At 38.5% G+C, this 144,179-nt stretch overlaps 2 protein-coding genes and 7 non-coding genes across 9 annotated transcripts in view; 8 read left to right on the top strand and 1 right to left on the bottom strand.

Moving 5' to 3' along the window:
• Positions 1-65,096, top strand: part of LOC140227371 (uncharacterized) — an 80,486-nt gene extending 15,390 nt beyond the window's left edge. Inside the window, exons 2-5 of the mRNA XM_072307783.1 lie at positions 54,722-54,829; positions 60,766-60,856; positions 62,039-62,105; positions 62,661-65,096. Coding sequence (XP_072163884.1) covers positions 54,722-54,829; positions 60,766-60,856; positions 62,039-62,105; positions 62,661-64,563 — 2,169 coding nt within the window. The 3' untranslated portion in view covers positions 64,564-65,096. The remainder of the gene's footprint in view (positions 1-54,721; positions 54,830-60,765; positions 60,857-62,038; positions 62,106-62,660) is intronic.
• An 8,764-nt stretch (positions 65,097-73,860) lies between these two features.
• LOC140227370 (septin-2-like) lies at positions 73,861-137,553 on the bottom strand. Its single transcript, XM_072307782.1, has 13 exons — positions 137,457-137,553; positions 132,939-132,972; positions 105,804-105,825; positions 105,206-105,305; positions 100,302-100,388; positions 90,625-90,748; positions 85,947-86,081; positions 84,429-84,546; positions 83,412-83,513; positions 80,239-80,335; positions 78,915-78,966; positions 78,278-78,382; positions 73,861-74,878 (listed from the first exon to the last, which is right to left on the bottom strand). Exons 1-13 carry the CDS (start codon positions 137,551-137,553, stop codon positions 74,680-74,682), a joined length of 1,272 nt encoding a protein of 423 aa, XP_072163883.1. The 3' UTR covers positions 73,861-74,679.
• Positions 80,580-80,662, top strand: Trnal-caa (transfer RNA leucine (anticodon CAA)). The gene has a single exon. It is a non-coding gene; the product is annotated as a tRNA-Leu (tRNA).
• Trnal-aag (transfer RNA leucine (anticodon AAG)) lies at positions 81,205-81,287 on the top strand. Its single transcript has one exon. It is a non-coding gene; the product is annotated as a tRNA-Leu (tRNA).
• Positions 81,921-82,003, top strand: Trnal-aag (transfer RNA leucine (anticodon AAG)). The gene has a single exon. It is a non-coding gene; the product is annotated as a tRNA-Leu (tRNA).
• On the top strand, positions 82,512-82,594 carry Trnal-cag (transfer RNA leucine (anticodon CAG)). Its single transcript has one exon. It is a non-coding gene; the product is annotated as a tRNA-Leu (tRNA).
• Positions 99,565-99,647, top strand: Trnal-cag (transfer RNA leucine (anticodon CAG)). Its single transcript has one exon. It is a non-coding gene; the product is annotated as a tRNA-Leu (tRNA).
• Trnat-ugu (transfer RNA threonine (anticodon UGU)) lies at positions 128,288-128,360 on the top strand. The gene has a single exon. It is a non-coding gene; the product is annotated as a tRNA-Thr (tRNA).
• Positions 128,524-128,596, top strand: Trnat-ugu (transfer RNA threonine (anticodon UGU)). The gene has a single exon. It is a non-coding gene; the product is annotated as a tRNA-Thr (tRNA).
• Positions 137,554-144,179: the final 6,626 nt, after the last annotated feature.

Raw genomic sequence — 144,179 nt, 5'->3', positions numbered from 1 at the left:
GATGCTTTTCCCAGACCAAAAGTTGACCCATGGCTTACATGCGGAAGGAAATTGTCAAACTAACGGCCGACAACTACACAAGATTGTGGATGCCAGACAGTGATAGAGGTTGGCAGATAGATAAGATTAGAAAGATGGATAGTTTGAAGATAGTGGGGTCCATGAATACCCGATGCATAGATAGATTAGAATAGATGAGGATTGAATAGTTGAATAAGATATAGAATTATTAATTGTGTGCGATTTTACCAATCAGTCAATAACTCATGTGATTAAGTAGAACTTGTATTGATACACAAATACAAAACAAAATACATCACAACAGAATATCATGTTGTTCTATACTTCATTTTGGAGTCTATATTGTGACCTTATATGACCCCAGCAAGCATAGAATGACACCATCACGAATAGACAAACATCTGTGAAAACACAATGTGTGAGTAGAGAGATTGTTCATGGTGTGACCTAAGTATATGGTGTCCATTATGTGAAAATACATGCAGGCAAGCAAGAATATCCATAAAGCAAACTTATCGCCTGCTGTAGCTCAAATCGGTGCCACAAGTCTTCTTTTATACGCTTGCAAGCAGCCACCAAGTGGACTTTGGACAATGATTGTTTTAGCTGTGACCTGCAGAGAGACCAAAACTCCTTGTTCCAGGCTAATGAAAGCAGGGCGAATGTTTTACCAGCTCAGCTCAGAACTAGAGGGAGAAGAAACCGGAAGGAAGGCTAAGTAGGATGAAAAGTGCCGTGTTAACTTCCTTAACCAGACATACATGGTCCATTTAATACACGTGTCTCCCATACACACAACAATTACACGAAGAGCGTTTTGTCATTTTGTCCTATGTGTCACCCAATGCATGTTATAATCATTCTCATCTTTCTCAAGTGAAATTCCATAATCAACACTGAAGGCAGCTCCACTAAGTAAAGTAAACTGTTTTGTTCAAAGAGCACACACATTATGTATAAATAATACTACTATCAACATAACATGGCACATTATTTTTTAACTGCGTGAACGTTGCACACATATTCTGCCTGCCCCTTACCTGTATTTAGATTACATTTGCTACAGAAACACTAAATACACCACACAAACGAGTTTGAAAAATCAAATTTAGAAATCAAAGCCCAAAAGAAATAGCCCAAAACATTTATGTCAATCTGAATGGTACCTGAACAATTCATCAAGATTATGCATTTTGTTCACGATAAGAAAGAGTGTGTTGACTACCAGAATCTTTGTGTAAAATCACAATGCGCGTGCAATATTCCACTGATATTTTGGTAACCATCAACAGAAACTGACCGTGTAAATTCAGTCAACGAGAGTGTTATTGTCTGCATTTTGTGAGCACGTAATCATTGTTTTGTCTCCTGTTTTTCTTTGTCATTGTAAAATATGCTCCATTACCCTCCAAGTCCTTCACCGTGTCCCTTTTAGCTTACCCTCAAAAATAATAAAACGTGTTTATAACGCGAGATACAGGCCTGTGTACTTGAGGGTATGTGTGCACGGTGTACATGATGGTGTATATCGCGAGTGAGGACGAATAGGGAGCTCCCACCTGTATGATAACTCATTTATGCTGGTAGGTTGGGCGCCACCGGATTTTACTCGTGCAAGGATTACTATTGTTACGTATTTATACGTAATTTGTCAATGGGCGATCAATAATGTTTACGTCGGTATCAGCTGTGGGATACACGTAGATGGCACAGCTGAACGCTATATGATTTCTTGTGTAATTTCATTGCTTTAAACTTGATACTCTAGATTACTTTGTAAAATGATCGTAAAGAGAATGTAAAGCACCAAAGGGTAAGGCTCAATCTCGTATTTTATGCAAAACAACCACTTTATACCAGTACTGAAACACGATCACTGGTGCTCCATTTTGGGATATTATTTCATCTGTTTGTCTTAATTGATGATAAGGGGGACATCATAAGTCTGTTCGACTTGAGAAGAAAGAATCAGCATGTAAACACTTCAGGCTTGTATCTGTCATGCGTCGACTGAACTTGAACACGCTTAGGAGATTCTCGATGAACCTTTAAACCCATGGCTGTTGTTCAGCTTCAAACACCACACTCAGACGTATACTTATTTCGTCCTTAACAGAGTGACTCGACGAAAGGTCGAACAGACACAGAAAGCAATGCATGGGGAAACGATTTTCATGCTTTGAAACAATGTCAGTCTACCGGCGGGTCACAAGTTCAACCCCCGTACTGACTGACGAGCGATCTGGGAAAATGCTTTACTATCGAAATCTGTCTGAATGAAGGGAAGCTGGCAAGTCATTGATGGAAAAGGAAAGGTTTTATTCACTTCAAAAGGTATATGACTTTTGCTTTTTGTCATCGGGGAGATGTATCGCTAAATATGGATTTGACTTGAGGTGAGAGTACCAGCAAAATTTGCTTGATTGCTTCCAAATATAAAGCAAGTCATAAAGAGTTCAATTCTAGCCACAGCCTTTTCACATGGAAGAAAATCATTATGACATGATAATAATTTTCAATCAGTTGTTATATTTCTAGTGCTTAAAATATATTTAAACCTGATCTATACTGAAAATGCATACGTCTCTGTAGCACACTGTTTATGCCTCAGATCCTTTTAGTGAAATGACGTGATGGTATTGTGCCATTTTATCTACACACGATCGCCTTGGTTACATGAGTTTATTTTCATCTTCCATCATAGTTGCTTATGAATCATTAGAACAAGAATAACGCGCATCTATTCTGCAAGTTGATTCCACTGAAGATTTTCTTTTTTTTAAATCCTGATAAGACGAAACGGAGATTTTCAGACGAATTAGGTATTTTTTGAAAGTTTGGGCCAGTGCCAGTTAAAGTGGAGATATACACATAATGAATACATGCTTCCTTGGCAATCATTTCATCTACTCCGCCAGAATAATTACGACAGCTGTTGTGTTTACATCTTTCTTTCTTTGGGAACTAATACCCCCCCCCCCCCCCCCATTTAACATACAAAACTTTCAAACCAGCAAAGTCAAAGGCAGTCTCACTATCCCGTTAATCCAACGAAAAGGAAGCTCCGTAGCTCTTTTATTGCTCATGACTCACCAACAAAAGCATCATCAGTCATCTTAATAGGCCTATTATATGAGGTATAAACCAACGTCACTCGCTTCCTTGTCCTGATGGGCGGACTACCCATCTCAGGGATCCGGTGCCATCTTTGTTGCCATATACCAATAGTACAGAACTATAAGAAGGATTCATCAAATGAAACTCGGTATCTATCGGATACAACACCTGTCTGGTAATAATCAGGAGATCGTTGGTTCGAGTCCAACCCGAGTGTGTATGCCCATGATTTCTTATCATGGCTATTACTCAGAACATTGATTAATGAGAGCTTATTTACGTCGATGAAGGACAATTAGTCAATCAGTTGATGCAACTATAAACAGGACATGCAAGTGAAAGCCGTCAAACCTAGACTATTTTAGTCAACGATGAAGTCTGTCCATCAAACGAGGCCTCTGGAGTCCGGTACTCCGTTTCTGAAATGTCTCAGGATGGTGCCGGTCTGCTGACGTCTCGACCGCCGCTCCTCACCGGATCAGAGTCATATGGGAGGAGAGAGGAAAGTACCACAGCCCGCCAATCAAGGCTTGCTTCATGATCGTCTGCCTCTGATGAAAAGTCAGCGAGGACAAACGTGAATCAGTTTCCGATGTACGACCGTTTAGACCTTCCGAAGTGTCCACACTGGACGCTTAGCCATCCACATAATCGTAATTCAATCTATTTTGGGCCGAAAATGATGCCCTCTCTAAAGAAGACATCCTGCCCTATATGTAATGAGAAGACACCCAAAATTGAACGTGATCTCATGCCCTATGGCTGATCAGCTGTATCCGAAGAACCACTCACACCTATCAGGTCATATCGCCTTTCTAAACTTAACTTCACTGATCCCCGCTTCGCATTCCACCCTTTTTATTCAGGTCAAAAGTCTAAGATGAAATCAGAAGCTGAAAACCAAGTATAAGGTGATATCATCAGCTGTGATTATCACTCATCACAAACATACTCCCCTGATAACTTGCTAATACTGATTATATAACATGAAGACACTCACATTAGCATTGCGAAAGCGGTGTTCGAATTCACAGTAATACTCAAGTTTCATAAATCATATTTCAGTACATGATTAAATTTAGGTGTTTTTAGTTTAATTCACGAACATGCTATGATCCATTCTAACCTGCTATGTGTCCGAATGTTGATAATACTGTGGCGATTAAACAATTGCTGCCTATCTGTTGTTATGTGACATTAAGTACTTTGTGCCAATTATCCGTAATGGTATATTAAAAGATTGTAAAGAGTTGAAAAAATGTCAGCGTAACGTCACGGACAAGTTCAATTACAAAGGAAAATGTGTCGTTTGCGTAACAACACAAATCAACATCAGCACAACAGTATGTACACCTATATTGCATGGGATAAGGTTAACATAACATTATTCTCACGCGGTAAATAAACATACATAATTATTGTTTCCCTCCCTTTGTGTATAAGGAGCTCCTTACATGTCACACTCTATGGTTTGGAGACTCGCTTGGTAGTCAGGTAGAATCAATTCCCACACAAAAGAATCCTTGAAGCAATCAGTAACATTACATTTTTCAAACCGTGGGAAAACATACACATACATGATAAACACATACACATTATACACAATAAACAATGAAAAACACGTTTCTGCTCCGATAAGCACCATCCGGTTGCTGTACAGATGTGCGCAATAACAATCATGTCTGAATGAAAACAAACCCCAACCAGCACCGTGTACCTAATGAATGATTAGAGAGCCCCAAATGAGCAATTAGTGCACCCCTCCACCACCCCTCTACCAGCCCTCCACTGTGACCCATTTGACTCCCGTTGAGAGTCCTCCCAGGGAAGCCTCCTCCTCCCGGGTAACCAAAGAGTTTAACCCCCTGAAGACCAGTGTTACAAAGTTCTATTCATATTACACACGAAGACTAATTTGCACACTGTAACATTGACTGCGGCACGTGGTCTGTGTACATTTCGGGAAGGAGGGGGGGGGGATGGTGATGATGAGTGGAATCACGTGATGCAAACAATCATGTGATTCACCTAGAACCGCCTTTCCGGTCTTCAATATCTCTCCCTGGTAGCCTCCTTTCACCTTCATCTACATCGTTGAGGTATCCAAATTCTTCAAAAATATGAAGCTAAATAATACAGTACCATGGGCAAGAAGATCTCATCGAGTGCCAAATATAAATCACGGGGATTTTAGAACAACTGCGGCCGTATTCTAGACTGAAATTCCACTATTTTCGACAACTGCAACGCTTGATTCATTGCCCTGGCGTAGTATCAGTTATATACCTTGTGATTTCAAACGTATTATGTGAAGCATTCCGCGTAGATGGGAAATTGATATCATTTGAAATCATCTCTCATATACGTTAGGTTCTACGTGTAGAATAGATCTAAAATTAACATGACGAATTCTTATGACAGGTGCCTCCTATACCAATGATGTTTAATTGGGGTCCGGTGGTTTGGGAATCTTCGAAAAAAAAAAATGACAGTTCTGCCTACATAACATGAGCAACTATATATTATCATAAAAAAGTGTCATAACGGTATTGTTGTTTGCAGACGACTCGCTCGTCAAACAAACATCAACCTATGAACTTCTTCGCGTTATCCTGTGTTTTCTTTTCTCACTGCCCCGACGGCAGGTTTTCGTTCTCACTATCCTCAAAGGTTTTGTCCTCTTCACAAACACTACTTTTTTTTTCTTTTCAGATTTATTTAGTGGGCGGAGAAATGAGGCAATACTGGACGGCTTTATGAAGACGCTGTCGGTAAACTTCTGGTCTCTGAAAAGCAAATTTAGTTTGTTCTGAATTTAGTGCGCTCTGTAGAAGGGGAGGGAGGCCCTGTTTCAGCGAACTTTTGAAGAATAATTGATGTATGCGTTGTAAGGATGGTATGACGTTACGGCGCAGTGTCATCATGAATATAGAAAGCTTGGCATACAATGATAATTGAGATATATAAAATATTTCGCTTATTTTGGATTTTACAGACATTGTGTATACCTATGTGTTAAGTGAGTATATTTTTACGTAATATGTGTAATGACGGTAATATTATCATTGTCATTAAAACGTAACATCAGGTGGGCGTGGTTACTGATCGTCAGGCTGGACATGTATCAAAATTATGATGAACACATTCGTTCGAGGGAAGCCTCTAAATGAGATATGTCCTTTCCGTGAAAACGTGTTTCCCGTTAGCTGATGTCCTGAAGAAGATCTTACTCGTCGTGTATATGCAGTCTCCAGGGATGGGCAGACTCACTGTCCCGGATGTTGGGCTGAGTGGTGACTTCCACTCTTTCTTCTATCCCTGGGGGTGGGGTGGAGGCAGCAAGACGAAAAGGCGTCCAGGCTTGTTTGGCTTTACCAATAGTTACCATCCGTTTATCATGTTTCTAATGTGTACAGAAGGAAAACACGCAAGAGTGATTTTCCACATTAGTCAGTTTTGGTTCAGATAGGTTTGGCTGAGTGACGTCACGAACAGGCTTATGGATGGCTGTACGGCAAGCCAAAGGTTTCGCTTTGTAAACAAACATGAAAATAATGACGTAAAGAAAATGGAAACCAAGCCCTGTAATATCATTGTCCCTTTTTAGTTAGTTTTTGTTTTTCCCCAGGCTACAATAAATTAGCATGATTAGTGCCTTGGGATTGTATTATAGCTTCCAAGCTTTAATGTAGACTCGAAGTTTCGCTTTTGCGGGTAAATAGAGGAAATAATTCCTAGGCCCCAAAGCGATGCTTTCTTTGCAGGAAATTTATTCTATAGAGTATGCTGCGATTTAATCACATTCCATCATTCTTCAATCCTAGGTATTAGTAGTTTCTGCCGGGCTATCTGCCACAATTTGTCGGTTCTAAACGAACCAGAGCTGATTCTGTTGGGGTGGAGGATACAGCGACCTAGATAAACCCATTTCCCTATCATAACGACACCGGCCCTGCCACGTGGAGCTCTATTGTTCTCTTCAAATAGAAAGCTAATGGAAAAGATGGTGGTTATTGGCTATAGTTTGATGTGACTGGATTTGGTCTCATTCTGACACGCATTTTGACGAGATTCCCACGGTTTTCCGTCTTTTCGCCAAGACAGAGGGTCTGCTTGTGCCTCGGTCAACCTGCAGGTCAAGGGTCATACGGGTTAATTTCTAACGTCACGTTCATTACTCTCTTCGTACTCGGGAACCCAATTCAAAACGATACCATCTGCATTTCTCGAGTTTCACAGGGACGGCATTATGATGAATTTTTAAATCCCTTGCCTTTTTCTCCTTTTTAGAGGGAGCATTCAGTGCAAGTCGATGGTCTCTGATAATCACAAGATTATAGATCATACAATTTTTATGAAAATTTATAGTAAATGTTTGAATGTAGAAAGAACTCCTGCTTAAATAGGATGGCTAGTAACTGATCAGTGGGAATCAGTGGGAATGCTGGGGGATGATTGTTCCAATCCTTGTGGCATTCATTTAAGAGTACATTATATATCTATTGTTGTGTGAAAATCATTCGCTTGAGAATGGTCTCATATTCAAGTAATGCGCAGTTTAATGCCCCGTCACTGTACAGGCATGCTAACCTGGAAACATTAAACTGCACATTACTTGAATATGAGACCATTCTGAAGCGAATGATTTTCACACGACAACAGATATAAAATGTACTCTTAAATGAATCCCACAAGAATTGGAACAATCATCCCCCAGCATTCCCACTGATTCCCACTGATTAGTTACTAGCCATCCCCTTTAAAGTTTATCGTCGATTCTGTGTATATCTTTTGGACTGTACAATGACAGAAAAGTTGTTGACGATGGGACTCACGATCACTGGTATGAAACGTGTTTGATAGTGTGTGATAGTCCTGTCTGTTGAGTCTATATCGAACGGGTGATTGGTATCGAGAGATTCGATTCTCGTCGATACCAAGATCGGCCCCAAATTGATGTGCAATTTCCGTCCGGTTCGACGAATGAAAATTGCATTGGCACTTTGTATGCCATTAGTCTACTTTCAGACCTTGAAGTGACCTCAGGCCACCTTTTAATTCCCACCCTATGCAAGCAGACATTTAAAGCACATGCACCTCTACACGACCGCATATAGATGGATAGTTATGAAGAATATTTGTATCTCATCTAACTTGCCATTCCTTTTTTTTTTCTCAAAATTTGCCCATGATATAGGCCTATAATATGAAAAAAAAAATATAAAGCGCTTAAGACGCCAATGTTACTAAATACTTTAAATTAACAAAAAAGAATACACACGATTATATCAACTAAGCGTAGAAATAATCTACAATTTCATACCCATCGGTTCTGTTCTTCGAATAAATGGGTTTTGAGTTTCTTTTTGAAAATGTCAATGGAATTTCACTGAACAAAGCGTTTAAAAGAGTTCGTGCGGTCTAGACTAATGTAATCTAATGTTGCAACAACTCTTTTATGGTAAAGTCATCCATACGTACATTTTGTTTAGAAGCGAGGAAAACACCAGGGACAGACGTATGTAGGGCCTACATTACGCATGCGCGTTACCACGATCGATGTATATACAGTTAAATTTCAATGTTTTAGATATGAGAACGCAACAAAGGGGGCCAGAGCGTTAATGGCTTGGATACCATCCGTCGGAAAAGGTACTTTGTGGCTTGAGAGGAAGCCATCGTAATTGAATTAAGTGTCGGTGATTTTGTCGATTGTTCGGGGGCGACATTGAAAAAAAAAATCACGACCACTAATTCAATTGTTAGTTGAAGGCATAATCTACTGTAACCGATCGCACACTTGTAGTTTGTCGTTGCAGTGAAAACAAAAATCATAATGCGTTTATATGATTATTTTGGTTTATTTTGGTTATTTATCGCAGTAATAAGAGTTGATAGTTTGTTAACAAATAGAGTTTGCAGACATTTTGAATGGGGCCAAATTGGATTGTTGGTCATTGCACAATATTTACGCCAGTTTCCTGTGTGATAGCATGGACCTACAACGTAGGTCCACGGTGATAGCTTTCATTGGAAGCTATGAAAAGACAGGTGTATGCAGTAGGTGACGATGAATGATGTATTACAAAACGTGTGTGAAAGGAGACACGAATAGGAACAACGAAACACTTGTGACACCCTTAGCCCATCCATTTCATCATTCTTCCTGCACTAAAGCAGACAAACAAACAAATAAACAAACAAAGAAACAGACAATAGCAAACAAACAAACAAACAAACAGACAAACAAACAGGCAAGAGTGATACACGGAATCCGTAAATCATGTTACAAGTCTGTTTGCCATCGCGCCTTCCATCGGGGGCCTAATAACCCCGACTATTCCTATGTTTATTATCGTACCCCTATCATCGAACACTCGACCCCTGAATATGTCAAAGACAATTAAGAGCCTCAATGTAGTATCGTGCCTTCTGTGTTTTCAAGGCGAAACCAGCCCGCAAGTCGCTTGGTTCCGAGAATAAACCATTTGCCATCAGATTAAAGAAGATGATATAATTCATGCTAGTTGAAATCAACCACAACAGGCGAAAAAGTAACAAACAAACCAATTAAATCTAGTAGTCAGAGTAAAAATACCGGTAGGATATCATAATTACTGTACTTCTAAACGAGGGGTGTACTTTTTATAGGCAAAGTGTAATCCTAGTGAAAAATGAGTGTGTGATGTTGCAGACATGGAGTAAATACTGGATTCATTATGAAAGAAGAATTTTTTTTAAAAGGAAATTGGCAACAAATGTTGTTCTCATCGGTAAAATTTTCTCATGATTATATTCACGGACTGTTCTTCCCCCTTGATCATATTGATTATAGTGTGTGTTTTTTTCTTTTCTTTTAATTTCAGCCCCTTTTTGTGTGTGTCGATCATGCCGAACATCTCTCATACTATACAACAACCACTCTTAAACGTTTGTTTGAAACACAAAAAGGCGGGAGTGGAGGAGGGGGGGGGGGGGTAGTGGAGAGTGATTCCAGGGAGGAAATTGCGTATTTTTGCTGAGATGCAGACGTTGAAGAGATGATCAAAACCAGAAGGAAAAAAGGAGGGGAGAGTTAGTGAAACTAGGTTCAGGAAGACATCAATATTGGCGGAGAGTGTTGTATATTATGGGGAGACAAAATAGGTAAGGGAAGGGGCAGAGAGCCGAATGTTTTCAATGTAGGCCTTATTTTCAAACCTTTAAGGTCCTTATAATTTATTATGGATGAATATTTGTTTAAGGTTGGCAAGAAACGCCACTTTTCGTTTGTCTGCTTTGGGGAACGGTAGAGGCGATTGACTTTCGTGAATAATAGATACATGTCAAGGGGGTTAAAATGGCGCAGTGAATGTAACGAAATGTCTTACCCTGACTGGAAGCAGACTGGAAGCAGACTGAATGGACTGTCACAGTAATGGAGTCAGCTTGGATCAGCCGAGCGTGTATGTGTTTGCGTTTCCACTGTCTTTGAGGCATATTCAATGGGGACTCTTGAGAAAAAACCAACTTATATACACTCTTCAAAAAGACTCAAACAAAACGAAAAAATAACCATAAATAATTGAAGAGATTGATGTTAAAGAATGTTTAAGATCAGTTCGTGCACATTAAGGACGAAATGTGACGGGTAATTACCATTACATATTCATAGCATCTCATCATGATTCAGCTTCAATTACCCGAGATATTTTTAGATAAACACACTTCTTCCGTCATGAGAAAATAGTGAACACGTTATTTTTTTTCAAGGTTTGTCAAACCTGTGTAATGAGAAAGAAATGGCTGAGTTCACATTCAGCTTTCGATTCATAGGATCCTGTGAATAATCGCCTTGACTTTTTAAACCTTTTTTTTTTCACACACATTATTTTGCCTACATCATTCCTGGAGTTGTTTTTATGTGGTTCTATAGGATTTGAAGGTTCTGTGGCACAAACGGATTGACGAGACCAAACCTTGCGGTGATCAAATTTATGCAATCTCCTACCGCTTCGTGGAAAAGGAAATCCTCAACTTTTCCTGCGGATGTGCGCGCTTCATTGGTCAAAGGAAACAAAGAAAAAAAAAATCTATCTGGTTTCATGGTTTACATTACCTGCAGTCCCATTTGATAAAGACATTGTATACGATGTAAACAACAACATCAGCCTGTAAAATCGGTTACAGTTCGTTATTCCGAAGGTTCTTTACTCCAAAGGTTCGTTATTCCGGAGGTTCGTTATTTCGAAGATTCGTTATTCCGAAGGGTCGTTAATCCGAAAATGTGATAAGGTTTGTTATTCCGAAGGTTCATTAATCCGAAAATGAAATAAGGTTCGTTATTCCGAAGGTTCGTTCATCCGAAAATGACACAAAGCTCGTTATTCCGAAGGTTCGTTGCGGACCATATTTCATTTCGGATCAACGAACCTTCGGAACAACCAACCGTATTTCCTTTTCGGATTAACGAACCTTCGGAATAACGAACCCTATTTCATTTTCGGTTTAACGAACCTTCGGAATAGCGACACAGTGTTGGATTAACGAACCCTTTTTCATTTTCGGATTAACGAACCTCTAGGTATAGGGAATTTGTGTGTTTCGGATTAATGAACCTTCGGAATAACGAACCTTCGGAATAACGAACAGCACCCGATGTAAACAACAACATCAACCTGTAAAATCGCGGTGATCACATTTAAAACGCGTGGAGTGTTTTCGCTGCATAGCATATAATGTGTTTAGAAACGCTATAAGCATCAACACGGGCAGCGTACCAATGTGTCAGTTCCGTAAAACGCCTAACTGTGTATCCCCCGGAACAGGGAACGCCCCGCTACGGACGGGACTCGGAGCCGCAGAGTCCCGGTCCAGTAATACTCACACTGAAGAACATCATTTTTATTGGCTAAATTTCATATTCCTATTCACCTTGAAGGCGATGACCACACCCTTGTTTGTTTTCTTGTACTGCAGGGTGTAGACCTTAAAACAAAGGAATATCAGTAAGTCATAAAAATACAGTTTTACAGCTGTCTTTCTTGTATCAAGAATCTTGTCGAATGCATTACAAGCCGTGTATTCAGCAGTAAAAATTGAATTTTTGGATTTAAGGGAGATTAGCACAGCAGAGAAGATTGAAATGACCTGCTCCTTGTCTTCTTGTTATCGCGTGCGGCGTTTCCGGCCAGCCCCAGAATCTCAGCGGTCAGGTACTCCAGAACAGCAGCTAGGTACTCTCTGTTGAATTGAGAGCACATAATAATGAGCACATTATTTCGATGCTTGTGTTTCAAGTCACAGTCAGTCTTTATTGTGTCCATGGAATTCAGGACTTTCAAACAACAAACTGGCGCCACAGTGCCTCATTCTATTTCTATTAAATTGTGTCCATCGCGACAGTAATGTTATGTCCAAATTTTCTGCTCCAAGTTGTATCGAGATCAATGCAATCTGCACTAAAAACAGAACAAAACACCAAAAACAAAAACAAACCAAAAACACTACCCTCATAAGATGGACACGCAAGCAGACATGAAACATGATGAAACGTCTCTAGTTCTGTCAGTGTCCGATAGTTTGCGGGGCACCTCTTCATTTTTTTTTTTTTTGGGGGGGGGGTTGATGGGTGTATACTTCTGAAAAAGGACATACTAATTTGACGTGTGAACCTGTTTGATTATGATCTTCGCCAGGAAGAAATGTTCTCACTCACAGAGCATCGTCTTGTTTCGACGATTCTGTTCCATCATTTATTGTAGACAATTGGAAAGAAACAGCAATTACTGGACCACCTTCGTCTAGACCCTCGCATTAACGTTAGCCTTCTCGCTATGTTTTCTGAAGCAATGAGTAGTTATAAAGAAGTAAAATGGGGAAAAACGCAAACATGGTATGATTTCAACCTTCATGTGTCCATCAGAATAAGTTCGGCTGAAATATTTCACACGTCTTTATACTCCCGAGGCGTCACCAAGGAATGCTCCGCAAACATTTGCAAAATTAAGAATTTTGGAGTTACAATTCCACCTTTCACTTCAGAATGACATGCTCGGACAGAAGAAATTTGTTTTGCGACGATGCATTGGTGCGTAATCAGTTATATACGCAGCAATTTTAAAGGAAGGAAAATACAAGGACATGCATTCTAGGATGTCTCTTATGGCATCGACAATATTCAGTTGTAATTCATTATTTAGAGAATGTCTGATTATCTGTACGAAAGAGAAGTGTGACAGGAAAAAAAGAGTTTCCTACAAAGTTTCATATGTATCTTACATTATTGTGCAGTGTCATGTATATCCGTTTTCAACCAAGGCACTTCATTCATCAATTAATTCCTTCATTCATCCCTTCCCTCGTTCATTCATCAAGTCAGTCAGGCAGCCAATTATTTATTTGTTCATTCATTAGCAATGGAATATTTTGGAAGTATTGTGCGTGTTTTTCTGTCGCGCTCTGAAGATGTATGTCTAATAACTCAACATACCTTTTTTCCAAACCTTCGTAAGTTTGTGTCTTTTTTCTGTTCTAAATGACTTTTTCAAGATTTACTGTGTATTTTGCTACAACTCGTATGAGATAAACCGGAATCGTTCTCCTTGTTAGCATCCAAGGACAACATTCATGCCCAGTTAATGTTTATCATGTTCTTTCTGCCATACAGGTGTTTCTACATAAGCCATAATCTTGACATGTAATGCCAATGATGATACAACGTATATCAGCTTTCATATCATTAGTAAGGCAGAATTTTAGAATCACGAGGGCAAGGCGCCTAGAGTTTAGATAACCATATCGAGCGACATTCCAACAAACTGTTCCAAAGCGTTTGAACAAACAACACCTTAGTGTCAAGGTTCTGTAGTCAGATTACGGTTCTTAAGACTATTAACCTTGTGGAATTCGTTCTCATAAAAAGTAAGAAACCTTTCTCCTCAGATTTATGACATTTCTGTCAACTCGTTGTGGCTCAGAATGTACCCAGGAATTCCACACCTTTGGACTTTGGGATATTTCTTGACAGCTATTGTATCTTTCAACATACCGATGACTCGAGATAGACATCTTTCTCTGCGCTTGTTATACCTTGGTACTAGGTTTATCGATGGATTAAAAAGAATGTTGATTGTATAGAGAAGATGACCTGTTTGTGTTCATTTCATAAGTAGATATACTTTGTGACATCTGAACCCATGTGTGGGTCTAGTCATATTTACCTAATAGACACACGAGGGCCTCCCCAGGTGCGATGTGCCGTGCGAAGGTTGAGTAGAGTGTTATCAAATTATGTGCTAATATCGGTAGTAATACGAGTGACTTTCGTAGTTCATCATCGCTAACCCAAGCAGCCGCTTAACTTTGTCATTTCCCACATTCGACTGAAAGACGCAGGAAGTTAGCAGTCTTCAAAAAGATTGTAGTCTTAACATTAAGGAGGTAAATTGAATTTCACAGTAACTTTACGAGGTATTAAACCCTGATTGCCGTATTATATGACAAACTAAGCGCACACTTGTTTAAAAGTGCAAGCACTCACTGACAAGCGTCAGATGTTCATTTCCTTGTCCTGTCTGAAGGAACACGTGTACTGATGAGCAACGTTATTGAAAAAGAATAAAAACCTGTTGGCTTTATCAAACGAGCATTCTGAACCGAGATGACGCAACAGCGTGATTAGAAAAGCAAAACGAGTGCGTCGTCAGACTATAAAATGGCCGTTTGATGAGCTAAATCTTATCGTGCCACAACTTGTTGTCTTTGCGAGAGTGCATCTATGACAACAGATTGAATCTTCCCCCATCCATTAAATGAATCTAAGCGATCTATATCGTGCGCTGTATCCACTCTAACCAACACGCACATCCCATAAAAACCTGATAGTAGAGTAGACACAATCGTGAGTCAAGTGGGAGGTCATTATTCTAACTTAAACTTGCGAAAAAATACTTGTAGAGGACCTAACGGGCAACTCAATCCACTTGGGAGACAATAACCATCCTGTTTGTCTAACGTAAGATAGGCCGGAGGAGGCGGTAATGAGCCACGGAGGTTAGGAGACGCTCATGTGAACATGCTGGGACGCCAATAAGATGGAGTGGCCAGTAATTACACTGATACCCTTCACCCCATAAGACTCCTAAGGTTCATCTCGTGGAAAAACAGGAAGATGACATGGTAAACACGCAAACAGGTGGGGTCACCATAGAGACGAAAAGTGCGCGTATTTTTTAAGGGCGTGGCTGTCGTACATGGTGGTCGTCTGGCCATACCTCTGTGATTTCAATCATGTAGATCTAGTTGGTTCAAACAGGGCCTGATAGAGTAATCGTAACGCAGCGAAATTATAGTCAACTTATATTATTACTCTTTATTACTTGCCTGTCGCATCATGCATTACGTCATGATATACGTAGACAATAAAACGACATCAACACTTTCCTTTCGCTCTGACTCAAATAATCTCTCTCTGCTGTCTTTCGTCACCTCTTTTCCTCACCTATATACATATATAAACACACATGTATATATATGTATACATGTTATGTATATTTATATATACATGTACATATCTACATGTATATATATATATGTATATATATATATATATATATATATATATATATATTATATATATAATGTGTTATTCATCTATTGATACTTAAATATGATTCTAAACTATAATCTCTTTCAATAAATATATATTACAAATGCCGATTTTTAAAAAGATTTTTTTAAATATATAGATAGCATGCATTTTGTATACATTTAACATTATTTCCCCTCATGTCTAGAGATATACACTCAACACTCCATATGGCAATGCGAAGAACTAGTATTGCCTTCTTCCTCGTCATACATTAGCTGCTCTGCTTGTGTGTTTGTGTATGGACCAATGGTGCATAACATGCCTTTCAAAGTCCGAGTGGTGAGAAAGGCAGCGACATGCCCATTATGCAGAATGCGTGGATATGACGAAATGTTCTATTCTTGGCTTTTCGAGAGCAGTAGACCCTACTCTTGTGTTGTTAGTTGCCGTTTGAGCATTTTGCTGTTATAATGTTCAGGTTTTAACTAGGCGTTTCTCTGTGTTTACTTTACATGTTTATGATCTTAACAGATGTTTAAGACATTAAAGTTTTTGGACGTCATGAAAAAGGCTTTGTGGTAAGATTCGGATTCAGAGCCGATGCTTCTTTCCATTTCTGGTATTTATGGGGGAGGAGGAAACTTTTTTTTTTTGTTAGTCTACTTGCTTCTTGTCCAATTGTAGCCAATATTATGATATCGTTTAGTTTTAGAAAGGCAATGTACCTATATTCAGTTACGTATCAGCTCCCGTTCGCTGGTAAATTTTTGTGTTGGAATTAACATCAACGTGTAGATATTGGAGAGAGCATTCCTTTTCCCCTTTTTACGAAACATTTCATGTTTTACGTCAAGTTGTTACTCAAGTCTTCTGCTACAAAATGTCACATGCCTTCAGTATCTCTGTGTACTCAGCCGCGAGAAGTAAATGGTTGGAGAAAACACGAAAAAGGCTGGGCCCACTTTCAACCTGATTATGCTTCATCCATCCGTATATGCCTAGCCTGGCTCACGTACAACGCAGTCATGTAATATTCAACATTGGGGCCCCGCTGCGGTAAGGCACGCTAAGTCATATGTAGTATTACACTGTCTGTGTTTTCCACAGAAAATCAATCGTGAAACTCTCCGACGTTGGGTATTTAGCTCCCTGCATCTTAAATGACATTTATTCTCACAAATACATGATCTGTGGAAGATGTCCACTGCATTTTGAGCCCATAGACAGCGTGAGTTAAGTGTTTGATTATGTCTCGCAAATCTTAAATGAAAAGACACTGACAGTACAAAATTATGTTAAACAGGCAAAGAGAAACAACACTGTGTAGATTTATGCACATAGGTGTTCAAAACGACAACTTCTTATGTTCGGACTCAAACTCAGAAAATAAGATAATCGAATCTGAAGGACTCCATTACTTTCGCTCACCAACCTGAGACGTAACTCTGACATACAATTCCTTTTAGCGGGAATGACTCACCTGTGTGAGACTGGGCGCAAAATGTCACGGGGTAACATTTTGAACACGCCACTTTCCTCCTGTGGTCGTGCATTTTATTTGCATCCTAATGCACACGACGCTCGCATCCGGCTTGGATATATTGTGACGTCACGACTTTTCGTCTACCGTAGATGTAGAATTCGTACGTGACAAAATGCTCAAGTTTGTCCTTTCGCTTTTTGAGCCGCTTGAAAGGAACCGAACGAGAGCACAACGCTCCAATAATTGTTGACCCCAACTCCACCTCTCACCCCTGAATGGGGAAAAAACTATTTGGGTCAGTTCCATTGGAATGTTTGTTGGTAAACTTATTTTTCTTTGAAGTCAGTGACAGATGGTAACGGGTAATGCTGTCCTTCAACATGTCTGATGCTTGTTGTTTTTTCTTGAGTCATCATATTAGGCTTCTGTGTCCTCGTAATGATGAATGTGTAGCTAAACATGCCTCTCACATGATCTCACTTCGGAGGCAGTCAAGTGTGATGATGCGTGATGCTAAAGAGTGAGGTACCCACTGGGGATCGCGACTGTGTTGGATTTTATGCCTGGGTTTCCCGTGTTTCGGTACCTTGATCAGTGTATGTGAAGACGTTTTGAGAATATTACAAATCCCACTTTTTAGATTTTACACACACACACACACACACACACACACACACACCACACACACACACACACACACACACATACATATATATATATATATATATATATATATATATATATACACAGTATACATGATATGTATATACAAACATGTATGTATTTTTACACAATTATTCAATTATTAGTCTTACGGCTTTGAAGATTGGCACTCGTGCTTTCTGTAATTGAATAGATTAAAGAATGTGCATGAACGCGGATTTGTCTTGTGACTGAGCAATTTCAGTAAAATGATAGATTTAAGAAGTGAAAGCTGCATCTTTTGGAGTTGCCTTAAAACAAGGCGAAGCCATTCAGAGCGAAAATGCCCGGATGTAAATTGACCGCTCGCCGTGGGATCTTCCTTCACGAAGAGCTAGCCACGTAGATGTAAAGGAATGCAGGGATGCACTTACTCTGACACAGCCCTCTAGTCATGTTCTATTAATGGCGTTACGTTGTCTGACATTCGACCCTTAGAGACGGCATCTTATTGGTCTTCTTTCCCTCTACCATCCTCACCATCTCTCTTCCTCCCCCTCTCCCCATCTTTTCTCTTCCGCTCCTTATTTTTCTCTTCTCTGTGTCTCTTCCTATTCATGGCTGTCTCCCATAGATTCTATTCTAAATCCTGACATACTCACACACACGTCCACACTCACACTCTCTCTCTCACACACACACACACTCGCACATAATACACACGCACGCTCTCTCTCTGCTTGACTCAATCTCCCTCTTCTCATCTATCTCTCTTTCCTCACTCTGTCTCCTTCTTTCCCCTTCTCTCCCCTCCTCCTCTATCGTTCTTTCTTTCTCTAGCTGTCTCTCTACCATCTATTTCCTATCCTTCTATTTCCCTCAGTCGTCCAGGGAACCTGGTAGACAGTACGCGTCTCCAAAGAGACCCTGATGTATGTCGGCTCTTCACGGTAAACCGGTAGTGGCGATGTAAATGCACGAGTCTGAAAATAATGCTCTCGAATAACCCTCACTCCGAGGGTGTTTGTCTCAAAATGGCAGCGACACTATGTACTCACAGGTCATAGATGATGATGATAATGAAGATAATGATGATGATGATGATGATGATGATGATGAGGAGGAGGAGGAGGAGGAGGAGGAGGAGGAGGAGGAGGAGAAGGATGATGATGATGATGATTATGATGATGATAGTAATAATCATTAAGATAATGGAGCTGATTTTGTTAGTTTTATTTGATAATCGACAACACTCAAAATATATCCGGGATATCCATGGGCGAAGAAAAGAACCGACTGCATTTTCCTCAAATCTGTAAAGGATTATGATAAGATAATGATTTTATCTAGGCCTGTACAATATACATATACTATACTAGGATAGTGTCTTCATCGCCAGCACAGATAACACAAAAATGACCTACCAATATTTTACAACCAACAGACCAACGTTGTCAAGTACCCATTGCGCAGCTGGGATGAGGGATTAATTATTGTCAAACCATCTTCTCTTAGGGTGCGTGCATCCTGCATTGATTCGAATTCATGACCTCTTGTTTAAAACTCCACAACCAGCTGACAACCTCGTCCACTAACGCCTTGAATGAGTACAAGTATACTTTAAATTTTCATGTGCTTCTAAAATCCTCAAGGCTACACAGAATATCAATGTGTACCATAAACACCTCGAAAAGTCAATAAATGGACCTAATAGCTTCCTTGTAACAATGTAGATGTCCATCATCCCAGCATCCAAAGAATTTCTTTTCTTTCCTCTTTTCTATACCTACCACACAACAATGCAGTCACCTAGTAGGCAGTAACCATGGTAATAGTCACACGACATTTATCACCCTGCCAGGATGGCTTTCACCAGGACAAATCTCTCATGAATGCTTCGACATAATTAATGCATCAAAACAATTTCGCAAATTGAATTCGAGTCGTTATTACTTTAATGGAGATGCGCACAGTGCCTCAAGCGCCAATACAATTTCATGAAATGTGTCGGTATGTCTTTTCTCCATATTCCTCTTGTCGGTTGCCATGGCGATCATAAAGGAAGAGGGAAAGAAGAACGCGTATGGGATAAAAAGGAGAAGAAAACTGGAGATATGGCGATGATAGTCATTACAACTTGATTATCTCTGACGAAGTTGCTGTTTTAGAGAACAATAACGTTGTTACAACAGATCATCATCTGGAGATGTAGAACTATAACCAAATGCAGCATTTTCTATGTTGTCGGAGTGTATCGTGTTTTCGTCATTGATATCATACTCACTTCCTTCCCCCTTTTTTTCATCCCCCATTTCTTCGGACTTCCTTTCTTCCCACAATTTGAATACGTTGCATTAAAATGTCAATGACTTCAGCCCTACTTGATTTACAATATGAGAATTCGATTGCCCTAGACAACACACCGCATTGAAACTGGTAACACCATTACATCTTTCAGCTAGCTTACCAAGCATATGTTATCAACATAACCCCAGATTTTCCCTTATTCCTCGCTCGAACGAAGGTACTCGTGGTCTGTCATTCGTGGTTTCGTCATCACGTAAAGTGTGATTCCATTTTTATCGCACACATACGCACCATGCAGTGGCCATTGGGTATTCAAAATTACATTAGGGATATTATCATCGAATGGGCGACGCAGAACGTTCATATCATTGACCGATAGTGTGTACACGTGTGTATTTGCACCAATGTAGGACTTATGGTGTAGTCCATCGTGTGCCTTTTTGTGTTGGTCATCGAAGAGAGGGAATCAAGATTGCCAAGGATTTTAGTACATCCTTTGTTTCTAAATTGTCTGCCTTACCCTAAGAGTTTAGTGATACTATTGCAAAATGATTCTTTGACAGCCAAACAGCTATGTTCTGTGTTTTGCCCTTTTGAAAAAGTTGGGTATTTGAGTGTCAGAATGCTACATTCGTGAGAAGTAATATTGAATCAACGTTCTCGTATTAAAACGAATGTTCAGGTACCTCCTATGAAGTCTAATGTCTTAGCGCCTGTCGACTAATCCATGCTGATATTTATCAGCATAAGCTCTACACAATGTGAGTAAGTATTGTTCCTCACGGGCAGAAAAGAATTGGCGGGCATGTATCAGGCGAAATGTAAACAATAGTACATATAGAACAAGAAAACGAATGTACGTCAAGTAACTAATGTTTGCTACTCCCAGCATGGCCAGTGTATTTTTCTCATTAGTGAGATAAGGCCGGGGGCGGAAGGCCGGGGGGGGGGGGGGGGGTGGGGAGGGGGCAGGGGAGGGTTAAGGGTGGTCTTTGCTTCCTACTTACTCCCTATAGTGACAGTGCGCTTTAAAAAAATCGCATTCTTAAAGGGCGTGATCCTCACTTATACAATTCTCTCGGAGGATGACGATGAACGGCACTATGCAGAGATCAGACTATCTTCATACAATTCACATGGAAGACGCCATGTGCACAAGCAAAGAATGTCTGTTTGAGATGTTATCTTTTAATCATCCTCATTATTTTCTCACCCCGTAACCATACAAATGTTGAATCGAAATTTTAGTGTCATAATATACATATATCATTTTGCGGATTGTATTTTAAAATCAGGGTTTGTAAGGAGAGGTGCAACCTTTAAGACGAAATGTTATTGACTTTCATGCGGAGAGTCGAATTGCCGTAGCCGCACAACTTGAAAACCGTGGAAATGAAAGTGCCCCGCGTGTATGCAAAACACTCTAAATCAGACGGTGTAATACATTATCTTAATGGGGGACCCGCGATGTATGCCTGTGTAGAATATTTACGGGTTGCTGAATGTAGAATTCTTCTGCTATGTGTGTAGTGAGCTACCAGCAATAAACGGCGGCAGGTGTAACAAAACAACAAAATTATACGAAACCATTCACATTTTCATTTATCAGTAATCCTTGCAACCTTAGATGTAATAGTATACTATCAGTATCAGCTCTGGCATATTGGTGCATAGTGCAGATTTACTAAGCAATCGTAAATGTGTAGTAGTTTCAATGAGGCATGATGCTGAAATGCAAGAACTCGGCAGTACATAAGCTGTACGTGAATGCACAGTCATTGAGTTACAAGACATTGTAGCTCAAGATATGGTACATGCAAAAGTGGTTAGATACACACGGCAAGCATATGTATGTGATGGAACACACTCCATGTACTCGCCGAGTCTCCTCAGTGATTTAGCTCGTTTTCCCATGGAGGTAACATGCTAATATGTACAGAAAGTCAATGTAAAGTCCTACAGACGCAATGTGGTGCAACCGAGCCGGTTGACATTAATCGTTAGCCAAGGTCGGAGGTCACGCAATTGACCCCTGCTGGAAATTCGCTTCGCACCGTATTTGGCGTTCGAGTCTGTCAATCGCAGTCTGGGTATGTTGCTGCTTAGTTCAGCGGACCCTTGTCATCGAAAGTTACTTGGTGCCTCGTCCCGACTTCATCGTGGAGAGAGAGAATGAAGGGGCATTGTCTGAACACATCTGGTTAACAGAGGATACATATGGTATTCCAATATTGCGACTTTTCTTTACCAATTTAAGTATTTTATTTTTGAAGTTCCTGGCTACGCTTAAAGTAATATACCGAATACCGTCGGAAATTGCAGACACTAATTTCACAGGAAGAGAAGGGGGATAGGGGAGGAGAAAATTGCGATCATGCGGTGAAAAGGGGAAAATAACAGAAAATGAAGATGCTTATTGAAATTTCATATCTATGTTATTCTGTAGGGAAGGATGTTTAATTCCTTATACTTATTCCTAATTTCCGCCTACTCATATGAAATCAATTTTGAGCGTGGGCAATCCAAACGTTCCTTGACTTGATTTGTTAATGAAAATATGTTTCGCAAGGGTGAATGCAATTTCCTTTGTTCCGAGAGTCTCATACGACAATCCTTGGCTTGTGGGAGCAAAAGTACAATAGTGGTCAGATAAATTACATAATGACTGGAACTCAATTTGATAGTACAAGCAGCGATTGTTGGACAACATTCGGTTCCTTTGAGGCTTGTCCTTTTCTACCGTCAGTATGCCTTCCCGGTGACAAGATGCGGTAGGAAACGGAAGACAATGAAATCCATTTCTGCATGAAAAGTTCGCTGGAACTTGTCATATATTTCAATATTGATAAGATATGATGCGCTTGATACGCGCATGTGTATCATGACAGATAAATGAATGTCCACCGCGTTCTCTCTTCGTGTAGCCTCAGGCCACCGCCGCCCATTAATCATGAAATATGGAAACCGTCCACGAAATATTGCGAAAATTTCATACAAATGACATCATTTGTGGCTCGTTTTCCAGGATTTCAATTTTGCCAACGAGCGACTCAGCTAATTCTGAAGACGGGAACAGCGCTTAGCATCCCCGCTCGACGAATTAGTGATACTACCTTATGTTGTCTGCCGTGTAGTCCCAAAAAGTGAATCTTTTTTCCCCTCCGGTCCTGCACGGAGTAAATACAATAGCAGAAGGGGGAGACTGTGTATAGCATATGACCTCAGATAGTGACTCACGGGGACCTTTAAAGCCATTAGTCCCCGGGTAGCGCTTACCGTGTCCTCTTCATTTGTTTAGCCACATTATTGTCATCGCTAAGACGGGGGAACACGTGCTTCCATCTTGTACTACAAGGCCGCCAGCACTCTGGGAGTTCATTAGGGGATGCCTTTGTCTCCACACTGGGCTGGATGTTCTAAAGTCATCTGAGAGAATTAAAAAAAAAGAGAAAGAAAGATAATATACTTGAGGTCATGGATGATATTTGACCTTATGGAGAAGTATATATGATAAATGGGTCAAACTAATTGCTGTACAGTTTAATCAAATAATAAAGCCTCAAGACCACGTCCAGGAATTCCATATTTTACAGTTACCATTTTGTTAACAAGTCTGCTAACCTATAACACAGTACCTTTATGCGGTCTTTTAGTGATTCAACTGTTGTGTACCTTGTAGCAGTGATATTGAATTAAAAAAAAAAAGCGCGTCGCAGTTGTGACGTAACCATGCACACTAACTTTTTGGGTCAGGAAAGCTACCTCTATTATGTCGGCTCGAGTGATCGGATCAATGATGGATTTTCTCTTCTCTCGAAAGTGTTAGCAGGAAACTTACAGATTAAAGCGGATATGAAATGGCCTAGAAAATATGACTCATCACTACTTTTGGAATTTGGATATGACAGATTCTTGAGATTTACATAGGAATTGTTAGTTTAGAGACCATATTGTCAAAATTATAGTTCTTTCTTGTGGTTATGTCAATGACAGTCTCTTCCGAACGATTCATCTTCCAGTCATTGTTGTTTTTCCGCCGAGCACTCTCCCGCAGAGGAAATCTTCTCTGTCTGCGAATTAAGCAGGCTCTAGATACTTGTGGCATACTTTAAAAAGGGGTTGGCATTTTAACGAAGCTCAGGAATACCCAGCTCTGAATGAGCACTGTCAAAAATCTTATACTGTCGTCTCATATTGTCTGGCAATAACATTTCTTTGACCGAACGCCGCAAATTTAAGAAACTTCCCGATTTTTGTATTTTCTCTCCAGGGGCTTGGTAAACATCATTTGCCGCTTTCGTCACGTGCGCTCGCGCACACACGCACGCAGAAGATAAATTTTGCGTTGTTGTCTGTGATTTCATAATTTTTTCTTGAATAATCTAGACATGTGTGCATTTGTGACCACGCTTCACCTTTGAAGATGGGCTAATGTTGTCATATTGCCTACAATATGAGTTTGTATAGTTGAAATGAAGAAAGAGCCGAAGGAATCAAGCGAAAACATGAAGAGATTGCCAAAGAAGTCCCTTAAATACATGGGAATGTTGGCTTTGAACAGTTATTACTCTGACCACGCCAGCAATGACTCCTGCAAACAAACAAACCAGCAACAACAACAACAACAACAACAACAACAACAACAACAACAACAACAACAACAACAATCGCAACAACAATCGCACAGATACACAGACAAACTGCCTAACGAACTAATGTCCCAACAAATGCCTAAATTGCTAAAGAAGGCGTTCTTGCTATCTGCAACACTTTACATTGACTTTTGGTTTTCAGTCATTCATCTTGGTGTTTGCTTTTCTCGAACCAGATTTGTGTGCAATTGCAGAGTATGACTGGGTCTAAACACTTTCGCCAGACAGCCCGATCAAAACATGGTTTCTGGATTACAAAGGACTTAACGTCAAGAGTTTGAACCATGACAAACACTTTCTTGAAGCAACGCCTTGCTGAAAACAATTTTCATTTCTTAAAGAGAGTGCGGTTGTTTTTGCCTAAATTGCACAGACACTTTAATCTGGGGCTTTACTCAAAAACCCTCTCAAAAACAAGAATACTCGCTGTGCTTGGATGCAAAGTGTCATACCAAGACTTCGATATGATGGAGGCCGAAAAGCCCTGGGGTGGAGATTGTGCCGGGCTTTTAGCGAAACGGAGACAATTCTGATTGATTGATTAGAGGAATACACGATGGGCGTCAGCAGGACAACGTGTTTATTATGAAACCTTATATTAATTACACTCCCACTTTATAACAAATAAATATCAAGGGAAGTGCAGTATGATTTCGATGAAAATGATACACACACAAAATTGGACTTGAGTTGGGCTATGCACATTTCAAAAAGCATGGCATTGTTTTGTTATGTTTTTTTTTTTTTTGCACAGATGATTGGATACATATCACCTAATAGATGTCATAATGTATTTGTATTGAACAACAGCTGCATCATTTTAATCATAATTCTACACATTAATCCACCTTACACTTCCCCAACCATACAGAACAATTGAAGGTAATGGGTATACAGTCCATGTCTTCTAGATTATGTGAATGAACATTTCTCCGTGCAATTTACCAGAATGAGATCACAATAGTCCCACTCTATACTTGTTCGTGTTTGGTAATACCGATGCTTTAGAAAGACACTACACTTGAGCCTACACTTGAGCAATCTTCTGATGTCACCCCAGTAAGGGGCGAGTTCGTCAGTGAAGTTATTAAGACCTTGGATGACGCAGTACAGTATAATATCTTAATACACCTGCGCGGATCGACTTTATAATTGGACGCCTGTGTACGCACCTAATGAGATTTTGGAACCCCACTTGTTTCAGGGGATCCCCGACAAGGTTAGAAGTCGAGTCCCTAATTACGGCAGATTTAAGCAATATTCCTCGCACAGACTTGAAAAGCAAGTGCTACCATGTCTCTTACCTAGATATTTTACAGAAGCGAATGGGCCCTTTGCATTGCTGGAATAAAATACGAGGTCATTGTTTATTATCCAATTGCTCCTTCGAAGTAGATCTCTTTTTGGTTAAAGAAGGCTTGAGTCCATTATTCAGCTGGTCCATAGAGTAGTATGAAATATAATAGTCCATCCATTCAGGATTCTAACATCGTGCTGTTACCTTTCTTTAAAGGTAAATACGAAGACGCATGCATGCAAACACACACACACACACACACACACACACACACACACAGTCATGTACGCACAGAAACAGTCATATGTGTGTGTGTGTGTGTGTGTGTGTGTGTGTGTGTGTGTGTGTGTGTGTTGAATATTATAGATATGTTTAGACTGATGAACAGAAATAGGGTCTTCACTGTAATAACCACAAAAGAAGCCGCCAAATTTCACAAAGATAATATGGCCGCCTTGGTTGTAGAGGATCTTAGCTTTTAGTCACAGTAGTAAAATGAAGAAATATCCGGTCACACTGTGAAACCGTCGGCTCGAATGACATTCTAAATGCATGGTGCATGACGTTCATGTATCGTAAAAACCCCAGGCGCCGTAGTATATACAATGTATTGCTATATTCGGAGCTGGGTGATGTTGTTAAAGTTCGATGTACTTTCCATGAGTACGGGGAATTTATTTATACATTGATTGTGCCGCCATAACTTGTGGTACACTTCAGTCTGTATTCAAGCGTGGGTCTATCGAAATTATGCACACCTACCAGACAATACAACATTTAAACTACAGTGATGCTTATCAATGTTATCTTTGTAAACCAGACCAACCTGTTAGTCGAATGACCAACACTTCATTCTACTTGACAATCATAGCAATGTTTCATCATCACACACGGATTCATAGAAATTAATGTCATATCAAATGTCTTTCTACGTTATGTAGTTTCACATGAATTACCCAGCGCATGACAACCTACTACAATCGGCTGTCTCATAGACATACACGTTGTAGCATGTTACGTGTTTCATCGTGTTAAGATGGCCGCATGCACACTGCTGAGAGGCGCCATTTTGCACGAAGATTGGTTGAAAGTGTCCACGACGTTATGTAAGTTAGGCGTATAGTTACACCTCTAGTCTGGAGTAGAGACTACATTATTATGTTCCTCCTGGTTGCAGAGCGTAGGTTTTCATAATATTAAAGGTTTATCGTCCATTATGCTTCAGAGAAATAGAAATGAAAAAAAAAAGTCATCTTGCCATTGGAGTCGTGCTGCATCCGTCTTTCATGCGTATTCTCACAAAGTTTGGTACGACTCTGAAAGACTACAATATGTTTCTCATTCTTATTGCAATTGACACGTACCGTTATAAGCTAAGATCTTGCGATTTTATGTAAAATTGATCAATTTAGGATAGATGGATCATCAAATGGATAATATGGAAAAGTACCTTCGATTTTTTTCTGAAGGATTAAAATCTACTTACCTATCTATAATTAAAATGTATTTTTTGGATAACCGTGATTAATAGAACAAGGTATTCACAATTGCATTCTATTCTTTCAAATCCACATTATCTGATGTCAAAAATTATTCATGTATGCAGAGATCGCGACGTCTTTCACGTTTGTAACCACCGCAAACTCTACACTCAAACAATGTTTGATCTGACTTAAGACATGATAATGTTAACAACTCAGTTGAAAAAAACAAACAAACAAACAAACAAACTTAAGGTAAACTTTCCTCCACAATTATATCAGCACCATGCACTTATGCTGCATCAAAAAGAAAACAAAAGACCGCGAAGATAAGCTATCTCGCGAGTCGGCATCTATTTATATCTCGTTCTTTAGGTTATATTCCTCTCACGTGACACTCGTTGTCATGGCAACGGAAATTGGAGCGGTTGGAAGAGAAGGATGCCTGATGGAGTCTCTCATCTTGAATTCGGCAGCCTTGGGGTCCATGATGGTGCGGAATTTTTATGAGATACCATGTGGTCACTAACGGTATAGTGCGCACGGAAAGGTCCTCTATACCGGCTGTAGATTGTAATGACCTTCTGTCCAAATGAGCGTATAATTAAACGATCATCGTGTTGGTAAACTCACGATGTAAATGACACGAAATAATTGATCAGGACATCCTTATAACGTCCAGTGCCGCGGTATTCAGCTGTATATATCTGACTCACCAAGCAACAATGTCAGGTATCATCTAAGATATCACTTGTCATTCACTCTGATAGTAAATCGTCGTGCGCATGGCAGATTGTCGTTAGCGCGCTTCCGTGCGCATGGCAGATTGTTGTTAGAGCACTTCCGTGCGCATGGCAGAATGTTGTTAACCCTACGCGCACTCCCACACCCTAACGACAATCTGCCATGCGCACTCCCACGCTGTAACGACAATCTGCCAGGCGCAGGGAAGCGCGCTAACGACAATCTGCCATGCGCACGACGAAATATCGTCATCATTGATCGTCATCATTGACGGCAACGCTGAGTTTACTCTGTGCCTGTGCTTTATACAAATTACACGTAGATGGGTTTACACACATCTTCCGTAGATAGCTAAACATACAAGGCGTCACACGTCTACTGGTACTGATGCGTAAAACTAATTGCTCTCATGCTCTGTCCATATTGCCCCCCCCCCCCCCCCGGTCTTCACTTGTTTCGCCACGAAGGGCTTGGGGGAAACCCTTTAAATGGTCGAGGGTATCACTTTCATGACCGGGGTGCTATAATTGGATTCATGACTCGATGCGTGCAGCATCTAATTGGACCCAGTGACTCCGACCCCCTCCTTCCAGGGCCCGTGGGGTCCATCCGTGCGTGCGCGTGTGCGAAATCGCGCATTAACCTCACGGTAACTAGATACTGATGAAAGTGTATTAGGTGTATCGAAAGCTTCTAAATGCCCGTGCTCAAAGTCACATTGTCGTCAGAGGAAATATGAAGGGAGCTACTGTTTAGATGTTAACATAATTATGTATAGGAAAAAGAACAAATGTTTGTGGTAAATGAACATCAGTGTAATGGCCTCAAATCTAATTTAGAATCGAGAGGAACCTAGCTGTCATCACGTTTTGTCGCTAACGAGTTCAAATGGAAGACAGTTAGCTCCTTATCCATTAACCTGCACACGATCTACTTTCTATCTCATATTTATCATCCTTACAGCAAGGTTTTGTTGTGCTCAGTTTTAGATGCATTGATATCTGGTACCAGTTCCTTTGATCTAGTTTGTTTGTCAAGAAGAATGCAGCTCTGTCGTTCGAGAGCCAAGCGAAACGATGTGCCAACGTTTACCGTAATTCAGGCGAAATAATGTGGATTTTTCCTATAACGCTGGTTGGAGGCGATAGAAAGCCAAGGGAAACAAATTGCACCAAGGGCCTTAGGGAGTCTCCTGGAGGTGGTGAAGGGGTAAGAGCCAGTCTGTTCCCCATTTTTTGCCCCTAAGAACTGGAAGGATATTATTCTCATATCCAAATTCCTGGTACTGTCTCCCTCTCTTTCCTTTATCCCCCTTCTCTCTCTCTCTCTCTCTCTCTCTCTCTCTGCCTATATACATATTTATGTATTATATTACAAATATATTTACAGCGTATATTGCACATTCATATACATTGTACAATATAGATAGATAGATAGACAGATATGATATTACAATTGTATTGCCATTGCGACAGTGATGTGACTGTTGTATTCTTCATACGACAGTTTCCGCTAAGTAACCAGAAAGCGATTTAATCAGTCGAGCGAAAAAAAAAACATGACAAACCCCCCTAATTTAACCTTTGAAAATTATCAAACACCCAAAAAGACTTTAACGAGGTGAATTCTTTTGCAAGCCATAATGGAGCATCAGCTAGATGCTTCTTGAGAAGAAATTCATCCACGCCCCTCTCCATGCTATTATTACCGTCATTTTGATGTCACAATCAAATGCGTCATTCGACATAGCAGCCTCGCTGTATTGTGACCTCTAGCTGCCAAGATCAATACGTCAAATCATGCGCCAGATCTTGCGTCGAAGCAGCTTTGCGCTAATTGTGTGTGGTCATCAATTATGGGTTTTAATCTGGCTCTGTTATCTTAAATTAAAGTCCTCATGTTTCAAGCAGATTAGAAAAAAACAACCCAACCTTCTTTCAGAATTACTGGTACAGTGGCAATCCATGGAAGAGAATCGCTGTTAAGTATTTTCTTTCGATGGTTAATCGAGCAGAAAAGTCAAGGTGGAATTCACTGGCAGTGCTCATGATGATCCTCCTAGATGATGGACCTTTACACGCGAATCGCAACAAAAGAAGTGGTCTCATTTTATCCACTCTCAGCCTTTGATCAGACTTATGTTAATCCATGCTGGCAATGAAAAACTTCTCATCCATAGTGATTGAAAACGGGCTTTTTAGCAAAATAATGGCATGTTACAGTAAGCTCGCTAACCTTAGGGCTTTCCGTAAGTCTCCGCTCTACTGTAGCGTAACATTTTAACGAAAATAATGCGTGGGTTTGTTTAATGATACAGGTAAATATCGCATCCGATTTTCGTACTTCCCCGAAAAAGAATCCATTTGTGCAAATAAAGAAGAAAAAAAACTTCCGTGGATCATCTCACTAACCTCTTTCTCCTCAAGGGCGTTCGAATCTTCTGTCATGGCGGAAGGAGAAAAAGAAAAGTTTTGCCATCGGAACGTCATGGAATGATGGTTTCTTTTGAACTGGTATGAAACGTTGGCGCAGTTTGGAAAATGTTCGTATTCATGATGTAAAAATGACATTTAAAGGTATAGAGACGGAGTGAATGATAGAGATGTTATAGATATCTAGAGCACCACCGCGTGGGAATTATGGCAAGAATGTTTCCAGTTTCCTCAGTGACAAGATCATCAGGCATTTCTAATTGTATTCAGAACATTCCTCATTCCCAACTATGTATAAACCTATTATGCATTGTGTTCGTCAAGCACTAATGAAATATCTGTATTCAATAAAATGAAAGTGTGCTCAGTTCATTCAAAGACAATAATTCTACATGATTGATGTTACATTCCGTAACATTGAATTGAAAGTCCTCCCATGATTCTACTTCCAAAGTTATTCCAGTCTTCACTAATTTGGTTTTTATATTTTTCCGTCTGCTATTTAACTTATAAACACTTGCAAATGGCGTCAGCCAGTAAATCTTTGCCGTATTTGAGATTATGCAAATTGGTTTGTGTGTGTAAGTAGATTAGCCATTTGCGTATACATGTACTGCGATAACCATACATGCTGGTATGAGTAAGCGCTAAAAAGTTGAGACCCCCCACACTTACAGAGCTCTGACATTTGATCTCTAGATATCATGAACCGACTGGATTTGGTTTCATCGCACAATTATTTGACTCTTAATGAAAGCATGAGTCACTGTTGTAGTCGAGTTAAGAGGGTATTGAATAAATCCCCGTCCATAACCAATTCTATTTTACATTAGCCCTATCTCGTTACACGTCGCACTTCACGCACTACGGCGATACACTTGTTATTCCTGTTTGAGCTGAACTCCTTGTCTACCACTTCCCTAAAGTTCCGTTGTTATCACACGTGATGGCCAGGAATCTGGCTGTGATAAGGTTAAACCGTCTGAAATCTAACGTTAATGTAAGAGCATGCCGAGTCAATGGTTTGGTAGTTTGATCTGTTGTCTGATTCAGTAAGTTAGCTAGAAAGTTAAAAGTTAAGGAATAAGATTTGTGAGCGTAATATCTATAACTCCTGTGCCTGGTTCTAGAACGTAGATGAGTTGGTAACTTATTCGTGACCAGCTTGAGTGCATAGTCACGCATGAGTTTAGAATGTTTGAGTGCATGAGTGCATTGGTGAGTTGAGAATGTTCAGAAATCATTTTGAGCACAAGTGTATAAAGTCGTCGATGCCCTGCAGACATGAGCTGTACGAAGTTTCATTTGATAAAGGTCTTGTGTTGTGGTTATGTTTCTTTGGTTCCCTTCGTAGAAGGAAAGATGGGGATGAAATGGTGATGAATTTGAGATCACCGAGTGAATCTGCTTGTGACACGGATGATCAGTAGTTTATGCATTGGCAATTAGGCGGGAAAATTGGCTATGTCATAGACTCAGTAATTAACATTAGACAGCAGGGCCTACTGTACGTTAGTCATCGTCGATACACTCCGAACATAGTTTGGATCGCTGATTGTATGTACTGATTACACTTCTACATAGAGTAGAATTAGATGGCAGAGAGGTAAGCTGCCACACAGGGAGAAATAAAAAATCCAATCGACATAACCTTCTCTCATAATCACAGAATCATACATTTTAAGTATTTCATGACTAACTTGTTTGTCATGGGCTTCCCAGTAGAGATGGAAGGCCTTCTGATCTGAGATCGCGTCGACATTAATTCATCTGTGTCTACAGCTGTAAAATCTAGGGCAATCATTCCATCGGTTATTTGCCACTATTTTTAGCTTCTACAGTAGTCATGGCGTAAATACATGGGATTGCAATAGCTTTTTTCCCCCATCGAGGTAGGAGTCCTAATACGGGTTTTCTGATTGCTCGCGTCAAACTTTAAATATTCAAACTCCCAAAGGCTGTACGTAGATCGTACGTTAGCTGACATTTGACCGGTCTCTTTTATCTTCTTTTCTCTTCTCTTCTCTTCCCCTTATCCCCTATTCCTTCTCTCGTCTCCCCTTAATATGTAAAATAATTATCAATAATTCTTCATAGTTTTCTCAACGAATTGTAGCGGCAATTCACACGTATCAATATAATTCACAGATAATGTTTCCGCACAATTCGGCACTATGTTTTTTTTTTTTTTTTTCACAAGAACATGTCAATTCCTGAGTTTAGTCAATTATGCATGTTTGTTTGACTTTATAAGAATTCCACATTTATATATAAGCAACTAGTGTAAGCTGTCCAGGTAAAATCGTTGGATTGTTTTATAATGCGCTGCACATGATAGTATTATGTGGAACATTTTATGTGTGCAGTGTACAGGTGTATAGTCAAAACATTACTGTTTGATTCCAACTGTGTATAAAAGTCATTGTAATTCTAGGATTACGACAGGAAGATGCCTAAACGAAAATGCACCACCGCAAGGTATTTTGTTTCCCGTAAATTAATCTTTTCAGGAAACATATTCATGTATAGTTTCAATATCGTCACAGAATATTCAATATATTTTGTAATGATCTAAGGAAGGATGGTTACCCTCGTTTTCGCTCTCTGTTCCTCTGTCTATTGACACTATTTTCTGCTTTCACCTTGCGTAGTTTCCTTCTTTCTCTCTCTTTCCAAGCCATTCCGACTGAAATAATTCCCCCCCCCCTTGAGTTCGTGTGATTGCTCGATAAATTTACTCTTCACTCCCCTCTCGGGCTTCTATCCCAGATTAGCAAGTTCAGACTCCGATCACACTCTTAACCATACTCTCTTATCCACCACGGAGATGCAGAGTAATCGAGCAAATAGAACGGAAACCGCTCTAGTAAGATGATGATATCCTTTGTCCAAACAGACGACGTACCCTTAATCACCGACATCATCACGAAATTTTGCGTCAATTCCAGTCGATTTTCGGTGTAATTTGGTCTAAATTACTGGGAGGTGCGTTCGTGTGCGGCCATCCGTAATTGCGGACCCCTGCCAGACGAGAGCGAGCGATGCGTGCATGAGGTGTTTGCCCGCTGCGGTGATTAGGTTAACCCTGCAAGAGCTAACCACCTCAATGTGTCATTGTCATAGTGTACGGACGGATGGCCGTTGAGATTGACATGGTTAATGTCGTCTGATCCGATCCACCCGCCTATGTCTTCCGAGACGAAACCCTCTCAATCCCACGTTGGTGACAAGACTTCCAATTTCCAGCTGTCCCCCTTTGAGGATTCCCTCCTCAATCTGTAAAATGTTTCCATGAGTTCTGTGTGACTCAGTGTCCTGTCCCTGGCGTGCTTCCCCCTGGGGACTAACGCTACCAAAATGTATCCCATTTTCCATACTCACGAGAAGGAGAATAACCTAAGGCTCAATTTCAAGTTTTGGAATGAAGTGTCATGGATTACTGAGCAGCTGGTCTAGAACCGGCTAGAGCGAAGACGCGGAACATTAACCAGTTCATCGCATCTCCGTGGGCTCAATGTGTGACCTACGTTTTGTTCTTCTCCGAACGTTTATTGCCGATCCACAATTCGCAGTTGAACTTTGTAGAGTAGCGCTTTCCTATTTTCTACTGAATTGTCTTCAAAATGATTACACACACCCATGTGTAATCTGGACAAGGAGCGTACTGCTCGCCTAGTACCTCCTTGGTCTGGACGCAGATTTCCGAGCGGTATGACTCTGGATTTACCAGGGAGGTGGAAGGCTTCCACCTCCCTGGATTTACCAAGCGTCCTGGCACGTAGAACCTCCCAACCTACGTCTTTCCAGGGAGGTGGCGCACCTCCCTGGTCTTTCCCACCCTCTCTAGTTCCTGATCCTATTTATAAATCCCATTAGTTCAGATTCAGTTTGTTTCCTCTCATGATATACCAAAAATAATTCAAATTTCCCATAAAACTCTCGCCACTTGCTCTTAGTTCTTTGCTTTTACGTTTGTTCGATTCTCCTTCACCCTAAATATGAGTAGAGCTTTATTGGAGAATAAACCCTGTTTTGAAACAATCCCCTCCTCACGTCGGTGACAGGATACTGCTGATTTAGAGCAACACTCATCTTCCGCGCTGTTCAAAACTCAGACTCTACATGCCCACCCACTGAGCGAGGCGTAAGTTTGCATCCTGCATTGTCCTGACAAAAATTTAGAGACTCAAAAGCCGAAAAATTAGGTACCAGAGCAGGGAGATGAGATGATATTAGGTCAGAGAATCCACTGGATTTATCGACATGGGCGGTAAATTCCATCTTATCCTCCTGATTAGTGGCAGGGAAATGAATGTTGAACAAGGTATACACTGACACATTTCCTCTGCATGTTAGTAATATTTGTAATTTCTGAGACATGAAACTCTGCTCATAGCAACAGTTAAGAGGCTTCTCTGACAAGCTTGATTTATGACTATCATATTATAAGTGATACAGAATTTGAAAAGAATAGATATTACAAAGATTATTGATGTCTGCATTCCGTAACACTCACAATCAAAAAGGGACCAATACATATTATTTTGTAGCAACATTATTGTCGCTTGATTTCACTCTGGTCGTCTGCTATAATGTTGAGCCATTATACGTGCTGTAGATTGATCTTAACGTAGGTCATGAGCGATCTATATTGCTATGTACAATGCTGTAGCGATCGATCATTCTATATTATAGAATGATGCATGTCTGAAAAGAGTTATGTTACATGTGACTTGTCACGCACGTGGTTGACTGATTTATGATCTTTAATATGTAGTTCAGGCGCCCTCATTATTCAAGCTTGGGTCAATGAAAATGAACTGATACTGTTGTTTGCAATTTGAGTCTGTGCCCGCCTATCGCTTATTTCCGTGCCTAGTCCACTCCTCGAAATATCGCAACAGGTATAATGGAAGTCATAATGCGATCGTGTTTCTCGCTGCTGTAAAATATGCGGGCTATAACGGTGTACAGAGTCGTTTTAGTGTGCTATATTATGGTTTAAAATTTGGACGAAAACAAACGTGAATACTTCAAATACTGCGGGTCATGTTTCCGGCTTGATTTTTCCTCTACGTAAACTTTACTAAGAAAAGTCGTCAATACGAGAAGATCCACTCATACACTGCATAATCACAGGTGGTTGTTCCCTACGTCACGGGGACCAGGACGATGTTAAATGTGGGCGTTCTTGATTTAACGTGGTTACCCTTCAGTGTCGTATAGTTATACTTCTGATAAGTCAAATTTGATCTTCGGAAGTTGTTGGGCACAGGTAGTGTGTGAAGTGAGGGTGTATGAATCTGATAGCGAAATATACCAATAAAAAGCTTTGAGAACAAAGTATCAAAGAGAGAAACACAAAATAAATGACTGTCATCTTCTTCAAATGCATACTAATGAGGAACATTTACTTTCACCTCGCTCTTCAGGGACGCAGTAACCATGGTAACAAAGATAGATGATGCTCACCTGATGGCAGCAGACGAGAGAACAACATGACGCCACTGTGCGAGATTTCGTACGGACAACATCTTCCCTCTTCTCTCTTTATCCCAGCGTCATTGCGACTCATGATTGAAGCTTGTGATATGGAATCGGACGAAACAACCGTGCTTTACTACAGATGTATTTCATTTGATTAGCATACAATATTACCTCGTAATAACGCCAATTTGTCAAAGCGTAAGCATCGTTCATGAAATATAAATGTTATTACCTTCCGGGCAAATGTCGTAGATAGCCTGAGCTTCATTCGTTCACATGATAACAATATCTGATTGGACTCGTAATGATAGTATTAAACAATCAAACATTGGAACGTCGCGGGCCACCGCGCATTCATGGCGCATCTATGTATATGCCCCACGAGGAAATGGTTATTGTGAATGAGAAGTGTGGAAAAGTGGAGTCATGCTCACGAAACATGCGCATAACACACGCAGCCTGCTGAAAATATTTTTAATGTCAGTGTGAAACATTCTTCGTGTTTACACAGACTTGGAAGAAGGCTAAAGAGAGCGAAGCGCCGAGATGTCATGTCTTATGCATAAGTAAAATGGAATTGGGCGTGTGAAATTTGCGTTAACACACGGCCGCATAGCAGCAGGAGACGACGAATGCGAGGTGTTTGGGCGGAATAACGTGCCCCATTCTCCATGAATATTATTATCGCTCTTCCAAATCAGAACCAGCAGGTGTAATCGATTCAGACGTTCATGTTTCTAGCACTCTCATCCATCCATGAAAATTACATAATACGTTTGGACGGCATCATCCGTGGTCAATAATTATGTCCTCAAACAAGGCCGAGCCAGTATAATTATACTAGTATACTCCGCAGTTTTCGAGGGTCGATCTATACAGTGGCGCGCCACATTATGGCATTCATTCTCAGTCACTCGTTTATTCGTCCGTTTTCGCTATTGATTTTAACGCGCTGACTGTCATGCTGTAATGGCGTCTACGATTACTAAAGGCCAATCGAAAATCGCAGGAAGATAAAAATATTTAGTTCGTAAAGAATCACAGAACCACTGTAATTTTGCAATCACCTTAATGAACACATGCTGGTAGAAGAAACATTAATTTAAAACAAAACGAAATAAGGAAAAACAATTGTATATCACATGTTGATAGCAGAATACCGGTACATAACAAATAACTTTCAACACGTGAAAAATATTACTCTTCAAAGGTACCAAGGTATTCTTCTCTCTACAGCAAAGTGCTGCAGATATCATGATAAGAAATACAAATGCATGATGAATACAGCGATATGAATGTATGAATCCAGTGAATTTCCTTGCTTAATCGACGGCCAAAATAACAAAAGGGAGATACATCAGTGTCTCAAAAATGTGTTGATCCACAGACAAGCATAAAATTTTGCAACTTCTGCTCTAAATAAACCTCTTGATCCAGAAAAAAATGATGTATTCTTTCGGCAAGATAGACATCGTGTGGTTTCCCCTGGTGTGAAAGAATCATTCCTTACCATTAATTTTCATCTCCCTACAAATTACTTCCGTCAGACAAACTTATCTAGCCAAAATTAGCCACCACTAATGATTATATTGAAAACTAAAAAACTTTTCCCTGCTTGCTGTATGCATTTTTGCGTGCAAACACGTAATATTGATAAAAATGAGAAAAAAAAAGTTGCGCAAATTAAAACAACGTGTGACTATATTTGACCTCGAGTACTTATTCGCTCTTTTCTATTTTTATCACACTATTATAACGCTCACTTGCCAGATATCTCCCTTTCTTATAATAGCACATTGGTCCCGCTAACCTCTGTTGTTTTCTTTGAATATATCCCGTATTTGAACAGTGTGATGACAGTGCGTGATTGTACAGTGGTTTGGATGTATTTGATGTCAGGATCCACAAATAAAACGACCAAAATTAGTGACGGGCGCGTTTTCCCACTGTCCATCAAGCATTTAATGGGACTGTTAAATGACCAGCCTTAAATGCTCGGACCTTAGGGCCCTCATAGCAAATATTTAGCCATTGTGCGAACATGAGTCATATTACTTTCTGTTATCAACGTCTTTATTGTAAAACACGGGAAGACTTCATAGTCAATGGAGTAATATCGCATGTCTTTGCACACGTCCAAAAAAGGGTATATGAAAGAAGCTATAATAATCTATATAGACCCAGAACAATAAGTTGCGTGGTGTGCCTGGGATGTTTTGCAATATAATATTCATCAAAACCGAAAAACAAGAAGACAGAATGAAAGCGAAAGAAAAAGAGCAATGTCATGTAAACCTCATTTAGGGAGCTCAAACTGCAGGGTTGTTGTTTTTTTGTCACCTAGCGACATTTCAACACTACCGTGTAAACAAAAGTCAGAGATGAATTCTCCTTCAAACCCTTCCTCTCTCGAACGAATCTTGAATTAATCATGATTATTAGTTGCCTTGCTTGTATGAATGTATTCATGATATCATCGCAAAGTGAGACATTTCTGAGCCGGTTTTGATTGGATAAGAATTTATACTGATTTTGCAAATGCTACCTAAAAAACATTTTGATTTTGTGACCATGAAAAGACAACCTGCCGTGGTCAGACCATGGAGGTACTCACTATCCGTGATTGCCGTAATTCAACACACAACATGTAATTTGTCCCTTTCTTAGTTACTGCTAATGTCGGTGACAAAAGATGTTTTGTGAACATTATAATCACCAAAAGTAGAGTTTCTCCCCCAAATCTGTCTTGTAGTGATTCAGTTGGTCGATGTCAGGTTTCGTATTGTGCCGAGTCGAATCGCGTGATGCCTGTAGTGTGGGAGATGGCTTCTGAATCTCATAAAAGCGCATTCGCCATGGAGACTAACCAAGGATGTGAGTAGCTTCGGTTCAAGGGTTTGGGTAACTAGAGTTCCACATTACCACCGTGAATCAACCCGTGTGTATGCATCGGCTGTATCAATGAATGCATGTACATGAATCTTTAGGTGATACTACAGGAATTATGCATACATACCATGAAACAAACGTCCAGATCAACAAAAGACTTGAAACTAAAAGAGGCTTGGCATGCAATATATGAGATAATCTAACTTTGTACCCTGGACTACAGCAGAAGCCTGGACTCGATGACGGAAAAGTGTAGCCTGGAAAGAAGACTAGCAAACCAAAGTCTCTCATGGTCATTTCCGCCAGGTCGCCAAACGTCGCAGGGGGTCATTAGAACAACCGGATATCTCACTTTGTGTTTGAAGCGAATCGTCTTGTTTTGACCGCCAGCTATTAATGTGACAGCGTCTTGGTACGAGAACAGCATCCCTCATACACGGTTTACGCTCTACAAGCTATAGGAGTGTAGGACATGTTTTGTTAATCTCAAAAGTTTTGTATTGTTCCATTCGATCTAATTATCGAGGTGAGACCACGCGAAAATGGAGAGAAATCACAAACATGGATACTACTTCTTCTTTGCGTCAAATGATAAAGATAGAAGAGAGAAAGAAACCGAGACAGACCCACAGATACAGACAGACAGACAAGTAGATTTAGATGTGCCATCAAGAATATTGGTTCTGACGAGTTACTAATCTGACATTTAATGCTCGCCTCCAGCCACAGTATGCCAGCAAGGGGTTAATTCATTCATGATATTTATCAACGAGAATAGAGACATATTATTCCGTTGTCCGATGTACAACTGTCAGTGACTGTCATAGCTCATCTAGAATCGATACTGGTCAGCCGATCGTACAAGAACAGTGACAAGCCGTGTCCGCTTCGCCACTCGAGGCCCGCACCCTGCTAGCATTCCAGCCATACCGCGTATTTTTAGTCCCAACTAACATGTCCTCGAGATAGGGACAGCGACTGTCTTTGAAAAGATGTCCTATCGTAGAGGGGGCTACACAATTATAATTGTAATCCATTCGTTATACACTAACGTCTTGTATTGTGGTCTTTGCTTTGTTGATTTGTCAAGTAGATACCTAATGGATTGCATATCAGTGAACAAAGTATTCTTGTGTATCGTGGTCGTCAGCAGTTACAAGGAAATCAAAACTGGGTCATTGCCGTCTAGGGTCAAGAGTAGTGCTAGTCTATGTAAACAATCTTCACATCATTCGAATCACTAAAAATTGGGTCCCAAACTGTCTTATTTTCTCATTGTAAACAGTAGCACAGCACTCACTCACAGCGTATACACGGACCACTATAGTGTTCCTATGTATGGCAGTGTGTATCAGTAAAGGTCTGATATGAAATAAACAGATTCTATTCCGTCTCTGGAGTATACGGCTTTCTGCATTCTCCCAAATCCCTTGCCGTGTGCAGGGAACATGACATCAATCAAGATTCCATTTTTGGCCTGCTCGGAGAAACTGAGATATTATTGCGATAGCCATTCCCGAGCCATGCCGAGGAAAGAAGAGCCCAAAATCTGGTCTGCAAAGATTGCGAAGTTGATGCCCTGTTTATTATTTCTTGTCCGTGTGGTTTGTCTATGCTAGATGTCAGCTGATCGAAAAGAAATAAGCATTTTCAAGGCACAATACCTAAACTATTTGTAGTCTGTGTATTACTCTACAATGGCTTGTTTTATATGGCGTCGACTCGCGATGGAAGCAGATAGTGTCACTCTGGCTCTGTATTGATTATAATAAAATTGACTTGGTGTAATGATAATGTTTCACTCTACAATTGATAGCTTGTGTCTTGAAAGCCCACATGAAAGTGACTGTAACTGATTTTGCCCAAGTTCCCATATTGATATAATCGAGATGTCTTTTTCTTGTCCCAGACACAATGCGACGAAGAATTTCACAAATTCGTAAAATGTCCCCCTCCCCCCATAATAGAAATACTCTATATAAATTCAAAGGAAACAGAAGGAAAGAATGTACCCTCGTGAATCCCTCTATTTCTGGAGAATATACTGCTCTGCAGTTTTTCTTTCAGAATTTCTTGGCATTTATTCATAATGAATGATTGCTCTTCATTCCTTCCTTCCCTGTTATTGTTGGAGATGTTGAAACTCGCGTCTTTCACCGATAAAGCAGAACTGAAGTTCTGTAGCAGCGAGAGAGCTGAGCACGACGTGTAGTTCTCAGTTGGTTTTACCTCAAGGAGATGCCGCTATCTCCACCCAACCTCTTTTAGCATCAGATAACCCCTTGGTCATCCCGGACAATTTTTCAATCGGAGAGATGTCATCACCCGGCAGACGACCAAGATGGCGACTGGGAATCAGTGTATACAAACAACATCTGTCCTGCCTTTTTTTTTTTATCAGCAATCACGGAGCAGACGGCATTGTCCACAGTAAAGTGACGAGAAGTATGATTTATGGCGCGAACTTGGATGTGATGAAGAGGTGAAGCTTTTGATGGAAAACAGGAGATTCCCTTTGTCTCATTTTGTGACGTCACACACGTGTGTTTCTGAGAGGGAAGGAGTAAATTGTTTACGTGAATAACAAAATGATTTTCTGCGTGTGTACAGAACTACGAGGACAGACGTGTTTTCGTCATCCATTGTCCAACGTCACAACGTCACAATCGCAATATCACAGCTGGAGAAATGCGATAGTATCTCTGGCAGACGTGCAAATGTTTCCTCACTCGTTTTAAATAGATTTGTATCTATTTTCATTCTTTTTAGTCACCAATGTATGTAATTTTGTGTGCATGTGATAGTATCAGACTGATGAATCACGACACTGTTCGATGTCGTGCGCAGAGAGCACCCTGCGCACCTCCTTGCTCTTACTCACGGAAAACTTCGGACGCAGAATGTCGTACAGGTGAAGAAAGTATGATTGATGCTCGTGCTATACCCGAAATTGCCTTTAATTAACAAAGCCGTATATCTATTCATGGTTTTCGTATGGGGGAAAATGACTAAAAGCAATAACAACAGCAACAAACAACCGTAGATTGGAGGATTACCCATGTATACTGCTTGGATGCGGTGTCGTATCGCTCTAGGAAGCTACGGAGAGCGATGATGGATGTTGCGCGCTCGAGTAATTGCTTCTCTAAGACAATAAGGGGCGTGGCTGCCGCATCACCACTCGGTCGCGCATCGGTGGTAGAGTGAAGCGGGCGAAACGGACGGCTATCGCGTTGCATATTTCAATCCACTTTCACTTCGCCTTGACGGACTGTAAAGTGACCCGGGCTGGTTAAGATCAGGCCCGGTGATAGCCAGAAGACTAATTGAGGAAACGATACAGTCTCAGCTTTACAGCCTTTTCTGCGTATAATCAAAGATGATTGAATTTGACAGTCTTTGGTTACTCTCGATCATCGTCACCATTTTTGATGTTCCAAAACGAGTATTATTTCACTTTATCGCTATATTTACAAACAGAATTATTACGTCTACTAGTGTTATAATGCTTCGAATAAATGTATAAATCGTAACGTTCATTTTATTTACTGCATTTCCAGTAGTCAATTCTTTGTAGTAGTGGCGATTTAAAATTAAATTTATTATTGTAATAGTGGAGGTAGTAGTATTTGTAGTGGTGGTGGTAGTAGGAAAAGGAGTAAGAATAATAGTTAAAGTAGAGTCAGGTAGTTGTGTAACGATGGTAGTATCTGTCTAACTACTACTTGTATCAATTACAAAAGGTATAGAGGAAGAAAGATAACATGGATGCCGAATATTGAAAGTGGTTCATGGCCATCCATTTCCCTGTTGTGAGCGCCATATCCCCTTGGAAAGAAACGGAACATTTCTGACGAATTGCCTAATTCAAGCCAATGCAGGGCAATACCAATGACTGAAAGATATAAGAAATACCTACTTACTATTAATAAAGGAACTATTTTGAATCCCTGGGAAACGTCATAATCTGTTGCTATGACGACAGGAAGGACGACATGAGAAAATGGACGTTCCTATGACATGACGTCTTGGTAGACTAATATACCCTGCATCCATCAACACCAGAGATGGTCTCATCTCAGCAACCATCCCACTATCAGCTCTGGTATGTCTTGAGCATCTCCCTCACTGAATGATGGGTTCATCTTGTCTCCTGCTCAGTCTTGTTCGAATGCGTTAGCAGTTTTTGTTCTTCTTCAACATCAACTTTCCTCTCCATGAGATCAGTAGAGCAATGTAGAGAGTGGATGCCACATAATTATTGTGATACAGTAATCAAAGTAATACCTCAAGAGCAAAATATCACGATGATGTGAGTGCTAGTCTAGACGGGATGGAGGATAGTTCTTCAAGTGACGACGTTGAGAATGTGTTTCTAAAGCCTTGATTATAGACTAATGGGATTCGCAGCATAGAAGCAATGCTGTTCAGTGTGTGAGTGCTTCAAAGTTGGCTCTTTACACTATACACAGCTATGAAAAAAATGTGGCGAACATTGAGATTGAAAAAATGCCGTAAACCGAAGGAAACCTTGTAGGCCTAAAGCACATTTTAAATCGTGATAACCTTGATTGGAAAACGGGGCAATTTCATTGACCTGATTAATCTAAAAATCAGATTTATTCAGACTTTGAATTCAATTAGCATGCAATAATGGGCAACATGCACGACAACTTTTGCACTATAAATGCACATTCAGCCGATTTGTTATCGGATCACGCGATCGAGTATGAAAATTGGTATGAAATTCTTGCCTGGGTGTAATTGGCAAACCTTCAGTTTTTACGACTGAGCAGCGTCAATAAAGCACAATGGCTCGCTACGCTGCACAACATTCAGGACATTCGCAACTTCGTCGTAGAAATCAGCACTTACTTGTAACGAACCTAATTGTGTCCTAATTCAAGATATTCTTGATACGATTCAGCCTGATCCGCAGAATATGTCAACTTCTCTAGGAACTCCCCAACATTCTCACTTCATCCCCAACATTTTCATTTCATGCGCTGTCGGGAATTACTCGTTCTGTGACGGTAACATTACAAAATAAACAAATCCACCGCCAGATTGTGAACAGTGTTTTTATGGTTGTTGTTGTTGTTGTTGTTGTTGTTGTTGTTGTTGTTGTTGTTGTCGTCGTCGTCGTCGTCGTTGTCGTTGTTGTTGTTGTTTAACTTTGCCACTACGTCACTTGTGTGGTTTCTAGTTCCACATGGGATAGTGGCGGGCGGTGGTGAATAACTAATACGACTACGAGCTCATTACATACACATAAGATTCAGGAAGATTATGGGGGTAAGACTACTGAATGAGTGAATAAGGACAACTGTCTGTCGTCTGCAAATAGGCTAAACTAGGCGGGTAAGTGCAGAAGCTGTCATTTCCGCGTCTGGCGGATCAGCATATTTGACACCATTCCCAGATCAATCCTATTTGGAGTTTCCTCGACAGAGCGAGGGCAGTCAAGTCTCGACCCCGAAGCGACGCGACAGAGGGATATCAGTAAGGGCGATACGTTAAGACCGTCACGCAAAGTCTACACCATCACCAGCCGTATTTCCTTAACTTAAATAGTGCTTTATTCTAGATGTCATCAAATCTATCAAATTTAACTCGACCCTAGGATGGCATTACACTCTGAATTTAGTTATATGGGACACTGGCTACTGATAACTGATAACAGAATTCAACGCTTAATGATATGATTGAATCGCACTTTACAAAGAGTTTGCTTCATTTCTTCGTACAAATAGAACATTCAGACACGCACACTCATAAATGTATATTACATCATGTATTATCACCATTACTATTGATATTATCATCATGATTATGATGATGATGATAATAATGATGATAATGATGATGATGATGATGATTGTTATTTCTATTTTCATCATCTTCATCACCGTCATTATTATCATTATCATTATTATACAAATAAGGAGTGGCAGAAATAGGCGTCGATTATCATACGAGACTGCAGGGCTTGCATATGCAACTGCCATGGCTAGAAGGGGTGTTTTCTACCATATTGCGTCTATTGGTTAACTCCCTCTTCTTCTGTAGACAGGCAGAGCGGCCATGGGAGAAACCTTATACCATGGAGCTAAGGTTAGTAGCTCCATGCTTATACCAAGAGCGAGTCACTCCTCTCGCCTCTTTTGCTGGCAGATACTCCAGCTTGTTAAGGGTCCCTCTTCGTCCAAGGAAATCCAATTTTGTGTCGTAAATGCGAGAGAATCGGATTCAGGTGTTTGCATTGGTGCTGCCAATCTGGAACAAAATCCTTTTAAGAATTGTAACCGTTAGCAAGAGCTGAGAGTCTAATTCTCCCCTTAATACCTTATTGAATTCAAATTGATGTAAGATATTAGCGAAGGCGCTTGGTACTGAGTCATTTAGTGGATTGGTAAGAATTAATTATTCCCTTGTTCGAGTGTCCATCTTGCCACCTTTAGTCTTGGCGCTAAACGCAAGTCTTACTTCAGCATTCAAATCGGATTGATTTACGAGCAGTTTATAGTGAATCGACTTTTTTTCCATTTCTTAATTTTTTCTTAATCTGGCACAGTCTGTTTTTACACCCTGAATCTGATTAGATTGTATTCATATGCGTTCATATTAGCATGAAGTCAAGTTAATGGAATTCATAGATTAATTTTATAAAAGGAGCACTGGCACATACTGAGTATGCGTACAATCGTACTTAACGAATCGAAGAAATCACTAAACAACCAATGGCTTAATTCCCTCGAAAGGATTATGTTAGAGAAAGTGACGTGACAAACTGACTCATGACGATCATGGCTAACGTCACACTAATAATATAAAATATAATTTGTCTATATACTTCCAATGTAGAGAAAGGAAAATATATCGTTGTATATCTTTCGTTCGATATACGTCTAGAATACAGACTACGTATCTTCAGCATCTGAGACTAAACCTGGTACCTTCTCTTCAGTCCTTTCTCCTTTCCCTTCTCCACAAATCGTCGTTTCTCGACTCGTCGCGTTGTGTAATAAATCCTCAACCTACATCCTCATCGCTTTAGAGACTGGCATACGGCCATCTGGCCAAGAATTTATGAAAACAAACGACAGAACGCTCTTCCCTCGCATCTGTATGACTCGCTGTTTTCCCGATTTAATCCCATTCCTCTATTTTCATTAAAGGTATGAAGCACATACATGCATGCATGCAGGCCCTCCTCTAGTATTCGTGTAACGTCCACGGAGTGTTTTTAGAGATATCTGGTTGTATGCAGTATATGAATACCAATTTGCTTGGTCTCTTTCATCTCACCGCCTAAGAATGAGAACAAGATCGCCTTCCTCTATTTCACATTGAACTAAGTATTTTTATGTATTAAAAATGAACAGATTTAAACCGTGCAAGCTAATCAGCTCATCATGGGGGGGGGGGGGGGGGGGGTCTGACCGATGGTCCCATATAGAGCCATTCAATTATAGGCCTAGATGGAGAAAAGCTTTTTATACACTATTCATGTGAAATCATCCTTCACTTCCGTTGGTCTTGCAACTGTTATCCTTATCACACGTTTTGCAAAACGAAATTGTCGTGTGAGAAAACCGCCAGCTAGTTTTGATGACGAATGGTTATGATATGACACTTTTTGTTTCTGTTTGACAATACTCTTATAGATAGTACAATTGTGACTCTGCTGGTTTTAAAAAATGATCGCTTGTTAAGACAAAGAGACATTAATGTCTTAGTGCTGTTAATGCCATAAAGGCCAGACGGATTCAAACATTCTCAGATTTCTTGCTGGTGATTACGTACTGACGGCCACCATACTCGAGAACAATTTTAGTTAGGGATTAGATGGAGCGACATATAACTATATCTTGTCATCTTTGCTGACTACTCATATCAGCTTCATCGTCTATTAACATCCGGGTTCTTAAGAATGAAAGTCTACATTAGTCAAAATCATGTGCATTTGTTGACAGTATAACATTTGCAGTTGCCACACTGCGGTATAAACTTCGTAAAGATAGCCCTTCAATTTTTCATCACTTCCGATTACGAAGGAAATGAATCTTAAAAACAACAACAACACAATAATCTTGCAGGATGACAATACATGTATCAAGTATCGTGAAATCGATGTGCTGCAGTGTATGCGCAGTGTAACACTTTATGTTTCGTTTACACCGAATGGTGACAGTGTACTATATACACCATGCACAATCATCTCTATTGCCACGCTCTGTGACCACGGTGTGATCACACCGTCACACGTTGACACTTTGATTTGGATGACACTCATCCACAGAGTGCAAAGTATGATGGTGTGCAAAGACTAAACGCTATGTCATCAGTGTGAGAAGACTTAAATTTGCTGATAATACAATAAAGGTTGTCACTTTGTTTAGAGGTCTGTCTTTAAAGACTACTGCCATTTCTTACAGAATGACTCTTCTGTCTTGTTAAAGACTTAATCTGTGATGTGCATTTCATTAAATTTATGATATTAATTCCTCGCTATTTTGGTTTCTCTTTGCCTTTATCTCGTTTTAAGCGAAAACTTACAGGCGAGAAAAACTGTGCGTGATTTATCGAAACAGTCATCAAATATGTCAGAGTAGTTTAAGATCCACCGAAGATAGCTGATATAAACTGATTCAATCCATCGCGTTCTGTGGTGTGGTTCAAAGTGATTAGAACTCTCAGCATTGATTCGTAGGGAGATCGTCTGCAAGGGTAGGGCTAGAGTAAGTCTGCCCTTTTATATTTTCATCCACCATAGTTGTGTACCTCATGAGTTCCCGCTGCTGCCGTGATATGGTTTGTACAAACGCGCCGTTTGTTTGCAACATCCCATCCCGACAAGTGCGGCGACACTCTGCGTACAGTAAGCAATGGAAGATAACAGCATTGACAAACCCCCTCTGTCCAACATTGTTTATTCGCAGATACAAATATAGCGGTAATGGCGGTGCACATAGCGAAAAGGGGTTTGATCCCCGCCGGAGGAATGCCTCTGATGGAGAGTCTCAATGACGTCACAATTTGTTGAAAGACACGGAGTGTTTTGCGAGTCGTCTGCTAAATTTGTCCGAGCAGGGCCTGGGACATGCACGACTCCCATATGTTTCCTGCGAGGATTTGAGGGATCGCGCTAGGGCTCGAGATGAGAGCAGACAACTCTCTAGACAGACTGCAAAGTGCTTTTAAAGGTCGCAGGACGGTTTTAGGAAACTCCAGGAAAACATTTCAAAGCTGTTTGTCATAACAGTGAAAATAAATGTAGCGTTACAGCGTTTATAACCTATGTCTATTTTCTACACTGTAAAAGAGCAAAACCTCATTGCAAAAGTCTTACGCCAAATCATTTTCCCCGAAGAATACTCAAAATGCCTCAGATATGTGCCTTACTCGTTTTATGAAATGGTGTAATGTTTGTCAATATCATACTGTTTAGTTTCAAGTTTTTTTTTTTTTTTGGTCCATATTTCCCAATTATTTTTAATCAACGTCAAGTTACAAAATAAACGAGATTCTTGGAGTTTAAAGAATACTGCTTCCAGTTGGCCTAATCGGAATCAAAGGACTTAAAAAGAATCACCATGAGGAAATTGGTTCTTGGAGACAAATGAAAGAGAATGACTTGCTGATATAAAGACTAATGGATTGTGTGTCTTTTAAAAGTGCTTACTGCCAAATCACGAAAGAGAGTTTTGTTTGATTGTAGTGATGTTGTCTCTGCAGTTGTTTTTTGAGAGGATCCAACAATAATGACATTATAGTCCGTGTCCGAGCCTGACGTGTATGAAATTATTGTTGGCTCGGCACGTTATAGCACTACTGAGATTAGAGGAAATCTACGATTACGTCGAAGTGTCGCACATTGCTGGGTATAGAATAACAGAGTTGCACTATATCACAATCATACTGGCGCTTGTTGAGTCAATTAGTTGCAATGACCCTGCACGGTGTAAAGTATGACAACCCTTAATTACGTAACACAAGAGCGGTATATCGAAACGAAATGAAAGCCGACAGAAGACCTTCAAGTATATAGAGAGATACATAAGCGTCCTGTAGCACTTTCACTGTTCTCGAGTGCGCATATACCTGTGTGCTGTCTTAAGCAATACATTGTTTTCAAATCGCTTTAAATGTGGAGGCTCGAATAATCTCATTCTGTCATTTCCCAGGCACCTCCATGATGTAGTTGAAGGAACCGTGGAAGCAAAAGCAGAGTAATCAGCTGGTGTGGTAATGAAGCAAGACAGCATGGGATACTGTGACCATAGAGGAAGTGCTTTAGCAATAGTTGTCTTCTTTTGTAGGTTGACCATATCATTTTGGTGGCGTTTCATGACTAGTCAATTTATTACATTGAAATTGTCATATTTCACATTTGTCACAATTTGAGTCAAACTGTTCACGCACTTTCTCAGTACAATTGGTTCTACGATTTGCTGTAGGGTCTCCAGATTGTCAGAGACAAGACAAGTCTCTTTTGAATGACCATTACGCTGAACTTTTGAATTTATGTGATTTGTAACAAGAAGACATTATGTTTACAGTGTAAGAACGCTGTCATGATATAACCTTTAATGGGAAGGCACATTTTCATTAAATCAGCCTGCGGACTCGAGGTACCTGGTGTTGTGGTGATGGTCGACCGAGATGAGGAGGGAAGGAGATTTGGGAGGGGGTGTGCAGGTGCCTGATCCTGCAAGAATCCATTACTTGCATGTCCCCTTCTCTCAGGCAGTAAGCCCTGCTCGCCTCCAAGCCCCGCCGGTCAGCTGCAAGCGATGCGAGGAGAACCTTGATGTCGTCTGCTGATGGCGCGAGGGATGTTGATAGCAGACATCACGTGACCAAAAATCCTCCTTCCATTTTTGTAACCGACTTTAGAACCCTGGGAAGCGCGGATATGAAGAAACTCTCCCGGTCGCGATTTTTTTATACATATTCCGTGATGAATAGCGTGCACAGAATATATCTACACATCGACGTATTATGATTATGCTGGGATTCGTGAAATCGCATTGGAAATGAAGAACAGCACTTAAATAGTGGGAAAGCGTGACAATTTTTCCTTTAACACACCACATAATATTGTTGTTGAGCCCAAGTGGTATATAAGGTGAGAAGAGGCTTATGATGGATTACTGTAGATACGTACTTCTCTAATCTTTATCATATAAAACTAACACGTGGTTTTGGGTGCTTGTCGTGTACGGCATGAATATTTATCTACCTTCTACTTAGCTCTTTGGCGGGTGACGAAAAATTGTCATTTTTTTTTTCATTCTGTGTAAATTTTCAGCTGACGAGTGACACCGTAAATTTACATGTCGTCTCTGCGTTTGAACCAGTAACCCTTAATGAACACCAGCCACCCCCCCCCCCCTTCATTCCGAACTGAGGGATTCGTGTTTTATTCTCTTGTTTATCATATGAAATAATCTCATATGATATAATTATATATTGTAACGGGAGTCGGCAACAGCCATCAGTGTGTGTAGCACCAGCTGTATAGCCGACAACCTGATCGATCGCTGTGCAGTGGAGCACCGAGAGAACTTCCTAGCCCCGGGTGTCTCGGATAACATTGAGTATTCAATATGTGTCATATTTTGACGCATTCATGTGACATACATTATACTGTAAGTGATGATCATGACATTACATTTTGTGCAAACCACATAGCAATTCAACAGCTGGAACAGCAAACCGTGGCAAGCAAACAAAATGCTAGAGCTGAACTCAGATGTAGTTGTTTTTGTCAAATTTAGGATGATTTAACAAAGAACCATGAGATTTTCTAATTGTAGTTGGTTCATTGTGGCTAATTATGGCGACAAACTTGGGTAGGAATAAATTACCCAAACAAGTTATTCTTTGTCTGGATGTTAACTGACTTGAGGAATTGATCGTTGTGTCTGAGAACGATTTTGAAAGAGAATAATTTGATCTTTACTTGTCACGTCCTATACTATCCTCAGAAGAGTCATCATCTGTTTATTAAATTTTCTTGAAAAATGAGGCCATTCAAACAAAGGGTCCTGCGAAATATTGACGAAACTGGTGATTCTGCCAGATTAGATTGTCATCTCAGACAACAGTATGAATGAAAAAGCAGTCTTACATTAAAGTCAAATGTTTGATTTTGAAAGAATGATGGGTTGAGTGCATGGCCCTTAATAGCCTTCATCACACTGTGGATTTCAATCTCGTCCATCACGATTTTCTCCAACAGACAGACGTGGGGAGTGCTTTTGGGATTTAGTTGATGACCAGTTACTCACGTGACCGTAAGACGTCACGACTTGCAGTGGTTGGCCCAGCTAAGAGTCACTCAACTTCCCCTTGTGAGATTTAAAAGCTTAACACTTCTGTGATTCAGCAAATTGATTGAGTCTAGGACTGTGAAAGCGAGAGAGGTCTAACTTAATTGCTCCCTAGCGTCCGTAGAATTAGTCCACCTGCCCTGTTCTTGGGAGGGATTGATCAGTTTGAGTGGTCGAATTTGGGCGGGAAATATTCGAGGTGAAGTTTGTCGTCTGCAGTAATCAGCGGACGTGACGCTCCGATGAGAAGTCAAATCGAAAGTTCTCGGTTTGCTGTTTTCATATACGTTTGGGTTGAGGCTATAGGCAAGGTTGCACTCACACATACACAAAAGTTTCACAGAAATGCAGACAGACACAAGCACACACACATACACGAACTCGCAGAATAATTATATATTTTTTCTTGTAAGCCTTGTTCATTCCAAGTTTGCTTGAACATTAAATGGACACGTTTCCGTGCAAAGCCTATTATACGTCAGATAGAATATTCACCACTATCATTTCTTGAGTACATTTGCATATCTAAAAGAGACATCACAAAATCATAAACCATATTACCAAATCAAAAGTTTTGAAATATATCAAATATTCAGAAACCGAGATCTTCTGACATTGACGTGCTCAGCTTGTTTGAATACCAGGTTCGCTGATGTCAGTTTTGACTCGAGCACCTACGCAGAAATGCACGAACGGGACCATTGTAAAAAGAAGCCACTCGGCAAACAACCGCAGTAACACAAAAACTTTAATGAATGTTACTTGACTTCTATTTCAGGCAACCCCTTAGACAAACATTTACATTCTCGTGGGACTGAGTGAGAATGAGTATTTTTTATTAAGTTTTATGTGTGTATTTGTCTTTATCTCCCATGAGGAAATGAAGGTTCCCATTGGGACTGAAGTGTTGAACGTTCAATATTTTGATAATCGATGATCAAACACACAAAAAGTGAGGTGACACCAAACGTCATACTGTAGCTCCCTTCTTTCAAGAAGACTTCTTTCAACAATTTGCAGAGAGCGATCTGCTGACAGTAGCAGACGATTTCTCGTGATAGTTAACGGACCACTAGGCGTTTTTGAAGCTGATCTCACTGTCTAAATCTTTCAAATCTGCGTGGCGATGCACTTATCTCCACGCAAACATTCTATTTAGTTTGTTTTGATTTTCAGATTCTTTTTTTTTTTTCGTTGTTACGTGGATCCTCCTTTGCAAATTTCCCTTGTCCATTTTCTCTCCCGTGAACAATTTCGATTTTTATTTTCAGATAATTACAAACTCTGCCACATAAACAATTACTTTTTTCGAACATCAAGGTCTAGTGATATATTTGAAAATCTGTTTATTTCCTAGTCTTTCTCAAGCCACAATTTGGTCGAGTTGTTTTCTCATCAAAATAATACAGGATAACCATTCCTCTTTCCAAGCTAATTTAAAATAATTAACGGGTCTTTCTCTTTGTGTGTTCAAGGAAATGAAGGAAATGTTGTAGTGGAAATATGATTCCCATTTGAAGCAAACTAGATCATGGTGTTCGGTTTACAGACATTTAAATACTCATTACCCCCAGAGATATTTCTCTCATGTAGTTCAATTTCAGACGTGTTTATATCTTATCACTTATATTCCCTGTAGGAATGAATTTTCATTTAACGATTTAGGCCAATGTTTGTCGTGGCGGTATGGTTATAGTAACAATAACCTTTCCGCCGTAGGTCCAGCTAAATTCACAATTGATCCAGAAGGGCAATTAACTGCATGAATTAAACAAATCGATGATTTCCTAGTCCGTCCGGGCCCCCGGGGTACCACTAATGGCGCTCCAGAAAAAAAAAGTTGGTCACAGCAACTTACCCAGCATTATGGTTATTGCGTAATCGCTATCGATTCAATTAGAAGATGGCACTAAAAGTACATCTCGAGGCCACGAAGCACATTGCCAATGCTAGAAATGAAGTGTGGAATTTTATTTGCAAACCGAAGACATGCCATTATATAGGTCAAGATGAAAACGGGTTATACTCGCACGACAAAGAGAAGAAAAATGTAATCGCGTATTTACTCTTGTACTTCTTTGTGAAGTGTTATAAATTTTTTGACAATCTTATTGAATAAGTGAGTAAACTAGATATGTCATGTTTACACTGCGCCCAATGCAGTGTGTTTGCTGCTAGGTAAATGTTAGCACTGGTTTCCTCCTCTAATAAATGTTTATTATTCCGATGATTCTTTTTTTTTTTCCTTCTATTCATAGCGTGTGAGGATTTTTTCAAGATAAATATTGAAATATTTCTTCTGTCTCCCAAATGCAAACATATCTTATAATCTTGCGTGTTCAGATCAGCTGAATCACGCCTAGAACATCGCAAAGTGGGAGAGAGAGAGAGAGAGAGAGAGAGAGAGACTTGCTGTGAAAGACGAACATACATGAAACATAATTGACGATTTTGGGCTGTGACCTTTACTTTGTCATATTTTCAAAGTGATTTTGAGCTCGACGAGCTCTTCAAGGTGTAATCATGGAAATTCTTTCACTTATAGATACCGTCAAAATGTCATAAACATTAAAAATTCTGTTAGTGTGTGTATATATGGATATATATGTATATTTGTTTATTTATTCAATTTATTTATCCATTTATTCATATGTGCATGTGTATATGTGTGTTTGAGTGTGTATGTGTGTTCGTGTGTGTCTTATATAATTAGAAAAACAAATTTTGTTATGCATAAATGTTTGTACGAGTCTTGCGATCTCTGTCATATTGTGTTTAGTGACTTCATAATTGGACAAAATTCGTATAAAAGCACTATTTCTAGTGAGTAAATTTATCCCTTCTGAAAGACTTCAAGGTACATTACGTAATATATTCTCCTTTTGCTCTCCTTTTCACCAACCACGCAATTTCATCAGTACTCATTCATTAGAACAAGCATAATATTTTCTAATCGTACTTGAATATTCATCCAGTTCTGAAATGAGCAATCAATGTATATTTACTGCATTTTACTTCATTCCGTGACTCCTTGAGGCACCTTGCATTGACTTTGCAAAGAAGGTCTCATCTCTGAATGTAATAGTGTTTTGCAAACTAATTATATAACATATTACTCGTTTTGTTAAACTAGAGATCATACAACGTATTTTAGTTTATGATTCCCAAAAAGGGGGTCTCTACTCGCCTATCATCAGATATTTTCGTTAATTGGTGTCACCTAAACCGTCTTTTATCTGTCTGGCTCTTCTCATCTGCAGGTGCGAGACGAGCTTCAACGCTGCTCCTGCCCCGTCCAATTCCCCATGATTCGAGAAGCCGAGGGGAAGTACCGCATTGGGGATTCCAACACCCTCATCTTCGTTAGGGTAAGTCCCTCTGACGTCATCACCTTGGAGATGTGACAATTAGATTTACAGCATTGGAGATGCGCAACTCATCACCTTGAAAGTGACGCCATGGTTTCAAGTATTAAATAGATAAACGCTTTCAGATACCACTAAAAGGTGCATTCTGTTCTTGAGTGTCAAAATAGTGATGAGTGGGACTGAGAAAGAATACAAAAGTGTAAGGTGGTCATCGAAAGAATTTATTCATGAATTCCTTTAAGTGTTGTGAAGTTTGTTCATACAGTGCACTCCCGTTATAACGAAGTCCTCGGGACAGGCGATTTTCTTTCACTATGTCCAAATGTCTCTATCGCCGAACAGTAAAGTACATGAATTTATAGAAGTAATAATCTTTTGACCTGAATTTTTACTTTGTCGTAAGGAGCATCTCGTTTTAACCGTGTTCGTTATAACGGGAGTGCACTGCAGTTTTTTTTTTTTTCTACTCACTGCTGATCACGCTCATCATTACTGTTCATCACTGCTGACAATTATTTTATATTACATCTCCTGCCATCGTATCCTCAATTAACATTTATTGCTGGGTCAGCTAGAAGCATTCGAGGGGGAATGTTTGTTTGTTTGTTTGATTGTTTTTCAAGGAGCTTCCTCATGATATTCATTCAATACTTCCAAGCCTCGTTAACCAGTAGTTCTAGGCTATGAGTAACTGGAATAAATAAATATTCTCTAATCGAGATATGTCACTAATATATCTCTCACCTCCCATCTCTCTCTCTCTCTCTCTCTATCTCTCTATCTCTCTTTCTTTCTATTCATCTGTCTCTATATCTTTTTCTGTTAATTATCTATATGTATTTATATAATATCAAAATCAGTGCGAGTCTCTGCACAATTGATAGCCACGATATAGCCACGAGTGTAACCACGAGCATAGTCACGAGTAGAGCCACGAGTAGAGCCACGATGCTTCATATGGTTTAGCTGAATAATTCTCTTTGTGTAAGAGTCGTTATTCCTTCTCTTATCTGTCCATCAGTCGAATCCCAAAGTGTGGAAATACATTCTTGTTTGTCCGTTATTCATTGATTACTTTTTTGTTGTTGTATTTTTTGTTTATTTGGTCCTCCCCTGGATATCTTACCATTCGACGGATGGAGGTTGTTTCACTTAATCACGCTTTCCTGTCCCTTTCAATTATTCACCTCCTAAAACTTCTTTTATCATTTGGACTCTACGTCTGCGAACCATTGGAAGCATCCGCCAGGGAATATAAAAAGAATGCTTGTGCCTGCCTCTGGCTTATCGTCTGCCAGCTATAGTTTCGCCAAATTTAAACCCTTTCCCGCCCGGCTATCATTGTTACTGGTTTCCATTTCTTACTCACAGGCCCAGGGAAGTATATTGTTCATGAATTCTAGGGTTTACCTCAGCACAGCGAAAATTGCAATTCACGACGATTTGATCGTCTGCAGCTGTTCCCCACAAGAAACTTATGAGCAATCATAAAATATGCTCAGTCATAATGCGCCTCTTTTCCTTGTGTTGAGTAATAATGCATTATATTCCCGAGATCTGGGCACAGTAATGACCACTTTCTCAACCCTGTGCCATGGTACACAACTCTGGATTTTGAGCACAAGGTCAAGGGTTCGAATCCTACCTAGTGCATTCAGCATTAGCCAGGACGTTTGCCCCTAATATCCCTCTTGACCCAGGTGTATAAATGGGTAAATGGCAGTGCTTAAGTGATAACAATGACTGGTCTCTCTCATGACATTATTATTTTCGTTGTTATGATTATCACATAACATGTCTAATCCATGGTCGTGAGAAAATATCACAAAGGACTGTACATCAATCTGTGACTTAAAATTTTGGGATCACCGAGTTCTGTGAGTTGGTTCAACAATGTTAAACATGCAGGGCTCGAGTTTCGCTTTGCTTAATTATGCTTATACAGCAGGCACCAGTACAGTTACAACGCCCCGGAAATAATTTACGCGCAGTAATGAGAGGTCAGCCTCTCAAGTCCAGAGGACGTTCACGAACTTCCGCTAAATCCTTTGTCCAATTCTAATGGGCGTAATAGGTAACACACAGGCTGTAACAGACGGAAAGAGAGAGAGAGAAAAAAAAAATCAACAACAAATGAACAAACAAACAAACTGCTTGCCACTTCACGAACGAGACTTTCATGCTAGTGCTACTTGATTTCGAAATTAGCGGCTGAAAAGAGAATACTTACATGTCACGTAAGTGTGTGGTTTATAGAGATTATACAAGAAAAAAACAACAACAAAGAAATAGCTCTAAAGTCAACTACAGAAGGTAATGGAAACACTGTAACATGAAACACGTGAATTGGAGTCACTTAATCGTTTTCGTCAAATTAGAATGGTGTAAAAACAGGAATAGCATACACCACCAGTAAATCAAGGTGAAACGAACGGCGGTTTCACGAAGCTAATTATGTGCACCATATCGGTCCGATGGTTTCTTCGAATTTCACACCTTGTGAAGCAGAGAGTGGTACGTCACGTGGTGTGGAACTGTGCCAATGACATGCAAGTTGATGCATCAACTTTATTTTATTTTTTAGTCAAGAAGATATCTTTTTTTTTTTTCGACTGCCACTCACGTCAAGAAAGAGTTAAGATAATCATACATGACTCAATTTTGACGATGCGCTGGTGATAAGTTTATCACGGCTTCGTCACTGTCCTATAACTCGATTACAACTGCGATGAACCATTAACTGGTGACGTATACACTGATGGCTGATTCTTTGATTACTGATCTGTCTTCGGAGACGACTCGGGAAAACAAGTCAAACCCAATCCTCTTAACCCATCACATCCAAGAATATGACAACCCTCGTAGAACCAGTACATGACATCTAAGGTTCGCGTAAGCAGTGGGTTTATACAAATCTCAATAGCAAGTGCAGGTAGGGGGGATTTTGTTTTCTCGTTGAATTGCAGATTGCAGTGCTGCAGAGAAAGAGTCATACATAGCTAATAGAAAGATGCACATACCCGCAACTTTATCCCAATGACTTTGCTTACGTCTTGTGAAAGTTATTCATTTGTTCGCAGAAATACTCTCAGCGTATACAAGAATAAAACAAGCCATAGCAATTAAGCCATAGTTGATACAAAATAGATCAACAGATCAACAGATAGAATACCATATAGGTAGCATGGTTCACATATGATCTGTGTGCTCGTTGATCATCTTTTCTCCCCAACAACTCCCATCCCACCCCCCCCCTCGAAAAAAGAAGAAGAAGAAGAAGAGAGTACAAGATATATAATGTGTTGATGTAAATTATAGAATGCTGTAACTATCTAACTAATTCGTTATTTGTGAAAACATTTAGTTTAGATAACATTCCATTTGTTCTGCCATAAAAATAATTGCTGTCGTGCCGATGTGTCTGTCCTTGATGATATTACTTTTTCTGGTTATTTTTCCTCAGCACATTTTGCCCGCTTTCAGGACAGAACACAATCATTACGAAGCAAAGTGCCTATAAAGTTACCACATGATGGCGCTCTATTCCATTCTGCGCCAGTATTCCGTCCAACCTCTGTAGTTAATATTTAAAATCACAACAAAATCGTGTGGATGGCCACACCATCCCATAACATACGAACCAAACCAAAGCTGAGGCAAAAAGATACATGTGTGTTGTTATAAACCCACACCCATGTGATATCTTAACATAATAATAATGTTCAGTAGAACTATTTAAGTCCAAGATTATCGTCACAATGTTTCATTAAAACACTGAAGCGATTATTTACAAAAACATTACGTTCCTTCTGATCATTATCCATAACTTATGTGAAGAAAACAAATCTTGATGCACCTCAGATAGTTAATTTGTTTATCATTCCTGATACGTGTTTGTGTTCATCCGTCCTTAAGTGAGTAGGTCAAAGAATGATGTAGCTTTCACAATAAAAACATTCTTCCTTCGAAGTAAACTTACACAGACTGAAGCGGGTGATGATACCACCTATTAAGTTGCTCGTCATCGCTGGGTTCTAGTCACCGAGCTGAAAGGCCAGACTTCGTCCTTTCGCCTTTCATTCACTGCCTCCTTCCCTTGATTGAATTATCTCCCATGTTGGCTTTAGACGCATCTCCCAGTCCGAATGGCGTAGTTATACTGAGTCACTGTTCCGCCCAGATTCTTGCCCCTCGTGTGTATCGATATTGGTGATAGTGACTGGGCAACCTCTAGCCACGAGAAAATCCTGGCACTTTGAATCCATCTTATCATCAAATTCATTAGCTATCTACGAGTTTGACGCACGTACAAGCACTTCACTTTGACGAAGAAAATCTTACAGAAACAAAATGATATGAAAAGGCGTGAACTTTTGAGCAATTAGCACATTTTATTAAATCAAATTTTGTCAGTTTCGATACACATCAGATTCACCGAGGAGAACTGACAACGTTCCTCAAAACATGTAGTAGCAAAAACAACGTTTAACTTGTTCTAAAGTTTCTCTTTAAACATTCAACTGCGTCTAAATGTAACATCAAACTGGTATCATTTCACTTTTCTAAGTGATTTTATTCTGATATTCTAATGCTTTAACACTAACTGAACATTTTTCCAAAGAGTTGTATTACCTCTTTCGTCTTCTGATATGGTCAATGGAAACTATTATACACGTATGTGGTCTTGGTGGTTAGTAAACGTTAGGAATAGTAATAATAATTAATTACAAACTCGTTTGATTAAGGTTTGATAATTCAGATTTTCCTGGTGTTTAGTTCTGAGTTAGTATAGCTTGATTTTAAGTCATCTTTACATAGCTCAAATAATGTTATTGTAGTCTTGTCTGTCGACGAAACGAAGCCAAATAAATAAAAGGCCTTGGCAGAGACTATCGTGAGTATCATCGTCCAAGAAACAATTCTCTCTTTTGACCCAATGATTGTCACTGTCACTTCAAGTAGAACACTATCCATGGGGAGAGATATTATGTTTGCCGGAGAAAAATAATCAGCACAATGTTGAGCAGTGAAAGAGTATGTTACACATTACCAAGTAATTTCTCCCTCTCGCCAATCATTCCTCTCACATGTTCACTATCAAACCTTCTAATGACTACATTATGGAGCCAACAGTATTTTCTCTCTAGATTTTTCTGCCCTGAATACCGCCGACTATCCCGCAGGGTATGTTATTTGGGTTATGGAGCTAAGGATGTCAATTAAAGGCCCTGACGGCCAGAGACGTTTAGAGAACATGACAGATGACTGTCTCACCAAATATTCAGCAACTTACGCTCTGTTCGAACAGGAACAGACTGAGGCAATATCATTCTATCTCCCTCCCCTCCTCCCTCTCCCTCTATCTAGCTGTCTCTGTCTGTCAGTCAGTCAGTCAGTCAGTCTCTCCTAAGGTATTCAACCGACTCTCCCTCTCTGTATATACCTGTAGATGTATGTATGTATGTATGTGTGTGTGTCTGTCTCTCTCTCCCAATATGTTAGAAGTAAAATACACATCTCTCACTCCTTCTGTCTACCTGTCTGTCTCTCGCTCCTCCCTTACCTTCCTCTCAGTTTTCTATGTCGTTTTATCCCTCTCTTCACACCTCACTATCTGTCTGTCTGTCTGTCTGTCTGACTTTCTGTCTGTCTGTTTGTCTGTTTCTTTCTCCATATCTCTCCGTCTGCAATTTTCCTCGTCCGCATCGTCATAACATTTCAAGGTATTTGCCAAACCACAGTGCATAAGTTATGAACTCCTGAGGTTGCCTAATGTTTGTGTCGTTGAACTCCTAGTGGATTGATGATGCCAACAGACGTCAAGGTTGTGAACGTCAAATATTGCATGCCCCAACTGTCGTCCTAAATATTGAAACGCTGAATGAAAGCTTAATTGATTTTGTGTCGTTGTTTGTTCCCCCCCCCCCCCTGTTCAGATTCTTCGTAAGCACGTCATGGTCCGTGTCGGCGGCGGCTGGGACACGCTAACTCATTACTTGGACAAGCACGACCCCTGCAGGTGTGACGGTGAGTATGCAAGCACAATGGTCGTACCAACACCCTTATTTCTATGGCTTTTCACAAGGGCGTTGGCTTCTTATTCGGTGTCATTACCCCGTGACGCTCCTTAACCCTTTTGGAACCAAAATCTATGGCTGTCTTCGACACTGTACAATCAGGTTGTCAGTGGTAGTGACAGGATTAAGCAGTCACCACGTGGGAGATTACTGTCATCTTAATCCTCACTGCATTCCCCTCCCAGTTAGCTCTGTCCTTGGAATCTTCTCCTTGCTGGTTTGTTTGCTTGTTTTAAGGGGTAGGGGATTGGGGGAGGGGGTCGGATCAACTCTCATGGATCACATGCCTTCAATATCTCCATCATTGTGTATTTCTGTCTTTTCATTTTATCAATGCCGTCTTAAGGTTTCAAAATGTCCTGTTAATTATTGCATTACGTTTATGTCACTCGTTTTGCGTAACCCTTTAGAACAAGGGAAGTTTAACAAAATCTTTGACGGTGCCAGTATTTCAGTTGCCTGTCATTTCCGCCTCCCATGGTTCTTCAAAGATGAACGCAGGAAAACGTAACCGTTTAAAGAAGCCCTTGAGCAATGACTATGCAGAGCGATCTCTCGATTAGTAGGTATCCCCCAGACAGCGTGATCTCTGGCTCACATCAAAAGCTAGTTATGAGAGGTTAATGAAAGGCATGCCAACTTTATGGCCGACAAGGCGACGGGGCCCACTCGAACTTGAAGATAATTAGTGTCCTTCCCTCTTTATGGAGCTAATGCATCATGGGAAGATGTGTATCGAAAAAAAAAATGATCATGCAGTTTTCACAACGGCACTTGCTAACAACGTTTTCGATCCCCCGTCCTCCCCTGCCCCCCCCCCCCCCCCTAACACTTTCTTTGTGGAATGACATCTTCCTCCATGCCTCCGGACGACAAAGAATTTTCAGCTCAGCGACACACGCACACTAGCAAACATGCATACGTACAGACATACGTATACACATACATGCACAATACATACATACATATAAGATACACACATACATACATGCTTATATACATACATACATATATACATACCTGTACATGTTTACAAAATGTATAATACAGACACATATATCCACTAATGACTTTGAAGTGCATTTGTAAATACTGCATAGTTCTAATGTTATAATTTCTCTTGTTTTTGCAGTGCACAAGAAGGGAAGTCGGCGAAGTACGGCCGGGGCAGACTTTGGTCCCAGAAGCCCCAAGAGGAGGTGAGTAACTGATTTATATAATAATAATAATAATAATAATAATAATAATAATAATAATATTGTCTTCTTTACCCAAGAAGACCTCTTCAGAGTTGCCACTGCTCTACCAGAGGGCCCTGCAATTATTATTACCCTAGCGTTGCCAGGTACCCATTTATACACCTGGATCGAGAGGGACATGGTGGGTAAAACATCTTGTCAAAGGACGAAAGCACTGGGCGGGATTCGAACTCTGGTCCTCCGATCGGGAGTCGGGGGTCTTATCGACTATACCACAGCGCCCTCATTAATAATTCCACCTGTCGTGGAACTTGTGTTAGAATGTTTAAGAACGTTTGTAAACTATGGATTCAATCAGACGACCAGGATAAGATATAACTCGTATTCTGTTTTCATGCAAATGATATACATATAGATAGTAGTAGTTCCATGGATAGATCATGGAGCTACTAACTAGTAGCTCCATGGATAAATTAAGGGTAGATAGAGAGATAGAGAACACTATAAGATCTGTGTTCCTTTCTAATGATTGATACATTTTTAACTCTTTTGCAGAAGTTCGGTCAACCCGTCAGATGTACGCGACGCCCTCAACGGTGAGAGCTCTCCTACAGAGAATGGTTCCAGTAAATCCAACTCTCCGTCGGTATCTCCCAGGCACAGCCTCAGCCTCGACGTCCGACCACGAAGCGCCATCCTATCGCCATCGCGACGACAGAGTACCGGAGATACGTCCCGCCCTAACAGCCTTAACCTCAGTGTCAGAAACAGTCCACGGCCCCTACGGAGGGGGAATAGTTTCGACATATCTCCGCGGGTAGTCACTTCACCAGATTCAAGCGACACGTACAGCAACCCCGACGTGGGAGAGTTACCGGTCACGCCTACCAAAGAATCCACACTGAAGAGGAGCCATGGTCGTGTTGTGTCGGCCACGCGGAAAATCTCACCAGACTCCGATAGCACGACGTGCAGCGAGCCGGTGACCCGACTCTCCTCAACTCGTAGGAGGAATTCAGCCAAGAATGTGCCGACTGGAAGTAACAGGACATCTCAGACTGCTACAGAAGAGTTCCTTAGGCGGAAGCGGCAGCAAGCAAAAGGTCATGAAGCAGTAGTGCGGAGCGCCCCCACAAGCCCGACACGACGACGTAATGCGCCACACTTCGGCAACCAGCGGTCTTCCGGGAGGTCGCGGGATCTAGCGCGTCGTGCGGTCGCTGGTGCTGCCGAAGAGAGGAGGAGCGAAGGCGAACGAGCACGGGAATCGCGCTCTCTGTCTCTGGCCGGAACGAGGTTGCCAATGTCCAGAGACTTAAGCATGAGTCCCAGTTTGAATCGCAGGAGCTCAACTCCAGGTGGACTTACTCGTAAAGCGCGTCCTCAATCAGCCAAGGCGGGAGAAGACCGAAGACGATTGAGTAAAACGACAGAACCTATTCTCATGATTACCCGCAACGATAATGGGCGTCATCGGCTTGACAGCACCAGCAGTTGTGAGTCCAACGACAGCAGTGTTAAGTCAGGCTCCAGGAGCCTCACCGGAGCACCCATGTCAAAGATACCAGAATCCAACTTTAACAGCAAGAGTCGAGTAAGAAGCGTCTCGGTTGATCGAACAAAGGGAACATCTGAAAAACTTGGTGCTGCTGGTGAACGAAGACGCAGTCTCTTTGATCGTGCACAGACTGATCGAAAGAAGCCTCTAGAACGATCTTCCAGCAATCGCAGGAAACCTTCCATAGAACGACCCGTTGTAAATGTTCAAAAAGAACGAGTCCGTTCTGACAAGGTACAACCTAGATCGCGGTCGTTGTCACGTGACTGGCAGACAGGTAGTCTAAAACTTCCCAGGACCGGAAGCTCCAAACGAGCGCCCTCTGGGGCCAGTGCATCCGCTTCATCCAGTCCAGTCCGCCGAAGACGTTCAGACATTCCACCCTCTGTGTATATCTTTCCCGACGCCTACGATCGCCTTGAGGATGGGTCGATCAGCAGCGGGGCGAGTTCACCGAGAGCAGGCGCTTCGTCGCGGTCACGTCTAAAACCCCCAACAGCCATTCCGCCACATCTGAAACCAGACCATTCTGCCATGACCTCCATCCGGAAGGACAACCGAGATGGTCCTCCGACAAGAATTCCCCTCCCAACCAGCCACAAGCGCCTGCTGGAGACCCAGGAGAGATCGCGATCCAATTCCTTGCCTAGTATCCTCGCCGATCTCCTGGAAGCTTGGCAAAGCGTCCAGAACAGTACGAACGAACTGACCGCCATGGACCCCTTCGATATGTCACCTTGTCTCAGCAGCGGAGGGGAGTCGGTCTCGCCTACCTCTTTGATCCGCGCAGCTCCGGAACTCCAGAACGACTCGGGCTACGAGGACAACGCCAACATGAAGCTTTCACCAAACTTTGTAAACCATCTTCCAGTGCTGCCGTCTCCCGATCCCGACAACTAGGAGGCGGTGAATGTGGAAGGTCAACCGTACCTCGAACTCTAAAGGTGTTCTCCTTAATTTGTGCTGTATGATCATGCTATTCTCACTGAATATTCCATTCTCAGTCTCAAAAGCTTTAAAAGAGGTGTATTGTAATGTAAACATAGAGATTATTATTTATTTTGGAAACGTGTAATAATGTGATCCTAGAGTGGTGTACGTCTGTTAGTCATTATATTCCTGCTGAATACTCGGTGTAGTCCAGCTGTACTCATGTAGCCTACTCTGTCGTAACAATTTACTCGTGTTTGTTGCTCAATGACCTTGTTCTCACTGTTACTCCTGTTTCTCGCTATGATACTAAATCATACATGAGCTGCTCTTACAACAACATAAAAAAAAAGAGAAGGCACGAAAATGATGTTTTTCATGTGTATATGCGTGAGAATATAGGAAGTAAATCTGAGCTTACATAGTTTCAGCGCTCTTTCGAAGTGGAGTCGCCATGGATACTAAGCCCGATGAAAAGAAAGAGAAGGGAAGAGAGAGAGAGAGAGAGAAAGAAAGAATGAAGACGCTGACCCTGAAGAAAGTCAAAGTGGAAGTATGCGGTTAGAAATTTAAGGTAATTTTGCCCCAGCTCGTTTGTGCCTTGATCTTTGATCTTGAGGCATGACGTATGAAAGTAAAAGTAGTCCTAAAATTTGTCTTACCCTGCATCGATTCCTCCAAACCTTGGATAGGTGGTGCCCTTTGTCCCGGGCGAGCTAGGAAATAGGAATTCCGTGAGATTAAGGGGCGTAGGAAAAGATGACTGCTCTTTCGGACTCCGGCAATTAACAGAAAATAAACCAGGATAACTGGATATTTTACGTCATTACTTAATCTTAGGAATATCGCAAGAACTGTACTTATTGTTCATCAGGTTGACACCTGCTACGACACACAAAAAAAGAAAGAAAGATAAAATGACAAAATTCTTGTATTCCTTCATAACGATGAATTCATCATTATCATTCTTCGTCATCATGGTAGATAATTATTCCCAGAGCGATATTGTACTTCATTATAGTTCGCATCCGCAGTAGGAAGCACATAAGATAACACTTTGCCATTGAAATCACTAGTGTACATGTAATTAGAGAAATCATTCATTCCTTGATGAAATTTTCATATCAGTATCATTGAATTAAAAAATGGAAGAAAAAAATGTCAGTAGTACTATTAGTATTAGGTAAGATATCCTCTAATTGATACCTAAAAAGTGGAACTGACAAATCTACCCTAATTCAGCCTTTCAGAACTTCATCGCTTATTGGGTAGGCAAAGCTACAGTGAAGCATATAAAAGAAATCAGAAAAGTTGAATAACCATGTCTTCATGAACCTTTTTTTTTTTGTTAACAAACAAAGAAATAAACGTGACTTACGGAGGAGTACGAAGTGACGTGTAAATATAATAACGATATTTAAAGAATTGGAGTGTAGGTGACTTTGCGATGTTAAGTGAACATGTCGAAGAAAGTGTTTAGCATTTTAATCAGGCAACAAACTAGATTTCACCATCAAAGCTTGTATTTATAAGCGGTATAGTGTATCTATCACAGTGTGTTCATGTAAGACTTGTATGCATAAGTCGATCGTAAAGTGCTTGATATCGATAGAAAGAGATTTTTAGCTGGAATTGCAATCGCTATGACGTCCACAGATAGTTCCCATAGTAGATTGTTAATGCCTGTGATTGCCATTCTGTCGTGTCTGCATCATATAGGTATACATTTGTGGAATAAAAAGAAATTTTATGTAGGATATTCACGTCAATGTATAACTGTCCTGATTTTGCGATGGAATGTACATTGCTGCTAAATGCAAATAAGTGACAAGGCTCGCACCAAATATTATAGAGTTCAACTTTATAGTGGATTAACGTAGAGATAGGAATGTAAGTGGCATTTTAAGAGATTTTTTTTTACATTTTTATTGCAGTCAATTCAGTGATGCAATGTAGTTTAAGCTTAACAGACTATAGCCTACTTTGTTTGACATTCCACGTAGTTAAACCATGCTAGAAATGACCACGTAATTATTTATGAAAATGAATTATCGTGGCGGCAATGCATCATTGGCAAGTTGATAGTGGTGATGAAGAATTCTATGCAAATGAGTTTATGAAATAAGTGCCTCCAAGGTAAATATTGGAGCTATTTTTTATTTCAGTCCTAGCTTTGCTGCTTTTGTTTTTTCTTCCTTCTGACTTCCTGTCTTACAGACAAGTGCAGGTTCTACACTCTTGCTTCGAGATATATCAAAGATTTTGCCATTTTCGTTATTCAGTGTTCCTGTCTTCATTCTCCTATTTCATGAGACAGACTGATTATGATGTATAGTATTGACATTGTGTCATAGTGTGAATTTTGGCGATCAGTAAAGGTATAAATGGAAACAGATCCCAATTACTGGAAAAAAAAAAAAAAACCTGATTGTCAGGATGTTGTAAAAATGTATATACCACATGAAATGATTATATTACAAATAGCCGCGACATGGACAAGACTTATAGTCCTTGTAGGATACCAAGACACCGAGACTGATAATTGTTCTTCTTTTTAACTATTTGTTTGTAATGACATTGTTAAATTTGTAGATATTCGATTCAGTGTGTATGTTTAACGTCTTGTCATTATCATATTGTTTACTTCAAGTTTTACTTTGCAGTTTTGGTTTCATGTAATGTTTGATATTTTGTAGTATTTCAAGTTACGTGCAGTGATTTTTTTTTTATGAAATCTTTGTTGGACAATGGTATTGTCCGTCCGTTTTGATACAACAGTGATGAATTGATTTATGATGTATTTATGATGGTGATTGCTGAAATTTAATAAAGAAATTCAAGACGGTCATTGTGTCTGGTCTAAAAGGGTGGAAGACGATCCATTTTGAAAGCAACAGATCTTCAAGTGGTAATTGACTATCCAATTCCATTTTCCCGTGGAAAAAAAGAAGAATATTTGGATGATCCGTATGGCCTAAACTGAAGTAGTGAATGTTTGTGTCATTATACTCAGCTGTAGCAAAAAAAAAAAGTCGATGGTGAAATACATGGTGTCCGTTAAACTGAAACCATCCGTGTATTCTAAAGCTAAACATGTCCTTTAAATGTTGAATATGAAATGTAATCTGTGGACGCGCGTGACGTCATAATTTGTCGACAAAATGGTCATCTGTGGAAGGAAGTCTGACTTCTGAATGTTCGTCCTCGTTTTCGTGACTTAAAATATTTTCCCGTGAGCATTGTCTGAAATAAATATGCTGGCAAATGATAACTCAATGCCATTGTGTCAGTCGTTTTTTTTTTTCTAGGTGTCCTCATGGTGACACACATGTGTTAATATGAAGAGCATCATATATTTGTATGATATAGATAGATAGATATAGATATATAGATAATACATTGATGTATATATATGTATACACTGTATAATATATATATATATATATATATATATATATATATATATATATTGAAACAAGGAGGGAAAAACTGACCAGAAACAATTGTAATAATAAATAGCGAAAACTTTGAGCAAAGAAAATGGGTTTTCATCGGGATTCGAACCCGAGACCTCCGGATTACTAGACCGGTGCTCTACCGACTGAGCTATTGAAAGCCCTAGATCGGTGTTCGTCCCAAACCCTTAATTCTCTTTGCTCGTGTGGTCAGAAGCTATAGTGTGTGCATGTGTGCCACACACACACACACACATTAACCTGACATAAACCCAAATGATGTAAATCAACTTTGGAATAAATGTGAGGGATCGCCGAAGCGATGCAGCTTTTTTGTAATATATTTTGAAACAAGGAAGGAAAAACTGACCAGAAACAATTGTAATAATAAATAGCGAAAACTTTGAGCAAAGAAAATGGGTTTTCATCGGGATTCGAACCCGAGACCTCCGGATTACTAGACCGGTGCTCTACCGACTGAGCTATTGAAAGCCCTAGATCGGTGTTCGTCCCAAACCCTTAATTCTCTTTGCTCGTGTGGTCTAGTAATCCGGAGGTCTCGGGTTCGAATCCCGATGAAAACCCATTTTCTTTGCTCAAAGTTTTCGCTATTTATTATTACAATTGTTTCTGGTCAGTTTTTCCTTCCTTGTTTCAAAATATATTACAAAAAAGCTGCATCGCTTCGGCGATCCCTCACATTTATTCCAAAGTTGATTTACATCATTTGGGTTTATGTCAGGTTAATGTGTGTGTGTGTGTGTGGCACACATGCACACACTATAGCTTCTGACCACACGAGCAAAGAGAATTAAGGGTTTGGGACGAACACCGATCTAGGGCTTTCAATAGCTCAGTCGGTAGAGCACCGGTCTAGTAATCCGGAGGTCTCGGGTTCGAATCCCGATGAAAACCCATTTTCTTTGCTCAAAGTTTTCGCTCTTTATATATATATATATATATATATATATATATATATATATATATATATATATATATATAGATTGATAGAAATGATGATGAAGTAGGGAAGTAATGCATTTTAGTCCAACAGTGCTATCTATTAATAATGATGATAGCTATAATGAATAGCATTGATGGACTAAAATGCATAACCACGCTACTTCGTCATGTTTTCTGTACTGTTACCAACACACGGACTACAAACATAATTATATACACCGGTGTATATGTGTGTATGTATATATATATATATATATATGTATATATATATATATATATATATATATATGTGCGTGTGTGTGTGTGTGTGTGTGTGTGTGTGTGTGTGTGTGTGTGTACGGACCCAGCTTTAGGGAGACACTATGTGGCCATAATTACTACATCAATAAGACACTCGACTCGACCAGACAATTTGTATCTCCTTAATGTTTTCAACTATTTTATCCCGTTCTCCTATACTTGCTTATAAGTACACATTTCCCACACAGTGTCTTCTTAAAGCTGGATTCAGAGTTTTATAATGATGTACACCGTGTTTGTGAGTATTGGCCTTACATAGACAGGTGTTCATATTACTCCACGTGTTTATGTGCGTGAGTCTGTAAACAAGATCTCACACCTGAGGAAAATTAGAATCTCTCACAGATATGTTTATGACACACAGTAAAGCAGATATGTAAATTCCTTGAAATTTTCAAGGTGAGTATGATGCAAGTTTCAATGTCCACCGTCAGAAATTTTCTTTAGGCCAATTAGGCACTCAAACTCGATCTGTCCTGAAAACGGAACATTCAGATAATTTTGCTCAGTTCCTCCTAGAACAATCCTAGAGTGAATACCAAACAGTCCTACAATCGGGTTTACCATGCAAGGGACACCGTGCCACCCTCACCATTCTAAAACCAAATTTCAAACCTCACATATTTTCACGATCTTGTAGTATAGTGTTTAAAACAAAACTGGGGGTGTCTTCTTTTAGTCAATCCATATTTTCCGTTCCACCACAATTTCTTTAAAAGACATTCTCTTACTGTTGTCGTTGGGTTTTTCCTTCTTGATATTTCTGCGTGTGCTGTCGAAGACTGAAGTCGAACTGATAGAAAGCGTTTGTAAAGATGTTCATCTTTAGGTACCTTCCCTAACTGATTGTCATCAAACTGCAATTCCCTATCCTTTAATGGGTAATGGAACATTGAGGTATCGTGGATTAGACCCCTGACTTTCAAACGGAAGTCCCGAGTTCGAGTCCTTCTTAGCCTTGGACGAGATGTTTTTGCCCACTTTGTCCCTCTCCACTCAGGTATGATTAGGAATATTTAAGTACCCGGCAACTCTACGATTATAGAAGGGGCAGGTTCCCTCCGGTAGATCAGTGGTAACACTAAAGGAGCTGCCCTGGTTTGAATAAGACCATATTGCATTATCATAGCAATAAAATACGTCATGTTCGTTTGCTTTAGTTCATGTTATGTTAGTATCTTTGTGAAAGGAGGAAGAAACCCTTCTTGTTCCACGGTGACTTTTGTGATGTTGCCCCCTCTCAGTAGAAGTTCAACTTAGGTCGAATTAAGCTGAGCTGGTATCGAGCCGTCGAGGACGGTTTGATTTTGCTACAACACGCATTTCCCATAGACACTTGCCCGAGTATACTTGGGACTCGTTCTCAACGGAGAGGGAATTTTACTGGTAAGCAATGTGCTTTGCGCAACATGCCTCGTAGGGTGGAATGCTATTTCAATCATGTCTTGTTTTTCAGCCTTGGTGTCTTCCTGTCTCCATGCCATTACATTCTCCTTGGTTACGAGTGGCTGGTCACGTGATTAGTCAAGACGCGCCAAAAGAAATCATCTGATGAAGGGGAGACATCATGTTCGTGCATGGGGAAATCGTTTGGCTGTGTTGTGATCAAAATTTAATGGAAAAGAATAGGGCAGCGACGCGGGAAGAAAATAACATCGTGGTAGTTATGACACGCTTTCGCCAACATAGAAAATAAAACAAACATAATAGATAGGGCGAGCAAAGGAGACAGCGTGAGCTAGAGAGAAAGATAGAGAGATGGAGGGGGGGGGGGAGCTGATAGGTTGATAAATTTTGGAGCACGAAAGGGACGCAATAACAACATTTTTTATTTATTTATTTTTTTTTTACATTTGAGAAAATCGCTTATCACATACTGCAATTAAAGTGATTATTATTATTTTTTTTTTGTACATGTGAGAAAATCGCTCATCACATACCGCGATTAAAATCAAAATGGTTAGCAATTATTGTAATTTGCAATAATTGCAGTTTTATGATTATGAGTCAGGAAGCAATCTATCAGCTGGGAACATTTACGTTGTTGCTATGGTAACCGCAATTCTTTCGGCTTAAATATCAATTGCAAATAGCTATATTATGAAATAACAATGATATCTACCGATCCTAACCGTGAAGCATTTTTGACCATGTCACTTTGTCCTGTATGCTGTAACAACTTGAAAGGCGACAACTTGTTGGAGAGAAAGGTTGGCAGATTGAGATGGAGATCACAACAAGCTACTATTCAAAGAGAATGGAAGAATTACAGCAAAATCTCATCACATTGCTTACCATGCTTACGGTCATAGGATTTGGAGCGGAGTTAGTAACATCTCGACTCGACATTATTGACTTAAGTATGATAATGGTAAAGAGCTAAGGACACTTGACTCATTGGGTAGAGATTGACAACGATTTTCACTCAGCATTTTCTTTGATATTAACAATATTTTATTGGCAGTATACAATATTATCACTTGACTACATGAATTTATTTCTTTCCATGTAGCAAAGAATATAGTAAAGACTAAAATCAGTTGAACTAATTATCTATAGTAATAATAATATTCTAGTCGTGTATGAAGCAATTTTGATAGTGGCAGTTGTATATGTTTGTCTTTTTTTTTCTGGTGTATAGATACAAAACGCAGTAGTAAACATCGTCGTTAGCCTCGTTAGTTCTAGCCTTCGTCAAAGGCCCTCTAGCTTTTTTTATAACAATTGCAAAAGAAGCGTCAAGCCACCAGCTACGGCGGCAAACCTCAGCGCTCGGCTTCGGCTCTCTGCGTTAGTAGTCGGCGCTATCAACAACAGCGTGAGGGTCTTTGAAAAGGACTATATTCGTTCATAATTATTATAATAGACGATGTTTCAACACTTGGAATGACAGCCTTTACAGCATTTCACACACAAATAGAGTGCCCCATGCCATAAGGTCATTATTAATCTCACATCCTTTTTATTTATTGTGCACAGAGTAACGACTGTCATATTGACCGCATTGCAACAAATTAATAGTGAAGAGAAATGACATGGCTATGAATGATATGGTTGTCATTCTGTAAAACGTGCAAGGACCAAAATGATGATAAATTATCTTTGATTTTGTTCTATGTTGATCGGTTTGACATGGTCATAAAAGGTCTAAGAGAGTCAATAGACACTTCTTGGCATACACAATGTTAAACTGAGTGCAACTCGTCGCACAAAGTGGCGACTTTGGATGACTGTTCACACAAAAGCATACAAGAAGAGTACATCCTAGCGCTTTCTGCTTTTTGGTATGGCAGAAGGCAGCAGTGTGAACGGACCCATTTATTTGGAGGTGTCAATTTGGCCGGTGACAATCTATTTGTGTATGTGCATGTATAAGTGTTTGTGTCTAGGTTTTCGTGTGTGTTTGTTGTTTGTGTGTGTGATGTGTGCATGTGCATTAGTGTGCCACAAGAAGGTAGAAAAGAGATGTTAGGTATTTTGCAGCAAGATTGATTTCATACCATGTTACAAGCATGTAATAGGCAGCTATGATTACCCTGCACTACTTTGACGAACATAATCAATTGCATAGTTACGGTGATTTGAGACATTCACAGTACATTTAGGTGCACCTAATCCTGATCTGTGACGTCTGTATAACATTCTGTATCTACGTTTGTTATCTTGCCACTCACTGCATGGACGACACATACCATGCATACACAGAAAAGCTTGACAGTAATCCGCATACAAAATTTTTACAATTACTAGTACGCGGAGAGAGTGCATATTCAGGAGTTGTAAAATCAACTCTAAAGCCTACGTCTTAGCACCACGTAACAATGTTGATTGGAGTCAAAGGAACGTATGAATAACATTGGAAAGTGATTGTTATTTTTTTAATAGAAAGTAAAACAAAGCAAGAGCGAAACGAAACAACAAAAAGTCATGATGTAGTACGTGAACCGATTTCAGCAGTACGGAGCTCTCGATTTCAGGGTGCCACCGGATGGGGGCGCTAAACGGGAAAAAAAAAAACCCGAATCAAATGGGACGGTATTGGCTTGAGTGCCGAGCTATACACTGTCATGCACCACAATTGATTCTACAGTAAACTGGTTATTAAACATATCTATTAACATTATTGTATTCACGACGAACATTTGAGGTACTTTACTGGCTAATGGTATAAACGTAACAGACAAACAAACAAAAAAAAAAAAATCTGCAGTGATTTATACCTACAGCATGAATATGGAGACTCTGTCTGGTCAGGATATGAGAATTTTGCAACACGATACATGTATTATCATGATATTATAACAATACAAGGCGGGTACATGTAGGCCTACATGTATTACCATTGCTAGTCTCATTCTGAGACATTTCATATTTCATTGACTTATGATTTATCCCAACGACATCGACGGCTCTCGTTATGAATAAGCCAGTTCGAAGTTAAATTCTGCGCATGCGCGGATAAAGTTCATATGAAAAACAAACAAATTAACAAACAAACGACATAATGACACGTAGAGCTGTAAAGAGTAATATCATTGACAGCACCAGAGCAGTTTCTTTACGTTGCAGAGAAAGAACATTCAAAACATTCAAGGAGAGAATAAGCTATGGAATAGTAATAAGAAGATTGGGTTGTTTATCGAGTAACAATCGAGTCATAACCCAATTCAAAACAGCCCCAAGGATTCGGTGCAAATTGTGTCTGCATCCCAATGCTATAGTTTGACTTTATCACGTTACAAATCGAGGTATTTCAATGTAGCAACTTATTTGGGTGTGGTTTGAAACAAAGCTTAATATATTCCTCTTTTAGTGAGGCTATTTCAGATTCGCGAAAAATGGATATAAATATGCGATTCAACGGGGAAACAATAATAAATCGAAATTGATCGACATGTTTTTCTCTGTTTGTGTTTTTCCTTGTTTTTTCTCTACCTTACAAAAAAGCATATTATTACGAGAGACTGTCGTAAAAACTTCGAAATTAACTTGCTATAATCTTCAGTAAAGTAAGGTCGGGAACCATGCGAACCACAGATTACCTACCACAACATAAACTTGTCTCACTTCTTTACGACCTCTTCAACATAATAATTATTTCTGTAAATCTGCTATTTCCTTATTATCATTTCTATTTACTGCTGATAAATAATAGTCCCTTTCAGCGGTCGAATATCTACATCGTATCCAAAGTATACAAAGTTGGAAAATTAACAATTCTATCTACAATTTCAAGAATCGTTGTTTATGTATATACATATTCATAATATAACTGTATATTCCTGAAACTAGAAATGTGAGAATTTTTATCCTAATCTGTACATGAGCAGGAGACATTAAAGGGAAGGATCCCCCTCTGGATGAGAGATCATACTTCCACTGTACTTGAGCGTCTGTCATCGTACTTCAGGTTGTCGTTTCCTGTCGAGTGCCGCTGCTGTACCGCCATCTCGCGTTGCATTCGCAGCAGCATCTCCTGCATTCGTTTCAGTTCGGCGTCCTTCTGTTCGAGCATTCGGTCCTTTTCGGCAACCTCGTCGAAGACTCCAGAGTCTCGCTTGAGCTTGCTGTTTCAGAGAAGGAATATGTCGCAGAAGACGACGTTAGAAAGGGAAATAGCCAAAAGTGAAGTTAAGCAAGTCCATGCGAGTTACGGCCTTTTGTAACACGTGTGATCATAATTTTGCATCAAATATGAATTGGTCAAATCATTTCACTGAATATCAATTAATTGACAGATCTGGGTTGCAACGCACATGTCTGTCACACGGCAGTAGAAACGTTGCAATCCGAGGGAGATCAACGCCTTGATCAGGTAACATTAAAACGATGTTCAACTTCATCTTCATCGATAACAAGGACAAAATAAAACAAACAGACCAGTGACAATTTTGGTTTGTCTGTCCGTCTGTTTGTCTGCATGTTTGCTTTGTCCGCCATTCGTCGACAGGTTAACGTGCCGGATGTTTTTTTTATTTTTTTTCCACACTGTCTATCACCAATTCTACTGTTTGTTCGAAGGAAGTCTGCAGCACTTTAATGTCTATCGAGGGACTGTATAAGAACTCATTGGTGTAACTATCAATATAAAAGGTTAAAAACAACAGAAAGACTCGAGAACAAATCAATTAGTCACATAAATTATAACGTCAAACGTTGGCTGACTATAGCTGACTACTTATGGCAGAGTAGAGAAGATGGTTAGTGTAATGAAGACATACTATTTTAAGTTTGATGTTAATGATCTACAGAAGCAAAACTCCAATATGATGAGATATAGAAGAGACATTGACATAACAATGGTCGGATATCAAAATGTATTGAATGCATATATTCATATATATCCGTAGTAATATTTTATAGGTATATATTCATACTCTGATTAGATATATATTTTATAATGGATAATGCTACAGGCTGGCTTATCTTTCCGCCATCTTTGTGATAACGTAACGTTTGTCAAGCAGCAAATATCGCATGCTTTTGCAGCAACAAAACAGCACGTGTGATGTTTATTTTCTACAATAGCATGTTTCAAAATAAGAGCTTGATCATGTTGGTTCTTTTCTATTCGATTCGAGCTGCAGAGATTCACAAATGCACTAAGAATTGCTACACTGAAACTAAAACCTTTTTTTTTTTAAACTCAACTACTGAACGCATGTTTTGATAAAGAGAATGGAGGAAAAATGTGCCAAATATCCCGGAGGAGAAAGAGTTGTTCAATCCACCAAAACACAAACCAGAATACTTGGGAAGTTGAAATAGATGCAAAGAGATGATGGTTATAGGATAGTAACAGGATCCAATGAGTCTAAACACAACGAAAAACATTTGATGGAGTCTATCGACTTTACTCCTTCTTATCATCGATCGATATACATTTCATATACATTGATAATACATTAATTATCTCTTTCTTACGCGCATATCATCTTCTACCTCTATGTTCAGAATTTTAACCCTTCTTTTCTTCACTCTTCTTTTATTTTGCCGCTGGCCACAATCTCTTTCCGTTTTCTCATTTGTTGGCCAAAATACAAACAACCTCCTCCCACTTACAAGATTACATGATAGATAAATCCTCATGAATTTATAGGTAACAGGTTGGAACCATGTGAATGAATGATTTTATATAAATAGATAGCCTTCTAATCATTACTTAATATGTAGGTAAATTGTTGAGGTAGTAACATGACCTTGCGGTACAATTCTATATAAGTCGTATGAGTTTTGTACAAGATAAAAGACATTTCAAAGGCTATAACACTACAATGTACATACGTAGAATGGTTACAGGGTAAGCAGATTTCATTTGTTTGATGAGCTAGAATATCTCACCAGTATTATCTACGTGCAGGCTCATTGATAATAGTTAATTACATGTAGTATGCATTTCACTATAAATGAAATAATGTAATACAGTAAGTTTATAACGAAAGAAAGGATGCAAAGCTAGACAGTAAGCTTCATAATTAAATCTATTTTTTTTATGCATTTAGCCAAAACTAAATGATGTAAAAAGAATGGTGTAATCTGATTGATTTTATGCTTAACCTGTAAATCCAGTAGTTGTGACCTTTACCCATAAATGAAGAACTTTTTGACTATCGTAAAGATTATAATGGCTTTTTAAAAAAAAAATCTAGTTCTTCACTGGCTTGTTAATCAAAAAAAAAGTCATTGATAGAACTATTCGAAACTATTTTTTTTTCAACGAATTTTATATTGTGATGTTTCTCGTCTGGCTGCCGACCAAACGTAGACAGAAAAAAAAAAAGAAATCTTGACACATATTGTATAGAGGCGATAAAATGAAATACTAATCGTGAGTGTATAATACTGGTATGATCTAGGTAAGATAGTGTGGACAAGACAGTATGATAACACACGTATTTATTGATAGTGAGAGTTGTAGAAATACTAAGAGTAAAATGTACACACACAGAAGAGGTAAAACATAACGACGCAGCAACGAAAAGACAAACAGATATAGACAAGGATTAACATACAATGCTAGAAAAATATCGTCAATAGCAAAAATGAAAAGATAAATACCTTTCCTCGTCACTGCAATGCGAAAATCATGAAATATAAATTCTGGTTACTTTGGGAAATTTATTCTTTTTCCTGAACTTTTTTCTTCTGTATAACGAGCGCTTAAAACATTATCCACAAGAAAAATGGCATGAAAACTTTGCTGGGATAAAAAAAAAAAAAATAGATATACATATATTGTCCTGCACTATGTAACGACAAGTGGGAAGAAAGTTTCATTGCTATCGATATTAGATTAAATATCAATCCAGAAACCCTGATGTGTTTGTACAATTTCTGTCCCAGAAAAAGATATATATATATTTAAAGGGAAAAGTAACTTAAAAATATCTTCAAGGTTTCTTCTTTATCAGGTTCTAAAAAACCGAAGTAACGAAATCATCTCGGTTACATAATACTGTGTATCTTTATATGAGTGTATTTGTAGTAATTATACATACATACTTCAAAGACAACAGATCACTTAAATTTCAGTTCACTTGATTAATCAAGATCAATATACCTTTTATACTCAAGGATGTTAATTAAATTTGACAAAACTTTTTTCAGTGTCTTAACTATCTTCAAACACTGCAGACAATAAAAACTTATGAAATACCGGTGAATTCTATACTATAAAGTTCTTAATGCTCTCATGTGTAATAGCTTATCTATTCACATTTCATCGTTCCTTTGCACTCATTCTATGTTTTTTTTTATTGATGTACTTCTATAAATCATTAATTTTCACTTAATTTCTTTCTTTATTCTTCTATTAATTTTCTCCTGATTCGCAAGTTCATTATTCACTTTATTTCCTTACATTTTCACTTTATATGGAGTTGGTTTGAAGAAGTTTTTTTGAATGTATGAATATAATGATGAATACATGAATATTTGAATTAATTAGTAAGTCCCTAATGACCCACCTCCTTTCCCTGACTGGGAGGTGACCGCCTCGCTGAATCCTGCTCAGTCTGTAGTTCTCGTAATGTACATCACGTGTCACATCCTTTAGATCCTGCATGTGCGTCCTGTATGGTGGCCAAAAAGAGTCCAGAATGCATGACATCTAATTTTGTAGACTGTACCAGCATTGATGTGTCGAGGCAAAGAAATTTTGCGTGTAGTGCAATTATGCAAGTAGGTAATTTCGTTACGACGATTGTCCTGCAAGACTTTCAATAGTTCATTTCAAACTGTTCACTGTTGGCGCATATTGTCAGTCTTTATGCTAATTCCAAAAGCTCAACTTCATTATGCCGAGCCTTCTTATATCATAAATAAATTGCTGGTAATAATCCTACACGGTTTACCTTTCAAATGTACATCTAACATGTCTAAATACTTTGTGTTTTTGCTAACTCCATGAAGATCTAAATCTGGTTCAAAACTCAGTATAGTTCCAACTGTCTATACCTGTTAATGGAAATGATATTTTTTATCTTTGTTGCTGCTCTACACCTGGTATGTCTTCGTAACTATGATGTCCTTCCATGATTTAATGTAACGCATGTTATATTTTTATTCCTTTATACCTGGTTTCTTCAAAGCGACTCAGCTTACCTGATGAGCATGTTCCTGAGTTTGACGAAGTCACAATGCTTGGGATTTTCGACTGCACAGAAATGAAACAAAATAGACAGAGTACAGTGAGATAGATGTGGAAAAAATGACGTAACAGTCTGAATCAATGTTTGACTTCTTGTACACTCTATTACTATATAGACAGCATATTGTGTACGGTCCTCTTTATTATTCGGGTTGCGATTGCCTCCTCTTATGGCTGTATGAATTTAAACACTTTTTCCTATTTTTGTACGTTAAAAGGTTAACAAAGTGGACCGTGTTCACTCCAAACTAGCAAAATACATCATATTATCTGGAATTATTTTGTATCACAGAAGTAAAACAAATTTGCACGAAGTTTGCGACCCTTTGAATGGGGGTTCACCTATTCAAACTAATTGCTATTTCAGTTTATTATATATACCCTGTTTGGTTGCAAATGTTCATCATAAGATCTTTTTCTGGTTTAAACTTAATGACAGACTCCATTTATATGCTAACAACATGGCATAACATAGTCAAGGTCCATGCACTTTTGTATCATGCGAATCTGAGTGAAGTTTGTGTTGACGGATAGAAATATGTGTACATAAACAAAGCAGTATTTATGATAGTTTATCAAACTCTGAAGTAAACAAAGACGTTTTCATTGTCCCAGACCCATAGCAGAGATGTCATTGCACAATATTAAATGGGTTAGCCAAATACCGGTTACTGATTGGCTAAACGCAGTCACGTGATGAAGGTACATTCGTTATGTTCGCCCATGGGCGCGCTACCGGGCGAACATCCTTGTTATGTTCTCCCATGGGAAAATATTTTCACGTAACAAATACCTGCGCGCACAGTGAATTTGGCTCTGCGCGTGCTAGCGCGATCGAGTGCGTTGTGCGCGTGCTGGACCTTTGCGCTAAGCGTGATGATCGTATCAATATCAAAGGTACGGTGATGTACGGTTTGATGCGTGAAATCAATTGATAATGATGGTATTTGACTAACCCATATAATATAACAGATGATGACTTTTGTTGTCGGGAACATACCAAACGTTCGACCCTCAGGGTTTGAAATGCTATTTCGGGAGGCTATAAATCCCTCAATAGCATTTCAAACCCTTCGGGTGAAACATTCGATATGTTCCCTTCCCCGCCAGTCATCATCTATATAATGTTTCATACTTCTTCATGGACTGTTTATACGGTACATGTGATTTTGACCCAAAATCAAATAATCAGACACTCAACACTCGGAACATATCAATGTAAAAATCATTGTATACTAGAGGAGAAGATTAACTCCTGTTGTCTGAGGTCGGACTTACCTTCTGTGATACCCCATGGGTACAGTCTGCCCCGGACTCTTCTCCCGTTCACTTCAACTACCGTGTTGCTGCCGATCACTGCGAAGGGAATACTCGCCTGTTTGAAAGAGTGAAAATAATAAAAATCCTGCATTTTTTTTTCTAGATCACACGACTCGTTAAAATGTAAATAAGCTCAAATGAATACAAATATTTTGGATCAAAGTCTATAGTGGCTGATTGTTTGGAAAGTTTGATGTGATCAGTAAACATCAAGAAGGTGCATTATATTATGACGCACCTATGTTGCAATAACATTCATGTACCAACGACTTGATCGAGGCTAATACTCGAGTATACAAGTCAGGATGGCCGAGCGGTCTTAGGCGCTGCGCTCAAGACGTGGTCTACTCTGTAGGCGTGGGTTCGAATCCCACTCCTGACACAACTTTTGCAATTCCAAATAGCATTTTACTCGCATGTCATCACATTAAGATTAACAATGACATAGAGTGTCGTAATTATTATTAGGAGATGATACCAACGTCTGTAAGTGACTTTGTTTACGCATTTTCGGGGGGGGGGGGGGGGAGGGGGATATATTGCCTGATTTTCATGCAGCCAATATTGCTACCACATAACTATAGGGCCTATCATAACTACACAAACATTTCATTCATTGAATTATCTTTTCTAACAATATTTTCTATTAATTCACTACACTAGTCTATGTGTAGTAATGGCAATCATTGCTCCAGGAGTGCCGCACAATTGTTAGTGATATGCATCTACAAGTTATGACAACAACAATGATTATTATCATTATAGGTTAACTATGTAAAATGCATTGATATCAGACTTGAAAGATTATTTGCAGAGACATGCGTTTGACGCGACGTGACAGGTTACTAACTCACTGTTTGAACTGCATGGTGCAATACACTCATGTATCAAATGAAACAGCTTAGTGGATGGCTTATTTCTAAAGTCAGGATGGCCGAGCGGTCTAAGGCGCTACGCTAAGGACGTGGTCTACTCTGTAGGCGTGGGTTCGAATCCCACTCCTGACATAACTTTTACTATTTCATAAAATAACATTATTCATACTGTCACATCAAGATCAAACATGACATAAAGTGATTTTGGTCACTTCATTTTTGTAAGGAGATATTAAATTCTGAAATTCGCTTTGTTAACGCATATTCTTGAGATGGTAATGACACCAAACTGAGTAAGTATTGCTGCTATTATACTTAACGAATATTTGACTCATTGACTAAACACTCGCTTCCCCAACTTGTTCATTTACCACACTTGTTCAAGTGTTGCCATAGAAAAAAAAAATTGCAGTGAATTATTGTCAGAATGGCACAACTGCGCCACACTTGCCTGTGATAAGATAAGATATAATAACAGTAAAATATAAGTAAATTAATGTCATATTATAGGCTATAGCTTCATTAAGATAAATTAATTTCAGACATTGACAAATTACTGGTAAAGACATACAGGTACGTTTGGAGAGACGTGCCATGTTACTACAAAAAAAAAAATAATAATACTGTTTTAATTTCCTGATTCAAAAACTCAGTAATATAAATACAAATATTCACTGTCAGTCATCCAGAGAGTATGATGCATCTATGGCGCAATAACACTACTGTACAAAACAATTTGATCGAGGCTAATAACCTGATATCAAAGTCAGGATGGCCGAGCGGTCTAAGGCGCTACGCTAAGGACGTGGTCTACTCTGTAGGCGTGGGTTCGAATCCCACTCCTGACATAATTTTTACCATTTTTGAAAATAACGTTAATCTTGTCAGTGCAAAAGGACTTATCATGTCTGTGAGATGCTGGTAATGTATTTTTGAAGGGATATGATGCGGAGTATAAGTAGATATTTCCCCTATAATTCTACTGGTACTATACACACAGAAATATCAAATTTTGCTTCATTTTCTATTTATTCGATTTTTCAAGAGATTGGGGGAATTACATTAAGCATTTTATCTGGAGTTTTTTTCTGACAAACAAATTTTGTTAGAAAAAAATAGCTGACAAAGCGCTTAATAAAATATACCCCCTGATGATTCATACTGGTCTGTGTTTTATCGTGGAAAAAGACGAAACAAACTTTTCTTTGATCTACTCCATAATCCACATGCTCCCAATCAAATGATAACAAGGTACACCCACTGTACACTGTGTACTAGTGTAATATGATGTACCGATTGCCCAATTACACTCGTGTATCGAACGACTTGATTAAGGTTACCCCCACAAACAATCAAGTCAGGATGGCCGAGCGGTCTAAGGCGCTACGTTCAGGTCGTAGTCTACTCTGTAGGCGTGGGTTCGAATCCCACTCCTGACAAAATATCTTTTTCTCTTATTTTGTTTTGTAAACTCCTTTTGGAAATTGTTCAAGAGCAAATTTTTCTCGAATTGCCTCCTAAATTGGCATTTTTCGAACACAAAACGTTTTGATAATCATTCGTTGACTTGGACAGCTCATGCATATATTATCATTTTGTGTAATGTAACTTGTGATATATGATAACAGGAAAAAGGTTGAAGAAGAAATAGGAAACGACAATTGTGGGTTAACAGTAATGGACAATAGATGAACAGGGTCATACACCTTTTGTTACACAATACACTGTACATCATATGTATGAAGGGGAAAGAGAAGTTTCTTCTCTTTTCTATTTTAAAATTTTTCATTTCTTTTTTATCTTGTCATTCATTCATTCATTCATTCGTTCGTTCTTTTGTTTCCTTCCTTCTTTATTACTTCCTTCTTCATTTATTCATCCACTTATACATTTATTCATTTAATCATTCATTCATTCATTCATTCATTCATTCATTCATTCATTCATCTATTCATTCATTCATCTATTCATTAATTCATTCATTCATTCATCTATTCATTCATTCATTCATTCATTCATCTATTCATTCATTCATCTATTCATTCATTCATTCATTCATCTATTCATTCATTCATTCATTCATTCATCTATTCATTCATTCATTCATTTATCAATTCATTCATTCATTCATCTATTCATTCATTTATTTATTCATTAATTCCTTTCTTCCTTCTTTCCTTCCTTCCTTCATTCATTCATCTATCAAGTTTTCATATGTACTGTTTTGTTTTGTTTTTTTGTTCTTTCTGGTCCTACCTTGAGTTCCGTGTCTTGTCTCTTGAAGTCATCATCTTCGTCTGATTCACAGTCCGGGAAGGCGTAGATACAGATTTCATGCTCAGAGATCTCTCGTAACACCTGTCACGGTAACCAGGCAACAGAGATACAGGTGATGATTTAATATCTTAATCATCTATTCAATATCTTAGTCATTTATCATATAGTTCTATTAATGATCAGCATGCTGTAAAGACAGAGTCTTGCAAGTTTCCTTCTTTTTTTCTCCTTCTCCATCTTCTCCTCCTCCTCTCTCTCCTCCTTCTCTTTATGAAAGCCTTTTTTTCATAATGATTTGTTTCGTTTTGTTTTGGATTTTTTTTCTGCCATTTCAGCAAAAATCGGAGGAGAATGAATTGAGGCCATCATACAATTCACTATGTTTATGAGTTGTAATTTCGGCACAATAAAAAAAACAACGCTCTTTTGTTTTCGATTGGCATCGCATCGCAAAAGGTGGCAGTCAATCATGTGGCTTAACGGAATGACACTTACTATTGAGAACGAATATTAACAGCAAGCTAACTATTTTGTTTGTATAACAGCAGAGACGCATTAATACTGTCTTTTAATACATTTTATGTGTGATGACATGATGATCATGAAGTTTGCATAAATTCTAATTTGTTAAGTAACTTCCTAGAAACATACCTTTGAATTTATAGACCTTTACTTTTATCCAAAGCGTGAGAATTGCACTCTCAACAAAATAATGTACTCGCATTCGGACGTTAATGAGTCTTAACTTTATACTTAAAAAAAAAATCAAGTTTTACATAGATTTATATGGAATATCTATGCTTAGAGCAATTGATTAACAATATAGTCATGATTATGCCTCCATGAGCGAGATATCGGCTGTATTTACAGGAAACATTGATTATAATCCATGTTTTTCTTGGCTTACCTACTACACTGATCACTGTAGGTTTTTGTTTCTATCGTTTGAACCAGACCAAAAGAAAGAAGGGAAAATAAGTCATATGAGACACCCACCCTGTCTTTCATCCGACGAACCTCGGTCTGAGTGAGGCAGTCAGACTTGGCGATGACGGGCACGATGTTGACCTTATCGTGGAGACGTTTCATGAACTCGATGTCGATTGGTCTCAACCTGCACGGCGCCATCACCGGGAGTATTGAAATATTCCGAAAAGTTCATAAACAGATTTCATTCATAAAGATGGAGAGCATTTAGGATGTGCAAAATTCATACATGTGTGTTTGTGTATGTTTTGTGTGTGTGTGTGTGTGTGTGTGTGTGTGTGTGTGTGTGTGTTTGTAATTTCCCACCTGGATGACCATTGCTAATTCAAATGCATAATGAATGCCCTTTTTGAAAAAAGAAATCATTTACGAATTCAAACCGCCGTGATGAATATTGTCCGTTTCAGTTCGCTTCGTTTACAGGAGAACCAGTTTATCTTTCCCTTGAGTTGTTCTCCTTTCATGGATTTTATTGTGTCATGTAAGGCACAGTATGCTTTCGACTTGCTTTGATTACTTCCGTTGTCTCCTATATTTGGCGATTACTTCCGGTTCGTAAGCCAGAGAAAACACGTGGTCACTTAAAAACACTATCCTTCGCAATTCAGCCAAAGAGAAACACGAGGATATCCACTGTCCCGTGTGTCAATTTCGGTGAAGGAAAAACCAACACAGAGATCCCTCGGTATCTTAACTTAGCATCACCATGTAATCCTAGCTTTATACATTCCGTGTTCTCATCAAGTTATTTAATATATATTAAGATGATGTACTCAGGAATTTTCTTTTATTTGCCTTTGTGTTAAGTATTCTTTGAAAAGTGTATATAAGTCATTGAGGAGAAATTCTCTTTTAGCAAAGAAGAAGAAACTTTAACAATCATGGAAACATACATTCATAGACAGGACTGAATATATAAAACTAAAGAAACCGGCATCAAAACAGAGGAACACAACAATTCTAAAGCTCCTAAAGATGACTATGTCATAGCTATAGGTTTTGTTACAAGAAAACAAATACCCTATATTATTCTTACATTTCCAACTGAACGAAATGCAAATTTTAGATAACAAACATTCACAAAACAAGAGCTAAATTTTGGGAAAATATAACCTCTGTTCTTTTTGTTATAAAGAACACGTGAGCGTTTGAAAATTTTATGACAGAATCGAATTGAGGTCGTTTTCTTGGATATTTACCAAACATGAAACATATTCAATCTTCCATGTGCTTGACAGAATAGTTTGATTTATAGTTTGATTTTCAATATATTTATATATCGATATATTCATATATTCATCAATATAATTTTACATATATACATTTATGTATTCATCTATATAATTACACATATACATATTTATCTTTATATACAATTATACATTTATACATTTATATATTTTATATACTTTATATCTTTATAGCTTGATTTTCAATATCAATGTTCTCTCTACAAAATCAAAAGGAGGTGTAACTTTTGTAGTACATTGAAGAGCAATCATGTTGTGACGTCACATACACACTTACCCGTGGCCGTAGGGGGATATGAAGTAGAGACAACAATGAACTCGATCATCTATGAGGTTTTTTCGATTGAGTCCGCTCTCATCCCGGTAGTATTGGTAGAACTTGCTCTCGATGTACGATATGATCGGTCCCCAACTGCCAAATGAGATAATGATGATGATGCATAAATCATTGAATGAAATAATTTTCAATGTCGCCATAGTAATTAATTGACTACGCTGTACACAACATATACGTGTCTATAGAACTCACGCGGAGGGAAATAATATTCATAAATGTGAATTGTAAAGACGTTCGTAAATCTTACCTGTCACAAAGTGACTGCCCATGAGAAATCATTGGAATAACGTGTGTGAGTTGAAATGAAATATGTACGAAAAACCACTTCATATGGCTGCACTTTTTTTCCTGCTTTTTAATCAATACAAACACGTACTCGGGTATTGGCTCACTGCTAACACAGTGATTCCACAGTGATGTATAAGTAAATTAGTTATGAAGAATACTTTTACATTAGTAATAACGCAAATAAAAGAGAAAGGAATAATGTAGAAAGCTTTGGATAATGAAATATTTACATTTTGACAGCGATCCATCAGAAACCCACGTGACGATATTATCGAATGAATTCGTAGATAATTCGTAGATAATTCGCTGATCCAGTCATCAAATTTTTGTAATGACTATTGACAAATGTTATTCTTTGCTATCTATGTATCATTCATTCAAACGCAAGTCGAATTTATACTTTTTGTACATTCTGTTGAAAGAAGTGAAAATAAAACCATTGAATTGAATTTCAGATGTTTCGAATTATGCCTAAAACAGTGAATCCTTGTTGTTATGACGCATTTTTTTATAACTTAATATATTTACTATCAAAGATTTATTATATTAACATACTTATTTCTAGGTTAATTTTCAGTTGGTTTAACCCGTGCACTATCATCTTGTTCATCACATTGTCGGAAACACGTGTCTTTATTGCGTCCTTTTCACCTTGTGGTAATCAGATTTGGTCAACTGCGGGCAGATTACAGTGACCACAGTAGTGACCAAAGCATTGTTACTGATTTTATTTGGTCGACATTGACTTGAGGATGTCAATTCATCGGATATTTTCCTTTCCCGTCTTGTCGGCTATAAAATAAATTTCCTGTGATAACGACAATCCAAGTAGAGGGTTAAAGGTTCGTGGTAATGTAATGACGTTTTTTACCATTTAATCAGAGGTCACCATGCGTCCAAAGAGAGGTGCTTATAAGCACGATCAAATCTATCTTGCTAATTGCTTGAAGGAAAACAAACGCAGGTTCTCTGAACATTGAATTTATTCCGTCACTTCCTCACTGTAACGATGAGACAAAACGGCTATGTACGACAGACGCGGCATTCCGGGCCACCTGTACCTGGAAGTATAACCATCTTATTTTGCTTATCGTTGAAATATTCAGTGGCATTTCTTTCTGACATTGTTCCTGTTATAGGTAAATACGTTTATGGAGATAATTATGATATGTATAGAATCCTAATGTCTAAAACAGTACGAGATAACGCGGGATTATCAGCTAAGTTCTCATTAATCGTAATATCAAAGACTAAGACAGAAACCGGTCTCAACTTTGCCTTCAGTCTAATGTAAATCACATTGATATATTGAGTCTATGATATTTGACATTGCAGAGTTCAGGCAACTAAATGACCCCTTCTGGGCATTTTTTTATTTCTCACTCCTAAACCTACGATGGTTTGAAATGAATCAGCTGCAGCGAAATGCCATCTTCAGACAATATTCAGCAAAATTGGAAAACCTGGCATACAAATATAAGTATAGGCTATATACATTGAAAATCCATAACTCTTGTAAATCCATATAATTATATAGATTCGAACGCGTAATTCCATGTCAAAGTTTAGGTTGGCTCGCTAAGTTCTTTTCGAAATCCTCCTGAGGATCTGCGTGTAAGAGGACTACAAATTCTATCGCGTATCAATGTTTTTAACAGATTACTTTATTACCTTTGGATTCTCGCTATTGGAAAGTTAGTCATGTTTGGTCCATTGTTTAGAAGCGTTCCGCAAAGATGTTCAAGGAAGTGATTCCATCGGGGGCTTACATAAATATTATCATTTCTATATAGCGCGACCTCGGTTGCCGGAAGGTAGCCTAGACTTAGCACGTATGGTGCCCATAAAGATTCTTATAATAGTCGTTTTTGGTAAATCCCGTTAGATTGTAGTCTGGATTTGTCGAGGTAGTTGCTGGTTTGGGGTTGAACATTGTTATCATTTCTGTCCCATGACATCTGATGGACTTCCAAATCGTCACCAATAGGGCAAACTTTTGTCTTCTTCAGACTTCTTATAATTTGCAGGATGATTGTGACTTAAACAAATCCTCTCTTTTAGCAACTTGACCCCAAATTGATTAGAATTTTTAGAGTTTTTACAACAAGCAGCAACTGGCAAAGATGGTCATTGCCTCGTCCTGTATCAACATTATTGATTGCCCCATCTTTGGTTACTCCCCGCTATCATTGATTTAATGGGGGAAAATAATTGCTTTGAGAATTACAACTACATTGCCAACAGGTGACAGTTTGTTTGGAACAACTTTTGATAAGAAAACCAGCATTTATTTTATTTCCACTATTATAGATAAACGTGTCTTATCGAATGCAATTTCATACATCTATTTCAGCTTCAGTATATATCATTTGTGCATTTTGTAGTTTGATTTTATTTCTGCACTTTCCATGAAAATCATACGTATAAAACGGTACATCTATATTGAGGAAAATGTACATAACATAATAGATTCGCAGTGTGATAAACACGGTCAATTTTTAAAGTATTTGGACATTGAACATCAGTTTAGCACTTCGACCAACGTGTGCAACATACCACCAAGCACGGGCTTTTGTTTGACAACAGGATTAAAAAAGAAAAAGAAATATCAGTTGCACATCTTTGCTATAGAATCAGATGAAGTCACTGAGGTTCATAAAACTGACATTTTTGGACAGTGAGGTGCTAGTTTCACAGGCAGAAAAAAAGTACTATCGCTCCATTTTGCTTCGTGGCACAATCGGAAATGTACGGCGTGTAACAAATTTGTCAGCCATCGAAGTTAGAAAATAGAGAAATGGAAAAACAAATTAAATTCCCCCGAATAAAAACCTTTCTCTCGTTCAAGAGACATGTAGCTTATTTCGCACATGACTTTGTGAAATCTGTTTGCAGAATACATTTTGATATAGCTTCCTTGCGACATGACGGAAATGCGTTTTATTTCCTCCACGTCTATACATAGAGATGTATAGTGACGGATTTATTGCAAACCACTCTACAGTCTCTCGTTTGGGATGCGCTCAAGAATCCTCAAAGACGGACTATTTGTCAAATAGTCACTGGCTATAAATCCTCATCCAAGAAATGTTCTGTTGATATTTTCTGTTTTTCTGTTTATTTGACTATTTTGAGATAAATACTATAGGATTGTGACGATATCAAAATAATTATGACGGAAGTCGAAATTTTGACGATTTGATTCGCATTGTTCGACAGGAATTCTTTGACTTGTAAGATGTTGTTTTACGACCTTCTACCACAGTGCATCCACCAATATACTTAGTCTAGAGCTAAGTGCTTCTTCTTCCCAAGGATGTCATGGTAATGCTCAAATGCACTTTTCCACGATAGCTTTCACTGCGCTCTCCCGCTAAAAGCGACCACATCAAGACGTCGATGTTCAACTTCAAACAGGAATTTCAGCTATATTATGGAAGACATTTATCGCATCGACGCGGACTACAATATTGAACGTGACAGTGCGAATAATGTCTCGAGGAATTCGTTACATTGCATTTCACACATGCCGTAAGCTGTCTGCATGTACACATACTGGGCTTGTCAGTTGCGCTGGTGATTTCGAACAGTGCAGTGGCTTCCGAATTTATGCGCAGCGATGAATTTTGTATCTGTCTGTTTTTATATGTTATTCATATACATCTCGCTGAACTATCGGTTGAATCAGCTTCTTTCGATTCTATCTCTGTACTTGAACTTTCTTCGTTTACATCGAATTAGTTGTTCGTTGTTAGGTTCGTGCTTTGAGTGTTTACTGACTAAATAAGGAGACAGTTAGCCATAAATTTGAATTGTTATACATGAGAGGGAAGTGTTTGCAGGTGAAAATTACTATCCACATTCACCTGCGATACAAATAAACAAGGAGATACAAAATAAAGCAATATTGTCTTTAGACGCCCGGTCTTGGCACATTACCAATTACGGAATTTCAAAAGTTCTAGCCAATTAGACTCTTCTTTTCAAGTGCTCCAAACTTTTCTAACTTTGAAATGAAAAAAAAAAACACACACACACATTAGCATATTCACATCCTTTTACATAAGTCATACGTGAGTTCGACTAACATGCCCAACATAATAACAAGAAATGCACGCAAACTGGATTCAAAATATTCAAAGTCTTTTTAGTAGGGATAGGTTAATTGCACACAAGTCACTCACCCACAAAACGACAACTAGCTTACTCGGTCGTCAGGAAACTCGTGAATATCCGCAGGTTTGCACATCACGTTCATAAAAAGCATACTTATTGGGAAAGAGTATTCTATGAGATTTGTGTATATATAACAAACTGATATTATATTCACCTGTCTTCATTGTTCACGGAGTCACCGAAGCCAGGTGTATCGACCACGGTGAGTCGAAGTCTCACACCCTGCTCCTCGATGTCGATCGAAGATCGCTCGATCTCCACCGTCTTGTGGATACGTTCTACAAAATATGAATTAAATAGGAAATAGTCATTAAGTCAGAATAGAGATGCGTTAAGTTACTGTCATGGTTCCTTGTACGAATCTTGTATGAAAAAATAAACCACACAACCCCAACATAAACACTTTCAACCACTTTCATACTTTCATCAATGCACTCACACGAGAACCTTCAGGGTTACGTAATAATCATCATAATGGAATATATGTCATGTATAACCATATATATAGACTACAATCAAAGGCCAGGCATTCCAATATAATTGTAAGAACGGTTCCATAATACATAATCCATTGTCTGCTGCCCTCTCTGCTAGTATCTTTCACATAGTGTAAAATGATTTATAATCATCTAATATTGACCGGTCTTTATTTCCATTTCGTACGGGTGGAGAATGGCAATGCAATGTGTATAAAAATACGCGTCTGACTACAATCAAAAACCTTCATTTCCCTAAATATTATCATCATTGTGTAGTGAAGGTGCATGTGTGATGGCTTGCACATTGCATGACACATGACACTGAGCGTGGAACATTATTATGGCATCAAAGCGGGTAGTGACTTTTGCGCAAGCGAGTCAATGCGAAAATTATGGCAGCGGTTGTACTGCTAACGATTTTGTTATATTGCCCTTATTAAATAGATATATTATTAATTCGCAATGCTGACTGACTAGTTATGTGTAAAGGGAGTCGAGACAAAAGGTGCAGGCAGTGCCATCTGAGGCGGTCAAAGTACTCTTCCTTGAAACGAGAGCAGATGTGGAACTGCGAAAAGCTGTCATCCAAGTAATGGGAGAAAGAAGGGAGGCGAAAGAAGGGAGAGGGGTCGCCATGGTAACCAATGATCCGATAGGAGTACCACGAGATACCATCAACGCGACCCTGGTATCCTGACAGCGAGAATGGATGTTAATCCCACAGCGCGGATCTTTGATATCAGTCGCAGATCCTGCGATACATGCTGTCACTCTGGGGAGGGTTAATTCCTGTATTATATACATCATCCATGTAGCCATGAAAAAGATAAAAGGGTTGTTTGTAGACCCTCAATCCCTTTTGAGACTCTATTGTCCTCTCTAGTGGTAATTATTGTGACTCGTGACGCGTCTTATAGAGTTTTTGAGCCGCGAACTTTTAACCCCGTTCAGTTTCTTGATGGCATACCAGACACAAGAAGCATCGATGAAAGATCGTTGCATCAAGTAAACTACTGTAGCAACTCGCTTGCTAAATATAGTCTATTGTCAAACGCATGCACAAACATAAATATTTTTCTGCTCACGACTAAAGATTTTTTTTTTTAATAATCAAAAATGTTTCCGCATAAGTTCACGTCACCTCAAGTAGATCTTTCTTGATACACATGCTCATTTTATACACAATGAACATACACATTATTGTGGAAAAAACACTGAATAGCAAGACGGCGTATACCTCGGAACGAAGAATTCATTCAGTTTAGTCATTATTGCTGCTATTGCGATGCAGGTTATGTCAATGGGATTTCAACGTATTTCATCGATGACCAATCGTATATCTTTTCTTTGCCCACAGTAAGATACCAGGACGTCTCACACAACATGTTTTGCTTCAGCAATTATTTAGTATGTGTGTCGACTAGATGGGGAAAGATAAGCCACATTTCTTGGCCTCAGCACAAATACAGCTACGATACGCACATCCACATTCTGTATCATTTGTTGCTTTTTTTTTTCTTTTTTTTTTTTTACCAGAGAGGTGAGAAGAAATTCACTACATCCAGAATTCACTGCATATCATTTCCTGACGTTTCGACAAATCTAAACAACAACATACGTCCAGGATTGTAGTATGACAATGACAATGACAATGACAATGACAATGACAATGAATTTTATTTCTTAAAACGGCCCCTCCCGGGGCATGGAAGAAATACAATGAGTATAAAACACACAATAAAAGAAAAAATTAAATCTTTGGCAGTCACAACACATAAATACATGTAATATAATATCGGCAAGATTTAACAACAAATAGAGCACACTGTGCCAACTTGCACACCTCACAGTTTTGGCACTACTAAAAATGATTCTAGACAAACTTCAACATAATTATCTTACAAAATCTAGACAAATTCTTCAACGTTTTAATACTCTTACTACTAAATAATTGATGAAATTTAATAACGTTAGGACGGCGTGAGAAATATCTCTTAATATAATGCCTACGTGTTTCACTGAAGAAAGGACAAACCATCAAGTAATGAAATTCATCCCCTTGAACTTGCAAGTTACATAGAGTACATAATTGGGATACTTGATCAGGTAAATATCGACAAGTAGCAATAGGCAGCTTGTGGTTCCCACAACGAAATTTACATAGAGTTATTCTTTCCACAACATCCAGCTTTAATAAGTAATTTTCTAAGCCAACCTCCTGTTTAAAAATTCTATAATTAAAACATAAACGGTTTCTGTTCACTTCAGCAATCCAATTTTGCTTGTCCATATCATCCAACCTAAGATTCAAAGATGATTTCACCCATTTTAGATTCAGTGGGACATCCTCTAACCATAAATTTGACATACCACACTTGTCTAAAACACCTCTAACGTTCTTGATCCACTCTGATTCAATCTCACCACAATCATGTAGCTGGCGTAACAATTTATAAATAATGTATGAAAGCTTAGACTTTTTTCCTTGACTAATCCTCGCCCAAAAATTAACCAAACGCTTCTCTACCGTACTTGTTAAAGAGAACCTGCCCAATTCCCCATACACCATACAATTTGCAGTACCACGCTGAAGCCTAAGGATACTTTTTAAAAATTTCTTATGAAACATTTCAATGTAATCCAGCTTACAAAAACCCCAAATCTCACAACCATACAATAAAATTGGAACAACAAGCTGGTCAAAAAGAGCACATTGTATATCTACGGGTAAGCATAACTTCTTAGCCTTACAGATCAAATTAAACATGGCCCGCCTAGCTTGATTCACTTGTCTTTTAATAGCCTTATTAAATGATCCATTATAGTTGAACACTGTTCCAAGATAAACATAATCATCCACAACATCAAGCTGACTTTCACCAAAAGAAAAAACAGGGTATTTACGAACTTTACCTCTTGAAAAAATAACCACTTTAGTCTTACTTGTATTAACTGATAGTTTCCAAAGGTCACAATATTGCTGAACAGCAGACAAAGCAGATTGCAATTCATCAGCTGACTCAGCCATGACTATTGTGTCATCAGCATATAATAACACGTAAAGGCGAAGAAAAATTTCCACATCATCATCACTGAGATGTTTCCTTATCTCAGATGCACACATATCAAGACCCTTATAATGTCTGCTAACAAAATATTCAAAATCATTTAAATACACTGCAAATAATAAAGGAGATAAATTTTCGCCTTGCCTCACCCCAATTTTACATGGAAAAAAGTTTGAAATGCTATGTCCAAGCTTAACGCAAGATTTGGCATTTTCATACATGTTAAAAACAACACGAATAACATTTCCATTTAAACCACTTGAAATCAATTTTGACCACAAACAAGACCGGTCAATTAAATCAAAAGCTTTCCTGTAATCAATAAAGGCACAGTAAATCCTCTTTCCCCGTTGTAAATACAGATCAATCAGCCCATGTAATGTAAATATATGATCCAAGGTACTGTAGCTCCCCCTAAATCCAGCTTGCTCATCACCTATCACTCCAGCACAATCTAAATATTCTGTAAGCCTCACATTAATACAAGCAGTAAACAACTTCCCTAAACAACTAAGAAGGGTGATTCCCCTATAATTGTCAGGGTCGTCTAGCGAACCTTTCTTCTTGTACAAAGGTTTAATCATCCCTAAACACCATACTGACGGAACTACACCTGACATCAAAATGATATTAAACAACTTAACTATAAATGAAACCAATGCACTTGGACAATTCTTCAAATATTCATTCAAAATGTTATCAATTCCACAAGCCTTATTATTCCGCAGACTAGCAATGACTTTCAAAACTTCCTCTTCTATAAATTCTCTATTAATATATTCATTAATACTAGAGTGTGTAATTAGTGAGGGATCAAAATCTGTACCAGCCTCAGAAGTTGGACTACTAGGCTTAGTGCTTAACTTTTCAAAGTGCCCTTTAAACATATCCAATGTTATTTTACCTAGCTGATCACCACAATTGCTTGCTTGATTTAAAATGTTCCAGTACTCTTTTGGTTTGCAAGTTTTTAAATTTCGCATACGATTACACAAATCTTTATTATAACTTCTAAAAGCCTTCCGAATAAATCTCCTATATGACTTAGCTTTACTTTGTAATTCAGCTCTAGCCACATCGGTATTCTCCCTTTTCAATCTACGTTTCTCTTTAAAATACAGTTTCCTCTGCACTTCACATGACTTATCAAACCAAGGCTTATTCCGAGCACGAACACTTTTGGCTAAATTATTTGATTTAAACACAACATCTTTACACATTGCAAGGGACTTGGCAGGGGCAATAAAAATTTGATTCACATCTTGAACAATGCCATCTAATTCAGCCTGGGTTATATGATCAACGTTCAAGCTGTCAAGTTTGAAATTTAGACTCTCAATATCGGCTAAATTAAATGCATTCTTATAAACAGCTTTAAGGTCATCATCCCACTTGGTCTTGAGAGGGACATACATTGGCATATCACAAGATGGGATACTGACTAAGTCATCATGAAGAGACCGACTTCCAATATCAACTTTTCTTCCATTAGTATTAAAACAAAATTGAACTGAAACAGCCCCATGAGCATCAGACAAACATTTATCCAAGGCATTTACACGAAAATCAGAAATTTTAGGCATTAGACTAGATGACACAAGCACATAATCAACCACACTTTTACCCTTGGCATTCTGGCAGGTAAAATCTCCAACACCACTGTCACTCCCAAACCTACCATTAACAATTTTAACATCAAAATTCTTACAAAGTTCAATCAAACGATAACCATTGTTATTGGTACTTCTATCCATACTAAAACGCTCAGTATGATGGATAGTCTGTCCTAGCGGTATATGAATCATAGAAATTTATATTTAAACCTTAAAGGTCCTGTTTACTTTTGGGAGCAGTGATTTAAAAAAATTGTCAAGATATCACATTTGATGCATACTAGGAGTAGGTTAGTTGTATCCCAAAACATCCTACCATATGAATTTTTTGCAGTAAAAGCCTAAGTAGTGATGCTGTATCAATAATACGTACAAGTGGATTTTGGGAAGACATGTCATCAACACGTCCATAATGTTTACTTTCTTTGTCCATTAGACATACTTAATTATACCTCCCTGCATCTTATACGATCATTGTTACTTCACACATTTGGATAAAGGAATACAGGAAAAGATACCTTGAACATTATGTGTTTGTTGTTTCCATGTGATTTGGGATACGTAAATATCAGGTGGGAAGGGCCCTACACGGTTGAATGTGTACCCATTGTAAGTTAACCGTGTTCTTATTACCGTATGTTATGGATCGTTAGTCCTTATGACTGACATTGATGTGACTGAGTTTGTTACGATGGTCCTACGACAAAAAAAAAAAAAAAGAATAAATAAAATGCCAGGCTGCCTATTTCTATAGTATTCCACTTTTAGCTGAAAAGGTTAAATTTTCTGTGGTAGACCAGTTTTCCCTGATGTGTCATGGATGTTTACAGATTAAATGCCTGGTGACGAGTTGTTCATTCTATCTGCTGCTTTAGTATTTTTGATTCCGTGGCTGATATTCAATTCTGGCGGGAATTTGTTCACGCTTCAGGCAAAATTTTGAAATGCAACGAATGATTTCCCCCCCCCCCCCCAAAAAAAAAAAAAAAAAAAAAAAAAAACGTGTGGAATTCCTTGTCAATAGGACACAGTCATCAAAGCTTGGCTCAAGATTGTCCGGTGAAGCGACAACTTATGAATAAAAGCTGCATTCCAAGCACTTTGTATTCAACAGCTATATACAGGAGGCAGTGAATTACAGAACTTTAACTTTGATGCTCTGTGCGGGAAATTTTAAACTAGAAATATGAATACACTATATACAGTCAACTTGCTGTTATCATTGTTCGCACTGAGAACATAATACTTTGTGAGGTGAACCAGAATTTTTGAAAGATTTTGGTAGTCTCTGCGGGAAATCACATCCGGAGTGAAATATGAGGACACTGAGGTCAACTTGATGTCTTCTCACTAAGAACGCGTGCTTCTTTTCTTTTTTCCTTTTTTATCTTTATTGATTTCATTCAGATCATACATAAATCAATCCATTTTAGGCATAACATGAAAAAGAAGTCAATGCATATACAGTGTACAATTTAAACAAAAGCAAATTAATTTTCAATATAGTTATACTGCAATAATCTCTCACTTCAACATCGGCAATGACAGTAAATCAGTTATAATCAGTTCAACTCTATAGTCAATTGTAATAGTAACTAGAAAATATTGTTATATGCAATCATATTTCCCTTGAATATTACGTAAATCATGAGAAATAATGTATACAGTGTATATCAAAAGAAAGTTTCTTGGGCGCTTGTTTCGAAAATGTTTTCCCATTCTAACAAACGTAACCCAAATTTATTTCTTTTTAAAGCAATTTATTTTCCTTCATCCCGACATCCCATTATTTTCTTATCAATTTCCTCAGGAGTAAGGATTTCATCCTCCGACCTAGATCGAAAAATTATATATTTCAAAATAAAGATTATTATAGTACAACATTTGTGAATTTTTATGTTATAAGGGTCCTTTCCAATAGCCCCAATATGGATGTCTTTCTACTGTACATTTTGAAGATTTATCAATTCAAATCTAACACTTTCTGCCACAAAGGCTTAACATACACACAATCACAGAACAATGTTTACATGTTTCTAACGTTTGCTTACAAAAAGAACACTATTTCAATAAAGCCAAACTTGAAAAGATTTTCTTTTGTATAAACAACTTCATGTAATAATCCATACTGGAATAACATTGAAATTATATTGAAGACACACACACACACACACACACACACACACACACACACACACAGAAAACCACAAATTCTTGAAAGATAAATGCCTGTTATATCACGAGAGTTTGCCATTTCTCTGCCAAGTCGATTGGCTCAAGAAACGTGACTATTTGGACTCCCACTATCATAATACATGTATTTCCTGATAAACTGCCAAACCTGCCAAAGGAAAAGATAATGTGTATGTAGTATCTTCTAATAGGCTCACAACATGCGTGCATTCAGAGAGCATACATATATACACTTAGCCGTGTGGATATATGCATGAATGTATCCCCTGAAGGATTTCAAGCTCCCAAATATTTGACCAAGCAGCATTAAAGTGTACACTAGAAAAAGGAAACTCCCAACTGTACACAAAGGTATGCATACACACCGATCAAAGTGCATTCCGGCAGTGTACGGTGAATTGAGTCTCGATACAGAACCAGCAAAAGAGGTTTTTTTTTTTTTCTTGATTCAATCTCAAAAGAATCAGTGAATCAGTGAATTCAAAAACCTTTGAAACATAATTATGTAGAGTTTAGCAATGTAAATTGTTAAGAGACTTTATTTTTGTTTGTTTGTCGGGGCCCTATCCAAATCAAGCTCTAAAATACAGAAATTAACCCCAAACCACTCAAAACGATACACTCAAGTCGTCTATACATGTATTCAAAATCGAGGATGACAAATATAATTACACTCTGAAAATGCAATTACCGGTTTCATTTTCTGATTAACGAAGATTTCAGGAAGAGACCTGTTTCTCTTTTATGCTCCTTACATACATTGACATTCCTATCAACATGGACATTGAATCGTTCGATTACTTGGAAAACAGTTGGAAATATGCCAGCATAGTCTCTGACTTTCATACTGTGGTTTCGTGACGTCATGTATCGTGCTATGAACATAATTAACAAGTCAAACAAAAATATGAACTTCAGTAGGAGTTGTGGTCGTTTTGCCCTGCGTGGCAGTGGTAAAATGAGGGTTGGGTATAAGGACAAACAAAATAATAACCAGACAACAATAACCAGACAGGTATGCAATCATTGGAACCACAGTTCTTTGTAATGTTTCTGAACAACCATACATCAAAACAACGATCTCACGTCGTAAACTAAGGAATGAATACCACACAATATGTCTCACCCACATTCTATTGTCATGCAAATTTTAACCAAATTATGAAATGGGTGAGTTAAGAGAGGCACAGAACTTCCGTTCGTCTCTATCCCTCTGCAATTCAAATGGAGTTAGCTTATTGTTTTTTAAAATGCCAATATTATTGTCTGATTGCATTGTTAGGGGTTATGAATCGAACTAATCGAACATACAGTATGGTATGAGATCACAATATTTCATCAAAATCATGGTTGTCTGAAAAATATTACTTTTAACTAATAAGAACAACAAAGAAAATCACGCGGCCAGTTTGTCACAAAGTGACGTAAGGAAAGGACGTTATCAAACAGTGTTCATATCTGTTTGCTGTGTAAGATTACACATTGCACTATGATTACTTTTGACATTTGGCTCTCATTTCTTTCCTCTGATCTTGTTAATGCATTCATTCATTCTTTTGTGTGCGTGCGTGTGTTATGATTATTATTATTATTTGATAGGGGAATCAACTGCAAGTCAGAGTAACTCCACTTGAAGTACGTGTTGTTTGCAAAGGTTTTCGCATAGTGAATACACATGGTAATTAAGCGTACCGTAAGATTTGAGAAAGACTTTCTGAAGAACGCCCTCAATTTCCAACAAGTCAGGATGGCCGAGCGGTCTAAGGCGCTACGTTCAGGTCGTAGTCTACTCTGTAGGCGTGGGTTCGAATCCCACTCCTGACAAACTTTTTTTTTTTTTTAACCTTTTCCAATTTTCCACTGGGAAAAATCAAATTTGACACTCGATAATCATTTTAAAAAAAAAACTAAATTCATAATTTTAGAAGAATAAAACATGCTCGAAAAAAAATCATTATAATTCAGTCAGTTAGCGACACGCGCGCAATGGATATACGAAAGCAAAGCTTCAAACCATCCTACCATAAAATTAATTTCTTCACAAACTTATGAATGTTCCAATCCGCACAATATATATATATATATATATATATATATATATATATATATATATATATATACATGGGTGTGTGTGCGTGTGTGTGTGTGTGGCGGATTGGATCATTCGTAAATTTGTGCTCAAATGAAGTTATATCTACACACACACGCACACACACACACACACACATATCGTCGGTTGAGAATGATAAGGGCGTTAAGTTGTCACTAAACCCACGTGTTCAAGACAACTTAACGCCCTTCTCATTCTCAACAGACGATATATACATATAAATATATATATATATATATATATATATATATATATGAAAATATATATATATATATATATTATTATTATTATTACTATTATTATTATTATTATTATTATTATTATTATTATTATTATTATTATTATTAGAAGCATTTGTTCATTCTTACCTTCTGCGTTTAATGCAGCTTTCTCCTTATAGAGGTCTGTGAGGAAGAGACTGTTGACCAACGTTGATTTACCCAGACCAGTTTCACCTATTGGACGAATCAAGAAAAATAAACTCAGTCAGCCTTTCTGAAAGGTTCAGATGACGTAGGTGATAATATGATAATAACGGCAACATGGTGACAATATACAGTAATCATGATAATAATGATGACGTTCCTATACCAGCTTTCATTTTGTATAACTTCCTCTTCAGCCAATAGAGGGTAGTTACGTCATCAAAATTATTTTTAAGCATACAGGGTATTAATAATTGGAAATGCTGTTTCGAAGTTCCGAAATTCTAAATTCATCAATTAGTTATTCATCGCCAAACGATTTTCTCTTTGAGGTTTTCTGACATCTACAAAACATCAGCAAAATCGGAAACGAAACCTAGTAAAGTTGAAATAATTCATGCAATATTAATGTCAACATGGAGGTTTCCAACATTGACAATGGTTGAAGCGAAATTTGGAAATGCTTGCAATTAAAATATTTCACCTTATCTTAAAATATACTTGCGCTGTTCTACACATATATAAATATAAAAGTACTATTCATTCATCTTCAATGAAGTATATAGGCAATTCTGGCACTTTCTTTACCTATAGTATATAAAGTAACGAAACAGATCTTATCGTGTTATTTGAATAGACACAAACTTTCAAGTTTCGTTTTGGTGACCTCGTCTACATTTTCAGATTATGAATGAAATTTGTGACATGTGGACATTGATTGGTGCGTTATGATGGCGATTATTCTCTTTCCCTCCCTCCCTTCACTCTCTCTTCTCTCTTTTAATAATGATTATAACAATAGTAATAATGAGATTGTTATTATTATCATTATTATCATTATTATTATTATTATTATTATTATTATTATTATTATTATTATTATTATTATTATTATTTATTCGCATTATTATTGCTATTATCATTATCATCATATTCATCAGCAGCAACATCATCAAACACGTGTTCAACCCTAGGGTAATGACATTTTGATATTGTAGTCCGGCAAGGTTATTCTCCAGGATCTGGATGAAATCCTTGCATCAAAAGAATCCCAAGAGGTGAAAACAAAAATCCTTCTCTGTTTTCAGTGTCAACACAGACAGGGGTAGATCAACTCTACAGCAACCTTTGGCATCCTTCCTCGTGTTGGGATGTCCTCCATTCACCGCGCTCTTTGTCATGACCATTTAAAGCCACCATACACTGCTGGAGTAGACATTGAGTTATTGTACGCTTTTCCTCTCTCTCCTTGAATTCGTATCGACAAAAATGTCATATTGGACATAAAATCTCTCTGAATTGAAAATTGAATTACATTGTCATAGAGCTAGAAATTGGCTCAAGAATAGCAGAAACAGAATTATCCGTACTTCTCCAGATTTCTAATGCTTATCCAGACATAGTGCAGTTGTATATATTTATGTTCCACATATACACACAAACACACACAAATACATATAATATATATATATATATATATATATATATTTCCTAGAAACATTTATATTTCTATTAATATGTGCACATGTATATATATATATATATACATATATATATATATATATATATATATATATATATATATATATATATATATATATATATATATTCCTAGAAACATTTATATTTCTATTAATATGTGCATGTATACCAGTATAGTACCAACATGCCCTTCAATACACCATGACATATCTGCAGGATAAAACCGTGCAATGTTCGTTATTTTAGCCATGATTACGAGAAGTATCCAAAGTGTCATAATTCTCCCTCCAACTACATTGTGTCACAATCAACTAAACACAGTAGGATTAAGAGGGTGCCCATCCCATCCCCTTTATAATTCTGTGTAGGCCTATACCGGCGGAATCTCATAAAGCCTGATGTGATTTTAGCACCAGGCATTAGTAATAATGCGGGCATCTCTCCGTATATGCGGGTTCCCTCATATTTGGCTATAATAAAGTTCACCTCTGTTTGTCCTGCATAGAAATATGTTGGTACTGGAGGCTTTCTTTTGGCACTCTGTCCAATGCTTACCAAAGCATTCAACTCCAGAAATGATGTATGACAAATGCCACCTCCTTGACATTTCTATTTTTTACGCTTTTATTCAAGTTTCGATTCATTTCCTTTCAGGGATCATTGCGCCAACCATAAAGAGATTGAATTAAAGGGCGGGATGGCATGGTTTGGAAATACAAAATCAAACTAACTCGTCCCGTATTTGTAACCACTTTTCTTTTCTTAAATCATATTGTTGATTATTTCTAGGCGTCTTATTTGCGCCCATTCAATCTCGACTTTCATGTGGAAGTCACAGTGTCAAGTACGCGTACACAGTTCGACGAAACTGGGTTTGTTGCTTTGTCAGAATCTTAATATTTCTCTTTTGATCTGAAGGAAGCGTGACTCTCATACTTAATTGTGTAGTTCATCTTTCAAAACTTCCCTCTCTTTCTCCTTGTCTATATGTCTAGACCTATCTATAGGCCATATCTTTCATTTGAAAGCTATAACTTTGGGGAACAGTTAATTTTTGGTTATCCCACCATCCATTATTTTCCCTAACGTGAGCCACCATGTAATGTTTAAACAAAATGCTGAAGTACCTTTGCTGTCCTTCATTTTCATATTCTGGTGATGAAATTCCATTTCTTATAATATCTCAGCCTGTCATCTAGTGCCTCCTTATACTTGATTGTTCAGTGATAAAGCCCCTAAACCTTCTATTATTGAAAGCATAATCTCTTTACGCTGTCTATATCGTGATAATTTTCGTGATGTTTTGACTGTCTGCAAGGTTCAATTAATTTACCGATGTCATCATTTAGGGTCATGAGGGATATTTCCATGCTATAATGTAAAATGTCTGTTTCTTTATATGACTTATGCTATGATTGTTCAGATTTAACTTCCACCCTCGCTAGAACATCACGTTGCACTGATCCAAATACTGGGCTATCCATTTGTATCATAGGGATCACGTATCACATATTGTTATAATGCTGATCTTATGTACTCTTCTTGCGAAAATACTTTTGATGTTTTGAATTGTAATTTGCTTATCTGGACTAACAAGGAAGCATTGAATACTTGTAAGGAACCTCCAAAGGACTAGGTAAAAGTGAAGAAAAGTAAAGTATCTATTCAATAAATATAAATGACTAACATTTCATTCATTTACAAAACGAAAGTCCTAACTTATTTCACAGGGTTTGATTTTCCTTCGCTATAGAAAATACAAAACCTCCTCCATATTCTGCGATGTATTATACATTTCTTTAAAAATTCACGGAATAACGGTTTGGGCACATTCCTATATACCTCAGTCTCGCAAAGTGGTAATTTTCAACTTCGGCCAAAGCATGAATAGACATTTTGAAGCACCCTGTATATATAGTCATTAGCAATTTTAACCGTTACAATATTGTCAAGTCAATCATTCGTTATTTCCGGCAGTACAATTCATTGCAAGTTTATCCCTTTGTATACCTCTAGTGTCGGTTACCTCCTTTGACCAAATATAACCCTACAAATACCAACAATATTTGCAGACAAACATTTCCTACAAATATACATATCTGACGAGGTAAGCGAGGACTTTTAGGGTCACAATATTTATACAGCTTATAGCTAATATCCCGAGTTCTGGAGTTAGATGAATAACCTTTGGAGTTGATTGCCCAAGAGAAGAAAAAAAAAATGGAACATGTGACTTAAATGTAAGGGGACGTAAGAACAGATATTGACGTAAAATTGTATTAACGTCGTTAAATCCGCCTGGTATAGCACCCATATCATGTGACTTTTTACAGTCGCATTCAGTTTCTGCTGATATAACGAGGTTTTCTCCTTTCAAGTCGGAGACACTTCTTTCAGATTGAAATACAACGAGATATGATACGGCCAAAACATGCAATTCACTTCCTTGCAAAGAAAAAAAAATCTTATTTCGCTTTTGGGTTCACTCGTGATTCTGACTCAGTATGACTAATAAAGAATGACTTGTATCAGGGTTAAATTACTTAAATTGATGCATATCTTTTCAAATATTGCCCAAAGGCCCGCTGTTTACTAGGCGACGACTGCGAACACACGAGGCGAGATATGAAAGAGTAAGAATGAACCAGTCTCGCGGGTTACCCACGAATACTGAAATGAAAATTGGGAGGTTGAGAAAATTGCTTTTGCGAAAGAAAATCTTTAAAACCTCTTTTTGTGGTATATGTGTGCATTACGATTGAACAGTTTCAGCGCTCACTTTGCAAATTGCCAAAATATGAATGATAATTGTGTCTGTATGCAGAGGATAGTCATTCTTATTCACTAAATTGCCTTCACACTTGCACTCACAAGATCCCACACATATATACATAGATACATACGTACATTTGACACATACAGTTATCATTTTTCATATTATCATACTAGATAGACTCAACGCTTGAAACCTATAGCTGCTTCCGGGACCTCACATAAATTTTAATTCAGAGCAGTAAATTTTATAGGAGGAATAATGATATCACTTAACCTGATGTCATTGCGTATCATGTGTAACCAAAGAATCTACTGTATTAGGATTGACAAATATGAGCCTATGACTTCTATTATGTATTCATATACTTATGCAGAGAGGAGTTTACTTATATTTATATGGATCAATAATCAATAGCCATAGAGATATCCGTATTATTGTAATTGTCTCTGAAAGTTGTTTTTTGCTTCTTTTCTTTTCCTTTTTACTCGTGCCATCATGATATCAGGGATCACGATCAGTCTCTGCATCACTGGGCGTGGCTTCGCCAGGGACCTGAAATGTTTGCGAAAGGTGACGAGATGAAACTTACCGACCACCATGAGCGTGAACTCGAATCCCCTCTTGACCGACTTTCTCTGCATCTGTTCGGGTAGGGTGGCGAAACCGACATACTCACGGCTGGAGTGAGACTACGGTTGGAAAGAGAAGAGCAAGAGATTGGGAATTAATCTCAGGTCACTCATCGAACAACAATGTTATCGGTCAACCATACTATAATCATAATGTGTTGTTTCAAAACCACATATCATGAAACCAAATGGTGGCAACGCAGATGGTGTCGGTTGCCATAGTGACTGTTACGAGTAATACAGAGCATGGTGTCGATGAACTCTTTGACAATTTTGTTGATTATGATGACATGATTTTGAATGACAGCAAATTCGAAACCTTGCTACGCGAATCAAAACTTCCCGAGACTCTAGACTCCAGTGCGAACACTGGAGTCAGCCGACGGGATGCGCATGGCGACAGCCAAACTAAAACCCCGACCTTTCTCGGTCGGTGGTTTCATACGACCAAATATTGATGTTTTTTTTTTTTTTTCATGGTCAGTACACCCTTTTGACAAGCAAATGAATTCGTATGAAAAGTAAATGGATTTATTGGAGCAAAAGTCCTTTTCCAACGAGACTTTGCACCTTTCCATGTCTATCAAAAATAAGACTCGATGTGTAGCACTGTTCGACCAGTGATAATGGTGAATTTGATGCATTCACAGTCAAACAGTGACAGACAGGCATAGAAGTACAATGAACCGAACTCCGGCTGATACACTCACTGTGTGAATAAAACAGATGGAGACGTTTCTTACTTTACCTCTTACGTCACTCATTTGGTGTTACCATCCTTCTACTCCTTGGTATCATCATCCTCACTAATACCATTCCCAAACTACCTTACTCTAGCAAAGTCTACCCGTACTTACGGCACTGTTTTTGTTTATGTTCTTTTTGTTATTGCAAGAATCACTAAACAATATCAGGTGGAGGCGAATATACAGGAATACAAACTAAACTTGGAGGAGGAAAAAGCAGACTCGGCAAAGCGCGAGATATTTATTAGGTGCAGTTCTCGAGTATAAAAAAAAAAATCAATATTGAAAATGTACATCAGACAAACATAGAATGAAACACACACACACACGCGCGCGCGCACACACACACACATACACACACATACTCAGTAAAGTCTAAACATTGAGTGTTTGTTTTGAGTACTGAAAAAGAAATTCATATGCCCTGTTTTTGACCTTTGGAAGAACTTGACAGTCTGAATATAAGCAGGGAGGTCCCTCCCTGATATAAGCAAAATAGCAGCAAAATACACAATCATGGAGACATAACAAGGTGTGCATGATAAAGGACGAGATAAACACGTGTGCTAAATAAATACATGTGCTTGTACGTGTTTGAACATGACTGAGAGTCATGATCTTGACGCACTTTATTTGAATAATACATGTAAATGCTAGTAATGATTCTAATCAAACTGATTTTTCTCATCATGCTCAGGAAATTCAAATGGTATGGGATGTGATTATAATTGACGTTAACAGTAATTTTTCTCGGTGACAAATCGTTATGTCCACAAGATAAGTTGAGCCGTGAAATTCAGAGATGCCAATTTAAAGATTAGAAGATGGTAATTTCTGCAACAAAATTCCACAAGGACTTGACTGTTTAAATCGATGGGGAACGTAGTGCGTGTTGGTCACTCGAGAGCATAGCCGCGCTTATTGACGTCTCTGAGAATGAAGTACATGTAAAAGTCTACAGAAGTATTCACTTTACAAAAAAGGAAACACGTGATACCTGCACCTGCGAAAGCGGAGACAATTGACTGTGGGGGAAGGAATTAGATCTTCTATCCGATTTGTCTGAATGAAGGCAATTTCGTCACACACTCCATGGAGAGGCAACATTCATGTCTGTACAACTGTGATAGGAATGCTCTCTACTCGCCAACGGATTCTCGCACAGATTGATAGTCTTGTAGACATGTTATATGTTTGGACTGATCACAGTCATCTTTTTGTGAGCGTTTAACGATTGATCCTTACGATGGTATTGTGAACATCGATCACCTTTTATTCACGTACATGTAGGTACACTAGACCTATAATTTTCTTCCCAGAGACAGACAAGGAAAAGACGGATGAATAGTTGAATCTAACAAGCTAACTAGATAGATAGATGGAAAGATAGATAGATAGATAGATAGATATATAGAAAGATAGATAGAAAGATAGATAGATAGATAGATAGATAGATAGATAGATAGATAGATAGATAGATGGATGGATGGATAGATAGATAGATGGATAGATAGATGGATGGATAGATAGATAGATAGATAGATAGATTGATAGATAGGTAGAGCGAAAAAGAGAAGAAACACAGATAGATAGAAAGATAGATTGATAGATAGATAGATAGATAGATAGATAGATAGATAGAGCGAAAAGAGAAGAAACACAGATAGATAGAAAGATAGATAGATAGATAGATAGATAGATAGAGCGAGGGAGCGAGAGAGAAAGAGAGGGAGAGGGTGAGAGAGACACAGATTATTGTTTTGTATAGAAGGAGATGGGTTACCGCTGTTACAGGAGGATAGTATGGAAAGGAGACATCTCCCTGATTTTCCTCGTCCTTTCGAGGACATCATCTTCTGGCTTTAGAACCCTCAGGTATTTATTCTCCTCTTCTAAGCTCTTCATGTAGTCATCACAAGGTCGTTGACACATGATTACGTAATAACCGCCACACCCTTCAGGGTTCCACCCCTTTCCTCTTTCCTTTCCTCCTTAGTCACTCGCCTCTGCTCCTTCTATATCTATTTGTCTTTTAAGTCTTTTAAGTCAGAAGACGTACATACGAAGTGTGTAATCCCCCTCAGTCTGTGAACAGCAGCTTCCATTTCCTTCTACTCGATGATTCATTAACTCTCGAAACACCACCAGCTTCAAATCCTAGGCACTTTGTGTGCAAAAATGTCGCCGACGGGACTGAGAGACTTCAAATCATTCATTCTCAAGTTATCTTGATAATAGATTCACGGAGTGTTATTTGCTTCTCCTTCTAAGAGAAAAGGAAGCGTGCGCTGAAATTTGACGAAATTATGCCTATCATGCAGTAATATGAGCGGCTGACATGTGACGAGGACTTTACCATGTTTACACATGATTTATTGGAGCTACAAGGGGACTGATCCCTTTTAAGCTTTCTCATTCACCTTTTGTCTAAGAATTTAAATGACTTTTATTTTGCACATCTCGGCATTTGTTTGAAACTTGTTCCTGCGCGTTGACAAACTCCATAAAGTCGTCATGTAGTCGACGCACACGCTCTCTCAACTTTACTGTTCTCTCTTCTTGATAAAACAAACAAACATACAAACTCTGTGTTGAAGTAGTGATCGCAAAATTTCATTGTTCTCAGTCAAGCCATGGAGCTACTAACAAGCATCCTTCATCTGCGATCACCACACTCGCACCGACTAGCCGTGGCCTGACCAGTACAAATAGATCACACTGACCTGACAATGAACTCATTTTCCCATACGGGACATGTACTGAAACTCTTTGGCCAATGAAACAAACCGTTGCCATGGTAACACCTCTATCAGCGCAATCAGAGAAGTGTCAAGGTGGTTTGTGGTCTGGTTCTAGGACAGTTGACCGTCACCGCATTGCATTGCTAAACCTCTGCCATTTCAAGTGGTATAGGAGTGATGAACCCAACAAGGTGAATATTGGAAAACAACAGTCTGACTATCATTACATCTCAAACAAGAGTGTTCGAGCTAAGGTACAAGTACTTTGACAATAACAAGTACGTGATTCATTTTCTAGGGTGTTGGTAAGACATAGTCCTATTTCAATCAAATATGAATTATCTGCCTCGTCATTTCAGTTTGAATTAATAAAGAGAGCTTAAAGAAAATCCATGGTTTAGATTTACATTAGTTCAAGGACTGAAACAAGCGCGTAGTAGGCTTGGAGGTTTGTTGTTGGAGGCGCCGTGTCATGCACATTGGGTATCCGGTAATCTACTAGTATATCCGTATATGGGCGAGATTTGAATTACTCATTGCTATCTTTGTGTATTCGGAGCCTGATATTTGTTTGTTTGTTTTTATTTCTGCATTCAATCAGATGCAATTTGAATACAAACTTCTAAAAAGTACAAAGAACAAAGAATAGCAGGTGCAGTGAAATAAATCGATAACAGTAAATAGATACACATAGGTGATTGCATTGAGCAATGTAGATACACAGAAACATTAAATAAGATAAACAGTATTTTTTCAGTAAACAACAGAGATCAATGAATGCAGGAGACCACCATCATAAGCGATTAAGCTTGCCCTGGATGGAGGCCTCATAAAATGACTATCCAACGACATAGCTCTCTTGGAGGAAGGTGATCTCTTGGAGGAAGGTGATCTCTTGGAGGAAGGTGATCTCTTGGAGGAAGGCGATATACTGATGTGAAGGGATCATTTTCCACTGACATACATTTCATTTCTGTCATACATATAGACTGCACTTTTGTATTGCTCCTTTGTTATTTGGTTATGTTTTGTTTGAATTTTTCACAACCATGTGAGTTATTTTGATTTGATTTGCGAAGCAGAATAAGTCCAAACGAACGAACGAACGTACATAGCGTACAAACATGTTGCTGATGGTCGTGGCGGAGTTAAAGAGAGCGCGAAGGCCGCGAAAAACAGAACAGTTTATCTTCTGCGCGCAGAAGACACCATGCATAATGCTTAGATTTCAAAGTCATTTACAGACGCCAGTTTTAGCATAGGCCTCCAGAAAACAATGCGTAGGCCTATTCAGCCATGTGCAGTTACAGGGTCGGGGAAGTTTTGAAAACCATTCACTTGTGTCATTTCTCTCGACGCACTGGTCTCTCACCCACGCAAATTAAGAGGTGAGCATTGGCACACTTGCATACCTGCACCATTTCGCGCAGTCAATGTCATTTTGATTGATACAGTGCATGGTACATTGCTTCACTGATGACACAGTGATGTCTTTTCTCTTTCATAAACAACAGTCAGTATCAGAATCACACTGGGACAAACTGTGCTCAGAAAACTATGTGTAGCGATATATTTTTGGTTGTCTGCTCGTGTCTTTCATCCATATATATATATATATATATATATATATATATATATATACATATATATATATATATATATATATATATATATATATATATATATATATATATATATTAATCAGAATTCACGATACAACTTATTGTATTCCATCTATCTTCTCATAGCTTTATGTTGTTGTTTTTTGTGGGTTAGATTTGCATTCCACCTTTGTAGGCTTAAAGAATATATTCCATTAAGATGATAATGAACATAGTGCCCACTATACGAAGCAAAATGTTTGACACGATTTCATGGTAGATTGTTTTTTTCGTGATTGTCCGCAAATCCATTGCCTGGTATTATCAAACTATGCCTGGTATTTTAATGGTTTTGATTGAATGCAATTTGATTCGTTCTCTGAATTGCTCAGACAGAATCCATCAAAAGCAATGATTAACGTGTTTCTCAACGCACGGCTGTAATTCTGCGACGTTTCTCGAACTCCAGAACGGCTGCTACGTACCAAGACGATCGTCCAACGACGTTATGACAATAGTACAGCTATCAATGGTTATTATGTGAGATAGGATTACTGCTGCCATACACTGAATTACTATTAAAAAAAAAAGTCTTTTTGTTTTCCTTCTCAATTTCGGGTGCTCGCTGAGGCGATTCGGCTTTGTTGTTACAAATTGGTCTCATGCACTGGCAAATGCTATGACACTTTACTTGGCACCCTTCGTGAATAGGACCTATTTATTCGCATTAGTGTCTGATACTATTGTTTCGTGTCTTTGTATTTTACGAATGTGTAGGCGGCACTGGAGTCTCGAGCTTATAAGAGAAACAATGGCCGCAATCTGCTCGCTTTTGAGCATGTGTGTAGACCGAGAGTTGAACTGGTAAAGTTAATTAAGTCCTGAATTGAGTCTCACCTTTACCACAGACGAACTACCTTGATTCGTAGTCAATTAATGCTTAGAGAGTGTGTGTAGTTCTGGAAAGGATGAAATGCTGCAAAGTGTACTGAGGTCGATTCATGTGCTAATATCTTGTTCAGTAGCTAATTGCATACAGCCATTTACCTGGTCGGGGCTGGCTGGTAACACACATCCTACGTCCTAAGAAATATTACACACTTGAATATCAGTTTCCAGTAATTACTCTTCATGTATGAGTCTTGCCAACACTGTTGGCCGGAGATTTATATAGAATTATTAAGAAATATAGTAGTGAACAATGTTTGTATGTTATATTCCCGGTAGTTTTCCAAATCTTTAAACGGACATGAATTGCAAACTACTGTGCAAAAATGTTATGATCTATAATGCTATCATCACGTATTTTGCTATTATTTTGTGTTATGCAAAGCCATGTCGGCCATGAATGTATCAAAATTTTCATACATGGAGTCCTTGACGGATCTTGAGATGCCCTCATCTCCTAGAGTATACTCACAAAATTTACAAGCTACGCTTTTCTTGTGAATTCCTCTTTTCCATATAAAGTTACAAAATAAAATTGTATTGCTTATACTTGTTTATTTATCTAAAAACAAATTCATCATAATTGTATCCATATTTTCTTGAAACTTATGCGATTCAAAGTTCCTTGAAATATCATGTACTCATGTAAGCGTTATGTATATTGCTTTGTATTACTTTATATGGAAATAAAAATAATTTGAAATTTGAATTGAATTGTAAGTCGAATCGTCTTACGACACAACTGGGTCACTGTCATCTGTTTACACAAGATGCATTCATTCTCTATGCTTCGGTGTGCTTTGGGGCGTAAACCAGCCAAGCTACCATGCAGTTCCGGGTGCGCATAACCAACGCTAATTTCAATCACATTAAAGTTCGTCTTCGCTTCAATGGATTCAGCAAGTTCAGGCTGTGATCAAAAAGGTGACATTTGCAAGATCAATCAAGAGACTGGAAGATGCCGAAGGCACGGGAACAGGAAAATAATTCACAAGAAAACCCGGAAAAAAATATCATACCCCGGAGAAAAGTCAAACACAAAGCACCATGGATAGCCAAGGTGTCAATGACCTCACTGAGGGGTCATGAGAGCAGAGGTGGTGGTCGAATATTAATGTGCCATGAGCGATTCGAACTGTGAACCTTTAGCCTTAGGGATTTCAGATGGTCAATCACATTGATTAATTGTATATGCTACACACGAGGATGAATGCATCCATTTCGTATAAATCATTCTGTACCCTTCTGTATCTAAAAACTTTCTACACGTATTTCTATTTATGTCTCTATCCATCTGTCTATCTACCCTTCTATCCATCTCTTTATCTATCTATCCAGCCATCCATCCTTCCTTGCGTCTATCTATACAATCATATACCTGTATCTATTCATCTATAACATATTTATCAGTCTATTTGTATATTGTTTTGTCCATTTATCTCTTAATCTATCTTTCTATGTATTCATCCATCCATCCATCCAGCCAGTCATCCATCCCTGGTCTCCATCAAACTACTGAGTACCCACCATATCTATGTTTGTATCATTCTACATTCCCTTTTCTCTCGCTGAACCGGTGAGCACGTAGCTTTGAAGCAGTCGTATCTTGAACCCATTGCATATATCCATGAACCTGCTTGTGGTGAATCTGATTAGAAAGTCCACGGGGAGTTCAGAGAATCTCATCAGGTTTCATGTTTGAGAGATTTTTTTGCATACGAGCAGCAGACAGTCTCCGAAGCGTTATAATAGTTGTAGAAAACCTGTACAATGATAATCACTATACCCACGTATTTCTTTCTGACTTCTGTGTCCTACCTTCTCTGACCATTAAAGCACTCTGACTTTCACCGAACATAAAAGTGATGACATGGAGGCAAACGCTGTAGTGAAAATTGGGGCGGCTAATCTCATCTGTTCGGTTTTACCTTGGGCAACAGAAGTGCCGCCAACGTGTCATGACGTCACAACATCTGATTAATTTGGGGAAAATTAAAAGGTCGCTACGGATCATAATGAGGTTGACCTTTAACACAATGAATTAACTGTGTTCATGCCTCAAATTATTTTGACTTTGTTCAATTATGAGGAAACTATCATGTCATCTTAATGATCACTATACCATTAAGGACCGAAGTGGGCTGAAGTGTGTTCAATGCGTGCCGCTTTGCTGTAAAGGTGAGCATGGTCTAAATTTGTCTATGTTCTATTGGAAATAAATATCATGATTGATTTGTATAAAATTTACTCTTGATTCAGGCTAAGGATACCTAGTTATACCCCACTCCAATCTACCCCCAAGAAAAACACAGCAACCCTTCATTACTCACTGTGACGTTACAGTTCTCACACACTGAAAAAAAAGAAAAAAAAAGAAACCAGAATCGGGGTTATTAAATCATTTCTATTTGTTACTCGCTTTTGTGTTTACATGTAACAATATCACAACCACGAAAAGGAAGAAGTGGCCATGAAGGTCGTATGTACGGATAGCGTGGGAAATGTTCCATTTTAACTATGTTGTGCTATCTATAGATAGTCCGCTTAACGCTAACTTAGGTGTGGATAATACTACGGGTTAATCGATAAATTAGTTAATGGTTTTATGAGCTCGAAATGTCTTACTCTGAGGGGACCATGATGAGGGGACCATTGGCTTCCCTCTTTAAGGCCGTACCGACGTCATTGATCACGAGAAGTGGATTGCAAAATATAGAGGAAAGAGACGTTCACTATATCATATATAAGTTGTATAGGTCAAGATTGTCGCTACACACAGCACTGAAAATGTTGGTTTGCCATTTTCAGCCGTGCAACTATGATTATTGTACATGAAGGAACATGTTTTATTTATTTTTTCATTCGAAAACAAGAAATCAAATCTAAGCAAATAAATAGAAGAGTTACAGAGACGTCAGTGTTACTCTTATTATGTTAACCTCCTCTACAAGCATTTGATTTCAAACGTAGTTGAAACAAAATAATCAAGTTAGGTACATACCAGGGTACAGTTGTTCTAACAAGAGGTCTATCAGGAACAAAATCTATTTGACGACATAACATTACGATCTATGCGAAGTCACACAATGCGTAATATTGGTATACTATCCAATTTTGTCGAACGCAGATGATCACGAGAAACAGTATAACGGTTTCACACAAAACAGCGAACAGTATACAAACATGTAAACTCATAAGCAGGTACAGCCTGAGTTGTCATTAGGACAAGGGTAACAAAATGGAACCAAATTCTAGGATGGCTATTGAAAGTCCGTGAATGTCAAGAATATCTTGAGTCACGTCCAGCACTTTTTGCCGCCATACCTTTGGAATTATTCTAGATATTCAGCCCCGTCAAGCTTGCTTCCTGTAACCCTTTATTTTCACACCATGGGATGTTTTGATATCGGTATTTAAAGTACATTCACGTCTTCACACAAGGTCCACTTGCCTCGGAGTGCTTGCGAACAGGACACTGACGACTTCCACACAGATGACGTATACTGTCACGTGACTGAAGGACAGATATTGCAAGGTTCCAGCGAAAGACGCCATGTGAGACAGCTTACCAAGTGACTTTCAAACTATTACGACTTATCTATGAATTATGTTTTGTATAAAGAGCCAAACATTTTGGCTGGTCAGTTGAATAGATTGTATGCTCAACATGCATCTTCTCCTTTGAGGTAATTTTTCCTTGAGAGAAGACTTCCCGATTTCTTTTCTTTCATTATTATCTATCTCTTTCTTTTGGGGGAGGGGGTGGTGGGGAGATGAGTGGTGACAATATCTTCTAGAGAGTCCATGTAACGAGTATCAGTCGATTCGGCAAATCGCTTTGTCATCGGTATTGTACTTCTGGTATTCATGCTCATCGTGTTGCTCGTAGAGCGCGGTGAGTCAAACCACAAGTGACTGTCGAAAAATGAGAGTATAACGACTTCTCGTCTCAGCAAACATGAAAATAGAAATACACGTACATTTTTTTTTTCAAAGTTAACACATAACATCGGAGGAATATTAGTGTCTCTTATGTTATACTAAAGAAAAATCTAACCCCAATTGTGCTTTATTGTTGTTGTTGTTGTTGTTGTCCATGAAATGTTGATCCTTGTTAAATCATACCAGACTAGATCACCTTTAGCAGCCGTTTCAGAACAGTTTTGAAGCTGATCTTTCTACATGTACTATTCATGCTCTCGCCTTCCTACTACAGTGCAATTTTGAAAGAATTCTCGCTTTCACCTCCCTGCTTATAGTCACCATCCGTGTTCATTTGTTCGCAAGTATTCAAGTTACTCAAGCCACATAAAGATATAATGTCTCTTTTCGATTACATCCTGTTCGTTGACAAAACAGTCTGGGACCTCTGTTGAACGGTTCATCAATACCCTATAGACACAATGGCCAACAGCTGAGCCATGAAATTTTTGATAATCACGATATACTGCATGAATCTTGTATCCTAGTCTCCTATTAGTTACGTGTCGTAAAGTTTGATGAGTATTTCGGAGCACTCCTTTTTAAATATATTATTATTCCACTGTGTTTTACACATGGAAACGAACAGACACTTATTTAGGAATCTAAGATGATGTTAGCTCAGGTGGCAGTACTTCAAAATGACCGTTCGTGTGGGAAGACTTAGACGTGAAGATTCACAGACATTTATTTTGTGTATATGTGTGCTTTTGTGCTTTTCTGGTCTACAACACAAATGCCATCGGCAAATCGAGTGTTTGTTCGTGTCGATGAATCGGTCGATAAATTCTACGGGTATTTCGGATGGGCTGAAAATCGACAAAAAAAAAACAAAAAAAAACACAGTCATATTCCCGTACCATAGATACGGCTATTTAGCTCGCCGCCACGTCTTCATAATCGACATCAGGTAGTGAGAAAAAAAGGGGGTTGCCTAATGTATGATAACAATTTCTTGTCATAATTCAATTATGTTTTTCTGCTGTTGTAAGTAGTAGTATAGTGGAAGTAGTAGTAATAGTAGTAGTAGTAGTAGTAGTAGTAGTAGTAGTAGTAGTAGTAGTAGTAGTAGTAGTAGTAGTAGTATAGTAGTAGTAGTAGTAATAGTAGGCCTAGTAGTAGTAATAGTATATAGTAGTTGTATAGTAGTAGTAGTCGTAGTACGGTAGTAATAGTAGTAGTAGTAGTAGTAGTAGTAGTAGTAGTAGTAGTAGTAGTAGTAGTAGTAGTAGTAGTAGTAGTAGTTGTTGTTGTTATTGTTGTTTTGTTTGTTGGTTTGTTTGTTTGTTTGTTTGTTTGTTTATTTGATTGTTTGTTTGTTCGTATCGAAGGATTCCAGACATATTGCCCGCCGTGGCTGATTATATTATAATCTTCTTTGATTACCGTAAACACAATTGGAAAGTCATGTTCATGAAAATGCTATATTTACCATTTGAACTCTCCCTCTTTCATTATACACTTCGTGACTAAACAACGCACATTCCACATAGTTTATGTTCTATGCATCAAGACCTGATAACCTGCAGTAGAAGTTTGAAGTTGGTAACGTGACTGTACATAATTTATGTAGCCTAATTTAAGTTTCAGTCGTTTCAGATGCATCAGTATTACTACCTGTGCCACAACTATACTGATATACAATGCCGAAGACAATAACACGGCAAATAACTACAGCAATAATATGATGATACTATTATTTGTAAAACCATACAGTAATAATGGCAGTATACCTAGATAGCTAATATTGCACAGGGACACTGACTGTATTATCATATTCAATAATAAACAGATATAAACATACATCATAACAAGTTGAGAAATATGAATAGATCGAGAGGGACGTTATAAATATAATATACGGCATTATTATACCGACACACCGAATGGCACGCCTGTCCGGAGATCAGGAGGTCGTACATGTAGGTTCAAATCCTGCCCGAGTATGTATGTATGTATGCCCATGATTTCTTTTGTCATGGCTCATACTAAAACACTGATCAATTCAGTGCTTATTTACGTCGATGTATTTGTTAATCAGTTGCAATAAAAGCAACTCGACGGAAGAATTCCATGAATTTGAATTATTCTAGTCCGGCCATCGGGTTGACCAGAATATTCAATGTGCTGACAACAATTCAATCGGGTTCTTATGAGGAAACCAAGAAGTATCTGTCCCACCATTTCCCACACGGATTTGAAGCTCACGAGCAAACAGTGGCATAATGGTGAAAAGAATCCATTATCGCGTTCCCTCGCCGGGCAACCAAAAATATGCAGGACAATTGAGACAAACAGTAGCACTCTGCGTGGAGCCGTTATGTTTTTTTTTCCTCGTGAGCGATATTATGACGGAGAGCATGGATTCAGATGCCAATTTCCAGCTCATACAAAATATGTACATAAGTGTACCATCAGATCCTGTGTAAAGTATGCAATACAACTCCTACATAATATTATAGTGAGCAGTCGTTTGTCTCCCATAAACGTATGTGCAGAAGTCGAGCGTATTTACAATGCACTGCGAATCGAATGGAATAAGCCTACATGTATGACCTATAAGAATCGCGAATCAAAGAAGAAATTTATGTTTGCCTTATCAAAGGAATACGTGTATATAGGTCTATTTTTGTTTAGAATTACATCAAAGCGTTGCTTCGTCAAAGGACATTATTATGCCTTGTTTGTATTGCAACGATACGACAGTATATCCAGTCACATAGAATTCTCTTGACACGATTTAATTTTGAAGTATACTCGGTGACGGAATAGGACGGACCAAGAGAAGGCATGCACTGAAGGTAACATAAAAATGATATTAAGATTTTGAGTTATAACGCCAGGAAGAATGGAAAGGGTGGGGAAGGGTGCGCATCACGCTCCCATGGACTGTGTGTAGTGTGTGACGTATTAGATTTGATAGACTGAGGACTCAGTGTGAAACTGTCACGACAGGTGGTTTTAAGACATAGATTACTGTCGCTTATCATGGTTATCTCTTATCTGGTATTGGGATATAATATAGTAAATATATATATATATATATATATATATATATATATATATATATATATATATATAAACTTATTCAATGAATATTCATTCATCCTATTTCATTAGCGTTTCAAGAACCTTTCAGTGTTTTCACATAGAAATATTCACTTCATCTCAGTCTTGCGAGGAACATTTATTGTAATCTCATATCAATGACAAAGTGCTCGTTAGCGGTGTGAGCCTCTGCAACCATGGACACCATTTCCATATACAGGGCATTCTACAACAACTCTAATATGTAATGATTACAGTTTCTATATGGCAACCGTGCGGCAACCAATCAGATGTGAGCATTGAGTTCGTTACCACGGTAAATGCAATTATAACAAATATTAATCATTGCAAACCCCTCTGTGAATGTTAATTGGGCACCTGGTCTAGCTGACCACGTCCTTAAGAAGCTATGATAGGGTGTATTGCCTATATGGTCATTAGGATGAGTTGCAAGTTCGTGAATCACTCTGAAACTGATATGGATTTGAGCATGGTTAAGACACATTACGTGTAAACTCTAGGGACTTCTACCCTCCCCCCCCCCCCCCGCCACTGTCGACACCCCCTTCGTTCTCCAATCGTCCATCAGAAGAGTCTTGGAAGATAACCGCAAGCCGGAAGAGTTTAATTCATGACAGACATCCGGTCTGTATGACGTTGGGAAGAATACATCATGGTGCAATGTTCTGCAACCCTGACTGAACCCTATACCGCCAAAGACAAGTGCATCACGCACAGCAGCAATGCCATTATACAGACTGCGAATCTGAAAGGGTTAATGTATACAATTTCTCTGTCCCATTGGATTCGACTTTGGCAAGGTTGACTGTATATATATATTTTTTTTTTTTAAACGTACATATCAATTATTACTATTATTTCATTTCATTTCATTTCATTTATTTGGCAAAAAAAAAATCATTATTATCATTATTATTATTATTATTATTATTATTATTATTATTATTATTATTATTATTATTATTATTATTATTATTATCATATGTTTCTAGATAGGACCTAGAGATACAGTATGTCAGTAGCGTGTGTTTGTGTGTCTCCATATAAATTATATTAGGCATACATGTTTTATATATGCATATCGAATACATTACACGCATGTACGTATATAATGTGCGTGTTTGTGAGTGCGTGTGTGATGCTAATCATGAGGAAATGCAAACTCTGATTGATTCTCGATAATGTTTGCTGATGGTAACACGAATTCATTTGTATTACTAATGATACCGGGATAACAGTTTTGCGCGCTTACACGAATATCAACACGTTGGGCCATCACATGAATTGCATAATACTGGGAAAAATTGTGTTTTGTAACCCAGAGAAAGGTCATTTGCAGCATTTTGATGAAAGAAATAGTACAAAATAGTCAATTGCATCAGGTTGTATCTTAAAAATATCATTGTCGCATTAATACATAGAAAGCTACAGTAGATGTTTAGTCAATTTCAAATCACTCAGACAGACTTGATTGGTGTAAGATGGAAAAGTGCTACTTCAAAGACCACAATAAGTAATGTCGATACCCGCAATAGAAATCAGCAATCTTTGCACTTATCCGATAAACATCAAGTCAAAATTTGAACACAAAGTGTCATAACATGACAGTGAATACAGGGACAAGTCACGCTCTGATCCGCCTATCTTCTTCAGATGTGCGTGAGATGGAATAAAATGTTATTGCCTCATAATCCAGTGGTCCATGATTTTTTTTTTTCATTTTTTTTTTGGGTCTTGGAGAATCATATGACATTAAAATAATAAACATTCACCTATGGCTGCCGTCTGCCGTGACAGTGTCTAATAGCCAGCAGTGATTTTAGTTGCACGAGAAACCTTTCGTGTGCAATTAACCGTAAACTGAAGTATTCTTTTCAACTCTAGGCACGCCAAATAGCCTACTCAATGAAGAGGTCTTTTTTCCCTCTCTTCAAAGATGAGTCTGCTCGTTACATCTCGAAAGGTAAACACAAGACAGCATAACAATACACGTTAACGCTTGACCTCCCCTGGCAAATATAACCGCTTTTCGCACAGAATGAGGCCTGTTATTCCCCGTGTTCGAACATCCTCGATCGTAGGATGTCCTATTAGGCGTATTACGCTGCAGGAGGACCTTCAAAATTACCCAGCTACCAGCTGCATATACACGCAGTACACGTATCGGTACCATTATTTTGGCACAGTACCCCATGCGGGTATACACATCGATGTTACACAACTTGCATATTGCACAAGCAATATAACAACTATTAATGAGGATGCGTGACACTAAATCGAATTTAGGGAGCTGGTCTACCGCCAGAATTGAGGGGGACGTACTTTTTTTTTCGACCTGGTCCGCTACGCACAACCTGCCCTGTGTAATCATCTCGAACCGTTGTCTGCATAGATCGAAGGGATATTTTTAGACTCATTAGCATACTAACACATGCTAACACATGAGAGCAAGCTTGTTTAGCCTCGCAAATGGTATTGTCAACAGAACCAGAGCACTCAGCATAATACGAATAACTACCGTTTCGCAGGGCGACACTATTTGCGAGATATTCACAACAAAGTGTGACGGTGACAAGCAATCATGGTAATACCTAGAAAAGAGCATCTTGTTTAGAAACGGCAAACTGTTTATAAATGTAAATTTGGAAAATGTCGAATACAATTTTTTACTGACTGTATGACATCATGAATTGATAATTGTAATAAATGATGGATAGCTGAAAGCTTTTGTCTGCTTTTATTCCTATTATTCACACATTTTTAAATGTTGTTATTCGTGTTTATTTATATTCACGTGAAAAGAGCACATTGGCAGACATTGACTGTATACCAATATCCATTATAACCGCAATGTGGGACGATTAGAATACAGGCTACAATACTTTTTTAACACGTGAAACCAGTCTGTACGATGAATATCTCATATCAAGATATTTTAAGCAAAACGAGGTGTATGTGTGTGTGTGTGTGTGTGTGTGCGTGTGTGTGTTTGTTTGTTTAAGATATGATCAAAACAGCAAATGCAACCAACAAACTTCATTGTCGATAGTGGCGTGTATCACGATTTAATATGGCACATCATATCATGTATACCTCAATAAAGTACTGACGAACACTACGAGTACGATAAATTCAATGCATGATGAAAACTAACCTCCATCGCGTCTGTGTGGCAGATGGCGAAGTGTTTTTGGAGACAGCACTGAATATATTCCAAAGTGATATCCAATCTTCCCTAGATCAAGCCGTGTGCTCCTGGCTGAGTAGCTCCCAAGGTACAGGTGGATGCGCTACATTAATATAAACACGAGCAGACGTGGAGTGCTTTGGCACGCGCGAAGATCCACCATCCAAAAAAAAAGAAAAAAAATGACTGCGCTATTAAGTGTGAGAAAGAATGTAGAGCGCTATACGATGAAGATAAAATGTACAGCGGTGAACCTTTCCACGGGAAATTGAATTTAGTGGGAGTTCCAGAGAGTCATCCAGAGAGATGGCTTGTCAGAGGAGGGGAAGTAATAACTTTTCAAAGTTTTGACGCCGGTGTTTGGTCCTCCTAAAGTCAGTCCTTCTCGGTATTACCTCCAAAGATCCAGCCCGCTATGGCTGTGTGGATTTCACAGGAATGACACTGTACGCATTTAAAATGCTTTTTTTTATATATATATATTCCGTTACCGTTTGCTGCTTGTTTTCTTATGCGACCTCCTGGCGTCCCAACGGTGGCGGAGACTGTCGTCTGCGGGAGCCGCTATACGGAGTCTACACTCTATGGGACGTGCTGAACGGAGTCTGTGAGCGCGAATAGGCGATGTCAGTTCCACACACACACACACACACATGGATTGTAACGAACTGATGCTGTTGAGCGAACGAGGCATATGGTAATACACTGAATTCATCATACCCAACTGCGGAGTAAGCAAAGCGTGTATTTATATGCAGACACAATGTGGAGGGCCTACAGGATTATTTCCTCCTATATCCTCCCACGCCTCTAAAATACTACAGCTACAGTGTTTGCTATTGCTGACAAATAGGACTGATGTTTATTTATGTGGTTTATCAACTTTTTTTTTTGCACCATTAACTCCTAAGTTACCTTTTGGTATCGTTTGACAAAACAACAATGTCTCCACTTCGTTTATAATGAACTTTATACCAAATCAATCCACGATAATGAAGATATCTCACAAAAAGTTTAAAGGAAAAGATGCGTAAACCTAATTTAAGAATCTACTCAAAATGCTCTTATTCACTTGACTCGCGACATCACTACACAACATTTTCGCTACATCAATTATAAACCTTAAATGAAATAAACTATAAAAGCGTTAATATAGCATAATTTTATTATAAGCTATAGTTAATGTAGATATGCAGCCCTTTATCAAACCTATAGCCGGTAAAAACTGATGATGGCACATTGTCATGGTGATGTGAAACCGTCAGTATGAAAATTTACAATGATGACTTGAAAGATAAAATGCGTCACGTCTACGTGATTTATTCTGGATTACCTCCATGCGATGTGTTCATTGAATCCTACACTGTCAAAAAAAAAAAAAAGATGAAAAGAAAAGGAATACCGGCGGGTTAAGTTTGTAAGAGTAATAATTATGATATGCATATGTTACAAATACACAGGTATAGACAGACAGACAGACAGACAGATAGATAGATAGATAGATAGATAGATAGATAGATAGATAGATAGATAGATAGATACAACTGTAGATAGATAGATAGATAGATAGATGTGTGTCTGTGAGCATGTATGCATGTATGTGTATTACATCTAACATTGAGAGAGCAGTGAAAACCAGCCTCCGAAAAATTGGAATGTCAGTAATTGGAGCGTATAGAGAATGCCCCCACCCCCTCAAAAAAGAAAGAAAGAAAGAATGATTATCATTTTGGTGTGCTGCAGTTTTCAGAGCATTCTAGTTTTTTCCTGTTTCAACTTGATACTACGAATGCTGATATAATGCTCTTCCGCCATATTTATTCTGTTCCAGATCTATCGAAAAATGATCAAACGGAGGCAACTACAATAAAAAAAAAGATTAATCATTTCCTATTCATCCAAAGGAGGTTCGTCAAAATTCAGACAATGTGCATTGTACTACTCTAAAATCAATCATCTAAATCGCAGTGGATATAACGGACCAATCTTCCTCTCTCTTCTTGGCCCTCTCTTCCCCCCCCCTCCCCCCCCCCTCCCCCCCCCCCAGTCTCTCTCTCAGTCTCTCTTTTCAAGTTTTTTCGCGTCGTCGAAAAGGTGTTCTGTATAGGCGTTTTCACATCAGCCCGATAAAAATCCAAGCTCGAAATATTTTCCGCGATTGCGAATTAGAGCGCTATTCATTTCTTATTCACATCAGCCCGAAGAGGGGGTAGCCCGAATAGTTAAAAAATTTAAAATAGCTAATTCGACAGCTGAGTATGTGCAAATATATTGTGTGTGCCCTCTAAAAAATTCCTCATGATTTGTGTGCAGTTTGCCTCGATCGATCGGGTCACACACGCTAGGCATGATGGGATTCATCGCGCTAATTTTTCGAGTCGTTTTCACATTATCAAATAGCGCGCTACTATCCCGCTATTTCAGAAATTTCCCGAGTTGGAGTCGAGAAATTTTCTCGATCAGAGCGATACAATTAGCGCGCTAATTTGTGTTCACATTATCAAATAGCGCGCTATTTCGCTATCGGGAAAATTTCCCAAGTCAGAAAATAGCGTGCTATTTCGAAACATCGGGCTAATGTGAAAACGCCTAATGAGAGATAAGGAGACAAAGCAGACAATAGACAAACGGAGTATAATTATATACTGTATACATGATAATAATAGAAGTAATGAAATAGAGATAATAGAGACAGAGTGAGACAGGTGAAGAAATAGAGAGAAGAGGAGAGGGAGGGAGCGAGTGGGGGGGGGGGGGGATAAGTTGAAGCACATATATGATTACAGCAAGGGGCCACGTCTTGCAATGTCTTGTCACCCCAAGACAGGAACACGTTCAGGTGTGATCCCCCGGAGGTTTTCCGTCAAACCATCGAGGTGCGACCCTCGTCTTGCGGCGTCTACATCCTCAGCTAAACAACACTTCCTGGCTACATATACAGTAGTATGACAGAGAAACTTTAACAATACTGAAGTACTACATGAACCATAGACGAAGAAAACGATTGAAGCTTTAATAGATAGAGGCTTTAATCTGTTTTTCCATGGAGCTACTGAAGTTCCATCAAGGTCTGTCCTTGCTGATGAGCAATGCCGTTGTCCTGCCGGGGTATTTTCAGGGGCAACGTACTCCGGCATGGCTAATGTAAGGATTCGTTCAGCCAGGCGTGGACGGGACAGAATGGGTTACCTGAATCCCCATTATTGTTGCGTTACAGTTTTCACTACACTATGACATTGTCCTGCCAAATGCTATTTTTACGATGAAAATAACATCTCCGTGATATCATTCATATCGTTCCAGATATTCTTATTCTCTTTACAAGGTTATTGCAGTCACCTCGTCAGGTAATGAAGCGTGTATGGCCATCAATCGAGAAGGCTTGGGGGTAGCCTTTTCGCAGTCAACTGACTTCCTTTACTTGATTGAGAGCCCCCCCCCCCCCCCCTTCGAAAAAAAAAGACAAAGCAAAGTAAAAAAAAATAACAAAACAAAACAAAGCAAAAAAAAAAATCTGCAATGCTTTTGGCTTTACAGTCGTATTGAATTAGATGTTAGAGATTGTCAAACTCTACTGCCTATGAGCGGTACTATGACGACTTTCACATTTATGGGGGAAAAACTCCTGCATACAACATTTTGAGACTTGTGCTATCAATATCAATGGATCTATGAACATTAATACAATGTCATGTACCAACATGCTGGTAGTGTTTAAAATGTTTACTGAATGATTTCTACAAACATTATTTTATGTTAAATAGGCAATATTATGAAAGATGGTGTATCCGGTCCCTCAAAATTTTACGCTTTTTGAACCATTCAGAGTTTGTTTCTTGTTCTAATTTTGTCATAGTTCGAGCTTTACATAATATCAGAGATTCTCTGGTATAATAACTGTACGTAGGGGCATGCAGCTGAGACTTTGGAAACTGGAAACAGTGTTAAACGATGACTCTTAATTTAGTATCAGTCAACCGTGTCTGGTGTATCAGACATTATTCATGCTCTCTTCACTGGAAAAATCTACGATTAAAATGCTATGAATCTGTAAGGAGTAATTACTCATAACCAAATTAGTCACACTATACATCCTGATCGTAATGATACTTTCGATTTATGAATATTGTATTGGACGATTACAAAATAATGATGCATAAACATAGTTACTTCACGCTGTCCCTCCGAACGCAAGAAATACAGCCTAATGCACTGCGAATTAAACGAGAAAGCAAGAAGTTATATTTGTTATAACTCTACGTTAACTTGTCCGAAATACATTTGTAAAGTGCACGCTGCTTAAGGCGTAAGGGGTGAAAATTAACACCATAATGTATTGATACGACCTTCATGGCTTATCACATTTTGACATGATTATAGGCCTAGTTCCGTCCTGATGAATTCCGGTATGTGTGGCTGAGCGTACAATGTCACTGTAAAAATATCACACGATTCGAATTGTGCGCACAGATGTACAATTGTTTTCTCATTGTACAATCTGTCGATGGTTGTAAAGTGTGAAGATATGTTTATAAAATGGTATATGTAAAATCAGGGAGATGGTTATGGAAACAAACATAACTATCCTCTTTCAGATATTCGTATACCTAATTGCTGGAACCTGACTTGCTGTCTCAAATCTCTAACCATTAAAAATTCTTTCAATATTAATTTGATGAAATAATTGAACGAACCCCATTTATGCAGAAGCTAAAGCATGATAAGAAGTTTCTCATTAAAACTTTTTAAAATGCTTTTCTTATTCGTCTATGTGAGGGGTAGAAAGAAAATGTTTCTCGAAGCGATTTAATTTTCAGGTGTGTGTGGAGGGATATATCGCAGAGTTACCTACGATAGATGGCGCACTTACATTTCTTCAGAGAGTACGCATTGTCTCCGTTTAGTGCTCCATTAGCTGCACTGTCAATACGACGGATTAAAGGTACTATTTGACCTTTGGTAGCAGTGATTTTAAAAATGTTCAAGATATCACATTTGATGCATATGTGTAGATCACTTCACAAAACATCCAACCACATAAAATTTTTGCATTAAAGCTAAAATATAAGGAGATATCAGTAATTTTCTCAATAAACCATAACAGTAGACGATTCAGTCTGGAAACACTTTTATTATATCTGTTGTTCACATTTTGTGTACTTAACAATACTTAAAGGGACTGTACAGTACTGGATGAGGTGAGCATTCAGGTTTATAACATTTCTAAGTGAAATAATGAGAAACATCCCTTTGAAAGAGCATGTAATTTTAAGAAAGATTCAACGTTTATTTGATAAAAATTGGTTTTCAAATGGCTGAGATATCCAAAAAAGTGATAATAATAAAAGTTATGAGGCGACAGGCCACGCCTTTTATTAGGATCTCTTTGTTTCACCTTGTTTTTGGATATCTCAGTCATTTCAAAACGGATTTTCTTCAAATGAACTTTTGATACCCCTTAGAATTGCATGCTCTTTGACATCTCATAGAGTGGTTTCTGAATATCTCTCAAAACGTTAAAAGCTAAACCCTCACCTCAACCAGAACTGTACACACCCTTTAACATCGATTATACAGATTCAGATTTGTACAGTGGTTGTTTCTATCCCTAACTCACATTTTTAAATTATTGTGAAGCACTATACTAATGCTGGGTTTTTGTTTCATCTGCAAGGGTAAATTATGCCTTTAGACCATATCAGTAGGCTACATTTCAAGTACACTATATACACAAACACAGATACACTACACTCCAGAAAATAATAACTACACTCACTACATATCATAATATTTGATTTCAGACGACAATGGCGTACCACAGAGTAAGTTACAAGGTGGAATATCGTTCTTGAATACTTTTAGAGTGAGAAGGAAAAAAAATGAAATCAATTGCCCAAGTTTATGATCATTGAGATGTTCAAAACATAGTTTGGTAACAGGGGCGGATCCAGGGAGGACCGCAACCGGCGCACGCCCCCCTTTATTTTTTGTTGAAACAAAAGAAATAAAAAGAAAAATATGGGGGGAGGGGTGCGTGCGCCCCCCCCCTCCCTTTAATTTCGTAAACGCGCCCCTCTTTACGGAATTCCTGAATCCGCCCCTGTGGTAAGTATAATCTTTGAGATCTAAACAATGAATATGTCTTCAAGAGCAGTAAGTAGGTAGAAGATGTCAGAATGATACAATCATTCAGCACATTGCTTTGTATAATGCTCTCAGAAAAAAGAAAAGATGATATAAAGATCTATAAAAAAAGACAATTCTCTGCCCATGGTCAGATATAGCCTGTCGTCTGATTGTATCGGGGAAATTTAATCTAGACGTTTACGGGGGGAACATATTATTCAAAATTATGCAGGTATTGTAAGTATTTACGTTAGACCTAATAAAACTAGGGGCCTAAAGTAATACTAGTAGTGAAATGCATTTGATATTTTGTTTTCAGTACGTGTATATCGTGTTTCTCGGGATTGAATAGATGTGGATGTTATCGCTATCAATCATGTATGCTAGCAAATACTGCCCATCAAATGTATGGTAGACAAAAGCTTGGCATTTTATTTTTGTGGGATATGGTCTATGCTTGTATTATCGGGTGGAAAGCACTCTGTATTATTGCATCCAGTGCGACCCTCTTGACGGAGCGTTCGATTGCACAGGCGAATCAATATGGTCGCACTTTTCACTGCGTAATTGACGGTGCATGACGTCATCGTGTGCGCACGCCCTCAATGCTATAGCATGATTTTGCATCGCTGCAGGGGCGTGTGCCTCCTTAGCTCAGTGGTTAGAGCACTGGTCTTGTAAACCAGGGGTCGAGAGTTCAAATCTCTCAGGGGGCTTGGGCGGCAATAGTAATTTTTTTTACCACCAATTTTCCATAGTAATCAATAGCACAATGACATTTGCTCGCTTCAGTGAACATAAGGTATGGCTTCCTCGCGGATTATTCGCTTCGCCTTTGTCACTAATATAACCGTATTCGACCACGCGGCGAGCAGCAACGCCTCCTTAGCTCAGGGGTTAGAGCACTGGTCTTGTAAACCAGGGGTCGAGAGTTCAAATCTCTCAGGGGGCTGTTTCTTTTAGCCTAAAATATTTCTTTTATTTAAAATTCAATATAGACAGACTGATAGATAAAACGATACGGTAATGCAAGACAGGTAAATTTGAAAAAAAAAAAAGAGAAGAAGAATTTGACGCACGGTGGTTGTACCATGTATCTACCATGGCTGTACCCTCGCATGTTCTGTTTTTGTGCACATTGTCACTTAAGTAGTTTTACAAATCATTTCACAAGTCTGTTGAATAAAAATGACATTGAATTGAGTTCTGAGATGTGCAATATTGAAGTGACATATCTTTTTGCTAGCTGTCAGAACTTTTAAGACACATGTATGTCTTGTTTGTGACCATTATTTTGCACCAAAAAAAAAAAATCAATATTTTCTGCTTGTTCTTATTACAGTGATCATTATTAACATCACTATCATTATAATCATCACTCAGTCTTGTACTACAGAGTGCCACTTCATTGATCGGAGCACTGTTCTCCCATTCGGTCCGTTTCTCAATAGAAACAGAAATAAAGATACAAATACGAAAAAAAAAAATTGCAAGTGATAATGAATAAATTTTAAGAACATTAAGGTGGAATACTGACTGGACTTATACTAATTCAATTCCAAAACCGAAAACGGTTTCACTTTCGATTACTTTAGTAAATTGAACTCACCGTTTTGATTGGCTGCTCCCATTAGGATTTGACCACCATACCCAGCTAAGGCATACCAACAGAAAGGAATTAGATTTATCATGACAGAGACCCCCCCCCCTTTTTTTTTTTTTTAAATCTCAGTCTGCAGTGAAATGACAACCTGCATGGTTGCATGCGCACATAATGCGCTTTGCAGCATCGTATATTGTTGTTGCTATGTTGTCATGTGTATTATCTCTTCTGTTTCGTCATGCCAGGAAGGTTGGAAGAGACTTTCAGGTCATGATCAGCATATTTATATAACAATTCGGGTTTAGACCTTCCAATCCCCTAAAACAGTGTTGAATTAATCTCCAGACCCGAGTGGTTCAGAAGAGATGTGATGTGCCTTTGCAAGAAAAAAAAAACCTAGTAAAACATTGTTTCACTCTGCGGACAGTATTCCTAATGTGACATGTTTTATAGGCTCTACAAAAAATTGTCTAAGTAAATTTGAAATGAAATCATTTTCTAATGGACAGCATTATTGGTTGACATTGGAATTGGAAATGAATTTCTTGCTGCTGGGTTTAAAGAGAAATTTCAGACCAGGCAAAATTTTGTCTGAATAGAGAAAGTAAATTTTTCCAGCACAACAGTGCAAAACAGTTCTCCAAAGTAGTCACCTCACAGTTTTCTAATGATCGTGTAAAAAAAAAAGAAAATTCAAGTCTTTTGCAACTGTGTGAAACGTAGTGATATCCATGGCCGAATAACTTTAAAAATAATGATATCAGTCAGATATATTAGGATTTCAGACTGCCCAAAATTACGTTTGAAAAAATATGGATATTTCAAGGCCTTCTTTACAAACTATATGGCAAGTTGAGAGGCGATGGCACTATTAACTCACTATTTTGAATACATGTATCTATACTGACTTTTCAAGAAATTTTGAAATAAAGATTAGCAAAACTTCACAATTTTTTAACTTTCCTTTATCTTTATCCAATTTAATCAAATTTTCAATGTTGTTCTAGCAAAATTATACTCTTTCTTTACAAACTAACACTTAACTCATCCAGAATTTCCGTCTGTCTGTTTGTCAGGATAGCTTTATCTGTCTCTGTCTTTGATTTATCATCTTTATCCATTCATTAATTGATTCATCGATATGTTTATTTATTTATTTATTCAATTATTTTTAATCATTTCAAAACATATTTCTATAGTATTCATCTAGTTTTATTCATTCATTATTTTCATTCTTATTTCACTTGCTCTGTCTGTCTGTCTGTCTCTCTCTCTCTCTCTCTGCCGTTATAGCACACATCGTCTTTTTTTTTTTCATTTTTATTCCTATCTTCATCTTTAATCATACATCCGCGGTCGATCTCACACTTTCAAGAATAAAGAAGATAGATGCGGAATTCTTTAGCGTATGAACCATCTTTGGCAGGGTATGAAATTTGTTGAGCCTCATAATAGGTGCTCTATGCTGCTACAGTGTATATGCGATACGATCAGAGTGTGCGCAGCTGCGAACTCCATTACAATGGCGTAAAAGTTCACGCCCATGCCGACACATCACATCAATTGGTGTGTATTGCCATTAATCGCACCAGCAGGCTGTATAGCTTGTATCGTAGAGAGATATCTACTGAATATATTTCAATGGGCTGTAGATTTACATGTGTGTAAGCATTTTGCTTTCAGACAAGCGTAAACTCAGGTTTTCATGACATGCCCGGTCACGTGATATCATGGGGGCGCTCTCTTAGGTGGCATTTTACTTTTTTTTTTTTCTTTTCTGAGAAAGAAGAAGTCGAATGGCTCATAGGACACACACACACACACACACCACCACCACCACCACCACCACTACCACCACCACCACCACCACTACCACCACCACCACCACCACCACCACCACTACCACCACCACCACCACCACCACCACCACCACTATTGCTACACGAACATGTCCAGGGCGCGGGTGATAGTAACACGCAAAAATTGTACTGATTTTCTTTTCTTCTTTAACTGTAAACTAATTAAAATGCAATAGATGTTCTGAATTTGTCAAATACCGAATCAAAGTAGACAAAATGGAGAGGACTGAAAAAAAAACCCCACAACAGGCCTGTAGTTTACAGTCTCCTCATAAAGAATAACCGATTGCTAAGCTAGCAATATCATCATGATAATCATGTCATATTATTCCATATTATATTACATCATGTTATTATATCATATTATACCTTATCATATTATTTCAGTTATTTTATACAGTGTTCGGATGGGCTACAAACAAATCACGACTGCGCGGAGTAATATCAGCATGACCAACGACCTCTGGTAACCTTTCAGCCTTAGTCCCACCCAGTCACCTGTAAAGCCAATCAAGATGGTTTGGTCCATCCTGCTGCTTCCTTGTTTAGATCATGGACCTACAACATCCACCTTAAAGGGATTGTATAGCATTGGTGGAGATGAGAATTGGGCTTTTAACTTCTTGTGATATATCAAGACATAACTTATGAAATAGAAGAGAGCATACCATTTTAAGAGGAATTCAAGGTTTATTAGCTGAAAATCGGTTTTGAAATTGCTGAGACATCAAAAAAAAAAAAAAAAACAGAGTAAAACAAAGCGATCCTAATAAAAGGTGGGTCTCGCTTTTTATTAGGAATGCCCTTTTTATATCTCAGGCATTTTAAAACCGATTTTCATCAAACAAACGTTGCATCCCTCTTGGAATTACATGCTCTTTCATATTACATGAGAGAATTCTCATTATCTCACCAAAAGATATTAGAAACCTGAAGTTAGGTCTAACCCAAAACTATACCCTCCCTTTAAAGACAATATTTACCATTTGCAGATGAAACAAAAACCCAGCTTTAGTACTTCAAAATAGTTCTAAGATATGAATTATAGGGATAGAAACAACCAGTGAAAAAAAAAAGTTAATCAGTATAATCTATGTTAGGTGTTTTTAAATATACAAAATGTGAACAACAGTTAAATAAATTTGTCTTTAGACTAAACCATCTATACAGTTATGGCATAGTGAGAAAAAAAGTGATATCTCGTTATTATTATTTTAGGCTTTAGTGCAAAATGTTTATGTGGTAGGATGTTTGGTGATATAACTGACCTACACATATCCAAATGCATCACATGTGATTACTCAAACATTAAAAAAAAATCACTGCTCCCAAAGGTTAAACAGTACCTTTAACTTGTTCTCTACACAATGTCTCGCTACTCAAAGCTTAGCACAGCGGGTCCTCCCAGTTTCCACCAAGTGTATCTTTGCGGTATATTTTCCCTCAAACCAAATACTGCTTGAATCCCTTTCCTTACCTCTAAAGCGTCCTTTAGTTGTGCCTGGTGATCACGTGGTGATGGAAAGGTCAAATTTGAGTTATTATACATGTATCTGATTGTGTGGTGTACGCTTGATTCTAGGCGGAGAGAACGAAATTATCTAAACAACACTGGTGCACGCCAACCTCGCAACATCAGACTTATTCTGGCGGTGTTACATATTGAACACATCTGAATAACTCGTGTGTGTGTCGCTCCCATTTTAAGGCGAACGATGTAGCAAACATCTCATCCTCACATATTTTATTATCACTGCTATAAGGAAGCGTTCATCTTCTTAGGGTATGAAAAGCAACGAATTGGAACACTTACCGAATGTTCATCACGTGACCTGTCCCTGCTATCAAACCTGTCGCCGATGGATCCTAATCGAGAAGATTCAATGAGAGAAAACACACATTTAAAACCGTGAGAATTACTTTATAATTCATCCCACCCGGATATGTAGTATGACTGAGTTAATAACAATGCCTTTGTAGTGATCTTCTTTTCCATTGTCAGTTTTGTGTTTTATTGTCTTTTGGCAATAGTCTTTCTTCGAAAAAGAAAATGGCACAAATCATGGGACAACTTACAGCGTAGAGAAAATCATAGTAAGAAAGCAGGAAAAGGAAAGATAATGATAATCTAGGAAAACGTATAGTTTTTAGCACGAGCAAAAATTTATTGACATTGATGTTTAAGAAGAAGATTTGAATCAATAAAGTACTATGATTATTGGTACATTGTTTTAAGACTTTATGGTAAAATTCACTGGCTTAATACACGAATTCTTGTTTCAAAACAGAGTACTTTCCTATAAACCAAATCAAGGCAATTATGTGTTAAAGGTTTTAAATCAATGGATATTTGTTGTATGTGAAATTTTTCAATATCCCAGCCAGGTCTAGTCAAAAGTGGCGCAAGATATTGTGTGTATGTGTGTGTGTGTGTGTGTGTGTGTGTGTGTGTGTGTGTGTGTGTGTGCGTGTGAGTGTGTGCGTGTGTGTGTGTGTGTGTACATATTTTCGTCTTGTAGTTATTAAAACAAGATTATGTCGATATTACTACTTTGAAGGACTGGTAACAGTTTAGAAACAATTCAAAAAGAAACTCGATACATAATCCATCATTTTTGTCAAATTCCCAAACCGGACAGATGGCATGATCAGAATCACGTAAAGACCCTTGAACTTCTAGTTCACTTGACTTTTTCCTTTCTCAACGTTAAGTCGAGGAAATTTCTTCACCGAAAAGGGATTATTGTCAACTTGCACATAAATCGCAAAAAAGGAGAGATAAAGTTCAGCGACAAACTGAGGTGCACTTTATCAGCACTAAAATAGAGATATTGCTGCTAAAATAAAGGTATTGCTGCTTACGTTTATATTGATTATTAATGGTGAGTGTAAGCTGGTCAATGCATTCATCAAACGTGGTGGACGACTGTCACTGGTGACAAGCAAGCTGATTTATTGTTTCCCCTTTTAGAAGGAATTAGTTTATACAAATCAGTGCATGAATAACATCATATGAATTATCAAAACAAATGCGCAAATATTTTCTTTGAATCGATTTTGTTTTTGTGACATATCAACTTGATTTTACTCCTTGCAATTTACTCACTGTTTACCTTGTATCTCTTTATTTATGGTCATCCACCTCCTCCTCCCTGAATATGCAGTTTGTGATCTGCACAGTTTAGGATATTTTCAATTAAGCAGTTGTGTGTCCCGTGCTCCTGAATACATTTATATTTCATATATTTGTTTTGTGACTGCTTTTGTTATATCTATCTATCTATCTACACACACACACACACACACACACACACACACACACACACATATATATATATATATATATATATATATATATATATATATATATATATATATAATATATATACATACATAATGAACTTAAAAATAAAGCCAAATTACTATTAAAACATGAATCAGCAACATACTTATCAAAATTGATCACATTAGTAGCAAGACATGATCGCAAACTAAGTAGGTATACGAAATGATTTATCTATTATTAAAACATAATATGAAATATGTGATGACAGATGCCATAGCATCTTTCAGCAGCAAATGCGCAGTGAAATAAACAAGGAAAGAAAAGAAATTGGAATGTTTCCTTAAACACATTGGCATTTGACACTTTATGGATCTTGTTGCGAAGGGAGGTCATTAAACTATGTAACCAACAGGGAACGAATAAAGCACATCACAGGCTCGAGATGAATAACTACAGCATTACAGTGTACGTCACATATACCATTCCAGTCCACAACAAATAATAGGCTTTTTGCCGATGTCAAAGTATCTACACCGGTGTATCACAGATCATACAATGCAGGAGGCTTGCAAAATAATCACAAATCTTTATCAAATAAAAAAGGGAAAATCTGAGGTGCCTCAGTCGTCTAAAGTTTCAGAGGCAATCTCCCAACATGAAATGTCAGGTGACAATATACTTTGAAGGACATTACAATGAATGACGCAGAAAGACAGAGCTTTCTGCGTCAGGATAGAATGACACTTCTGGCACTCAACAGTTGTTAAACATAATATGCCCAGACCTTGTACAGCTTGTATGCCACAATCTATGAGAATTGCTTAAGGTGAACCTCTCTTTTTTCTAAACAATTATATTATGTATAAAGTATCATCTGAAAGTATTTCAAATCGGCGGAAGTGTAAAGTAACTTTTGATGATTACGTTGAGTTATACTAGGTGGTGATTCTATCGAATTGTTCAAGTTATGGGTCTTTGATGCCTTTAGAAAAAAGCAACTCTATATACAGTGTTCAATGAGGACAAAAGGCTAATTTATGATAATGTACTCTTATTCATTGATAAAAACTTCCTCAGTGTTCGCACTGTAGAAGATCAAGGAGGTAAGATCCTGATAATGCGATCATCCCAGCATTGTCAAGTACCACTGGGTCAAAAGGGACATGGGTGATGGAGTCCATCTTGTCTACGAATGAATGAATCGTGTAGAAAACCCTATACACGATGTCACAGCGCCCCCAATAGATGGACAATGAGTGCCAAGAATACGAACTGTCGTTTTAATAGTGGAACAAACTCACGAGTCTTTTGACGCATGCCAGGAGATCAACCTTTGTGCCAAATCGTTGATGACAATTTACCTGATATTTGGAGAGATTGCCGGACAGAAGGTCTACAGCAGAGTTAGATATAGGACATCTATACAAAGGAGGCTCCATTGCCCCGTCTTGTGCTGTAGACACGAGCTGATACGTCAGTGCGTGTGTCACAGTATTACATCAACTGTGACTCAAACTACTTGGCAGGGAAGAATGATATGTGTTGGGTATTGCTATACAGCAATTGTTTTGTCAATTTCTTTGTCAGTAATATCGAATAAATTCCAGACAACTCTCTAAAGACAAAATTTCATTCTCTCTTTCACGTTTTCTTGTGGTTTGCGCAGATTATTATAATGGAATTTATAATGTCTGTTGAATATATTGCTGTATCCAACACTCCTTGAATTCTTTGTTTTGAAAATTGAAAGTTACTCATACCAGCGTTAGTCATGCTTTCGCATTTGAAATCCTCTGATATCCCTTCTCATCCGCAAACTGAGCCGCTTGACGTCGCTTGCTCCTTACCACAAGAAAAAAAATTAATATTCCGAACTTCACTTGTTCTTCTCCTTTTCTGACGACCTACTTTGGAAGACAGTACGGAAGTAAAAAGTTCGCCACACGTCAAGCGTCTTTCTGTAGGAAGAATCGTCTGCAAATCACAAGTACAACATATAAAGAACAAAACAGAAGGATAAGCCCATACTATAGCAGACAACGTTCTTCGGGATGGCAAGGCAGGTGAACCCGGGTAGATCTGGGGGGATAGACGGCATCCATGGTGGTGATGAATCACGGTTTATTTGTAGGTTTTCGGGACGGAAAGACAAGCTCGGTTCCTGCGCTACGCCCTAACCTGACACCGTATGGACTATCATCACTCAGAATATGTCTGACAACTAAGGTGAATGCTTATCATAGATGACCAATAATTTTTGAGTGAATATAATATAGGCCTGATTTGATGTGTGCTTATAGGTGTGTATGTCCCCCTATCCGTTTGTCTGTTGATCCGTGTGTGTAGCTGTGCTGGAGTCAAACAATTTCGGTATACAAATTCTTGTTTTAATCGTCTTGTAGGCCCCCATACTTCGTCTCTTGTAGCCTACAATAAGCAATGGTGACTTGCTATCGTGAATTCTTGTATGTTATACCAAGAAGTATACTGACAAACACAAATGTCTCTGAGTAATGAAAGACAGTTAAAATCGTTGCGAATATTCTTACATTAAAATACTGGGCTTATCCCATACAAGTGTCACTAAAACATCGACACGACCTATTTCTTTAAAAAGCGTGGTTTTCTTGTCATTCTTACAGTGTATAGTGGCGTTACAGACTTTGGTTCTGTATTGTGAAGCTGCGGGACGGATCTGGCTCTTAGCAAGACGAACAACACCATTGTCTTCCGCTATAATAGTGAGACAGTCTGCAACTTCACACTATGTCATGAATCAGGGCTTATCAGTTAAATAAAAAAAAAGACAGACATGACATTGTTTACTAACGTTCTCATCTTAACTGCAAACCGTTTCAATAAAGGTTGTTTAAGGCATGAACAAAAGGCTTGCCCGACAGAGCACCAACTAACTAGAATGCTAACTGGTCATGATTACAGGTATCGAACCGTACTCGGTATAACAGGGTAAATCAAGTAGCAGTCTACTACGTTCCTATAGACTACGCGTAAGTTTTAACACATAATTTTATATGATTAGCCTGTTGGAATGAGACCCTCATACCTGTAGATAGCCTTGGCGAAACAGTCGCCTCTCTGATAGGTCTGGATGGAACCCAAGACGACCGATATCCGGACTGCGATCGATTGTAGGTCGTCATCTTGACACGAAATTGATGTATGTTAACTTTCCCAAAGTTACGAACAGTTTGTCTTCCACGGCTAGCAAACTGGGCACAGGTTTTCACGAAACACGGTTGCAGTCTTGTGATCCAAAAAGAACCGTGGTTGACAAATTGTTCGGTGACATTAATTCGCTCTCCAAAATGAGGGATCAGTCAGGGGAATTCGCGCGAATTATACTCGGTCTAAATTAATCCGCGTGATAATCGGCAAATCTTTCGACAGTAGGGATAGAAATGCGGGTTTCCACAATCTGATCACGTATTGATACATCAGCATACATCACTCATGTTTGTCAGGAAATATCACCAACTTCCCCCCTTGATTTTTGGCCCCAAAAAACTTTCCTTTTCTTCGAGAATCACTGCGATCACACAAAGCGAACTTACTCAGTTGGGGTGATTCAGCGCAACCGGTTTCGTTTGCTGGAACAGAAATAGAACAACCCTGGAGTGAGTATCGGAACACTAAAAACGCTCGCAGGAAAAAAGAAGGGTATCATCTCAAGCCCTCACTGCTGGCTCTCTCGACCACAAGCCTTTTTTAGGTGATCCGAGTATCCTCTCGGATCACCTTCTGTATCTGTACTGAATCTTTCTTCTTTCTTTGTTTCTTTCTTTATTTCTCCTCAAAAGTTGTGCAGAGGTTAGCCCAGAAAGTGCATTGCCTCTCAATGTCAAACTTATACCATATATGTATCATGTCGCAAAGACGACAGCGCAAGTAAAATCATAGTGATCAGTCGACCGTGACGTCACTATGACGTCATTATATGAAAACACATTTTCATGCATATCTCATTAATGGAATAGAATATTTCAATGAAATTTACGTCACATATATTTTAAGTCATGCGAATTCTACTCATATTCTCAAAATTCATTTTTATCTCAAAACGCGCGCGTACGCGCGCGTTAAAATATTTGTATGCTCAAATCGAGCTCAAAACTTTTTTGCACACGTTTCAGACCATTTGGAGCATTTTTTGAAAAATTGAAAAAATTGGACGGACGCGTACGCGCGCGCACATATTCGCACGCACAGCTCATATGAAATAGAAATTTTCAATTTTTTCACACGGATAGGATGTCCGAAATGTCAAGGAATATTTATACCAAGTTTCAAGTCGATCCGATTCAATATGACGTCATACGGGCCCGTCAAATTCAAAATTCCGCGCGTGCGTCAATGGGGATACACAGTGCAATTATGCCAAAAAACCGCCAATTTTAAATCGGATTTTACTCGTCAGGATGGACGGTGACCCCCCATTTTCTTTACATATTCTGAAAGCTGATGAGTTGTACATGTCATTTCATGGGCTGACGATGCTGACAAAATGATTAAAAGATATCAAATTTCTTAATAAAGTAAAAAAAGTAAATTTTCAAAATGACGTCATCAAATTTCAAGTTTACTCGAGCGTATCTCACTTATCCTTTGCCAATTTCCACCTAAATTTCAATATGTTGTAGCTTATGAAATGTTCTTTCATAAATGTAATTACACAAATTTGATTAGATGACGACATCATCTCGAAAAAATGGATTGAAGGTAACCTTGTCAAATTTGACCAGTTTACGTGTAATCTCTATGGGAGTGCAATTTTTATGGAAATGAAAATTGACATGACTATCTTTATCGACCACTAGCTCACTTATGATTCGGTGAATTTCTCTAAGATTTTAATATGTTGTAGCTGAGACGTAGGGCTATCGTAAGTGTGCCATTTGTTTTTTCATACGTTGTCGGGATCACGTGAAAAAACTTGGTTGAAATTAAAGCTTATCTTCGATGTATTGTAATATTTCTTTCTTTTTACAACTTTAGGTGCAATAACTCAAGAAAAACATACCCTATCACCACCATATTTTGCACATGTTTAGTTCATGTCACGAACATTATTTCATAAAATAACAACTACTTGATCAGACGCCATCTTGGGTATGTAAATTAGGGTCAAAGGTCATAAATGTTTTATCCTGTATCTTGGTGAATACATGTCCTATCTTTCCCATATTTTGCACATGCAAAGATCATGTTACAAGAATCATTTCACAAAATAACCACTCTTTGCTCAGATGCCATCTTGTCTGTGTAAAGTGGTGTCAAAAGGTCATATGTACTTCTTTCTGTTTCTTCGTTATGACGTGTTATCTCTATGGGAGGGAATTTTTCTAGATGTGAAAATTGACATGATTGTCTTTATCGAGCACTAGCTCACTTACCCTTCGGTATTCAGATTTTAATATGTTGTAACTGAGACTTTGCGCTATCGTACCGTGCCCTTTGTTTTTTCATATGATGTCGGGATCATGTTACAATACTTGGTTGAAATTAAAGCTTATCTTCGATGTATTGAGCTATTTCTATGTTTATGCAACTTTCTTTGCAATAACTCAAGAAAAACAGCCCCTATCACCCCCATATTTTGCACATGTTTAGTTCATGTCACGTACATTATTTCATGAAATAACAATATCTTGATCGGACAACATCTTGGGTATGTAAATTAGGGTCAAAGGTCACAAATGTTTCATCCTGTATCTTGGTGAATACATGTCTTATCTTTCCCATATTTTGCACACGCAAAGATCATGTTACAAGAATCATTTCACAAAATAACCACTTTTTGCTCAGATGCCATCTAGGTTGTGCAAAGTGGGGTCAAAGGTCATATGTACTTGTTGCTGTGTCTTCGTTATAGTGTATACAGATTTGGTACCAAAGATGGCAGATATGACTCCCTTTTCTAAATGAGAATCCAAACATCACACGGCCAATGTCTCTGAACACAGATGAAACCTGCATGGCCATGCCTATTGCGATCAGGACTTGAATCATTGATTAAAAAAACAATCGGATCACCTTAATTTGTCAGTGATGACAAATTACAATCTCTAGTTGTTGTTGTTGTTGTTGTTATTATTATTACTATTTACAGTGGCAAGCGTAAAACCCGCAGGAGAACGTTGCAGACAAAGAAGAGTTGACTATTAATTTGTCGTAGGTATGCAGTCCACTAGGGTTGTAAGATGGAACATCCAAAACGCCATCGTCTGGAATCTCTCGTTTCTGAGCACGTCGCAAAGAGGCGTCCGCGCGGTGCCGCACGAAACAGGCGAAGCGCGAAACTACGGACAAACGCACGGATGATTCACTCGTAAGGGTTCTGCGTCGTAACACGTTTTCGGGACTCGGAAAAAGTTCCCGGAGTTGTTACGGGAGGCGCTCGAAGCAAGCGAGAGCGCTCTAGGATGTCCGCAGGACACTGGGGATACTAATGATGATGTTCCTGCTTTGGGTCACGAAGATATTCATCAAGAAGAATTATCCACTTGAAGGTTAATCCAGTTTGCCCTCTTACACAGGAGCGAATGTACTTTGGCTAAAGGCAATCCCTCAACATCGCCACAAATTACGCCGAGTTGAACAGACGTGGTGCGCATGACGTGTTACAACAGCCGTTAAGTTGGCACGTGGACAATCATCATTGCATTCTAAAAGATAAACAACTTCTTCTAACTGGAAGTTGAGCAGTGGGAAAACATGTCCTTATCTTGCTATAAACATTAAAATTAATTCATGTCCTTCCATTTTCTCTTCGTTGGCTATGGCACAGGTGTGTCGTCGCTTTCCATTATCTCATGCAGTCTGTTTTTCTTCTCTTTGTTGTTGTTGCTTATGTTGTTGTTGTTCTTCTTCTTCTTGTTGGTTTTTAATTTTGTGGAAGGAGATTTAGGAAGGGTCTCTTGGTTTTACATTGTTGGGAAGTGAAATCATTGTAACTACACAAGCTTCCGTCTAACCAATGATACTGGATGGTCAGGTGCTAACACAAGGTATATAAGGATTATAAAACACATGCAGCCACCCTCTAAAATCGAACAAAGCAGTAGAGAGCGAAACAAAAACAAACAAAAATGTAGTCCACCATCTAGTTAAAGTCCGAATACAGTCAAACCTGTCTATAGTGGCCACCCAAGGGAGACGGAAAAGTGGCCGTTATATAGACAGTTGGCCGCTATAGACAAAGTTAACGTGTCTTCTCACTCATTGCCATTAGTGCCCGTATACGGCAGGTGACTATAGCCGCTAAGGCAGGTTTGACTTTATCTGCTATAATGTCTCTTGCTGTCATACAGTCTTTATTCGTCAGTTCGTATTTATTCTGCTTCTCAAATCAAATCAAAATAAATTATTTCGGTGTGACAAATTTAAACAAAACATAAACAAATGACAAAGGAGCAATACAAAAGTGCAGTTTATACTACATACATAACAAAATTATTGTAAAACATTTATGGTTGCGTATAAATACAGAAAAGCCAGTACATTAATTTGATTCGTTGCTGCTACTGAAAATTTCTTTGATGTAAAAAGCAATTCTATTGTTATCATTATTGTTGTCTTTCTATGATGGAATCTTACATTGATTTCATATTTTGTTATGAGAAGAGGAAACGTGAAACTTGTTGTCGATCATGATGATTATGATGACTATATGATGATGTTGACGATCAAACTATTATTGTCCAGCTGGATCTATATTTTGTCTATATAATTTAAAAAGAAAACATTACTGAGAGAGAAGAATAGATATCACTTACATCGACACCATTACAAAGTTGAGGAAATGGGTCAAATTTGACGATAATTCGCCATTTCACTTCTCCTCGCTGTACTGTTTTCTCATCCCCTCCAATCTTTTGCAAATTGTCAAAATCCGCCGAGGGAAATCCGTGCTATTAGTGAGCAAATTCGAGTAACATGAAACCAAACAAAGTTCGCCAGTGACACAACAGATTACTTGCTAGTCTCCTCATTTCACTGATTCAATGTTTGAGCTCTACGAATGACCTCTTGACCTGGGTCATTAACTATCCATCACCTTAACATATTCGTTGAAACATTTTTAATCGATGAATTTTGTGCAATTATTATTATTTTCTTTTTTACAGCTCGTAACCATTTTATTTGTGCAGGGCAAAGACACTTCCAGCGACATGTGTGAATTTGCTTCTGAAACTGCATCAGTAGGGCGTTCGTCAATTTAGTAGATGATGCTGGGTTAACATCACCAACTTCAATCATTTTAATAATGATACATGTACCAGTGATGATGATGATGATGAGATATTATCAATAACATAAAAAATAGTAGTAGTCATATTATCGTCATCATTATCATCATTGTAATTAGTTTACTTTCATTATCGTTAATTGTAGTAGTATATCATTATTATTATTATTATTATTATTATTATTATTATTATTATTATTATTATTATTATTATTATTATTATTATTATTATTATTATTATCATTATCATTATTATTATTATTATTATTATTATTAGTAGTAGTAGTAGTAGTAGTAGTAGTAGTAGTAGTAGTAGTAGTAGTAGTAGTAGTATGTAGTAGTATCAGCAGCAGCAAGACAGCGGCAGAAGTAGTAGTAGTAGTAATAGTAATAGTAATAGTATTTTTTCTCGTATAACGCATGAACCAGTCTGTTATTCGATGTACCGCAGATGTGATACTTTCCTAAGTCTTATCCACTTTGATGATAAAATAATCGATGTAGCACCACAGAGAAAAACAGAGGCAAGGAAATCAATGCCGTGATGATGCGGAGTTTATTTCACTATAGGGAAAACAAAAAAGGACAGACGCGAGAAAAAATAAAAATGCCTCTGGCCTGCGTTTTGTTTATGGGACCTTAGCACCCTCTTAAGAGAATAGAGGGATCATTCAGACAATGAGCTAGTACAATAAACTTCTACTGTTTTTTTTGTTTTGTTTTGTGTTGTTGTTTTTTTTTTTTGGGGGGGGGGGGTCCAAATGTAGTGGACATTCATCTCTTTTGTTTAAAACACGATTAGACGTTTGTGCTCTAACCTACGTCCAGTCAACATAGCATAGGCCTCGTGGTCAGTGCGTTTGATTACATCTCAATTAATGAACAGAGATCGTTTGGCGTCCTCGATTGAAGTTTGTTACACGATGTTTGCATAAGGAGCAACAGCGGTTCATTTTGTCCACTTTTGTTGTTGATGTTGAATCATGTGTGAATGTTGAAAATATTACTGTGGTTAAAAAAACAAAAACAAAACAAAAACTGAACAGACAAACAAACAAAAACATTTCCACAATTACGAGTCTGAGACTCAGTTGAGATTTGTTGACATAAAGAACAACCCACCAAGCAAACAAAGAAACAAACAAACCCCCAACATGAACGTGTCAAATAAAATGATCGTAGTACCAAGGAGGCTCTAGAGAATGGAGTCACAACCGTCTTATTTCCTTTGCTAGATGTTCGAAGCCGCCGCTCAAAAATATTTGAAGCATGTGCAAAACAGGATCTGCCGCGCAGATAGAAAGACAATTGGCTCGTGTCTCATTGCATAATCACTAGCCACTTTCAAAGGAAGATATTTCTTTGTGATGGTAATTACTTTTCGCTATCCCTTCTTATAAAAGGTAGGTGGTACAGACATGAGGATGCGCGAATAGAAATTGAGCAAAAAAATGCTGAAATGAAGATGAAAATTACTCAACTGGGCATACCCGGGCACTAATCTGATATATCTATCAATAA

Source organism: Diadema setosum, chromosome 4 (genome assembly GCF_964275005.1).
Source record: "Diadema setosum chromosome 4, eeDiaSeto1, whole genome shotgun sequence".
Classification (NCBI taxonomy): Eukaryota; Metazoa; Echinodermata; class Echinoidea; order Diadematoida; family Diadematidae; genus Diadema; species Diadema setosum.
This window is presented reverse-complemented; position numbering and strand designations above follow the sequence as displayed.

What these genes read in the sequence shown, in the direction of transcription:
- LOC140227370 (XM_072307782.1), bottom strand. Translation starts at nt 137,553, where the DNA reads ATGACGACCTACAATCGATCGCAGTCCGGATATCGGTCGTCTTGGGTT. An exon ending in AGGTTTGATAGCAGGGACAG is followed by an intron (nt 105,826 to 132,938) that starts GTCACGTGATGA and finishes TATTTTTGATAG; the next exon opens with ACATGGAAAGGTGCAAAGTC. An exon ending in TTCGTCGGATGAAAGACAGG is followed by an intron (nt 83,514 to 84,428) that starts GTGGGTGTCTCA and finishes TTACCGTGACAG; the next exon opens with GTGTTACGAGAGATCTCTGA.